Source organism: Hakea prostrata, chromosome 2, assembly GCF_041222555.1.
Source record: "Hakea prostrata isolate BN-2017 chromosome 2, UWA_Hpros_2, whole genome shotgun sequence".
Classification (NCBI taxonomy): domain Eukaryota; kingdom Viridiplantae; phylum Streptophyta; class Magnoliopsida; order Proteales; family Proteaceae; genus Hakea; species Hakea prostrata.
Window position 1 is genome coordinate 75,035,401 of NC_142601.1, and position 144,179 is coordinate 75,179,579.

At 40.1% G+C, this 144,179-nt stretch overlaps 2 protein-coding genes and 1 non-coding gene across 13 annotated transcripts; all 3 read left to right on the forward strand.

The window, feature by feature from the left end:
* Positions 1-80,003: 80,003 nt before the first annotated feature.
* On the forward strand, positions 80,004-119,335 carry LOC149026492 (Putative methyltransferase family protein). 11 transcript variants are annotated; one of them, XM_089146793.1, is made up of 11 exons: positions 80,006-80,128; positions 80,246-80,282; positions 114,062-114,145; positions 114,285-114,413; positions 114,568-114,633; positions 114,726-114,792; positions 114,887-114,987; positions 117,508-117,552; positions 117,673-118,002; positions 118,097-118,199; positions 118,414-119,335. In XM_089146793.1, the coding sequence occupies exons 3-11, from the start codon at positions 114,128-114,130 to the stop codon at positions 118,494-118,496; spliced, it is 942 nt and encodes a 313-aa protein (XP_089002919.1). In that variant the 5' UTR covers positions 80,006-80,128; positions 80,246-80,282; positions 114,062-114,127; the 3' UTR covers positions 118,497-119,335. The 11 variants fall into 11 exon arrangements, with proteins under 11 accessions (XP_089002920.1, XP_089002919.1, XP_089002924.1 ...); XM_089146796.1 differs by lacking the exon at positions 80,246-80,282 and adding an exon at positions 83,423-83,536 and having other exon boundaries at positions 80,017-80,095; XM_089146799.1 differs by having other exon boundaries at positions 80,044-80,095.
* LOC149026493 (small nucleolar RNA R71) lies at positions 99,829-99,935 on the forward strand. Its single transcript, XR_016171913.1, has one exon. It is a non-coding gene; the product is annotated as a small nucleolar RNA R71 (small nucleolar RNA).
* Positions 119,336-142,887: 23,552 nt separating the features above from the next.
* LOC149026494 (uncharacterized) lies at positions 142,888-143,277 on the forward strand. Its single transcript, XM_089143654.1, has one exon. The coding sequence runs from the start codon at positions 142,888-142,890 to the stop codon at positions 143,275-143,277; it is 390 nt and encodes a 129-aa protein (XP_088999780.1).
* Positions 143,278-144,179: the final 902 nt, after the last annotated feature.

Below are 144,179 nucleotides of genomic sequence, written 5' to 3' on the forward strand. Positions count from 1 at the left end.
ATCATGGATTATGTAAAGAAAACACAACGATTGACTACTAATAATGATCAATATAATAGATCTAAGAACATCAGAATTTAAATCAAAGATAAACGAAGACGAGATCATGATTTAGATCATGATTCCTTCAAAAGCTTGCAATGATCATGATTACGGACATTGCTTTAGCCTTTAATCCTTAGGAAGATCATTAGAGATAAGTTCAGAGATGTTTGCAACAGAGAATGCAGCATCTCCTCTATTGTCTCAGCTCAAAAAGGAAAGAGAACAAGGATGAAGAAGAAGAAGAGAGTGTAAACATACCTTTTTGTGTAAGAACACGAGTTTTGACGAAGATCCGTCAAGATAAACACCAAGGACGCAAGGGAGATGACTTGCAGAGGTCTTTGGTTCGTTCCAAAGAGTTTGGAGGCAGAAAATACGAAGTAGACTCGAGATTGGACTTAAATAGAGCAAGCAAGACCTAATTACCAAAGACAGAACCCATTGGTCGATTGGATTGGTCGACTGGTCTAGTCGACCAATGAGTCGACCAATCAGTTCAAGAACTTCAAAAAGGGAATTGAAGGCCCATATCAAATCCAAACCTAAAGGGGTTTTGCACACACACCAAGTGACTTACCTAATAGGTAGAAATGCCTTCAAACCATGATAGAGAGCACTCCAAGTCCATCAACTAATCCGATCTTCATCAAGATTCAGTTTCCATAAATAGAACCTCGTCAGCAACACTCATGGATTTAAAGCCAGACACCAAGCCCTCCATTGGGATGGCCCAAAGCTGACTTCTTGCTTTACTTCGGGTCACTGGACCTACAAATAACAAAGTTTCCGGGTCAAGGTTAGGGCTGGGTTTCACATTCTCCCCCCCCCCTTAAAGAAATTTCGTCCTCGAAATTGAAAGCGTTCCTGTGCTTCCAAAGAGGTGAGGAAACTTCTCCTTCATATCTTCTTCCTTCTCCCAAGAAGCTTCTTCAAGGGTATGGTTCTTCCACCGAATCTTCACCAAAGGGATGGTGCGATTCCGTAGCTGCTTGTCCTTCTTATCCAAGATTTCGGCCGGTTCTTCATCGTAGGTCAAATCAGCACTAAGTCCTTCAGGTGCTTGTTGCAAAATGTGTTCCGGATTCTCTATGTATTTCCGAAGCATCGAAATATGAAACACATTATGAACACCAGCAAGAGGCGGAGGTAATGCTAATCGATACGCAACAGGTCCAACCTTTTCCAAAATCTCGAAAGGTCCAATGAAACGAGAGCTAAGCTTTCCCTTAATATTGAATCTCATCACACCCTTCATTGGTGAAACCTTCAGGAAAACTTTCTCTCCAACTTGAAATTCCAAATCGGTCCTCCTCTTATCAGCATAAGATTTCTGTCTTGACTGGGCAGACTTAATCCTTTCTCTTATCATATCAACCATAGCACTCGTAGCTTCAATCATCTCAGGACCTAAGACTTTTCTTTCACTTGTCTCGATCCAAGTACAAAGGTGTCCTACAAGTACTTCCATACAAAGCCTTGAATGGAGCCATGCCTATTGTTGCTTGATAACCTGTTGTTATAGGCAAACTCAACCAAAGCTAGGTGTTCATCCCAATTACCACCCATATCCACCACACAAGATCCGAGCATGTCTTTCAATGTCCGAATTGTCCGCTCGGATTGTCCATCGATCGTGGATGATGAGCTGTACTCAAGTTCAATTGGGTTCCCAAGGCCTTCGCAAACTATTCCAAAACCTTGAGGTGAACCTAGGATCACGATCGAAACAATACTCATTGGCACACCATGCGGATGAACCACATTATCCACATAAAGCCTTGCTAGCTTATCCAGAGTATGAGTGATCTTCATAGGAATGAAGTGGGATGATTTGGTCAACCTATCAACAATCACCCACACGGTGTCATTGCCTTTACTTGTCCGAGGCAAGCTAGTCACAAAGTCCATAGAGATATCCTCCCACTTCCAACTAAGAATAGGAAGGGGTTGAAGTAATCCAGATGGGGGTTGACGAATGGCTTTCACACGTTGGCAAGTCTCACACTTGGCAACAAAATTATCAACATCAGCCTTCAAACCAATCCACCAAAAATGTTCCTTCAAGTCCTTGTACATCTTGGTGCTTCCCGGGTGTATAGTAAAGACCGATTTGGTGTGCTTCCTTCAATATTTCCTTTTTAATTTCTTCGTTTGCAGGCACGCACAGTCTTCCTCTAAACAATAAAGCACCATCCATGGATATACCAAAGTCGGGGTCCGACTCAGGATTCGAAGAAATCTTCTCAACTTTGATCAAAAGTTCTTGATCGAACTTCTGCAGAGCAACAATCTTATCTCTAAGGCCAGATCTTGCCGTCATGGCAGAAAGAATAAAATCAGAATTCTCAGGGACAATTTCCAAATCAAAGCTCTCAATAGAAGACCACAATGGTAGACTCAAAGCATTCAAATCCAAAGTCTTCTTCTGGTTCTTCCTACTAAGAGCATCAGCAACAACGTTTGCCTTCCCAGGGTGATACTGAATATCACAATCATAATCAGAGACTAGTTCCAACCATCTCCTTTGTCTCATGTTCAACTCCTTTTGGGTAAAGAAGTATTTCAAACTCTTATGATCCGTGAAAATGGCAATCTTCTCACCGTAGAGGTAATGTCTCCAAATCTTCAAAGCAAAAACAACAACGGCAAGTTCTAGATCGTGAGTGGGGTAATTCCGCTCATAATCTTTCAATTGCCGAGAAGCATAGGCTACGACCTTGCCATGTTGCATCAGTACACAACCCAATCCAATCTTTGACGCATCGGTATAAACTGTCATACCACCGGAACTATCAGGTATAGTCAAAATCGGGGCACTTGTCAATCTATCTTTCAACTCTTGGAAATTTTTCTCACAGGCGTCAGACCAAACAAACTTCTCTTCTTTCCTGGTCAACTTAGTCATAGGAGCAGCCAACCGAGAAAAGTTCTCAATAATCCTCCTGTAGTAACCCGCCAATCCAAGAAAACTTCTTATTTCCGTTACCGACTTCGGTCTTTCCCAATCAGCCACAGCTTGGACTTTTTCAGGATCGACACGAATACCTTCAGCTGAAACCACATGGCCAAGGAATACTACTCTCCTAAGCCAGAAACCACACTTGCTAAACTTGGCGTACAACTTCTTTTCTCGCAATCTTTGCAAAGTGAAACTTAGATGGCTCGCATGCTCTTCTTCGCTCTTCGAATAGATCAAGATGTCGTCGATGAAAACAATCACAAACTTATCAAGCACATCGTGAAATACTCGGTTCATGAGGTCCATGAACACCGCAGGAGCATTGGTCAATCCGAAAGGCATGACTCTAAACTCGTAGTGGCCATACCGTGTTCGGAAAGCTGTCTTGAAGATATCACTAGACTTCACTTTCAATTGGTGATATCCGGATCTCAAGTCAATCTTTGAGAACACAACTGCACCTTTCAACCGATCGAAGAGATCATCAATTCCGGGCGGGGGTATCTATTCTTGATAGTCGGCTTATTCAACTCACGGTAGTCGATGCACAGGCGCATACTACCATCTTTCTTCTTGACAAACAAGACCGGAGCTCCCCAAGGTGATACACTAGGTTGTACAAAACCTCTATCAATGAGCTCATTCAACTGGTTTTGCAACTCTTTCAACTCAGTAGGAGCCATCCTATACGGAGCTTTAGATACCGGAGCGGCACCAGGGACGAGATCAATAGAAAACTCGACATCCCCTGTCTGGAGGCACTCCCGATAGATCATCGGGGAAGACATCAACAAAGTCACGGGACAACCCCGACTTCATCGACTCTTTTCTCCACTTTACCCTTGCCTTCGAGATGAAGCATCATCCACTAGGGCATAGACTTGCATCGGTCTGAGACAACACCTTCTTACAAACCCTTCTTTTCTCACCAAGAAATTCAAAGACCGGACTTCCACAAATATGGAACTGAATCTTCTTTGAGGAACAAAGAAACACAGCTTTGTGGGCTGTTAACCAATCAATTCCCAAAATAACATCGAAGTCCTTCATATCAAGAAGTACAAAATTGGCTTCCAAGTTCTTCTCACCAATCAACACAGGACATTTAACTAACCCTTTATCTAGTTTCACAACAGGACCAGTAGGTGTACTAATCAACAAACAACTAGACAACTTCTCAGGGATTAGGTCAGTCTTCTTGATGAATGCAGATGACATGAACGAATGAGATGCACCCGTATCAAATAAGACAAATGCGAGAAATAGAAGCGACTAACAACGTACACTGTAATCACTTCATGGCTTGGATCCTGCTCAGCACTGGAAATACTGAACACTCTACCAGAGGGAGGAGTAGGAGCACTCTTCACCACTCGAGCAGGCTGCTGGACAGGCCGCTTCGGACAGGCACGAGCGAAATGACCAGCTTGCTTGCAGTAAAAGCAAACAGGATTGCTGGGTCCAACTGGGGTAGCTGCAACAGGGGGCTTATGAACAAAAGGCCTAGGATTCGCATTCACAGGCCTAGCACTTGCACTCACTGGTGGCCGGTTCCCGCCATATTGTCTAAATTGGCCGGGCTGCTGAAAACCCGAGTTCTGACCTACACTCCTAGGCTGAAAAGCAGGAGTGGGGTAGGGTGTAGGTCTCACAAAACGCCGATCATTACGATCCACCAACCCAGGGTTCCTTGGCTGCCAGGGCCTTTGCATACGTGCATTCTCCTTCTCTGTTTCTTCCAACTTCTTCGAGTTCTGCACCACTTGAGCATAGCTCACTATAGGCTGGATCGTGAGGTAAGCTTTAATGGCGAGGCGCGATCCTTTGAAGAACTTCTTCGCTTTGGCGAGATCGACCTTCAGAAAATCTGGAGCAAAGAAATGAAGCTCCTCAAATTTCTGTTGGTACTCCAACACAGACAAAGATCCTTGTGTGAGAACCATAAACTCGGCTTCCTTCGCATCTTTCACCGCCTCAGGGAAATAATTCAAGCAAAAAGCTTCTTTGAACAACTCACAAGTTACAACTCCTGCATGCAAACCTTCCAAAACAGGCCGAGTGGAGGTCCACCATGCATCAGCTTCTTGTTGCAACTTCTGTTCAGCAAACAGAATCTTCTGAGCTTCCAAGCATTGCAGATGTCGGAAAGCCTTCTCCAACTCATGAAGCCACTTGTTAGGAAACAAGGGATCCTTGGTAACTCCAGTGAAAGTGGGCACTTGCATCTTCAGAAAACTCTCCATCATGCGAGTATGAGGAGTTCCAGCTAAACCTCCCGCATTCAGGACTGCGGCATGAGGATTCACATTAGCACCAGTTCGAGTCTCATTATGCAGAGTCATGAAACCCGCCAACATCTGGTTGAACTGAGCTGCTTGTTGATGCATCATATTGCCCATAATATTGGCAATATCACAAAAGCTTCCAACATTCGGGGCACCGGGTATCTCATGGGTACCCTGATCATCATTAGGTATCTCACCACCTCCATGAGGTATTTCACTACCTCCATGAGGTATTTCACCATCTCCCTGAGGTATTTCACCATCTCCATGACCACTGGATTCACCACACCCACTTCTCAGAGTAACCATTCTGCAAAAACTGAGAACATCAAAATACCGAATTTCGGAGTTTCAACATAAACCACTAGTCCAAATGATTTGAAAACTTAAATCATGCTTAAATATATCCATATAGTCATCAAACAATAATCCATAAGGCAAAAATCACATTTTCCAAAAATTCAGCAGAAAATGAGGTCTCTGTGTCCATTGGTCGAGTGATTGGTCGACTGACCCAGTCGACCAATGAGTTGACCAATCAAGACAGTATCTGAAAATTCGCATTATAAGCCTCATTTTCACATTCCAACTTCATTTTATCCTCTTTCAAAGGTGAGAGAGCTCTAGGGAAAGTCTCCAAAGGTTCTTCCAAGTGTTCTTGAGGTGTTTTGGTGCTTCAACAACAACACTTCAACACACAACCATCACAAACAAGGTAAATCTTTCATTCTTTCTTCCATTTTCATCTTCTCATGCTTGCATTTCAACAAAACCATGTTTTGCTTGTATCCAATGCTAGAAATCATGCTTAGGAATACTTAGAAACATATTCCCTAGGTTTTAAACACAATGCCATGCATAGACAACAAGTTCTAACATATTGATGCTCATCTCGCAACGTTTTCGTACCGAAATTGTTAACTTTAGAAAATTTTCGTTTTCTCACAAACCGCTTGAAATTTTCGCACGAAATCAAATGCTACATGCTCAAGATGATATTGTAGATAGGTCCATAAAATTTGATTTAACCAATTTCAACTTTTCAAAAATCCAATTTTGACCTAAATTGCAAAATCCCCAAATTTTCCTTCTTGCTGAATTTTTCGCTTTAATTCAAGTTTTCGATCGACTTTCTTCAAACAAACTTCATAGACATGAAATTCCAAGTATTGCGCACATGCTAGTATGTTCAAATCAAATTTTCCTCAAATTTGAAATTTTTTGAAAAATTATGAAAATACCCTTTTTGCTGAAATCATAAAGTAGCACTAACTGGAAATGTCTCTTGTCTCTTTCACAGAGATACACTATGCAGAGGGGAGGGCGAGGACAAGGTAGAGGTCGTGGTCGTATTGTAGGGGCACTCGGGGGCGGAGGTCGGGTTCCTTCGAGCCTAGACGGGAGGTTCGGAGACCGGACATGTTCGACACACCTCGGTTCGAGTTTTTGTATGAGGCCTACTTCGGTTCTTGCAACATCGAGCTGGGACGTCTCGCTTCACCTACGCCAGCTCGTAGTCTTTAGGATTCGGCGAGAGATTCGACACGTTGCGGTGGACACATCTCTTCACCGAGGATCCGCCGGTATATCCGGAGCTAGTGAGGTTGTTCTTCAAAGAACCTTACTTACACCGAGGAGGCTCGAGGTCAAGGACATCCACTTAGACTTGTCCTCAGGAGCAGGGTCTTCCAGACTCAGATTCGCTTTTCCACCTGATCACTGGCTGAGATCTTGGATACCTGCGGGAGCAGATTTGGACAGCTATCCGATGCCGTATGAGCTACGCGAGATATGCTCCACACTATGGGATAGTCGCCGATGCTTCACTCCGTGGACCAGCGGACGGAGATTCTGCACGGATTATTGGTCGCATAGTCGGCCGAAACATTATGCCGAAGGCAGGCCATCACCATCGGGTCACAGTGATGGAGGCCTTAGTCATTTACCGCATCTACATGGGCTTCGAGATCGATCTCTCCTACATCATTCAGCAGGTCATGCTTGGACTTGGTTCTGCGGCCTAGCATGCGGAACCGTTGCTATGGGAGGCTACTGACCTTGATCTTCAGGCATTTCGGGGTGAGTTTCGAGGATACACCAGTGGACACTGGTTCACAGGGATATGTTATCTGGACTAGGACCATTCGTCAGATGAGACTGCAGCAGACTGTGAGATCTCCTAGTCCGGAGGGTGAGGATGATGAGGAGACAGAGGATGAGGATCAGGAGTCAGAGGATGGAGGAGAGGATATCGGTCCTGATAGTTATGATCAGGCCGGAGACGATACAGAGATGCACGAGGCTGGGCCGGTGCATCACGAGTTTCCTTCATCGCACTTCGAGGCGGGTGGCCCCTCTCATGCGGTTCCGGAGACTTCGGATCTTGGGACACGGATGAGATCGATGACTTCCATGCTAGAGAGGATGGAGGTCGGACAGGAGCAGATGTATGAGAGGATGGAGTCACGACAGGATAGGATAGAGCATCGGGTGACTCAGCTAGCGGAGGAGTTCGAGCATACGAGAGATCGGAGGAGATCACCTAGATAGACTGTACCTTAGGGTTTTCATTTATGCATTTCAGATGTAATCGTTGTAAACGCTTTTGAAATTAATGAAGTTCATTTTGTTTCACTTAATTATTGTATATTATGAACCTTTCTTTTATTTGCATTAGTGACATTTGTTTAAGTATAATTATGGTATGTTATTCGGAAATGTTCTGTTATGCTTCATTGGTTAAGTTTCTAATCCAAGTGTTCTATTATTCACTTCTAAGAGTAGAGGAGTCATTTCAGATCTATGACTCAGGAATGTTCCGTTATTGTCTTTTGTGGTTAGGATTTCCTCGAACCTTGGGCTCTGATACCAATCTGTCACATCCTCCCAGCCGGTACCCTAACTGGCATACTCGAGAGTGTGATCCACAGCCTGAAGATCAAGTATCTAGTAATCAACCTCCCACATAAACAATAACATAATCATGAACAATAATAATCGATGTGCGAAAGATAAACCATAGATCCAAATAAGGAAAGAATGAATCATATATAAATCAGAGTACTAAATATAATCAGAGTGTCTAAATCAAATAAGTAAAGTGAGGCGAAATCCCACTCTACAACCAGCGGAAATGTAGTTCTAAAAGAGAAGAAACAGAATGAAATCTAATCCCAATAGCAGGTACAATAGGTAACTGAATTGTTCTCAATCTTATAGACAATATCCCTATAAGTATAAATCTCATAAATGGCACAAGGGCGCTTCCACTCTATGGTCGGACTAAGCATCGTACGGAGCATAACCACTCGCGGAATCTTCAGTGTAATTGTCGTAACTTAAATCACTTTCCTGGAGATATGCCTCTTCTCCTTGCGCTTTTTCATACGAGCAGTCATGATACTCAACCTGTAGAGTAGTCTTACAAACATTGTACAAAAGGAATGAGTTTCAAAGAAACTCGGTAAAAGGCGATTAAATCCATAATAACATAAATGGCGGGATTACAAAACAAACATAAATGCAATATGGTATGAGACAAACAATGAATGTATGAATCTAACTCTATGTATGCTTTGGTCTCTAATGGCGGACATGCTTTAAGTCATAGCACCTGTACTTCTTTAGGAAAGTCTCATTCACTCATCATCAGTTGGTAATGGGTCCTTCATCCGTCAGGATATTCCATGGCTGGGGTATAGGTCACCACTCTCTCACATCACCATTGGTCTAAGTACCGGCGCATGTCGGGGTTAAAGCCTAGCCAAATGCAAGTCTTCTACTCGGCTACATCAAGTCGATCCAGATATCGTCCATTCCTCGCCCACAGCGATCCTTTCCGGTATCCTTCACACTAGAGTCCTCATAGTCCCCGACTACGGACTCATCAACCCTATTGGTTATCTACATATGGTAAACGGGAAGCTCTCACATCCTCTCACGGGTTGGTTACCGGTCTTAAGCGCCCGTGAGCCCAAGTCTAACCATATGCAACCCTACCAATAAATGGTCCCCACAATGTGATTCCTGTCCTCTCACGGGTTGGTTACCGGTCTTGAGCGCCCATGAATCCCCATTGCTACCACGGGTCGTTCGGTCTCAATACCCCTCCGATTAGGGTCCGACATAACGGGACATCCTAGCCAAACACTACTAGACAGTCCTAAATATGTCATCCAACGGTTTAGGAAGGTGTCCAAAGGGCATCTCCGGAAACATCCCATAATATTCCCGTAGCGGTCCTAGGACGAAGTGTCAAAAGGAACACCTCTCCTTCCCAAACCATACTTAAGCATACACAAGCATCAATCCATGACATCACATATATGGTAACTTCATATATGGAAAGAAATCAATAATTACATTCAACTTGTGTATAACTGGTAAGTAAATCACACATGAGTCAATTTAATATAAACAAGTAATGCTACTGATATCAAGACAATTACCACGGTAGTATAACATTATAAGAATCTAATTAAAGAAATAAATTAACAAGATTCAAATATAGAAACTAAGATATGCAATTTATGTTGTTAAGGAAGTAACCATCCTTACCTTTTATAACTTGAAAAGGAATCTTAAGAAATCAAGTAAGATCTTGACAAACTTGAGAAGAAGGTCCTAGACAAGTGTATACAACATATTAGGAAAGATCCCTAAAAGAAAAGATATCAAAACATCCAAAACATACCAAATCTGGAGTTGCTGTACTCATTGGTCGATTGGATTGGTCTAGTGTCCCAGTCGACCAATCAGTCGACCAATGGAGACAGTGGCCTACAAAATCAGAGTTTTAAGACTAAAGAACCGAATTTGGTGGTTCAAAAGGGTACTAAACAAGGGGTAAACTACATTGGTAGTATCCTAACATATAGAGGACCTCAAAACACTAATCGAATCAAGTTTTCAAGTTACAAATTAGGAAACAACAAGTTACCATAATTAGATTAATCATGGTTCTTGAAGAATTCAAGATACAAATCATAGACAAGAACAATAGGAGAATGAATCATTGATTTTGATAAAGATATCATGGAAGGCATACTTAGATCTTCAAGAAAATAGATCTAAGAACATGAATCTAAATAAGGAAACAAAACTTACCATAGATGTATCAGTCATGATTCTTGAAGAAAGCATGGTATGATAGAGGAGAAACAACTAGAGATTGATAGATCATGGATTATGTAAAGAAAACACAGCGATTGACTACTAATAATGATCAATATAATAGATCTAAGAACATCAGAATTTAAATCAAAGATAAACGAAGACGAGATCATGATTTAGATCATGATTCCTTCAAAAGCTTGCAATGATCATGATTACGGACATTGCTTTAGCCTTTAATCCTTAGGAAGATCATTAGAGATAAGTTCAGAGATGTTTGCAACAGAGAATGCAGCATCTCCTCTATTGTCTCAGCTCAAAAAGGAAAGAGAACAAGGATGAAGAAGAAGAAGAGAGTGTAAACATACCTTTTTGTGTAAGAACACGAGTTTTGACGAAGATCCGTCAAGATAAACACCAAGGACGCAAGGGAGATGACTTGCAGAGGTCTTTGGTTCGTTCCAAAGAGTTTGGAGGCAGAAAATACGAAGTAGACTCGAGATTGGACTTAAATAGAGCAAGCAAGACCTAATTACCAAAGACAGAACCCATTGGTCGATTGGATTGGTCGACTGGTCCAGTCGATCAATGAGTCGACTGGTCCAGTCGACCAATGAGTCTACTGGTCCAGTCGACCAATGAGTCGACTGGTCCAGTTGACCAATGAGTCGACCAATCAGTTCAGCGAACTTCAAACAGGGAATTGAAGGCCCATATCAAATCCAAACCTAAAGGGATTTTGCACACACACCAAGTGACTTACCTAATAGGTAGAAATGCCTTCAAACCATGATAGAGAGCACTCCAAGTCCATCAATTAATCCGATCTTCATCAAGATTCAGTTTCCATAAATAGAACCTCGTCAGCAACACTCATGGATTTAAAGCCAGACACCAAGCCCTCCACTGGGATGACCCAAAGCTGACTTCTTGCTTTACTTCGGGTCACTGGACCTACAAATAACAAAGTTTTCGGGTCAAGGTTAGGGCTGGGTTTCACATTATCTATAGATGCAGAGTTCCTAAGTTATTGTGACAGACCACGAAGAGCCATTCGAGAATACTGCCTTCGAAAGATTATGCAAAGATCAGGGCTCCAAGCACCGTCTATCTTCAATGGCCTATCCCCTAACGAAATGGATAGGTTAAAGTCACCAATCGCATCATGCTCAATGGGTTGAAAGAGGCTCGACCATCTAAAAGGGAGATGGGTCAACAATCTTACAAGTGTACTTTGGTCATACCGAACAACTGCAAGGACGACTCCTAGAGCGTATCACTTACACAACCTAGAGACTGGATAAGAGGTTGATCGATCATCAAATTTGAACAATCTTAGAAAATACAATTAGTATGCTTTCGGGAAAGGTACCCAAAATCACTTAAAACCCAAGTACCATGCTCAGGGGAAAAGGCTGAGTTATATGCCTAAAACGAATAGGCCAAACCACTAAGGTACTTCAAATTCTAATATGTTCTTGTTCTTTCCTTAACAATTTTGACTCATTATCTGTAAAGGGCTTAGCCCTAATTTTGCTTTGCCAATTAGCAACACAAACATTAATGCAAATCTTTTGCTTTTGAGCATTGGTCGAACATATGCCTATGCCGAACTAGTAATCATGAAAACTTGGCCTTAAAAATGTAAATATAGAACGAATACTACTTTATGCAAAGATGAAGTGATTGACCATGGATTCTTTGCAAAAAGTGTTCAACCAAGAAAAGTTCTAAGGATTCTGCAATCAAAGCTATGTCTGACCAACAAAAGTAGTGTTACACTCACAAAATCATAGAAAGTCTTGATTGTCATCCTAGCAAATGTATACTTGTTTTTTGAGCACTGTATACTCACTTTTCAAGCACTATATGCTCGCTTTTTAAGCCTTGAAGACTCTTACTTTTTAAGCAATGTGATGAGAAAGGTCCTCATCTAAATGCTTTTTGAGCAATTATCAAAATGTTTTACAAGCAAGGTGATGAGAAAAGTCCTCATCCAAGACAATTTCTTCCAGTCGCCAATCTTGGGGGGACACAGTATATTAAGACTCCCGACCACAAAAAGCATGGTAGCATCTCGACCAACACTAAGCACTAGAATGATTTTGCTCGACCAGAACAGTAATTCATTGTTTAGCATCAATTCAGATTTCGCTTTTTAAGCAAATCTTCAATGCAAATTTTGCTTTTTGAGCAAATTCGCTATTTAGCGTTAGTTTGGTTTTTGAGCAAATCTTTGATTCGTTGTTTTAGCATTGATGCAAATTTCGCTTCTCGAGCAAATTCATTGTTTAGCATCACTTTTCTTTGATGAACAATTCCCAAGTTACTATGCTCGAACATATATCTACATATACCAAACATGTAACCAAACTTGGCAAAGTCATTGATCAAGGAGGAGAACGACCAATAATAGTTCAATAGCTAAAGAGGCGACAAAGATAACCAAAGGATTAACACAATGCTTGATTGAGGACAAGGTCGACCAAACAAACTTGCTATTAAATAACAAAGTTTTACAAAGGCCAACATATGGACAACTAAACTTATGTTAGACCAAGAAACTATATTCTGGACAACCTTGTTTTCCTCACTGGTGGAGCCTTATTCACCAGACTAGTTAGAGCCTCATTCATCAGACTCATCCTATTCGGCATTACTAGTCTCCTTCTCGTCTGTTTGAGAATTGACAACTTGGAATGAAAGCTCAAGAGCTCGACCAGTTCAATGATTATGGTCAACCACGAACAGTTTGACCAGATCAATGGTTTGAGCACTACGAAGATTCAGATGCTTTCGACCACTACACTGGCTTAAACAAAGATGTTGCAAGATTCAAAAGCATTCGACCACTACATTGGCTTAAACAAAGATGTTGCAAAAGACCTTATCCCCATAAATGCACTGCCTATAGCATTGGTGGAGAAAAAGTCAGAGCAAACTCTTCCCAACCAAATCAAAACTTGATTAAGAGGAAGACTAAGTCCCTTGGTCCGAGCATGAAGCCACTGTGACCAAGTGACTTATGGTCAACCTAAAATAGACTGACCAAGGTCGACCATGAATGGACTAAACCAATCATAACTTGGTCGAACACGAGTGAGCTGCATAACATAATGCACACATTAAGCAATGAACACGACTAGAGTTCAACTAACTTTCGAAGACTTCAAAATGGATTTCTAGTCGAACAAGGAGACTAGGAAGGATTCTATCACTCTACAAAACATTCAAATCGAACGATCAACATCAAGAACATGGTGACTTGAAAGATTTTCATTTAACAACTTGAAAGTTCTTGAAGTCTTTAATCAACCATGGAAAAATGCTCGACCAAGAAAATAACAAAAGAGACACACAAGAAGAATATAGCGATTGACCAAATAAAGTGAGCAAAGGCGAGAAGAAATATATTGTTGTTGATTACAAAAAATTCAACCAAGTGTCAAGCAAACTGAGCTGTAACTCAGGCAAGAACAATCAGACCAAATTCCAGCATCCTACCCTACTACAGGTATTACTCTGCGCTACTGTCACATTGATGCGTCCAAAATCTGCTCAGCCCTTAGATCTCCTCGTGATGTCCTGCAAAACGAAAGCGTTAGATGTGGCCCGACTGCGGGGTCTTGGAGTCCACCTCCGAAGGCTAAGTCAGTTGATGAACTTAATCACAAACGACTCTGCTAGAAGCACAGAGCTAAGGAATAAAGAACTGGGAAAGGTGATCTAGATCGTAAGCCGCTGATAGTTTACGTCTATCAGTATGTATCTGAATCTGAGTCTAAGTCTCAGATTGTGTCTTTCACCTCGTATGGCAGTGAGGTTTATATAGAGTGTACCTTCGAATCTCCTTCGTTGGATGCACTTTAGCCTTCTTCGGGTAGTCGTTGGATCTTAACAGTTAGATTCGTTGAGCAATAGACTTCTACTAGTTTGGACTAGTAGAGGACTCCTAAGATAACCTTTCCGTTATGCGGTGATTATCCCTTCGATAATGATTAGCCGCAGCCGTCAATTCGAGTCTGCTATCATTAGGGTAATTAACCTAATTCATAAGTAGGATTAGGGCGTGCTTGTAGCTGAATAAGTTTTCTTCCTCAGCAAGCCATCTTCTGGATCCAGTTCGCTCGGGAGCGAGTCGGTTCCCTCTGTCTCGACCTGTCACGCCCTCCCAGCCGGTACCCTATCTGGCATACCCGAGAGTGTGATCCACAGCCCGAAGATCAGGTATCGAGTGATCAACCTCCCACATAAACAATAACATAATCATGAACAATCATAATAAAAGTGCGGAAGATAAACCATAGATCCAATAAAGAAGATGAATCATAAATGAATCGATAATAGATATATCGTGTCACGTAGTAAGTGAGGCAAATCCACTTTACAACCCGGTAGCTCTAGAATAAACTAGACAAAATCTAATCCCGTGGTCATTGGGTACTATTGTTCTCCACTTTATAGACAACATCCTTATAAGTGTAAATCTCATAAATAGCACAAGGCCTTCCACTCAATGGTCGGACTAAGCATCGTACGGACATAACCACTCGCGGGATCTTGAGTAATTGTGGTAACCGCAATCACCTTCCCGAGATATGCCTCTTCGCCTTGCGCTTCTTCATAGGGCCGTCATAACACTCGGACTGCGGATAGTCTAACAAACATTGTACAATAAAGGATGAGTTTCAAAGAAACTCGGTAGGCGTTAATCCATAATAACATAAATGGCGGATTCCACACTCATAAATGCAATATGATATGAGACAAGCAATGAATGAATGAATGAATCTAACTCTATGTATCTTGGTCTCTATTGCGTACATGCTTTAAGTCATAGCACCGTACTTCTTTAGGAAAGTCCACTCACATCCTCAACCATTTGAGATATCTTGGATTTTCTCACGGATCATTTCACCGGTCTTGGCGCCGATTGGTTGGGTCCTTCATCCCTCAGACAAACCATGGCGGGGGTTAAGTCAACACACTCTCTCACAACCATTTGGTATAAGTCTGGCACATGTCGGGTAAAACCTAGCCAAATGCAAGTCTTCTACTTAGTTACATCAAGTCGATCCGGATACTTCCATTCCTCGTCCCCGACGATCCTTTCCGGTATCCTTCACACTAGAGTCCTCATAGTCCCTGACTACGGACTCATCAACCCTATTGATCATCCACATATGGTAAACGGGAAGCTCTCACGTCCTCTCACGGGTTGGTTACCGGTCTTAAGCGCCCGTGAGCCCAAGTCTAACCATATGCAACCCTACCAATAAATGGCCCCCACAATGTGATTCCCTGTCCTCTCACGGGTTGGTTACCGGTCTTGAGCGCCCATGAATCCCCATTGCTACCACGGGTCGTTCGGTCTCAATACCCCTCCGATTAGGGTCTCACATAACAGACATCCTAGCCAAACACTACTAGACAATCCTAGATATGTCATCCAACAGTTTAGGAAGGTGTCCAGAGGGCATCTCCGGAAACATCCCATAATATTCCCGTAGTAGTCCAAGGACAGAAGTGTCAAAAGGACACCTCTCCTTTCCAAACCATACTTAAGCATACACATGCATCAATTCATATCATCACATATATGGTAACCTCATATATGGAAAGAAATCAATAATTGCAATCACCTTGTATATAATTGGTAAGTAAATCATACATGAGTCAATTCAATATGAATAAGTAATGCTACTGTAATCAAAGTTATGCAACAGTAGTATATCATTGTAAGAATCTAATTTAGGAATCATATCTATGATATTCAAATATAGAAACTAGATTCATGCTATCTATGTAATTAAGGAAATAACCATCCTTACCTTTTATAACTCGCAAAGGAATCCTAAGAAATCAAGTAAGATCTTGGCAAACTTGAGAAGAAGGTCCTAAACAAGTATATACAACATATTAGGAAAGATCCCTAACGGAAAAGATACCAAAACATCCAACACGGACCAATTCTGGAGTTGCTGTACTCATTGGTCGAGTGGATTGGTCGCGGTCCAGTCGACCAATCATCGACCAATGCGACAGATGCCTAAAAAACGAGTTTTAAGATATGAAATCCGAATTTGGTGGTTCAAAGGGTACTAATCAAGGGGTAAACTACATCAGCAGTAATCTAACATATAGGGGACCTCAAAACACCAATCAAATCAAGATATCAAGATCCAAATTAGGAAACAAAAGTTACCATAATTAGATCAACCATGGATCTTGATGAATTCGAAATAGGAATCAAAGACAAGAACAATAGGAGGATGGATCATTGCTTCGTAATGGTATCATGCAAACATACTTAGATCTTCAAGGAACAAGGCTTAGAAGCATAAATCTAAATAAGGAAATAAAACCTACCATATATGTAACTATCATGATTCATGAAGAACACATAGTTGGTAGAAGAGAACAACTAGAGATTGATAGATCATAGATCATGAAAAGAAAACACAGCGTTAACTACTAACTTGATCAATCATAGAAGATCCAAGGAGATCATTCAAATCAGTTTAACAAAGATTAGATCATGGTTTGATCATGATTCCTTCAAAGCTTACAATGATCATGGTTAAGATCATTGTTCTAGCCTCAAATCCTTAGGATGATCATGAGAACATGTTCGGGTGTTTGCACGAGATGCAGCATCTCTTCTACTGTCTCAACTCAAAAAGGAAAGAAAACAAAGATGGAGGAGAAGAAAAGAGAGTAGACATACCTTTTGATGCAAAAGAAGAGTTTCCGAAGATCCGTCAAGAAAACACCAAGGATGCAAGGGAGATGACTGCGGGTCTTTGGTTCGCTCCAGAGTTTGGAGGCAGCAAATACGAGTGGACTCGAGATTGGACTTAAATAGAGCAAGAACAACCTAATTGCCAAAGCAGCACTCATTGGTCGGTGGTTGGTCGTGCCCCGACCAATCTCGCCAATGGGGGCCGATCAAATCCAATCCTAAAGGGGTTTTGCACACAAGTCAGTGACTTACCTAATGGGTAGAAATGCCTTCAAACCAAGATAGAGAGCACTCCAAGTCCATCAACTAATCGATCTTCATCGTTCGTTCCATAAATAGAACTTCATCATCAACTTTCATGGATTCAAAGCCGGCACCGTCCTCTCTGGGATGGCCCAAAGCCGACTTCTTCTTTACTTCGGTCCGGACCTACAAATAACAAGGTTCCCGGGTCAAGGTTAGGGCTGGGTTTTACACGACCGGGGTCGAGGGTCGAACCAGGTATGAACCCGGTCTGATCATAATTTCTCCATATCACGAACCCCCCAGACCAAGCGTTTGGTCGATCCCAAGGGCTTGGTTTTTAACTGGGTTCTTCGTCAGGCGATAGTCTCTACGTGTTCCATTAAATGTCATATCACATTTAATGCGGTGTTCACTTTTCCTCGAGCGTTGTGAGGGTAAGGCCACGTGTCTCCTTGCAGTTGATTTGTCGTGGCTCACGTAATCCAAGCGACGGTTTCCAAACGCCTGTTTTGGGTTCGTGAGTTCAAACTTTCAAAACGTCTTCCAATCTCGATCGTCGATTTTGAATCAATCTCGATCGTTCAAATTCCCTAACACTCGTGCGGGTGTTTTAAAAGCGGTTCGTTGTCTTCGTAGGTTTCATTCTTCCTGTCCGGAATTTGAACCTTTGTTGTCTGCTTCGCGCCTTCTTGCTCTCAAGCTTTTGCCTCATTGAATCAGTAAGTTTATTGGTCTTTTTCTTTTTGTAGTTTATTGAAACAAGTAATGGCGGATAATAGGGCTTCTCTGGTACCCAGTGTTGGTAATAGTAGTGGTAATGAAGCTTTTGCTTTTCCTCCTTCCAAACAGTCGGATAGTGATAACAAAACCCTAACTGTCCTCTGGCGCGAGTTTGCTGAAGTTTCTCAAAAAGGTTTAGAGAGAAAAACCGAAACTCCTTCTGTCCTCCTCGAGTCTAGATCTTCCAAGATTGCTGAGTCTTCTAGGCAGCCTCAAACTTCCAGGTCCGATGGTGGACCTGGCTCTGTTCCCTCCATTTACAAGGAGGAAACCCTTCTTTCAGCCATCCAAGATTTTGATTTTCCTTCCTCTTATCAGGTTAGGGCTCCCCATCCTGATGAGAGGGTTGATTCAACCCTTTCGGGTGAATTTTCTCTGTACATAGATGCACTGGAAAGCGGGGTTCGCTTTCCCTTTTTTAATCCTTTGTTCTCCGCAGTTCTGAATCATTGGGAGATTTGTCCCGGAATGCTCCTTCCCAATAGATGGCGTCTCATCGTCGGCTTCTTGGGTTTGTGTTTTGAACTTAGCATTACGCCATCTCTTTCTCTCTTTGTACATTTTCATGTTCTTTCTATCTCCCATCCTCCCGGATGGGTTTTTTCTGTCCAAACACAATAAGGCTGAACTTGATTGGAGGGGCAGCATCCTTGCCAAAGGAACTTACCCTTCTAACCACAAAAGATGGCGCGAACGATACTTTTTCTGTCGAGCGCCTCCATCGGATCTTAACTTCCCAACCACCTGGAGGCGGTGTACTTCTTCTTCCGAGAATAACCAAGGCCTTCCCTTATCCAAAGAAGACGAGGCGGCCGTCCGGAAGATCAAATCCATTCCATGGTATCAAGAGATACATGGACTTGAGGTGGAGTATAACTCCATTCTTCAATACTAAGGCTTGGCTCATTGTGAGCTTCTAATCATCATCCTTTAATTTTACTGAAGTAATATGTCTTTAATTCTGACTCTTGCTCTTCTTTGAAGTGCCTCCAAGAATGAACCTCGAGAACCTGCGAGTGAAGGCCGCTAGGGCCGTTGAGACAGCCGAGCAACGATCACCCAGAGCCTTGACCGTAGATCAAGAGGCTTCTGTTCCCTCTCCCGACCCCTCTTCTAGGGGTATCAGGAATATCAGGCCCGTGGCTGATGCTTCGGGTAAAGGGAAGAAGCCAATGGTGGAGAGGTCTAATGTCTCCTCCTCCGCCCGAACCAAAAGGAGGCATGATACAATTGATGCTTCCTCCCATAAAAAATCCAAAACTTCAACGGATTGTGAGGAGGTCTTCACCCCCCAGTGGACCTTGAAGTTGACCGACAGGGTGACTCGGGACCCTGAGAAAGATGCAGAGTGGAGCTCCCTCAGTCTTGTTCCTTCTGATCTCCAGGAATTTGAAAACTTGGATGACGTTGCCCTTGTTAGTCAATCCACAAGGTACCGGTCTTCTTGCTTACTTTTTTTTTCATAATTTATTATGACTTCTTCTGATATTTTCCGCCTTCCCAGGAATGCTGTGTTGAACTTCTATCAACACATGGAAGCATTGAGTTGGGTTGGCCACAACAGCTCCTTGCTGCAAATCTGTGAAGAGAATTTGGCCAAGGCCAATTCTGAGATAGACCGGCTGATTGCAGCTACTGAGGAGCTGCAAAGAAAGCATAAGGAAGAAGTGATCTCCCTCAAGGATGCCCTTGTTGCTTCGAAGGCTCGTGCCGCTGCTACCGAGCGCGAGGCCAGGAAGCAAAAAGAAGCTGCCACGTTGTTCGGTGACAGGCTTGAATTTCAATGTAGGGAGAACGAAGAATATTTGAAGTGGGCGGTCCCTAGCAAGCTCGAGCATATCAAGCTAGAGCTTGGGAAGGAGTGTGTTCGGAAATACCTGAACAACGTACCTTTCTCCGAGCTGCTAGGTGCCTACAACATTCAAGCTTATCGCTTGGGGTAGAATGACGTTTGGGAGCGAATTCTCGCATCAATCCCTTCCTTCAATACTGCTCCCTTTTGTGAGGTGTGCCATAAAGAGGTCTTCGGGAAATTAGGCATGGATCTCCTAGACTGGGCTTGGGAAGAAAATGATCCTTTTCCAGCTGACCCTCAATATGAGGCATACCTGGCTGACGAGCCGGCGCTTCCAGAGGAGAAGTCACAAGCCGAGTCTCAAGCTGCTGCTAAAGAGGACTCTGACAATGTCATTCTTGAGGAAGACTCTTCTCAAGATCCTTGAGAAAAGTCCTCCCGACCAGGGTCCTTTGGGCAACAATGAAGAAGAGGCTTAGGGAGTTATCTTTTTTTTTTTTGTAAAGATTGACCTCCTTGCTAATGAATAGACACTTCTTTTTCATGTTGGCCTTTCCAATTCCCTGTCTCCTACTGAACTCTTGTCTTGAATATCAAAGTATAAATGATAAAACTTATCACTTAACTTCACATTCTTCGACGAATAATAATCTTGTAGAGAGATATTGTAAAGATGCGTTTTGGAAAGATGCATTAATCTTCCCCACTACTTCATTTACTACAAAGTCCACACGTTTCCCTTCTCGTATCTGCCAAGTCCAAACGTTTCCTTGCTCTGTTATACCATTCACTGTTTCCAATGAATCGGAAATACATCCATTATTACAATGGCGGTGCGACGATTGGAGGTATCCCTGCATCGGGTGCTCGCCTCCACATGTTTCCATGTGGCGTCCCTCCAACCATTGATCTTGCTTTTTGCGGATTTCGAAGCGTCATTTCGATTTGGGCCATTGGTTGTCCTTAGCTTTCAACCGTCGTCTTAATACCTGAGGCTATTTAAAGCCTTCGTGGGTACTCTCCATCTATCCTGCTATTTGCAAGTTAGATTTGCTAAAGCGACATTCCGTCCTTCTGCTTGCTTCCGTATTCCTCGTACTCCAACAATAGCTCTATCAACTTTTGAACAAGTGAGTTTTTTGATTACTCATTGATAACTCTATGAAATAGAGTTAAGATTGATAACTTTTATACTTGAGATGGCTTGATTTAGGAGTATTTCGTCTTTGTTTTAGTGATAGTATTCATTAGGTGTTGTCTTATTTAGTCTTAACATGTTGCATTTTGTTTAGTTCATTATTGTCACCATTACATGAATTTCCCTTCTTTTTATGGATGAATTTGACTGTTTCTCTTTCTCTTGAAAATGTAGGTGAAGATTCATAATAGAAGAACCTGTCCTCTAACTTTGTTGTAGAGTTGTTGCTGCATTGCTACAACAACGGAGCAAAATATTCTCAGATCCAATTCAAATGGAATTGACTAGAAAGGGCTAACTTAAGTGGACAAAATTCTTGTAAATACATGATGGTTCTCAGCCCTTGATCTCAGGAGGAAAGTTCTAATCTTATGGCCAGAATCTAACCTAATGATTGAAGACATTTATGGAAGAAAGAGAAGAGAGGCAAAAGGAGGAAGGAGACACATTTGGCTAAGGTGGGGAATAGAGACTTGGCTGAGAGGAGGGAAGATAGAACCAATGTTGGAGCTCTTGTGGAAGCAAGGAGCTGCTAGAGTTGCTGATTTGCTGGAGAAGAAAGTTGGAGCTCATGTGGAAGCATTGAAGCCTTAGTTTCTTCTTGTTTTTATAACTCTATCTTCTTACTTTCTAGTCTCATGTCAACTATACTTGGTTTTATGCATTTGAATTCTGTTATGGGCTAAATCTTTGCTGTGTTGGGATGATAGTAGTACCTAAACCTGAATTTTGATATGTAACTAATCATGTGTTCTTTAGTTTTATTGCAATCCACTTTATTGTTAATGAATTCAGCATGTTATATTGATTAATTTCAGTTCTTGAATGATCTTTCTTGAATGAATGTTATGATTTCATTAATTGGAAAATTAATGGAGTCTAGGTGTTTGTTGAATTGTGTGAGTTAGCATAATCTTTAATTAGGTTGTGTTAATTAGTAGTTTGGGTAGGAATACCCAATTACCTCACATTATCATTGATTGGATTGGGTTTAAATTGCATTCTTAATTCAATTCTTCATAGGAATATGCTAGTTTTTTGATTACTCCTCCCTCTTTGCTGTCGTCGTTGGATATCTGTACTGATACGGCTTTTCTGTTTATATAGTGGCTCCCAAGATCAACCCGAACTTTATCAGAGCGAAGTCTAGCAAGAAAATCGTTTCGTCGGCGGTGGTTGGGGCAAATGAGGTGGTTTCAGCTAGTGAATCCTCCAAGCGTAAGGTGACTTCTGTTGGTGAATCTTCAAGTTAGATTTCCATAGTTTCTATTAATGCCGTCCTTGCACCTCTTTTGCCCAAAGTGATTGCTATTCTTTCCCAGGAAGATCTTGATCACTCCGTTGTTGATGGCGCTGCTGACGCCCTTGCTGCAGAGACCGTTGGTGCACCCCCAAAGGAGACTCTTCGGGCATCTGAGGCAACTATGTTGGCATCTGATGAAGGTGTGGTCTCAGCAGGTGCTGCTCCTATTTCCAATTCCAGTGCTTGTTTGGCATCCTCCTCCTCTCCTTTGGAGTTGGAGGATTTTGCCACCAGGAAGCGCCGTCGGGTGACAGGTGATGCAGCTCATCCTTCTCATCCTTTGTCTGAATTAGTGTCAAACGAGTTTGACAGAGCGTTGGAATGGTGCACTGCTGCTCGAATGACTCCTGAGAGCGCAGTGCTTTCCAAACTTCCAGATGAAGTCTTTATGAAGTCACTAGTGATGTAAGTCTTTCTTCATTATCTTTTGATTCTGAAAAATTACTCTTCTGCTCCTTTTTAACTCGGAAGTTGTTTGCAGGAGTCTTACTGGTAACTTCCACAACCAAGTGGAAGCAACCTCTAGGTTCAATAGGTTGAGCAATGAAGTTTCCAGGCTTCGGGAAATCTTTGAAGCTAAAGATGCTGAGATTGCTCGCCTTAGGAAACTAGCTTGGGAGGTTGTAGGAGAAAAGAATTCGATGATCGGTCGTCTTCAGTCGGACTTGGATGATGCCAGGGAGAAGATCCGGCAACTAGAACGAGGAGTTGGAAAGTCAGGAGCCAAAGGATCTGAAACGTTACCCCAAAGGCAAGCTGCCGTTCCTTTGCCCGAATCCCTTCCAACTGATGTTCGTAGAGCCTGCGTCTTCAAGTATTGTTAGAACCAATAGACCGAGGCACGCGACCAATTACAAAATCAAAAAACAATATATAAATATTCTTTTGTGATCCTTCGATGTGGTGGAGAAACTTGTGTTTTTCTTGGTTTTGTTTTGTGGTTTTTGCGTTTCTAGTAAACTCTTGTGGCTGGTCTTTGTCGGTTCCTTCTCTCTGCCTTGGTTTTTGTCCTGCCCGGTCCGTCCCGTCCCTTTTTTTTTCTCCCTGGCTTGTGCTGGTCTCCCTCCCCCGCTTGGTCTCGTTGCTGGGTGTCCCCTGCTCTTCGTCACCCCACTTAGGAGCTATATATGATTATATAATCATATAATCATTAGCTCCATCCGATGTGGGACTAAACGCATATGGTAATCTAAATCACCTAATATACATCCGGAAGAGTCCTATAGAAACAAGAGTCCTAAAACAAAACTAGGGAGATAGAGTTTTAATGATTTTGAAACTTATCTAAATAGTATATTATATTATATTATATATTTTTTAAAACAAAATCCAACAAGTATTTACACAGTAAGCCCTTTGTTGATATGCTGTATGCTTATAACTTGCAGGCATACCGGGATGGTGAGAACGAAGTATGGGAATCAATATTAAGGAAGGATCCTCATTTTGATACGACTCCCTACAATGCTGTTTGCCATCCTGAAGTATTTACCGACCTGGGTATTCCTCCTCCCGACTGGACCAAAGATAAGATTGATCCTCCACCTTCCGATCCAGATATTATGCATTATCTGGAAGATTCTCCTATTTATTCTCCCTTGGAAGGAGTCAATTATGACGAGCTCGTCTTGAATGCAAGTTTGGTCGAGGACTATACTTCTCCAGGACAAGCTGGACAAAGAGTATGAAATTGTGGAGGATCTTATGCATACCGAGATATTTTTTGTAATCCTCATTTCTCCTCTTCTTTTCCTTGAATCCACACCAATGGTTGACTCATATGTTTGTTCTAGCAAAGTTGTGCCGATCTTGTATGACTTCTTAATAATCACCGATGATGACTTTCTTTTTTGACCGAAGATTGTATCCAGCTCTTGTAATCTTATGTTTTGATACTGGCCTCTTTCTATCTTTTGAAGAAATAAGAAATTAACTTCATCTTGAACTTTGCTAGCCACTTGAATCGCTGTTGCATTAGGTCTTAGTTGTTTGAAACAATGCCTTTACTTAAAGATTTCCGGAGAAATACAAAAAGTCTGAGAAGGAACTCACTCGGGTTTTAAACCGATGCCTTTACTTAAGGATTTTCGGAGAAATACAATAAGTCTGAGAAGGAACTCACTCGGGTTTTAAACCGATGCCTTTACTTAAGGATTTCCGGAGAAATACAATAAGTCTGAGAAGGAACTCACTCGGGTTTTAAACCGATGCCTTTACTTAAGGATTTCCGGAGAAATACAATAAGTCTGGGAAGGAACTCACTTGGGTTTTAAACCGATGCCTTTACTTAAGGATTTTCGGAGAAATACAATAAGTCTGAGAAGGAACTCACTCGGGTTTTAAACCGATGCCTTATAGTTGGATCTTGTTCTTGAATGTGGTGTATGATGCCCTCCAATCAAAAAATAATTTGTTGAAAGCCAAAAATGGCATTGATTGAGTTGAAAATGTTTATATCGTGAGCAAAATTGAAATCATCATCAAGGATAAAACTTTTTGAGATGCCTGGCATTCCACGAACGATCCAACTCTTTCTGGGTGTTGATGTTCTTCAGCCTGTAAGCTCCTGAACCAACTGGTTTTACAACCATATAAGGTCCTTCCCAGGAAGGGTCCAATTTTCTTTGGTGACGTGGGTTGGAAGCTAAGGTGTTTCTCAACACCAAATCTCCGGCTAAGTACCGACGATTCTTCACTCGAGTATTATAATGAGACGCTATCCTTCTTTGATAATGTTGAGTTCGTGCTATTGCCTTTGCCCGAACTTCGTCCAACAGATCAAGACTATCAAGCAGTCCTTGCTCATTTGTTTTTTCCTCAAACTCTCGATCCGGTAATGTTCCCGCCATTATCTCCACTGGTGCCAATGCTTCGGATCCATATGCCAACCTGAATGGAGTTTCTCCTGTGGGTGTTCGAACTGTAGTTCTATAGGCCCACAGTACATTATGAAGTTCTTCGACCCAAGAAGCCTTGTCAGCTTCGAGTCTTCTCTTTATTCCTTCCAGTAGCGTTCAGTTAGTAACCTCTACCTGTCCATTGCTCTGGGGGTATGCCACTGAGGACATACGATGCTCGATCATATATGTTCCGCAAAATTGCTCAAATTGCGGATAGTTGAACTGAGTACCATGGTCAGTGACGATAATCTTTGGAATCCCAAAGCGATATATGATTGACTCAAGCACGAATTTCTCCACTTTTTTCTCAGTAATTGCTGCCAGTGCACTGGCTTCAACCCATTTCGTGAAGTAATCAATTGCTACTATCAGATATTCCCGTCCACCTGACGCCTTGGTGAATTTGCCCATGATATCAATTCCCCACATCGCAAAGGGAATGGGATCTAGAATTGAAGTCATGGTTTCAGCGGGGCGCTTCGATCTTGTAGCATGAATTTGACAGTTACCACACCGACGAACATATTCCATAGCAGCCTCTTGGATCTTAGGCCAATATAACCCAAGTCTTAGAATTTTGTGGGCCAGGGCTCGTCCACCCATGTGAGCTCCACAAATTCCTTCATGAACCTCAGCCAAAGCTGATTTTGCTTCTTCGGGGCCTATACATCTCATAAGGGGTCCAGAATAAGATCTTTTGTATGGTCTCCCATTCTGAATGACAAATCTCGCTGATCGTATCTTGATCAACCTTGCCTCTTTCGGATCCTCAGGTAATTTGTCATCTCTCAGATACTCGATTATCGGATCCATCCAGCAATGCTCTGCTTCAATATAAGAAATTTCTTTCTCATGATAACTTGGAAAAGTTATCTCTTCAATATAAACCGAAGGGTCTAGATTCTTTTCTTTGGCATTGGCTAGTCGGGATAGCTCATCTGCCACTGAATTTTCATTCCTCGAAATCTGAGATATCTTCAAATTCCGAAATTGGTTTTGAAATGCCTGCACTATCTCTTGATATTTCTGCAAGCGTGGTTCTTTAATACCATACTCCCCCTGGACTTGGTTGACTATAAGTTGAGAGTCACTATAAATAGTAACGTCTGCAATAGACAATGCTTTTGACAACCGAAGTCCAGCTATCGAGCCCTCATATTCTGCTTCGTTATTACTTGCTTCAAATGCAAATCTTAAAGCATATCGAATAATAAATCCTGCTGGACTTTTTAATAGAATTCCAGCTCCTGCTCCATCTTTATTACTCAAACCATCTACATATACCTCCCAAGTGGTTGGTATAATGGGATCCTCGATGGTGGATTCCACCGGTGCGATAGTTTCTACTACAAAATCGGCTAATGCCTGAGCCTTGATTGCGGTTCTGGGCTTAAAGCTCACTTGGAACTCGCTGAGTTCGACCAACCAGGACACCATCCTTCCAGATAAATCAGGTTTATTTAGAACTTTACTAAGAGGAAAAGTTGTAAATACCTCAATTGGATGAGCCTGAAAGTATGGCCTTAGCTTCCTGGCGGCCATCATGAGAGCCAGAGCCTGCTTCTCAATCTGCGAATATCTTGTCTCCGCATCTAGCAACACGTGGCTTACATAGTAAATCGGCCACTGTTTTTTATCTTTTTCACGAACAAGTACTGCACTGATCGCTAAAAGGGACATCGCTAGATATAGCTGTAATATTTCCCCCTTTTCTGGTCTGGACAAGATCGGTGGTTGTCCGAATGCTTCTTTTAACTCCTCGAAAGCTTTCTAGCACTCTTCGGTCCATTTTGCTTCCTTGCTGCCCATCAAACTTTGAGTGCCTTGAAGAAAGGCAAACATTTTTCTCCAGACTTGGAGATGAATCGATTCAAAGCAGCAACTCTCCCTGTTAAACACTGCACATCACGAATAGTTTTGGGAGCCTCCATATCAACCAGAGCTTGTATTTTGGTAGGATTAGCCTCAATTCCTCTCTGTGACACCATGAAGCCCAAAAATTTTCTTGAAGAAACTCCAAAAGCGCACTTTTCTGGGTTCAGCTTCATTTGATACTTTCGCAGTACTGAGAATACCTCAGTCAAATCTGCAATATGATTTACTTTTGTAAAGCTCTTTACAAGCATGTCGTCAACGTAAGCTTCAACATTCTTCCCTATCAAATCTTTGAAAATCTTGTTGACGGCCCTCTGATATGTGGCTCCTGCATTTTTCAGGCCAAAAGGCATGACCTTATAATAATACCTTTCACGATCAGTCATGAAAGCCGTAAACTTCTCATCCTCCTTATTCATAAGGATCTGATTATACCCTGAGTAGGCATCCATGAAACTTAGAGTTTCATATCCTGCAGTCACATCTATCAAGAGGTCAATCCGAGGCAACGGATAGCAATCTTTAGGGCAAGCCTTGTTAAGATCTGTGTAGTCTGTACACATCCTCCACTTCCCATTCGCCTTTTTTACCATTACCACGTTGGCCAACCAAGTTGGGCATTCAATTGGTTCTATGAAACCAGAATTCTTGAGTTTTTCAACTTCACTACGAACGGCTTCATACTTTTCAATGGAGAAATTTCTCCTTTTCTGTATCACTGGTTTCACCTTAGGATCTATCCAGAGTTTATGCTCTGCGACAGCCCGATCGATTCCTGGCATGTCTTCAGCAGACCATGCAAATACATCTTTATTCTGTTGAAGAAATAACTTCAACTCATCTTTAAATTCCTCCAGCTGTTTAGACCCGATATAAGTAATCTTTTTCTCATCCTCGGTACACAGCTTGATTTGTTCCAGCTTCTCCACTGGTTCGGGTCTTTGCATCTCTACTTCTTCCCGATCGTCCCGAACTTCTATAGGTAGGGCAGTTACCTTCCTCGGGCCCTCCTTGTCTTTTAAATAGGCAACGTAACATTGTCGAGAGATCCTCTGGTCAGAGGAGACTTGACCAATTCCCATATCAGTCGGGAATTTTATCTTCAGGTGTTTTGTCGAAACAATAGCACCTATCTTGGATAAAGATGGTCGCCCGAGGATAACATTGTAAGCTGGCAGTTCCCGAACCACCAAAAAATTGATTCGGACGGTTGTTTCCTTAGGAAAACTTCCAATAGATAAGTCCAACTGGACAGATCCTTTCGCCATAGCAGATGACCCTGCAAAACCATATAGATGTGTGGATGAAGGTTCCATCAAGGCCTGATCCACCTTCAATTTTTGATACACTTCATAAGAAATTAGGTTAGCTGCAGACCCTGTATCAACCAAAACTCTATGCACTTCCCGACGTGCAATCTCTACCTTGATGACTATGGCGTCATCATGAGGTAAACAAACGCCTCTTTCGTCCTCCTAGCCAAAGGTGATAGAATCTTCACCATTCAGCTTTTTTCGCTTCTGATCCTCTCCGGTTCCGACAAATTTGGATTTTGTTTTCAAACTCCGAAGTGATTCGGGCTTTGGTCCCCCGAAGATGGTAAGGATCGGTGACCGAGTAGCTTCAATCACCTCCTTGCCCTTCTTAGACTTCGGAGCCTCCCTTGATCGTTCTGAACTAACCGAACGATCCCTTTTAGGAGCAGCCGCACGTGGCTCACGTGGCTCCTCCCTCCTTCTGCTAACAAAATTGGACAAGTGTCCCTGAGATATTAATCTCTCAATATCTGCTTTCAGATGACGACAGTCATTTGTATAATGCCCATAGTCCTTGTGGAATCGGCAATACTTTTCTCGATCCTGCTGCTCTCCGGGTTTCAAAAGAATTTTAGGCGGCCACTTCAAGATATTTTTTCTTTTGATGATATTTAAAATCTCAGCCCGAGGAACATTCAATGGAGTGTACTCACTTTTACCGGGAGACCTTTGGCGCCAAGCCTGAGATTTTCCAACCCGATCACGGACATTTTTCTTTGGCTTTTGCTTCTGCTCAGGAGCCTTCTGTTCCTTATTGGAGACTTTATTATCTCCTTGGTGCGCATCTAGAATCTCCATGACTTCAGCCTGCTTCTGGCATCTCTGTACCAACTCAGCATAAGTCGTAGGCATATCCTGTAGTAATAACTCCAGGAGTTTCTGATTAGTGAGTCCCGTGAATAGAGCAGTTTTGGCTACTTGCTCATCCAAATTTTCTATCTCCATCGTTACTTTGTTGAATCTTTTCAGAAACTCTCTGATTGATTCGCTTTTTCCTTGTCTGACAGTAAACAAAGTTTCCTCTGTCTTTTTGACCTGTATTCCACTCTGGAATCGCCCTATAAATTTGCGCGCCAATTCATCAAAGTTTACGATCTTCTAGAGGGGAGGTTCGAAAACCACTTTTGTGCTGCTCCAGTTAAAGATGAACCAAAAACCCTGCATAAAATTTCATTAGAATTACCTGAAACTGCCATGGTCTGTTGGTAATAACCAATGTGAGCTGTTGGATCTCCGGAGCCATCGAATGTAAAAAAGGTAGGCAAACAAAAGTTATGGGGAAAATGATATCCCGCAATTGGCTCGGCAAAGGGGGTCTTCCGAATGACTGAGTAAATATCCTCAGTTATCCTTCCCTCAGCCAACTGCCTTAATTTCTCATTAATGTTGGCCAATTCCTGACCAATCTGGGTCGGGTGATCTTCAGCGATATGATCACGACCTCAATTAACACGATCATCCCGTGTTATTCGATCATCACGAACAGCCCGTCCTTCCCGAACATTCCGCTCGTCATTCCGCTCGTCGCGAACTGCTCGATCATCACGAATGGTTTTTCTGACAGTTGGTGAGTGAGTTCTTACCCCTGTATCCAACCTTGTATTTGAATCAGTTGTACTCTCTTGCGGTCTATCGAACCGATCGTCTTGCCTAGGTTGATCGTCAATCCTCCTAGGTCCTCAGTCTCCTTCACAAAAATTCTGACTGATATTCCGGTCTTCAGCCAATCATTGATCACGTGGCAATGCATGTCTCCCTGAATCGCTTTGATCAGGTTCTTGTGGTAAAACCACTCGTCTGATGAGCATGCAGAGTGCTTGGCTCACCTCCAAAAGTTGAATCTTTACCTGATTCAATTGATCTTGGAATGTATCAGGAGGATTACGTCCTCCCTGACCACCATCTACCTCGATAGGATTTTGGCTTCCCTGGGGAATATCTGGATTATTCGCTCTAGGGATTTGAACACCGGAATCGCATTGTGCAGCGGCTGCTGCTGATCTAGTCACCATGGCTTTTCAAGTCGTTTCCCACAGACGGCGCCAAATGATGCGTCCAAAATCTGCTCAGCCCTTAGATCTCCTAGTGATGACCTGCAAAACGAAAGCGTCAGATGTGGCCCGACCGCGGGGGTCGGGAGTCCACCTCCGAAGGCTAAGTCAGTTGATGAACTTAATCACAAACGGCTCTGCTTGAAGCACAGAGCTAAGGAATAAAGAACTGGGAAAGGTGATCTAGATCGTAAGCCGCTGATAGTTTACGTCTATCAGTATGTATCTGAATCTGAGTCTGAGTCTCAGATTGTGTATTTCACCTCGTATGGCAGTGAGGTTTATATAGAGTGTACCTTCGAATCTCCTTCGTTGGATGCACTTGAGCCTTCTTCGGGTAGTCGTTGGATCTTAACAGTTAGATCCGTTGAGCAATAGACTTCTACTAGTTTGGACTAGTAGAGGACTCCTGAGATAACCTTTCGGTTATGCGGTGATTATCCCTTCGATAATGATTAGCCGCAGCCGTCAATTCGAGTCTACTATCATTAGGGTAATTAACCTAATTCATAAGTAGGATTAGGGCGTGCTTGTAGCTGAATAAGTTTTCTTCCCGGCCATCTCGACCGGTCCCGGGGCGGCGGCCCGCTCGACCGGGTCGGGTCGAACGTGCCCGGTTTGATCATAATTTCTCCATATCACACATCAACATCGAATGTGTCGTTTGTGCTGTCTTTAAAATTAACCCAGCACAAGTCAAGTAAAAAATTACCCGACCAAATCGAAGCATGAGTGGGAAAAACTTAGTCCCTTGGCCCATGCACGGAGTTAATGTGATCAAGTGACTGGGGGGCTTATGATGTGACCGAACAATAATAGGCCAACCTAGGTCGACCAAGGATAAAACATGACCAACCAAATCTTGGTCAGACCACGAATAAACATATGTAACGTATGCACTAAGCAACGTGTACAATATGAATCGTAACCAACCTCCTTAAAGATAGGGATAAGGAACATGATCAAGTTGGATAGTTTGAATTGCTATTAAAGTCTAAATTAGACTCCACAACTACAATCCAAGTAATACTCTCTCGGCGAATAAGATTCCTCCTCTCCTCTAGGAGGCTAGCAACAATTATAGAGTTCAAGTTGAACTCCATCATTGCACAACCAAGGTAACCTACTAAGCTATAAATACCCATGCCTTTACCATTATCAGGTACGCCTTCTCAAGTTACTCTTTCTAGCATTTTGAGCTCTGCAACTAGTGTTTTCTTCTTCCAAAACTGTGCGCTTCCACTGACTTAATCTTCGGAGATATTCCTCGACCAACCAGGTTGATCGTGTTTTTACAGGTGTTCACTTGTGCTGCCGAACAGGTTTTTGGAACAACAACTATAATAACTTTGATATTTTGACCTTGATTTGATACTTTATTCTACTTTCTTGTCTCAGATTATGCTATGTCATATTATTGTTTGGGATTGACATTGAACCTAGATCCTATAGTATTATCACCCCCACGAGTATTCAGGTGAGTCCGGATCCGGCTGGGTGGGGTGTGACAAAAGTCGATATCAGAGCTTTAGGTTCACTTTCAATCCTAACATTAATACTATATAGTGGGTGAATCTTGAGTCACCAATCCATAAGTGACTCAACTAGGTTAGAAGTGAATAATAGGTTTCAATCACTAACTTGAAATACACAATGGAGTGTATGAGTCTAATAGAGCTAACTAAAATGATCCACAAGAACAACATCAAACCCAAAGTCACATGGTGAGAATAAATAAGCAAGCATAAGCTACAAATATATGAATAATAAAAGTGCATAAGTCTTTAAATTATTACAAACCCAATATCAAGTGCAAGAGTGTGAACAATCATGCATAAAAAGTACACAATACATGTCCATAACTAACATAAGCTGAGTTGGGTAGCTCGAGAATCAAACAAGCATCAAAAGGCAAACTAAGGTGGTGGAGTCGGAGGTTTGTATTGGCGTAGAAAGTTCTCCTAGTGGATAACACAGTCATGTATGTCGCTAATTTGCCAGAACATATCTTGTTGGAGGGTCTCAATCTCCACCATCTGACACGCCACATGGTGCTGGATGAGCTCGATCCTCCCCACAAAAGCCAAAAGCATCGCCCATTGAGAGGGGTCAACTGTGAGAGAGCCAAGTGCCAGTGGAACCTCCCTAGCACGGGAAGACTCGCTCTACATACAACTCATGAGTGGTGCCTCATCATGTATTTGATCTTCCTCACCATCCACTGATAACATAAAAGAGTTGGGCCCATCCTGAAGACCCATCTGAGAGAGAAGTCTCCCCCCCTATATTCTTGCCCATGTTCTCTCATACTTCCTCAGTATCACTGAAATCCACTGTAAGGTACCTGAGAATGCAGGTCAAGAGATGCCCGAACCTAAGGTTTGCCATCCCATGGTTCTCCACCCGATAGATCATCGTCCTTTAAATAATGTAGGAGAGATCAATGGGGGTACCCCACATATATAGCAAAGGTGATGAAAGCCTACATAAAAGAAATCTCATCCTAGTGCCCACCTTTGGGCACAATATTGCGGCTCACAATTCAAGAGATGAGTATGGGAGAAGCAAGCATACTCCCCTGGCGCACGTGATCACTCTCACGATTGCACAACATGGTAAAGATCAGGAATCGCTTGGTGTAGTGGATGGACTCATCCCCACCCCTAGAAAGAATCCATCTCCACTCACCATGAACATAAGGTACTTCCAAAATGTAAGAAAGAGACTCAGTAGTAAATTAAATGTAAATACCATGCACCCAAGACGTGATGGAAAGCATTGTATCTCCTCCAACAACCTCCAGTTCTATGAAGGTTAGGTTGCTATAGAAATAACGGACCAGCTCAGGATAGGTAGGCTCGTCTAGCTCCAACAAACGACTCTAGCCTAACACCCCAAATCTCTCCTCGATCCTAAATGGAGCTATGGGGAGAGGCTCCACAAACCTACCGTACTCGATGGCTCTATCTTTGAACTAGTGGTTGTATAAGAACTCTGCCTCAGCGGTTCCGAACATATCGGGGCGCTAGATCCCACGTCCACGACCCCGACCCTGACCACCCATGGTGCGTGTCTCCCTCCTCAATGAGCCATCTAGGAGTAAAAGAGAAAATAAAGGAGAAATAAGGAAAAGAGAAGAAAATGCCATGAATAGTGAATTTTTTGAAAAATATTGCACATGGAGCAAAAGACATGCAGATCCAAGCTAAAATGCATGGGAATGTAACAAGGATGCTTAGAAGGTGTGAATCTACTATAACATTCAAATTCTTAGGTGAAAATGCAGAGAGACTTCAAATATAGCATGGATCTGAAGCGAAATTACAAAGAAATGGTATAGGAGAGAAGCTCTATGGTTTCACAAAGAAAATGTCGTTAGATTTGCGCTAGCACATTGCACGGAGCAAGAAATCACCTAGGAAATGCAATAAGATCCCACACCAAAGCAAGAGAGCCAAAGAAATAAGAGAAATTGGCCAAGGGGAGGGGCAATGGTTGGATATAAACAACCTGCTCACCGCCCTCTTGGCCTTTTGAACGGACTAGTCAGTCCGTATCCGACCGACTCCATTTTGGGCGGTCAATGGACTGAGTCAACATTCTGTCCGACTTGGCCGATTTTTGGCCGAGTCCTGACCAGGGGGACTGGGTGGTTGACCGATCACTTCGTTGAGCTTATTTCCCCCTTTATTTCCAAAACAATGGTTGTAAAACGGGTAGTTGACCGAAAATCTACCAGATCATTTTCGGAGACATTTTTGAAGTCCCAATGAAGGGGCAGGCTGTCTACCAAGATTGTCCAACCCTAGTAAAGGTCATTTTTGGGTGTTTTTGATGTTTTAAGTGACTCCTATGCATGTGTATGGATCAATTGGTTATATTTCTTGGATTCAATGCATGAGATTGGATGATTAAGATTATGCTCATGTGATTTGGAAATGATGAAGTTTGGTGATTTTACCAAGATGGTTAACTTGAGAAATCGAATGGTTGGAAATGACAATGCTAGCAACTCAAGCCATGAGGATGGTAGTGGGACTCTTCTACCCCAAATAAAGTACCTCAACCACCCCCTCCTTAATGTGGTGGCCTACCCAATGCTCCACCTATAGTCCCAACTCAAGATGTGTTGAGTGTCATGACTAACATGATGCAGTAGTAGCAAATACAGATCAACCCACTCATACAGGGGTTGCTAGCAATGAACCAAGGGAATCGAAATATGCCTTATGGTAATGAAGCTAGGACCTCCACACAAGGAGGGAATGATGAGAATTATGGTTTGGGTCCCCATACCAAGCTCATAGAGCATTTCCTCAAGCTCCAAGTCCCAGCATTCACCGGAATCACAAAAGATCCCTTACTACCAAGTAAATGGTTAATAGAGATGGAGAAGGCCTTTCGACATTTAAGGTGCATTGAGGACCAAAAGATTTTGTGTGCCGAACAAAAAATTGCAACATGAAGCAGATGGATGATGGAATGCCACACAACCCATTTTAGCGACACAACACCAAGAAGTGACATGGGAGGTGTTCAAAGAAGCCTTTTGTTAGAATAAATTTTCCTGCATCAGTCAAAGATGCAAAGGAGTTTGAGTTTATGGCACTCCAGCAAGGATCACTTTTAGTTTTAGAGTACCAACAGATTTGAAGAGCTCTTTCTTTGCCCCAATCTTCATGAAGGTCGATATTGAGAAGGCTAAGAAAATTTTCAAGGGTTTGAGGCCTACTATCAGGACTTACATGGCCATACAACCCAATAAAAATTATGCTAAAGAAAAGTGAAGAAGGGGAGAGGGAGAGCTATTAGTTACAGAGGAATTTGGCAAATAGAGGAAGCAGTCATTTTGTGAACATAAATCAAGGATTCAACAGACCTACACCCTATCCTACCACAGTTTTAGCCAAGAGGTACAGGGTATAGACAGGGAAGCGATGGTGCTACAATTTGCCCAATTGGTGCCCCCTCAATCTTTGGTACCAGTCTATGCAAATTCACACCTAGTCTCCACTCCTAGGCGAGCAGCACTAGGAAAGAATGAATCATCTATTTTATTTGCCAAAAGCTTGGACACATGTCCCGTGTGTGCCCTTAGAAAAGGAACCAACCTGCAACAGAGGTTAGACTAACTCAGTACCTCAGGTATGGAAGGTATTCAATTTGACTAGGACAGAGACAGACCAAAGTCATGATGTAGCAACAAGTACACTTCTTATATCTTTAATTCATGCATTTGTATTATTTGACACTCTCACACTCTTTCATTGCATCATTATTTGTGAAGCATATCTCCTTGCTACCTAGAAAACTGAGTCATGAGTTCATGGTTAGCACACATACTTGGTCCGTAGTAAAAGTTGATGAAGCGGTCGGACCTTGTCCTATATCTGTGGAAGGAAAAGACCTAGATGCCCATCTTGTAAAGCTAGACATGAAATATTTTGATGCAATTCTAGGCATGGATTGGTTGACAGCTCATAAGGCAATCATCTCATTTTCAGAAAAGAAAGTCCAATTTCATCCCAATGGTGCACTATTTTTGAATTTCAAGGTGATTTAGGAAAGCATAGTGGGAAGACCATAGAAGCAACACTCCAAGTTAGAGAATTAATTGGTGGAGCTAGACTTTATTCTTACAAGAGAAGATAAAAAGAAGAGAAGTCCATTGAAGACCTTGAGGTGGTGAAGAACTTCAAGGATGTCTTTCCCGATGAGCTACCTGGAATGCCCCCTCAAAGGGAATTGGAGTTTGCTATCAAATTGATAACAAGAGCTGCTCTTGTGTCAAAAGCCCCTTACAGGATGGCACCCATGGAATTAAAGGAGTTACAACCTAGTTGAATGAGTTGCTGGAAAAATGTTTCATGCAACCTAGCGTGTCTCCTTGGGGAGCGCCGGTGTTGTTTGTTAAGAAAAAGGATGGGAGCATGAGATTGTGCATGGATTGAACAAGCTCACCATCTAGAACAAGTATCCCTTGCCAAGGATTGATGACTTATTTGACCAACTAAAAGGAGCCTTTGTGTTTTCCAAGATTGATTTGAGGTTGGGATACCACCAGTTAAGAGTGAAAGCAAGCGACACGTGCAAAACAACTTTTAGGACTCGATATGGTCATTACGAATTCAATGTAATGTCGTTCGGTCTTACCAATGCATCCGTTGTTTTCATGGACTTGATGAATCGAATATTTCATGATGTCTTGGATAAATTTGTGATGGTTTTCATTGACAATATCTTGATATATTCTACAGATGAGAAGGAGCATGCCAAACACATAAGGTTTGCTTTGTAGAGGTTGCGAGAGAAGAGGTTATTTGCAAAGTTTTCGAAGTAGGTTATCACAAGTAGTATTTTTGGGCATGTGGTATCTACATAAATAATTAGTGTTGATCCAGATAAAGTCAAGGCAATGGCAGATTGGGACCAACCCAAGTTGGTTACTGAAATCAGAAGTTTCTTGAGACTGGCGGTATTGAAACCTTGTGGATGCAAAAAATCCCCACTAGGAGACTCACCCACCACAGCCAGGTGTGCGACCCGGGTCGAACACCGGATTAGTCAGGGCAAAGCCTTGGAAACCGGGGTTGGCAACCAAAAGAAAAAAAAAAAAAAAAGAAAGAGCACCCGAGAAGTGATCAACCTTAAAGCACTCAATAAGCTTCTGTTTAACTCCATCATGGAGTTAGAGTTAGAAATTATACTGGAAGCACCCGAGAAGTGATCGACCTTAAAGCACTCAGTAAGCCTCTGTTGAACTCCATCATGGAGTTAGAGTTAGAAATTATACCGGAAGATTCCAATGTGATTCTTGCAGCTTTCTCAACAAGGCCAACATTAAGGGACAGAATCATCACTTTGCAGTCTTCGGATCTAGTTTTGAAGGAGAAAATAGAGAAGGTTTCTTCGGATCCACAAGAGGTACTTGATTTCTCCTTGCCTACTGATAATGCTTTGATGTACAAGGGAACATTGTGTGTGCCAACAAATGAAGAACTTAAGAAAGAGATCTTGAGAGAGGCACATCACTCCGTGTTCATTGTACACGCCGATAGCACCAAGATGTACAAAGACTTGAAAGAGCATTAATGGTGGATTGGACTGAAAAATGACGTTGAGGATTTTGTGGCTTAGTAACATGTCAAAGGGTAAAGGTTGTTCGACAACCATCTGCAGGTCTTTTGCAATCATTTTCCGCACCAAGCTAGAAGTGGGAAGATATTACAATAGATTTTGTCACAAGTTTGCCTCAGACCAACAAGGGTAATGACACAATGTGGGTAGTTGTGGATAAATTGACAAAATCGGCACACTTCATCCCAATGAAGATTACCTTCACCATGGATAGGTTGGCAATGTTGTATGTGGAGAATGTAGTGAGACTACATGGTGTGCCAGTAAACATTGTATCGGATCGAGATATGAGATTTACCTCAAAATTTTTGGAGAGTTTGCAGAAATCTTTGGATACCTAGCTAAATTTGAGCACTGCGCATCATCCTCGGACTGATGGACAATCTGAGCGAACAATTCAAATTTTGGAAGATATGCTTCATGCATGTATAGTTGACATGGGCAGAAGTTGGGATGAGAACCTAGCATTGGTAGAGTTTGCCTACAATAATAGTTATCAATCCACTATTAGCATGGCACCGCTAAAGGCTTGTATGGATGGCATGTAGAACTCCTCTCAATTGAGATGAAGTTGAAGAGCGAAGGATTTTTTGGCCCTGAGTTGATAGAAGCCACTGGGGCTATGGTTTATTTGATCGAGAAAGAATTAAGACAACTCAATCCAAGAAGAAAATCATATGCGGGCAAGAGAAGGACGGAACTTGAGTTTTGAGTGGGTGAGTGAGCTTTATTAAAAGTATTGCAGATGAAACGTGTGATGAGGTTCAACATCAAGGGGAAGCTCAATCCAAGGTATATCGGTCCAGTTAAAATTATATAGAAGGTTGCATACCGGTTAGCATTTCCATCATCTTTGTATGTTGTGCATGATGTGTTCCATGCTTCTATGCATTGTCAATGCGTAGAGAACCCAAAACATCTTTTACCACAATAGCCCAAAGGGTTGAGTGCAAACATCTCTTATGAAGAAGAATCTGCTGAAATTTTGGACCGCAAGGACAAGCAACTACGAAATCGAACCATACCATTGGTGCAGATTTGACCGAAGAATCATACATTTGAAGAAGCATCGTGGGAGAAAGAAGAAGAGATGCAAGCAAAGTATCCATCCCTCTTTGGAGCCTCAAGTGTGTCAGTTTCGGGGACAAAATTTCTTTTAAAGGGGAGGGGGGGGGGGAGGATGTGAAATCCCCTAAAATCCTAACCTATTAATCCATCATTTCAGATCTGCGAATCCATAGCTCGAGCAAAAGGCAACTCTGGACCATTCTAGTGGATTACCATGAAGAAGACCCGGCCACTTTAATGGAGTTTAAGAGGGGAGAGAAAGTCAGTTTGAAAGGTATTAAGAAGATTTTGGCATGCCCGAAAATTGATGCTAGAGGACTCAAATGTCAAGGTAAACTATACCAATGATTAGGGCTTGAAATGATCTTTCTACCCTCTGAAGCCCATCAAATCGGCCTTCGCATGAGGGAAATAGAGGGCCGGTCAATTGGGGTTGGCTACATGGCTAGATTGACCGCCCCCTACCCAAATTCGGGGCAGTTTCGGGATTTTTGTCTTAAAATCCTATTTTATGTTTCTCCCACCTCATAAATGCATTATATATGCTCAAGGGAGGCTGAGAGCTTGAGAGTGGTGAAGACCTTGAAGTTTGGTGGGATTCTTGCACGTGGAGAAGTGCCAAAGCATGATTCATTGTGGTAAACGTGTGTAAAGGTAAGACACTCATGAAACCCTCTTTAAGAACAACCTTTGAAGGTATTTATTGGAAATTGAATGCAATCGTTGTGGTGATTGTTAATGTTGGGTAGTACTGAATGCTCAATCTTGTCTCCATTTAGGTCTCCCAACCTTTTTGAATGTTGGTTCATGGAACCCTTCACATTTGAGACCAATTGGACCTCTTTGAGATGCCCGTAGGTGACTCTCTGAGAGCCAAATTAGGACTTTTTGTTTGGGGACTTGTTGGGGTGATTGATAGGTGTTTCTGGGACAATACTAGTGTCCTATTGAAGTCCCAAAATCCCCAACTGAGTTGATTTCGAGAAGGTTTCAAAATTAACCAAACTTGGTTGCAACCATAGGGTGGACGGTTGTGAAATCCACCTGATTTCTACCCCTTTAACCCGTGATTTCAAGACCGCGAAATCAGGGCTTGAGTTGGTGACAACTATGAGCCATCAAAGTCGAGCCTGAAGGTTTGGAAATGGACCCAATGTTTGTGGATGGACCTTGTGATGACTCGACAACTCTCCTAGAGTTTAAGATAAGAGAGAAGATCAATCACGATGGTGTAAAAAGGGTGATTTTGGAACATCCGTTGACTTGTGATGGAGAGTCCGATTAATGAGATTAAGGTATCCAAACGAATATCGTTGAAAGACCTTTCCATCAAGCCAAAAATCACCAGAATCGGAGTTTGTTTTGGGGTCCAACCATGGAACAATTGGTTGGGCCGGTTGGGTGACCCAACCCTCCACCCCTTTTTCAGCTACGTGACAGAATTGGGATTTTGGGTTTTTAAACCCTATTTTAGATTGTAAATCACCCCAAAATGCATATTTTTAAATACTATAAGGAGGCTAAGGGTTTGGGAAGAGGAGAAACCAAGGAGAAGAATAGATCCCATCCAATCAAAGGTGCTCTGCGACTCGGATAATTGCGGGAACGTTAAGAATGGTGAGAATTCTTAAACCCTTCTCTTTAAGCATAGTTTGTGGGGTTTTCTCTTCTCTCTAATTGTGAAATCTTGAAAAAGAAGAGTGCTAGGTATCTTGAATGCTCTTCAATTCTTGTTTTATTATTCCTTTCTAGTATAAGAGATATTGGTGTGAATCCTTGCGAGAGATTTCGCTTTTTGACTCTCCGAGACACCCGCAGGCAATTTAGGAGAGCCAATTTGGGGCTTTTTGATCTAGATTGAGTTGGATCAAATTGAAGGCACCCATAGGCTCCTTTTACTGCCAATTATACTTTCCCAAAGTTTCATTTCTATTCAACTTCAAATCGGTGTGAAATAAAGATCATTCACTAGTAAGGTTGAGAACTCCCCTTTTTAACCTAGTGGTCAGAATTGTGTTTTCATGGGAAGATTTTGAAATATCTTTTGAAACACAAATTCCCTCTAATTTATGATTATTAATCCTCTTGCATGAATAGGTTTATTTATCTTTTAGTCACCAACTTGTGGGAGTGATTTTGGACTGTGGAGAAAGGATCAAAGTAAAAGGTAAGGAATAACTAACCATGTGATAATTAATTGCTATTTTAATTTCTCTTGTTGATATAAATTACTGTAATTTATATTTATATGATATGCTTGTGTGTGATTTTCTGTGAAAGGAAGATGAAACTATTTGTTTTGATATTGCTCTTTACATTTGAATATTATACTATTTTATGAAAGTGGTATGGTAATGTATGAGAAGGAAAAGAAGGAATGTTATTATACACCTTACCTTGTATTTTTCTACTAGGGTTGTGGGTTCGCCCATTACCCTTGTAACCTTATGTGGTGGCATTAAACCTAAATGCATGATTGATAGGTGTTTAGAAGTATTGGGCTAGGAATCCCTTTGAGTGCTACTACCTTTCCAGTAGGGATATTGAAACCGGTTAACTCATGATGTCAGTGGCTGGGTCCTGTGAGCATCAAGCAGGCCCACTACCATCATGAGATGGTAGGGTTGCATTAATAAATAAGGGCTCATGGGAGCTCAAGACCAGTAACCAACCCGTGAGAGGATATGGAGAGCATCATTTCCATTATATATGGATGACCATAGGGTTAAGGGTCAACGTAGTCCGAGTTGGTTGGTGCCATAGGGGAAGTATTCGAACCATATGTAGTACGAGATCGTAGGACCTTGCATTGGGTTTAGAGTAATCCTTGACATGCGCCAGCTCTCATGCCAAATGGTGATGTGAGAGAGTGGTGACTTATACCTCAGCCACGGAATGATGTGACTTGACCCAACAACCATGGAGAACTTAATAGACATCTTGTTGAAGGAGAGTGAAAGAGACCGCTCAGAGGAGACTGGTGCATGACTTAATGCGTGTCTACCATAGAGACTACATGATAGAGTTAAGAACATCATATCATCATCATGCATCTATTTATTTATATTATAAATTACATGGTTATCTTATGAATTATGATGTGGAAATTGGATGAATGTATGACATGAATGTTACTTACCCTCATTGAGTTCTATGAACTCATTCTTTTATTTTGTTTGTTCTTTAGACTTCTCTACAGGTTATGAGGACCCACTTTCGTTGAGGATCCTTTATTGGGTCGTTACTAGGAGGGCATGATCAAAGAGGACGTGCATGCACATGAGGCTTCGTGTTCGCTGTCAGGATTGCTCTTATGGAGTCGCCTTCCCTTAGAGATTCCTTAGACTATTTTCTGCTACAAACTTTAGTCTTTCTTTCTTTCTTAGAACTCTGATGTTTAGCTTTTGACTTGAAGTTTTGGTCAACTATAACTCTTTTATTTCAGATTTGATAATTTATTAAGTTGAACTTGATTTATTTTTGTTCATTTAATTATGCTATATCATGTGTTGTATGGATTTGTCACTGAACCTAGGTCTTGCAGTGTATCACCCCCATGGGTATTCGAGTATGACTAGATCCGGCTAGGTGGGGTGTGACGATCTGCCCTAGGAGGCCTATTCAACAGCCCCTTGGTCTAGGTGTGTGTTTTGGCCCCTACGATACCCGATTGATCCCGGATTAATACCCATTTTGATCTTTATGTTTCTAGGGTAATTCTGGATCATTTGCACTCTTATTTGTGGATTTCTTTGGAAATTGGAAATCAATCTTGTCTTTAATAGGTGAGGAAATACATTACCATATCTTGTATATTTGATTTATTCTAAATTCTCATTTATATTGAAATTTGTATATCTATTATGAAATGCGAGAGACTTTGTACAAACGGAAGGTAATATGATGTTTATGTTTATTTATTATTCAATCTACATGAATGATGATTGTGAACATGATGTATTTGGATTAGATGGTAGGAAATTGTCCATTTATATTTATAACCGACTAGGGTTGTGGGTTTTCCCATTACCCTAGTGACTTCACATTCACTTAGACTTATTTGGTATATGATCGATAAGTGTCTAGATGTGTTCAATAGTGAATCTTTGAGTACTACTGCCTTTTCGGAAGGGTTATTGAAGTCGAGTGACTCGTGGTGGCAATGGCTGGGTCCTGTGTGCATCGAGCAGGCCCACTGTCCTCATGTGATGGTAAAGTTGCATATGTTAGGGTTGGGCTCATAGGGCCTCCAAAAGACGGCTTGAGTCCCGTGAGGAAACATGAAAGGCATTTGCCCCAGCATATGTGGATGACCATAGGGCCTCCAAAAGACGGCTTGAGTCCCGTGATAATCAATCTTCTTCTTCATCTCTAATTTTCCTTTTCTTTGTGTTTGGGATTATGAAGTGGATGCTGCATTCTTGCAACCATCCCTTCTAAAATCTTCTTGTGATCTTTGTTTTATGATTTCATAATGATCTTCGCCATGATCATTGTGGAATCATCATGAAACAATGTCTAATCCTAACCCAATTCCTTGATTTGATCCTTATCATTTTTAGATATGTTTTTATTGGTTGATTAGTGTATGATCTCGGTTTATTCTTTACTAGAATGAATATTCCTTCATCTCTAGTTTTCATTTCATGATCATACTACGATTTCATCGAAAACCCTAATTGTTACTTTTATGGAAGGTTTTGTTTCCAAATTTGTATCTTTGTGTTTTGATCAATATTGGTGTTTAGACTTACTCTTTAATGTTAGGATATTGTCATTTAGGTCTCCTCCAAGTTTGGTGATGTTTCGGATCATGTAAATCAAGTTTCGGATCAGAAACATCACTTCTGTACCTTACTGACTCTGTTGGTCGACTAGTTGGTTGACTGGGTCAGTAGACCAACCAATCAACCAATGAAGACAGAAGCCATGTTCTTGGTCTATTATGATTGGTTTGACATTCTATCTTTTAGATCTCTTTCCTAATATGGTATCTATGATTGTTTAGGATCTTCTTGCTAAGTTTAGAATCATTCTCCTTGATTCTCGGATATTCTCAAAGCTATACAAGGTAAGGACAGTTACTTCTATAATTACATAGATTTCGTGAATCTGGTTTCTATACTTGGATTCTTTTGGATTCATTACCCTAAATGTATTCTTTTGTTGTTATACTACCGATGCGAGTACTTCAAGTACAGTAGCATTACATACATGTATTCTTTTGGTCATGGATATCTTTTATTGTCAGTTGTATATGAGATTGATCATGTCATTATATACTTTCTATATGATGAGTTACTAAAGTGTGTATCATATGACTGATTTGAGAATGTGACTGATTAGGTATGGTTGGGGATTGAGAGGTGTCCTTTTGACACTTTTGTCCTTGGACATCTACAGAAATAGTATGGGATGTTTCCGGGGTTGCCCATTGACACCTTCCTGAACTATCGGTTGTCATACCTAGGGTTGTCTAGCAGTGTTTGGCTAGGATGTCCCCATTATATCAGACTCGAATCGGAAGGGTATTGAGACCGAACGACCCGTGGTAGCAATGGGGATTCATGGGCGCTCAAGACCGGTAACCAACCCGTGAGAGGACAGGAATCACATTGTGGGGGCCATTTATTGGTAGGGTTGCAAATGGCTAGACTTGAGCTCATGGGTGCTCAAGACCGGTAACCAACCCGTGAGAGGACGTGAGAGCTTCCCGTTTACCATTTGTGGATGACCAATAGGGTTGATGAGTCCGTAGTCAGGTACTATGAGGACTCTAGTGCAAAGGATACCGGAAAGGATCGCCAGGGGCGAGGAATGGACATATTTGGAACTGAGTTGATATAACTAAGTAGAAGACTTGCATTTGGCTAGGCTTAACTCGGACATGCGCCAATACTTAGACCAATGGTGATGCGAGAGAGCAGTGACCTAAACCCCAGCCATGGAATGTCCCGAGGGATGCCGGACCCACTACCAAACGGCGTTGAGTGATGAGACATTCCCAAAGAAGTATGGTGCTATGACTTAAAGCATGTCTGCCAATAGAGACCAGCATACATAGAGTTAGATTCATACATACATTGTCTGTTTCATATCATATTGCATCATGTTATTTATGTTATTGTGGATTTAACTTGCCTTACTGAGTTTCTTTGAAACTCACTCCTTTTGTACGATATCTTTTGTTAGACTTCTCTACAGATTCTGAATACTATGACGGCCCCTATGAGGAGGCACAAGGTGAAGAGGTATACTTCACGCAAGGTAATAGCATTTACGACGATTACGGTGAAGATCCCTCGTGTGATCATGCTCCATACTATAATTAGCCCAACCGTGGAGTGGAAGCGTCTGTGCCTGATTTCAAAAGTCTACACTAATAAAGATATTCGTTATAAAGTTGAAAACTCTTTAGTTTTGTTTACTTTCTCTTTTTGGGAATAGTTGTACTTTCTTTTCTTTCTTTTGAGCTACTTTCCGCTGCACTAGTGGAGTGAGATTCCGCCTCACTCTACTTCTTTTGATTAGATACTAATATGTTATCTTTTGCACTCTGATATTATAAAATCTTATTCTTTCCTTATTTAGATCTCTTGATTATTATTATTACACATTGATTTTATTTGTTCATGATTATGTTATTGCTTATGTGGGAGGATGATTTCCTCGGTACTTGATCTTCGGGGCTGTGGATCACACACCCGGGTATGCTAGTTAGAGTACCGACTGGGTGGATGTGACACTCTGCGATCTGCTCTCTCTGTGATCTGCACTCTCTCTCTCGCTCTACGCTCTCTCTCTCTTTCTCTCTGCTCTACTCTCTCTCTCTCTACTGCTCTCTCTCTCTCTCTCTCTCTTTCTCTCTCTCTCTCTCTCTCTCTCTCTGTGCTCTGTGATTTGCTCTCTCTATGATCTGCGCTCTCTCTCTCTCTCTCTCTCTCTCTCTCTCTCTCTCTCTCTCTGTGCTCTCTCTCTCTCTCTCTCTCTCTCTCTACTATGCCTCTGCCTATGCCGCCAGCCACTTCCTCCGTCATCTTCTATCTTCACCGAAGCTCCCGCCAAAGTTGCATATCTCCCGCCAGTCTTCTCAACTCTCCCTCATTTTCCCCTCAAAATCCCATCAAAATCGTGGGGTTTTGAGAGGGCCTGGGGTGGGAAAAATGAGCCTCGACAGGGATTCCATGATGGCCAAAGTTGTTGGCTGAGTTTCCCACCCCAGGCAACCAAATAGGTAAACATTTGGAATTTTGTGGTAATCAAGTACAACTTTCCCACCCATTTTTACCCACCCCACTTTAACCCTGCAAACAAACGTAGTCTGATGGAAATCATCCATCACCGTCCCAATTTTAGAATTTATAGATGGTAAAGGTGTTGCTTGTGTACCAAGATGTTACGCAAGTGCACGTGTCGCAATTAAGTAATAAATGATAAGTAGAGTATCGATCCTACGGAGAATTCTATCCTTAACTTTCAATGTAAAAGTAAAATTGATTTAAACAAGATTAAAAAGATTGATTAGTGATTGACTAACTAAATGACCAAATGATAGGTAATTAAACTAAAGAACTAAAATGGAGATTGAGCAATAGAAGGAACTTAGTGAGTGAAAAGAGTGTTGGGAGTCAAGTTTCCCTTCCCCCTAAATTTTCTAATGCAAACACTAAAGTAATATTACAACCCAAAATATATCAAGAACCTAGAATAAAGTGGCATAATGGTATTTTTCAATACACATATGCTTAGCATCCTAATTCAACATCTGCATATTCCTATGAAGAATTGAAATATGAATGCAATTTAAACCCAATCCCAATCATGGTAATGTGAGGTAATTGGGTATTCCTACCCAACCTACTAATTAACACAAACTAATTAAATATTATGCTAACTCACACAATTCAGCAAACATCTAGACTCCATTAACTTTCTAGTTAACAAAATCATAACAATCATTCATGAAAGATCATTCAAGAACCGAAATTAATCAATATAACATGCTGAATTCATTAACAATAAATTTTATTGCAATAAAACTAAAGAACACATGATAGTTACATCTTAAAATTCAAGTTTAGGTACTACTATCATCCCAACACAACACAAGTTTAGCCCATAACAGAAATCAAATACAAAGAAATAGATATAGTTATCATTAAGCTAGGAGATAAGAAGATAGATTTATAAAATGGAAAAGAAACTAAGAGCTTCAATGCTTCCACAAGAACTCTAGCCTTCTTCTCCAACATATAGTCTTCTCCAGCAGCTCTCCCACAAGTTGCTCTCTCTCCTCTCTTCTCCTATTTTCCTCCTCTTTTCCTCCTCCCATCAGCCTTCTCTCTCTTTCTTCTATTAATGCCTTCAAGCATTAGGGTAGAACCTGGCCGTAGGATTAGAACATTCCTCCTGAGATCCAGGGCTGAGAACAATCATGTATTACAAGAATAATGTCCCCTTTAGTTAGCCCCTTCTGGTCATTTTCACATGAATTAATTCTGTGAATATTCTACTCCGTAACGCTACAGCATCGTTACAACAAAGTTAGAGGACATGTTCTTCTTCTATTATGGATCTTCACCTACATTGCCAAAGAGGGTTAATCAAATTCATCCATTAATCTAAAGAGAAATTCATGCAAGAGTGACAATAATGACCTTTACAAGATGCAACATGTTAAGACTCACTAAAACAACATCTAATGACTACTAACACTAAAACAAAGATAAAAATACTCCTAAATCAAGCCATCTCAAGTATAAAGTTACCAATCTTAACTCTATTTCATAGAGTTATCAAAAGGCTACCCAATTAACAAATTGAATTACCACAAAAAGCCTTCCAAACATTAGAAGCTCCGATTAAAAACCCTAACTCAAATTAGGTTTCTTGAATTCAATCTGTGACTCAATTTTCCCTGGTAAATTAAGGTTTTGAAGTTTGAATTGCTAGGGATGGAAAGTGATGGAGAAGGTGAAGGCAGGAGAGAGAAAGGAAGAAGGAAACCCTATTTTTCCAAGTGCACCCCCACCCTGTACAACCCCCCCCCCTCTTCCAAGTTCAATTAAATGTGGCTTTTGTTCCACCATCTGCAAAGACTTTGATTTCTCTAGATTATATCTTTATCTCTTCGGATTTCATCTTAAATATAAGACAGAAGTCGTTTCTGATGCATTAGAACTCCATCTCCAAGGAGAAAGTTTTGGTCTTCCATCTTCGGAATTCTGTTAGAGATTTGCAGCTTCAATGGAGCTGGATTAAATGCACACCATAGCTGCTTAGCTTAGAAAGATCGACCCTTCCCCAAAAGAAAAACTCAAGATTGGTAGTTTAGATTCTTGAAATCCACAAGGAGTGATTTCAGTCACTACCAGAGGTGAGGAACAAGAGTCAAGAGAAGAGAGAACAAAATGGAACAAAGGACGAGGGCAAAATTGAAATTGTAAAATATACATACTAAAGAAGGATAAAGTTGGCACTACAAACATTTGTGACATCATCATTTAACTTCAAAACTTAATAATACGGATGCATTTGTAATTGAATTTTTTTCAGGGGTAGTAGATATCATCGATTGCAAACCTCGAGTCTATATGCAATTTTTCTTCTCTTAAGTCGCTACATAATTTTTAATTAATATGTTGAATAAAATTAGGTTTTTAATTTAATTTGGTCTAATGAAAGATTTGCTGCAAATCTATTGGATAAAACTGTTATAGAACTTAATGATAACTAGAGGAGATAAACTTAATAATAACTAGAAAAGATACATCAAAGACAAAAAAGAAATTAGGACAAGAAGAATCACTCACTTCATTGAATTGTATGTGTTTCATATTTATAATAGAAATAAAGATATGTCTGATATGGAAGTATCAAAATCTACAAGAAAATATAATATATGATATTCAAATTGATTCTTACACATAGTGGGATGCCTTTTGGATGTGAGGATAGATTTATGCCCCATGATAGGGGGTGCATAGAATGGAAATGTGGATCTCCATGATTGCACACTGAAGTGGTTGAGATCTTTAGTGGGAAGTGTTAGACTTATCATAAGCAACTTGTGGGCTTGGATTAAGGGTAACTTTCATATGGACCCCCTGAGGTTTGAACCAGATCATTTTTACCCAAAAAATATGAAAATTTGCATTTGCCTCCCTATGGTATCCAAAAAGATCAACTTCTTATTTTTTATTTTTTAGGGTTTAGCACCACAAAGCTTTGGCTAGTTGCAAAGTGTAATTGAATAATGATAACGGAGGGAAACGATTCAAATACCTTGGCTTTGTGCGACCCTTTAGTTTATATAGGGTTTACCTCTTATTTTCGACCATTAGATTCATTCATAATTCTCCTTAGTTGCGGTCTGATCGTAGGGTTTTTCCCCTTTCATCTGAGTCAGTTATAGTTTCTATGTAAGCACAATCGCCTATCCGATTTTGATGGGAGCATGTCTGTTTCCATAACTATCGGGTTCCTTAACACTTACGTTGCTCTATTGGTTCAACCTTTGAACCGGCCCCGACTGGGGCCCTAGTCCTGACCACAGTTGGACTTGCTTGATTATTATTTTTCCTTATTAGATAATAAAATGACAATTAAGAGATTGAGGGGAAGGAAAGATTTGTGAATAGAAGTGAGAAAACACAAACAAATTTAGAACTTCGAAGCAAAGTCAAGGTTGTGAGGTAGGATGTAAGTCATAAGACCCTACAAATCCTTAAACAATGTATTGTTGTAGGGCCCAAGCTTGAGCATATAGCACATAATTGAAGTTCCAACCCTTAGGGGTGGAAGAATAGAACACACATGGGACACAAAAGAAAAACCTTATATCAAAGGAATGGGAAGATGGATGATGTCTTCCCAAAGGATGCAGCCCAAAGAAGACCAGGACTAGGTAAGGTTATATAATAAGGTCATTGTAATCGTCCGGTCAATATTCAATACTGTAATAATCATTACATGCCCAAAATGTCATCTTCTTCTTCTTATTATAATCATTCGGTCAATATTCAATGCAACAACAACAACAACAATAAGCCTTGTCCCAACTAAATGGGGTCAGCCACATGGATTCTTGCCCTCCAATCAGTTTTGTCCGAGGCCATGCTAGATACAAGGCCTAAACTATACATATCCTTTCTCACCACTTCTCCTAAGGTTATCTTAGGTCTACCCCTAGCTCTTCTAGTTCCTTCAATGTGGATTATATCACTTCTCCGTACAAGGGCATTTATAGGTCTCCGTTGAACGTGGCCGTGCCACCTCAAACGACTTTCTCGAAGCTTATCACTTATGGGAGCAACTCCCACACCAACTCTAATATGATCATTTCTTATCTTATCCATCCTAGTTTTGCCACTCATCCATCTTAACATCCTCATTTCTGCTACACTGAATTTATCCATATGATTCTTTTTAACAGCCCAACACTTTGCACTGTACAGTTCAATATTCAATACTATAATAATAATTACATGCCCTGAGTCTCTTCTTCTTCTTCAAAAACACTCCATGTTTAACATAAATAAGACCGTCCTATGACTAACCAAAGTGTTTTCCTCCTCTGTGAGTGTTGAAAGGATATGTGAAGCAAACATTTTCATAAACAGAAGCAGCAAATTACATGAGCTAAAGACCACTAACAAGAGAAGAATTAGCATGGAGCTACCTAGAGCCACTAGAGGCAGAGGAAGGGGGTGATCTACGCTGGCAAGACATCAGGAAGAAAGACAGTTTTCCTATACAGAGGTCGTTCTTCCGGATGATGAGGGACTAGAAATAGACGAAGAAAGCGAACACAAAGCAGGGGCGAGCAAAGAAAATACCTTGGTGGGACTGATAATCTCAGGGAAAAATTATCGACGACAAGCTGTGTATGAAGCATTGCCAATGGCATGGAAGACTGTGAAACCAGTCATAATAGTTTAGTTGGACAAAGATCTATATTCCTTCCAATTCAAGCATTATTCAAGACATGGTGAATGTCATCAAAGAGTTGCCATGGTCTATTTTAGGCAACCCTCTCATTCTTGAGCTCTGGAGAAAAGAAGGTCATTCAACTACATCTGTCACACCCCACCCACCGGTCTCGGTTACCCGCCCGACAACCCGTGGGAGTGATCCATCACAGGATCCACAATTTTTGTCCATCAATAATATTAAATGCAAGTAAAGATAATCACGAGCAAGAATAAGTTCAATAATTAAATAAAAGGATTACAGGAGTCCAAATACTTCAATAAAATAATCAAGGAAAGAAATAAATTGATCAAAAGAATATAAGTTCAGCGGAAGCAATAAAAAGAATTAAATGATTTTCTTTCCAATTTCTTTCTCTAAAGCTAGGTAATGTTTCTCATGTATTTCAAGAAAAGGGGTCCTCCAGTTCTTCTCCATAAGATAGGCAAACTGCTTGGCAACCTGTCTCCTCTGCCCATCAATGGGTGCCATAAGCGCATTCCATGCACTCGCAGGAGCTCCCGCACAGGCTATCTCCATTTCCCATTGCCGGTGCCACATCTTCTTAATACAAGAAGGCTCCTTCATGGGAAACCAATCCATCTTCCGGCGTATATCCTGCATCTGTACATACTAATATAACATAGACAAATAAAGGAACGAGTTCTGAAGAACTCAGTAAGAACAACAATAATTCCCATCCATATGTCAAACCATCAGTAATGCATATATGATATGTATGAATGCAAAGTATGAATACCGCTAAGATCTAACTGTGCAAGTCTCTAACAGTTGATATGCTGTAAGTTATACACCAGCCCTCCTCTGGGTAGGTCTAGTCACTCTGATCCGGCAAGGACTGGTTACCTCTGTAGGGATCCTAGGTAAAATGGAAAGTCCACACCTGGCTCTCAAACCATGGTTGGGGTTAAGTCAACACTCTCTCACCACGACCATTGGCATGAGTACTGGCGCATGTCAAGGTTTCTAATCCAATGCAAGTCATAATGGTAACATACTACATGAAGTCCAGATATATCCCCTATGGCACCAACCAATTCGGTTCAGTATCCTTCGCAACCTAGGAATGAGAACCCTCATGGACTGGATACCACTATTGGACTCCATTCCATAACCCTATGGTCACCCACATATTGTTGGGGGCGGAATGCTCTCATGACTCCTCACGACACTCGGTCCGCTCCTTGGACGTCCATGAGCCCAACCCTAACATATGCAACCCTACCATTGTATGACCAACAGTGGACCACTGAGTCTCCGCATGGACTGGTTACCGCTATAGGATGAAACAGAGTCACATCACCGTTGTCACGGGTCATCCAGCTTCAATTCCCCTACCGAAAGGGTAGTAATATGTGGGGTACCTAGCCATGCAACTCTAGACTCTACCTAGGTATGTCATCCAGTAGTTATGACAGTACTAGAAACATCAGCGAGCATGTGTCCCATACCACAACCCTCTAATATCTCAAGCCAAGATATCCCAATGGAATACCCTTTCCATTAGAACCACAATACCTCAATTATCATCATACCACATTCATAATTGATAAAGTATATGCAAAGACAGTACAAACAACAAGCATACACTAAGATCAGCAAGCTATGCATGGTTACAACAATATATAAAATGAAAGAACAGTATTGAAAGACACTGGACTAGCATGTTCAAGTCATTACATAAAGATAATATTGTATGTCCTTACCTATAAATAAGTAGAATTCCTCTGGATTACAAATCAGAAACAATTAAAAGACTTTTATTGGAAACAGAGGACACCTATAAACAGGGTTACATTAATATGTAAGTCAAATGAATCAAATCGGACAAAATCCAAAAGTTACAAGCTCACTGGAAACCAGCCGGTCGCTTAGGCTGAGCGACCGCCACTAGTGACCGCCCCAAAAACAGTGAGTTTCAATCCGAAACTCAGGCTTCTAATCATCCGTTTTCAATCCGATTTTTGAATCATTATAGTCCGAATTTCAAATCTAACACTCCCACAACCAAGGGTGACACGAAACCTAACAATTGACATCAATTTGGTTATCCAGAATCTTCCCCTTGATTAGATCAGTACTTTTCACGAAATCAGGGTTTCGTTTTCTAACATGATCTCATCAAGATCATTAAAAAGGTAAGTACTGTAATAGAAAGATCATGAACAACCAAAGAGGAAAACTAATCTACTTTAATCATAGCTAAAGGTAGAGTATGAGTGAATAGGGAATCACTTACCTCAACCAGATCAGCTATAAAAGACAGTAGAAGCTTCTGGAACACTAACAACACTTCAGATCACCTTCTAGCACGTCTCCACAACCGCTTAACCACCAAAAACAACAATCCTGAATATAATATTCGTAAAATAGACTAGGGTTGTTATTTATAGAAGTCTGGGGGCAAAATAGGGCAAAACCCAGCAACTAGGACTAGGCGGTCGCTTGGGGCGGTTGCTTGGTCCAATCAACCACCACTAGCAACCGCCCCCTAGTATATTGCTATACAAGGGTGCTTTGCTCAAGGGGTTGAAGTCCAAGTACAACCTAACCCTAATGAACACATGGGGGAGGTCCTACCTTCAATCCAAACATCTCCAGACATCACTTGCCTTCCAGAAGTCCAACTACCAAGTAAGGCAGGCTCTTCAACAAGGGAAACCAAATCCATGGGTTCAGGGTATGGATCATGGACTTCTATCCGGACACTCCACAAATTTACCCGGCTAGACCTTCGGGTTCTCAGACCTGCAATATGGATCCCGGGTTAGAAATACAGGGGTTGTTACAACATCGATCTATGGTGCCAATTTAACAATATACCGATGGATGTACTTCATACAGAATTGGGATTTCAATTAGCTAAAATTGTAGGCTCACCTAGGCAAGTTATGCTTATCGATGGCATTCAATTTGGGACAAAGATAAACTACTTCAAATGCCAAATCACCATCGATTGAAGGAAACCGCTGAAATAGGTAATACCTCTTCGAAGACGCTCTGGTACACAAGATGCTGTAACAATAAAGTGGGAGAAATTACCACTCTTTTGCTATCTTTGCGGAGTGCTCGAACATGAAGATAGGCGGTGCCCTACTTTCTTTGGGGAAGGAGGAAGAAACAGATGCAGACAAAGCTATGGACCTTACCTCAAAGGCACTCCACCTGACCAGCGACTCATATAAGGAGCGGATGTAAAACCCAGCCCTAACCTTGACCCGGAAACCTTGTTATTTGTAGGTCCAGTGACCCGAAGTAAAGTAAGAAGTCAGCTTTGGGCAATCCCAGTGGAGGACTTGTTGTCGCTTTGAATCCATGAGGTTGATGATGAGTTCTATTTATGGAATTGAATCTTGATGAGATCGGATTAGTTGATGGATTGGAGTTCTCTCATCATGGTTTGAAGGATTTCTACCTATTAGGTAGTCACTTGATATGTGTGCAACCCTTTGGTTGGTTTGATGGTCTCATTCCTGTTTTGGATTCTTGTTTGGTTTGATTGGTCGGCGACCAATCCACTCGCCTGGGTGTGTCTTTGGCAATTGGTCTTGCTTGCTCTTTTAAGTCCAATCTCGAGTCTACTTGTATTTGCTATCTCCGAACTCTTTGGAATGAACCAAGACCTCTGCAAGTCATCTCCCTTGCATCCTTGGTGATTTTCTTGGGATCTTCGTCAAAACTCTTCCTTTTGCATCAAAGGTATGTCTACACTCTCTTCTTCTTCTCCATCTCTTTTTTCTTTCCTTTTGAGTTGAGACGTGAGGAGATGCTGCATTCTCTGCAAACATCTCTGGACTTGTCTCTCATGATCTTCCTAGGATTAATGGCTAAAACAATGATCTTAACCATGATCATTGCAAGCTTTTGAGGAATCATGATCAAGCCATGATCTAGTCTTTGTTTAACTTCGATTTGGATTCGATCTCCTTGGATCTTCTATATTGATCATGTTAGTAGTCAATTGCTGTGTTTTCTTTTCATGATCCATGATCTATCAATCTCTAGTTGTTTCTCTTCTACCATACCATGTTTTCTTCATGAATCATGATAGTTACATATATGGTAGGTTTTGTTTCCTTATTTAGATTTATGCTCTTAGGTCTATTTTCTTGAAGATCTAGTATGCTTTTCATGATACCTTTACCTGAAGCAATGATCCATTCTCCTATTGTTCTTGTCCTTGATTTCTATCTTGAATTCTTCAAGATCCATGATTGATCTAATTATGGTAACTTTTTGTTTCCTAATTTGGATCTTGATGACTTGATTTGATTAGTGTTTTGAGACCCCTATATGTTAGGATACTACTAATGTAGTTTACCCCTTGATTAGTACCCTTTTGAACCACCAATTCGGATTTTATATCTTAAAACTCTGTTTTTTTAGGCTCTTTTCCATTGGTCGGCTGATTGGTCGACTAGACCGTCGACCAATCCACTCGACCAATGAGTCGCAACTCCTTGGTCCGTGTTGGATGTTTTGGTATCTTTTCTATTAGGGATCTTTCCTAATATGTTGTATACACTTGTTTAGGACCTTCTTCTCAAGTTTGTCAAGATCTTACTTGATTTCTTAGGATTCCTTTGCGAGTTATAAGGTAAGGATGGTTATTTCCTTAATTACATAGATAGCATGAATCTAGTTTCTATATTTGAATATCATTGATTTGTTTCCTTAATTAGATTCTTACAATGATATACTACTGTTGCATAACCTTGATTACGGTAGCATTACTTGTTTATGATTAATTGATTCATGTATGATTTACTTACCAATTATATACAAGTTGATTGTAATTATTGATTTCTTTCCATATATGAAGTTACCATGTATGTGATGATATGAATTGATGCATGTGTATGCTTAAGTATGGTTTGGAGGAGAGGTGTCCTTTTGACACTTCTGTCCTTGGACTACTACGGGATATTATGGGATGTTTCCGGAGATGCCCTCTGGACACCTTCCTAACTGTTGGATGACATATCTAGGACTGTCTAGTAGTGTTGGGCTAGGATGTCCCGTTATGTCGACCTAATCGGAGGGGTATTGAGCCGAACGACCCGTGGTAGCAATGGGGATTCATGGGCGCTCAAGACCGGTAACCAACCCGTGAGAGGACGGGAATCACATTGTGGGGGCCATTTTTGGTAGGGTTGCATATGGATAGACTTGGGCTCACGGGCGCTTAGACCGGTACCAACCCGTGAGAGGACATGAGAGCTTCCCGTTTACCATATGTGGATGACCGGTAGGGTTGATGAGTCCGTAGTCGGGGACTATGAGGACTCTAGTGTGGGATACCGGGGATCGTCGGGGACGAGGATGGACGTATCTGGATCTGACTTGATGTAACTAAGTAGAAGACTTGCATTTGGCTAGGCTTTACCGACTGCGCCGGTACTTAGACCAATGGTGATGTGAGAGAGTGGTGACCTATACCCCGCCATGGAATGTCCCGGGGATGCCGGACCCATTACCAACTGATGATGAGTGATTTGAGACCTTCCTAAAGAAGTACGGTGCTATGACTTAAGCATGTCTGCCAATAGAGACCGCTTGTGAGTTGATTCATTCATTCATTGTTTGTCTCATACCATATTGCATTTATGTTTGTTCAAATCCTGCCATTTTGTTATTATGGATTTCCCTTTTTGGTTTCTTTGAAACTCATTCCTTTATTGTACTGTTTGTTAGACTATTCTATAGGTCAATATTATGCCCCCTTGAGAGCCGGGGGGCATATCTCCGGGAGGTGATTGCGGTTACAACTTACCAGTCCCGCGGTGGTTTGCTCCTCGTGCTTGTCCCCATGGTGGGCGCCCTTGTCTGTTTTGGTTTTACTTTGGGTGTTGTCTTGTTGGACTTTGTTCCCTTGTCCCTCTGGGTTGTTCTTCTTGCTTTTCTCTTTGCTCTTTTCCGCTGGTTGTGAGTGGTTTTCCTCCTTTCTTTCTGTCTTGCCCTTTTTCTGTACTCGTTTTTTGTTCTTCTTCCTTTTTGGTCTTGGTTTTCTTCCCACTTTTATTATTATTGTTCTGATTATGTTTTGTTTTGTGGGAGGTTGTTCCGTCCTCTTGGGCTGGTCCCTCTCGGTTCTGGGTCCGCTGGGGGTGTGCGCGGAGAAAATCCATTACGGTGACTCTAAGCTTTTCCAGAAGAAACACACTGGCAAAGTGAGGAAGCAACGATTAATACCCAACCACCGCAAGGAGGAAACGACAACTTGTCAGTTCCGATCATTAGGGTCTTCCAAAACCTGCAACAGGCAATCAGTTTGGGACCACAAAATCCGATGTCCGAGAGCCTTTTGCAGACGATGATTTCTCTTGTGCAACAGAACACGCCTAACAATCATCCACCTCATATTCTGAACCATGATGTGGTTGAAGCTTCAATGACATCTCTGCACAACCAGTTTTACGCCCTTTTGCAAAACTTACCCTCCATCGCCCCTCTCTCTGACCACCAAGACCCTAACCCAAATCCCATGGAGTTGCAGCAACTTTTTCTCTCTCTCCTTCCCAACCTTGAAGCCATCACATTAAATCAACATAACCCTTTTGAAAGCCAAGCTTTAAACCCAAACCAAAGAAATTCCTCAACCCATATAGAAATTCCTACAACCTCGGCCCATTTAGAAATTCCTACAACCTAGCCCAACATTCATTGTATAAAACCACTATCATTGAATAATCCAACGCCCAACCTATGAAATCCAGCCCAAACCTGACCTGGACACCCTATCTGTTTTGGGTGAAGAAGGGCTTGTTTGAAGTTTGACCTTGAAGTTGGACCTTAAGTACAATGTTGTTACCCTTGGAAGGTCCTAGGAAGTCAAGTCACACCTCTCCCTTAGTGTAGATCCAAAGACCCAAAGTGGAAGAAGAAGCCTTTATGGGCCATCTCAATTGAAGACATGGTGTTTAACCCAAAACCCATGAAATTTGATGATGGTGCTCTATACTTGGAAACCTTGCTTGATTTGGAGTTGAACTGCTCATTGATGAAGGAGAGCCTAGTTGTTGGACCTGAAGCCTAGTTGGGCATGGTTTGAAGGCATTCCTCCACGCTAGGTAAGTTGTTTGAGGAGTTGTGAGAAGCCCATCCAAAGATATTGAAGTTAGGCACATCAAATCCCTGTTTTGGAGTTGCTGACATGGTTGGTCGACGGGCCAGTCAACTAACCAATCGACCAACAGGGTCATTAAGGTCAAAATTGGAAATCCTGGTAATATTTGGATTTTTTATGCTATTTAAAGGGGGGGGGGACTCCGTGTTTTTCACTCACAATCAATTCTAAGCCTCTGGAGAATGTGGGAAGAACCCTAGAACCTCTCCTCCAAACCCAAGGAAGATCCTCAAGCATCCGTTCGAGTTTCTTTATCGGTTCTTTATCTAAAAGGTTAGTAATCGATTCATTTCTTCTTTGATTTATTCTTTCTACTATAATTCTAGTCTTCTGATTATGAGAAGGGTATTACACTACTGTAATGACCTCTTCTTTGATTCTCTTAGCCATAAAGTGAATCCCCCATTCACTCTACATTCTTGAAACCATATGGTGATGTTCTTGTTTCTTGATCTTACCTAAATTTTGATGACTCTTTCCATGATTTTCCTACCTATATTTATGATTGTGGGAAAGGTCTCATACCATTACCATGACCTTCCATTGTGTCCTCGTGATTGAGGGGTTGATCCCTAATTTTCCTTGGACCATTGGAAACCAAAAGTAGGGAGATTTTGGGAGGAAACCCTTGGGTAACCCTCATGAGAGGGTAACCAAATTGGTTAAAACTAATGTTTATGTTAATTGATGTATCCTCCCCAATGCCATTCTTGATTACTCCCTTGTATTGTTTTTCCTACAAAGTTTGTGATTTTGGGAAAGGTCTCACACCTTTTTCCTTGGATCCCCATGATTCGTTGGGTGAATCCCTTGTCTCTCTTTCCATGAGAAACCATAGTAGTTGAATTTGGGAGGGAACCTTTGGTAACCCTCATGAGAGGTAACCAAATTAGGAAACCCTAATTCTTTATTAATTATTGAATCCTCCCTAACACCTTTCTTGATTGTAAATTCTTTGCCCTAAGGATGAATCTTTATTCTCCTTAGCCTTTCCATAAGAGCCATGGACTATATATGATGAGACCCTAAATTGTTATGGCTCAATCAAGATCCTATCTTTTGACCATGATTTGATGCTTTGACCTTCTTAGAAAGTCCTATTATGTTCTAGGAAGCTCCCCTTCGAATTTCGAAACAATCGGACTTCAAACGAAGAAGTTGTGACCAAATTAGGGTTTGCAGCCCTATACTGTTCCATTGGTCGACTGGACCAACCTACCAACCAATCGACCAACCAAGCCAGTAGCCTCAAATCTACTATGTTTGCTTCCGTTTGACTTCTAATCTTCTAGGTCTTGTTCCTAATTATTATTATATGCTTGTTTAGGGTTTAATTGCTAGTCTTGGACCTCTTCCTCATTATTCTACGGAAATCTTTAAAGATTACTTAAGGTAAGGATGGTTGATCCCTAATAACCTAATATGCATGTCTTTAGATTTGATTATATGATCATCACTACTACTATACTTAGTTTCTTATAATTATATACCTGCTATAGTTCTTCAACTACAGTAGTACTTGTTCTTATAATGCAATTGTTATTTCAATTATGAATGATCACTTACTTATGTTTTATATTATCAGTGGTGCTTGTGAATGACTGATTGGGAATGTGATTGCCTAGGTTGTGATTTGAGAATGGGAATGCCCTCTTGGCGTTCCTACCTTTGGACACTAGTGGAGGTGGTATGGGACATTTTCCTATGGTGCCCCTTGGCGCTCTCCCTGATTATTGGGTGACATACCTAGGGCATGTCTAGAAGTGTTTCGCTAGGATATCCCTATTATATCAGACCCGATCGAAAGGGAATTGAGACCGAACGACCTGTGGTAGCAATGGGGATTTGTGGGCCCTCAGGATATCGGTGAGTTACATCCGTGAGAGGACATGAATTACATTGTGGATACTCGTGAGATGCCATTCATTGGTATGGTTGCAGAAGTGGAACAAGGGCCCCTGAAATCAAGACCGGTAACCAACCCGTGAGAGGAAACGGGAACTTCCTATTAACTTGATGTAATTGACCAATAGGGTTGATGAGTCCGTAGTCCGAGTTGGTTGTAGCCATAGGATACACTGACTCTAGGGTGAAGGATACCGGAAAGGATAGCCCGGGCGAGGAATGGAAGTATCTAGAGCTAAGTTGATTTAACTAAGTAGAAGACATGCATTTGGCTAGGCTTAACCCTGGCATGCACCAGTACTTAGACCAAACAAAGGTGTGAGAGAGTGTTGACCTAAACCCCAGCCAAGGTTGTCCGAGAAGGTTTCATTACCCATTGCCAAGTAGAGAACCCAAGATGCCGGGAAGGCTGAGGGAGAGTGATTTGAGACCCTACCCATGGGAGTATGGTACTATGACTTAAAGCATGTCTGCCAATAGAGACCAACATACATAGAGTTAGAAGCATATATGCATTGTCTGTTTCATACCATTTGCATTCTGTATGATTTGCTATTATGTGTTATTATGTTATTATGGATTGAATTGCCTTGCTGAGTTCTTTTGAACTCATTCCTTTTTGCAACATCTTTTGTTAGACTTACCTGCAGGTACTATTGATCATGATGGTTAGTACTATGAAGACCAAGTTGATGATTCTTATGGTACTCAAGATACTAGCTATGGTGACTACGTCGGTGAAGATTATCAGTATGAGACTGATACTTATCAGGAGTAGTTTGACTCTTGCACTTGAGTGCCAGCGATGGATCATCGTCTCATTCTCTTTTTGATCTTTATTAGATTCATTGAGACCTTAGTTGTTTGTTTCCCTTTTATTTTTGGAACCGGTTGTAATCTTTCCTTTACTTTTGATCTACCTTCCGCGTATGTTTGTGGGGTATCTTTCCACTATACTCTACAGTTATCTTTTGATTGGTATCATTTTCCGCACTCTGATGTTCTTTTGTGGTTCTTCTGAGATCCTTTCTTGAATTTTATTATTAAATTACTTGAATACAATGATTTGTTCTTGCTTTTGATTATATTATTGTGCTAAGTGGATATGATCGTTCCTAAACTTGATCTTCAGGGTTGTGGATCACACACTCGGGTATTCTAGATAGGGTACTGGTTGGGTGGATGTGACACAACCCATCGTCAACCCAAACCCCACATGACCCACTACCCTCAACAAATATGGACCTAGTTTCATCAACATACCCATACCTACCCAGCCCACAGCTTTCACCACTCTCTTCTACCTCTCAATCATCCATCTCTTCCTCAACTGGTGAACAGAGCTTAACACTGTGAGAAGCAACTAACTCTTCAAGAAGCTGTGGTGTATAGTGGACACCATCACCACAGTTCTCAATGATTGTTCAAAGCTGGAACTGTAGACGATTGGTGGGTTCCTCTACAGTTCATGTTCTCTCAAAACTCACTAAACAGAGAAGTCCAGATATCCTGTTTTTTATGGAAACAAAAGCTAGAAGTAGGAGAATTGATAAAGTAAGACAAAAATTAGACACGGACTTCTATTTTGCAGTAGATGCGATTGGAAAGGTAGGAGCGCTGGCAATTTTTTGGCATAAAAACATCCATCTAACTATAAAGGAAGCTTCACTGAGAATGATTGATTGATGGGTAACACTACCAAAAGGTAAGAGTTTCTTCCTCACTTGTGTCTATGGAGATCCTTCTAAACAGCTTAGACAAGAGGTCTAGAATTTTCTACTTGAACTAAGTAAAGAGAGATCAGAGAACTAGTTATGCACAGGGGACTTTAATTCTTTTCTAGCATGGCATGAAAAGAGTGGGGGTTCATGTAGAGGGTCCAGAGATGTTTGGCTATTTAGAGATATGGTGGATGGTTGTAATCTGATTGATTTGGGATCCCATGGAGCACACTACACATGGAGTAATAAGAGATTGGGAAAGGATAATATAAGGATCAAGCTAGACAAAGTAATGGCTAACCCAGAATGGCTTCTGAAGTTCCTAGAAGCAACAATGTTTGTGGAAGTAGTTATAGCATCAGATCATGCACCTCTTACTATTGATACAAATGGAAGAATATCAAGAGGCAAGAGACCTTTCAGATTCGAAGCTATATGGCTTCGAAATTCAACTTGTGAAGTAGTTATTCAACAAGCTTGGAACCGAGAAGGAGAAGAAAATGAGCCATCAATCTTATTCAAAAAATTGAGCTAGTGCAAAGAAGATTTACAGAAGTGGGACAAATAATGTTTTGGGCATTTACAAACTCAAATTCAGACTTTTTAAAAACAATTGGCTCAGCTTCAAAATCAAAAGATTAAATATGATACCCAAGCTATAGAGAATAAGCTGTCAAAAGAATTGGAGGAACTTTTGAAATGTGAAGAAATTTTCTGGAAACAAAAATCCAAAATAGATTGGCTAAAGGAAGGAGAATCTAACTCGTCTTTTTTTTCATGCAAAGATAGTGACAAGAAGATCCAACCGGGTACTTAAACTTAAGCAAGGAAATGGTAAGTGGTGTGAAACCCGACCCTAACCTTAACCCGGATACTCTTTTGTCTGTAGGTTCGAAGACCCGAAGTAGAAGTGAAAGTCAACTATGGGCCATATCAGTAGAAGTATAGTGTTCGACTCCGAACCTATGGAGATTGAAGATGATGCCCCATACTTGAAGATAGTGTTGGATATAGAAAAGAGACTACGCCTTGATGATGAGAAGATTGGTTGATGACCTTAGAGCTTGGTGGGCTATGATTTAAAGCCATTTTTCCATGCTAGGTAAGTTATAGTATATGTTTTTAAAGTTTCGTTTGATTTCGAGTAGTGGAAGACCCTCAATTTCCTGATCTTGGCTTTGTTGTCTGCCTGGGTCAACTACTTGGGTTGACTGGGCCAGGCTACCGAGCCAATCGACCCAAAGATGCTGAACTCGAGCAAAATCTTCTGTTTAGGTTATATTGCTATATATCCCATGACTTCGTGCTTTTAGTATCCCTAGCCTCCAAAACACTTAGAGAACGAAGGGAACTCATCTCCAAGCCTCCACAAGTGTAGAAGAAGACCTAATCTTGCAAACTTGCTAGTTCTCTCTCTTGTTCTTCAATCAAAGGTTAGTATTCAATCTTTTGTGTTCTTGATTCATTCTTTCCATGATCACTCTCATCTCTGAATTGAGATTATGATGAAGATGTTGCAACCTTGTAGTCATATCTTTACAATCTCTTTTCATTCTCTTATGCCATGATCATCTTATTCATTCTTAATATGATTTTTATGATTTCTTCTTAAACTATGATCATATTCTTATTTTGATTTATTCTAGCATTGTAGATGCCTCTCCATGATTAATCATACCTCTGATTTACTATGTTCTTGTACTAGAATGAGACCTTATCATCTCTAGTTCATCTCTTTCATTCATAGCATGTTTCCAATGAAAACCATGATTTTTACCAAAATAGAAACTATGATCTCAAATTAGTAAGTAATGGTTTTAATTGTTGTTTGATGTCTAAATTATGCTTTTTAGTCTTAGACTACTGTGTTAGACATTCTCTCCAAGTTTCATAGCATTCCGGATTGTATAGCATAGGTTTTGGATCAAGATTCTATTCTTGAATTCGGATTTGCTCTTGGCAGACTGCCTGGGTCGACTGACTCAGTCAACCCAGCCAATCAACCCGCAATGACAGAATTGGATTTCTTCGTCCGTTTCGATTCGATTGATGCTCATTCTTTTAGGACTACTTCCTAATGACTATATGATGTTATTCTAGGGTTTATTTGCTAACTTTGGATTCATCCTCTTGTCCGTCCGGAATATATTTGAATCTATTTAAGGTAAGGAAAGTTGTTACCATATTAACATAGATTGCATAGATTTAGTTTCTAATTTGGGAACTACTTAGATTTGCTACTGTTATGTTAGTTTCTATTATGATATGAATGCTGTAAGTACAGTAGGATCTTATTTCCTTATTTACTTTATGTACTTGATTATGTATGCATACTTATCCATGTATGTTTCTTATTTATTTCGATATTGTCTTATTATACTCTTTCATATGATGAGATGTCTGTCGTGGATGATATGACTGAATTATGATTGTGATTGTCTAGGTATGATTTGGGATTGGGGAATGTCCTTCCGACATTTCTGTCCTTGGACCTCATTGGGAGTAGTATGAGATATTTCCAATGTTGCCCTTTGAAACTTTCCCGGATTATTGGTTTTCATACCTAGGACTTGTCTAGCAGTGTTTGGCTAGGATATTCCCTATTATATCAGACCAGATTCGGAAGGGTATTGAGACCGAACGACCCGTGGTAGCAATGGGGATTCATGGGTGCTCAAGACCGGTGAGTTATATCCGTGAGGGGACATGAATCACATTGTGGGGGCCATTTATGGTAGAGTTGCATATGGATAGACTTGGGCTCATGGGTGTTCAAGACCGGTAACCAACCCGTGAGAGGACATGAGAGCTTCCCGTTTACTATATGTGGATGACCTATAGGGTTGATGAATCCGTATTTGAGAGAGTCGGATACGCTGACTCTAGTGTGAAGGATACCGGAAAGGATCCCGAGAAGGGAGGAATGGAAATATCTGGATCTGAGTTGATGTAACTAAGCAGATGACTTGCATTTGGCTAGGCTTTACCCTAACATGCGCCAGTACTTAGACCAAACGGTGATGTGAGAGAGAGGTGACTTAACCCCCAGCCATGGATTGTCCGAGAGGGATGAAGGATCCTTTGTCACATCCACCCAACCGGTACCCTATCTGGCATACCCGGGAATGTGATCCACAGTCCAAGGATCAAGAATCGAGGGACCATGTAATAATAATCAAAGTAAAAGCAACTAATACTAAATATCATGAATAAGATAAGATTCAATAAATCAGAGTGCGGAAAACAGATAATGTCAGAGTATAAATGTGATCATAAAGATGAGAGAATATGTGATAATCACTCTCTCAGAGCAGCGAGAAATGAAGTATAATTAAGTTAGTTACAACTCCAAGTATCAAAAGATAAACCAAAGCAAGTTAATTACATGTCCAAATGTTCCATAAATAAACCAGGGAAATGGCATGGGGCACTAGACTAGGGTTTCTTCTATCCTAATGATCGTCTCCTCAATGGTATGGATGAAGAAAGCCCAGCTCTACCGCTCCCGCACTATCGTGGGGCTAACCCTGGTGCGAATAGTAATCCTCTTCGGCACCAACCCTCTGATCTTCACCGAAGATACCACCCGGAGGGTAGTATTCGGGATCAAAGTCGGTCTCGAAGGAGGTGCCATTATAATCTTCGATACCTGAAGGATAATCTAAAAACATTTGTACAAAAGGAATGAGTTCGAAGAACTCAGCAAGGTAGTTATTCCATAATTAAAATCATACATATACAAAACATAACATAATGCAATGTGAGATGAAACATATGATGTAGATATGATTCTAACTCTATGAATGCTAGTCTCTAGGGTAGACATGCTTTAAATCATAGCACTGTACTTCTTTGGGTTGTCAATCACTCTCCCTCAACCTGTTCCGTATCTTGGGAATGCCGTGGCAAATGGGTAAAGTCATCTCAAAACCATGGTAGGGGAAATCGGTCACCGCTCTCTCACATCACCATTTGGTATAAGTACTGGCGCATGTCATAGAAAAACCTAGCCCAATGCAAGTCATCTACTCAGTCTTACCAAGTCAGATCCAAATACGTCCATTCCTCGCCCCTGGCGATCCTTTTCCGATATCCTTCACACTAGAGTCAGCATAATCCCAGATTACGGACTCATCAACCCAATTGGTCATCCACAAATAGTAAACGGGAAGCTCTCATGTCCTCTCACGGGTTGGTTACCGGTCTTGAGCGCCCGTGAGCCCAAGTCTAGCTATTTGCAACCCTACCAATAAATGGCCCCTTTCGGGTATCCGTAGCATGGTTTATGTCCCCTATCGGATTGGTTACCGGCCTAGAGCGCCCATTGAACCATACACTACCACGGGTCGTTCGGTCTCAATGCCCTTCCGATTCGGGTCTGACACGACAAGGACAATCCTAGCCACACAACTAGACAATCCTATGTATGTCATCCAATAACCCGGTAAAGTGTTGATAGGCACCTTCGGAGAACATCCCATACTATTCCCTCCGATGCCCAAGGACAGAAGTGTCAATAGGACACTCCCCAATCCCAAGTTATACGTAGGCAATCACGTATTCAAGGTCATCACTTCTCATGCATCCAATACATCTTCATAATAAAAGTTAAATCATGATATTGAAATGAATCATCATAGACATAAATAATCAAGAATAATAATTTAACATGACAAGAGTATATGAATTGTGATACTATTGTCCTAACACATGTATAACAGTCTTATAATAATTAAAAGCAATCAAGAGATTCTATTCTTTAAGCATGAGCACAATTCATAAGTTGATGGCCTATATGTTTATGGAGATAACCATCCTTACCTTAGATTGAGTTGATGATGAATTGAGAATTACCAAGAAATGGTCCAAAAGAAATGTTAAGACTCTAAACAAACATCAAAAATAAGTTAGAGAAGAAATCGGGAAGATTGGATGCTAAACGGGTCAAAACTTTGGTCGATGGTCTTTGGTCGATGGCATCGACCAAAGAGGATCGACCATAACTTCTTCGGGACTGAATAGTGGATTTTGGGGGTTTTTGATCCGAAATTGGTTTTCCGGGGTTCGGATAGATCCGAAACTTGGAGGAATGCTTAAGAACAGTATGAGGACACTACAAATCAAGAATTTAACATAATCCAATGGTCTAAATAGAAAGCCCCAAATTGAGCTATCAAGTTCAAGAGACAAGCATCATAGCATGAATTGGAATTGATGGCATTGGTATTGAAAAGGCATGCATTAGCTAGGGGAACTTATAGAAATTATATTAGAATCATATGCTAGTGATAAACATGTACATAGCATATCATACAACTCAGTTTTGTACAAAATGTCATGATGTTAAGAGGAAAATCAAAGAATACATATGCTAGGCTTGAGATGGGGCATAGCATCAATAGATGGCTAAGAAAATCATAGGTTAAGCATGAGTGGACACTTGGAGTGATGGTTGCAAGGTTAAAGCACCATCTCCAATGTCTCAACAGCAAGAGAGGAATAGAAAAGAATAGAAAAAGGTAGAATAGAGAGTGGAATGATGAATCATACCTTGTAGTTGTAGATGGAGACAAGAATCAATGATTAACAATGAGTTTTGGTGGAGTATCCTTCACATATGCCTAGGAGTTGCTTTGGGAAGCTCCCCCCCCACGTTCTCAGGAGTGAAAATGATTGCAATAGGGCTCAAAACACGAGGCTAGTATAAATAGATTAGGGAATATTCCATAGAATCATTAACTTGGCTGATTGGGAAACTTTGGTCAATGGTCCTTGGTCGATGGCATCGACCAAAATATTTCTCAGCAGAAAAACAGGTATAGTTCAGCAACTTCAAGTAGGGATTTGAAAGGCTATACAAGGTCAAATTGAGTGAGGTTTTCTTCTACAATTCAATCAAGAAGTCTAGTTTGGGGAATACCTTCGGGTTGTGCACGGGAGGTCATTAGGTACTTCAACTAAATCAATCTTCTCCGATGCGCAGACTTTTATTAAACACCAACAATGTACTCAAGCAAGGGGTATCATTGTCAATGTCCATGGGCTCGGTCTCCGAATCATAATTATCAATCAAAAGGGTCCATAAGTCTCTTCTACCACCGCTTCGGGTCTTCAGGCCTAAATACAACAGTGGATCCGGGTTAGGGTCAGGGTTAGAATAGGGCCGGATATTACACCTTTTGCCAACCGAGGATGTGTGAATTGAGACCTACCCATAGAAAGTACGGTGCTATGACTTAAAGCATGTCTGCCTATAGACACCAACATTGATAGAGTTAGACTCATACATGCATTGTCTGTCTCATATCACATCACATTATGCTTTTTTAATGTTACATGTTATTTATGCTATTATGGAATAACTTGCCTTGCTGAGTTTCTTTTGAAACTCACTCCTTTTGTATGACATCTTTTGTTAGATTATTCTGCAGGCATTGATGACTATGAAGGCCAATATGAAGAAGCGCAAGATGAAGAAGCGTACCATACGCAAGGTGTTGGCAACTATGAAGATTACATTGAGGATTCCTCGAGTGGTCTTACTTGTTACCAAGATTAGCCTTACTGTGGAGTGGGAGCGTCTGAGCGTGAATGATGAAGTCTATGTTTATGAAGACGTTCTTTATAAAGTAAAATAGACTCTAGCTTAATTAGATTATATCTTTCTTTCTTATCTTAGAACCAGTTGTAATTTCCTTTGACTTTCGATCTACATTCCGTTGTACTCGTGGAGTGAGATTCCGCCTCACTCTATATTTGATAATATATATATATATATATATATATATATATATATATATATATATATATATATATATCTATTGGTATCATTTCCACACTCTGATGATTATCTCGTTACTCTACTTTGATTCATTTGAATAATATTGTTAACCTTGATTTAGTCTTGTTCTTGATTATATTATTGTGAATGTGGGAGGTTGATTTACTCGATACTGGATCTTGTGGACTATGGATCACACACTCGGGTATGCCAGATAGGATACCGGCTAGGTGGATGTGACAAGTGGTGCTCTATAGAGGAAGAGGTTTATGAAATGTTTGAAGAGTACTACTCAGAGCTTTTTACATCTATGGAGGTGGAGGATCAACATACTGAAGACGCTCTCAATGGCATCTCAGCAACAGTCACTGAGGAATAGAAGCTTTTGTACAAGGGAGATTGATATCAGATAATATCTACAAAGCTCATGAGGCCGCAAAGGTCGAAAGAAAGGGGGAAAAAATCCTTGTTGGCCTTAAACTTAGACATGAAGAGAGCATATGACAGAGTGGAGTGAAGATTTGTGGATGCTATCCTTACAATGATGAAATTCGGAGTCAAGTTTAGAGACATGGTGCTAAACACATTGTCATCGGTGAAGTATTCATTCTTGGTGAACGGAGGAGAAAGATTTGAAATCATTCCAAAGAGAGGCCTAAGACAAGGTGGTCCATTATCCCCAGCTCTTTTTGTGATATGCTCCCAATGCCTCATGAATCTCATTATGCAGAAGGAGATTACAAAAGAAATCAAAGGGATTAAAATACAAGGAAGAACATCATCTCTCACCAATCTTATGTTTGCGGATGATTGTATCCATTTTTCGGAGGTAAATATGGAGAGTGCTCACACTTTGAAGGAATGTGTGGAGGTGTATTGCAAAGCATCTGGACAAGCCATCAACTTCACAATATCTTCTCTCTACTTCAGCCCCAACACACCATCAAGAATTAAAGATGGTTTTCAAAAATCTTTAAAGTCAAATATGGTGAAGGGCCACAAAAACACCTTGCATTGCCTATGGATTTTAGGGTCTCAAAAGTTGAGTTATTTCATTCCTTGAGTGACAAAATGGAAAGGAAATTTAATGGTTGGGTGAAGAAAATGTTGAACCAACCTAGTTGGGAAATCTTATTCAAAGCCGTGTCACTTCCCTCCACCATCTACGCCACCTCACACTTCAAGATCCCAAAAAGCATCCATGACAAAGTGAAAGCAAAAGCATCAAGAATTTTTTTGGGGAGGTAATGAAGACAAAATCCCATTTTTTGGATGTCTTAGAAGAGGTTGAGTAGGAGAAAGGAGAATGGAGGTATCGGTTTAAGAGACCCCCTTTTACACAATCAAGCTTTACCATGCAAGGTAGCTTGGAGGTTATTCTCACAACCGGAAGCGAAATGGGCCAACTTTCTTAAAGACATCTATTTTCCTCATTGTTCCTTTCTTGAAGCGAACTCAAGAAAGAAACCCTCATGGGCATGGAGAAGTATATTGGAAGGAAGGGAGGTTCTTGAACAAGGACTAATATGGAAGGTTGGCATAGGAATACAAATGAGCATATGGAATGAAAATGAGTACCAAGCTTGGACAATTTTAGAGTTACTTCGTTTAAACCAGAGGAATGTGATATTGATGTGGTAGCGGACATCATTCATCCCCAAAACCGAACAAGGTTAGAAGAGAAGATAAATAGGTATTTCTAACCACATGAGGTTGAAGCAATACTTAGCATACATTAGCTCTTTTCCCTACTCAAGACACTCAAGTGTGGGGCGCTAGCATTGATGGTAGATTCTCTGTCAAATCGGCCTACATGTTACTCTAAAAAAGCCAAGAAAAAGAGGAAAAAAGAAACCCTTCATCTAAAGGGCACAAATTGGATGAGATGAATTCAGCAAACTGGATGGATATATGAAAATGCAAAACTCTTCACAAAGTTAAGAATTTCTTGTGGAGAGCATGTAATAACAGTTTGGCCACTTCAGAGGAGCTAAATAAGAGGGGCATGAAAGTGGATCAGCTTTGTGAGGCTTGTGGAATGGAAGAAGAAACCATTACTCACACTCTTTTTCATTGTGAATTTGCTAAAACAGTGTGGCTTGGGAGCCCATTAACATGGAGAAGCTCTCATAAAGAATTCACTACCATAGCCGATTGGATGAACACTTGGGCAGACATACAGATCCTAGAGAAGAAGGAAGGTGAAAAAGTGAAGAGCATGATATCCTTCATCCTATGATCCTTGTGGAAAGCTTGAAATTCAAGAGTAATTGGTGAAAACTTGAAGTCACCAACTGAAGTAATGCAAATGACAATACAAGCTCACCCTGAATTTTGGTTAACAATAAAAAAGGTGAATCAAAGTGCCAGTAATGAGTTGGAGGAAGGGATGGAATGGAAGAAACCAAATCACCCTTTTGTTAAGGTGAACACAAATGCAACTTGGCAATAGAAAACAAAAAAGGGTGGCATAGGGATCATCATTAGAGATTGGGAAGGAAAGCCATTAGTGGCAACATCCATTCCCAAATCATTTTAATCTGTGATTGAAGGTGAAGCTGAGGCTATGCGAGTAGGGATGTTAGAAGCTATAGCAAATGACTTTGAGTACGTGGAGGTGGAAACTGATTCCCCACTACTGGTGAGTTATTGATCTGAGTCTGCCTTACCCCCCCCCCCCACCTTTATACTACTTGTGATTGAGGATATCAAATTCAGGGCTTTAGGTCCATTTATGTTTCTAGGAAATCCAACTGTGTTGCGGATCATCTAGCACGGAAGGCCTACTCGGTTCAGGGCCTGAGTTATTGGCTATATTCCTCTGATTGGATTATGAGATTATGTTCAATTTCCAATCCTGCCCTTGTCTCTTAATGAAAGTTTGATTACCCAAAAAAAAGTAGTCGTTTGGTCAATAGATTAGGTTAATGTATAATGGACCATAGGGTGGACACCCCATACATCATTAAATCAATAGAACTATGGGTTTCTTGTAATACCATTTGGGATGTGTTAACTTTATTCCCAAGATGACCAAAATACCATCCACACACCACAAAAATTAGAAAAAGGGAACAATTACCAACACAAAGGAGAAGAATTATGGTGGGACTCTTCATTCTTTGAGTTTCAACTTTCAACATCTAGCAAGACTACTATAGTCATAGCCCCAAGTCTAGATCACCTCCTTGTTAGGGGAGAACAATTTACTCCCCTCACAATTTTGAAACACATAGTAAAAATTAAAAGCTCAATTGGTCCCATGTGGGTGGGGCCCACCCCCTATCGTGTGGTTCAATACTGCTAGGGGAGCATATTGTTCTCCTTTGACAGGGAGCTAATCCCGACTCTCACAAACCCTTCCTCTTGTGCTATCATTGGGAACCCTACAAGCTGCTCTCCTTGTTCTAAGATTCCACAACCTCGCGGGCACTACTACAACTAACTCGTCTTCTTCACCTTGCTCAAGAATCACAAGTTCAATCTTATCAATAGCAATATAGAATTCAGACATGAGTTTTTCTGTTATTTTTTGCAATCTCATTGTCTACATCACCCTTAATATCAAACTTCTCTCCATAAGCTCTAATCAGCGGCAAAACCAACTTCTTGAAATTTACAAAGCTGCTAGTAGTTTACGGATGTTTCGTTGTAAATTGGAAAGGGTTTTAGTAGTTGAAAGTTTGCAAATCCTTTGGTTTAGTGTAATCAATTAAAAATCCATAGATTTGAATTCCCGTATAAATTAACCTAGAAGTTTGGCACGATTCTTCAATTCAGTTGAAACCCTATTTGTAAATTGGGCATCATAAACTCTTCTAGAAGTCTTTCTAGGTGGTGGTTGTGGGTGATTTCCAACAAGGTGGTGGTTGTGGGTGATTTTTCGCAAGGTGTCTGAGTGTGTTTTTTTTTTTTTTTTTTTTTTTTGGGGGGGGGCCTGGGTATTTTGCTTATCACAAGAATAAAGTTAACACCTTTCAAATGGTGTTAAAACCTCTGGATCTAGACATAGTTTTTCCCGCAATAGGGACCCAACCCGATTTTAATCTTCACTAAAGGGACCCTAATGTAAAATTTTCAAAACTTAATTGGCTCATCAAGGGTACCCGCTACTAGTTTATCATCAAAATTTTGGAAATTTGAGCAAGAATCTTAGAAGTGATTAGGGTTTGTGGTCCTCAACAGACCATTTGCTTGCAAAAGAAAAAATTGTAGGAAAGATAGAAAGGTGGGAGCCACCAGTAGTAGGGTGTGCGAACAATATAAGAATGTTTGTTTGATGGAATAAAGTGGGTGGGAAAAGTAAGCTTTTCCATTAAATACTAAAACTTGGATTTGTTTGTTTAGATGGGGTAGGATAATGGAGAGATAAGGAATGGATTTATGAATGGGTTCACATAAAATAAAATAATCTCTTTTTATTCCCTTTTCTTTCCTTCAAAGTCCCACAAAGTCTAAAACTTCTACAAGAGATTAGGTAGGAAAAGTTGTATAGAACTCCCTTAAAATCATGAAGGATTATCTCTTCATTATCCTTATTCTGTTAGCAAATTAATGCGTCCAAAAATTGATCAACCCTTGGATTCCTGCAAAACAATGTCAGATGTGGCCAACTCAGCAATCAAGAAGCCACCTCCGAAGGTTAAGTCAATAAGTGAATCACCACCGAGTTTTGGCTAGTTGCAGAACCTAATTGAAAAACGATAATGAAGGGAAACAATTCAGAGACCTCTGCTTTGAGTAATACCTTAGTTTATATAGGATCTACCTCTTATTCTCGATCATTGGATTCATTCATAGCTCTCCTTCGTTGCGTCCGATCGTGGGGTTTTTATCCCTCAATGTGAATTAGTTGTGGTTTCCATATGGAGCACGATTGTCTATCCCAAGTTTAAAGGGATCATGTCTTCTTCTATAACCGTTTGGGTTTCTTCGTGCTTACGATTCCTCTTTGTCACATCCACCTAGCCATTACCCTATCTGGCATACCCGAGTGTGTGATCCACAACCTCGAAGATTAGTATCAAGGAAACCAACCTTCCACATTTACAATAATATAATCACGAACAAGACATAATCAATGTTTTACTACATCAACAAAGAGATCAAAATAAGATTCAAAGAATAACAATATAATTAGAGTGTGAAAAGAATGATAACAATATAATAAATCAAATGTAGAGTGTGGCAAAAAATCACTCCACATAACACAGCGGAATAGTAGATCAAAAGTCAAAAGAAAGATTACAACCGATTCCCAAAAATGAAAGGAATAGAAAAGAAGTAATCAAAACTAAACTAAGGTCTCTTCTAACTTATAAATACAACTTCTAAAAGTAAAAGTCTCAGAATCCAGATAACGCGTCGTAACAAGCACATGAATACGATTAATCCTAACGCGATACGTCTTCACCCATGAATTCTTCACTTTCGTAGTCACCGTAGCCACCACTTTGGGAGTAGTATGTGTCATCTGTTTGTGCTTCATAGTCATCAGTACTTGCAAGATAGTCTAACAAAGATGTTTGCAAAAAGGAGTGAGTTCAAAAGAACTCAGCAAGGCAAGTTATATCCATAGTAACATAGTAAAACATTATTTCAAAACATACATGATGCAAGATGATATGAAACAGACAATGTATGTATGAATCTAACTCTATGTATGTTGGTCTCTAGTGGCAAACATGCTTTAAGTCATAGCACCATATTCCTTTGGGTAGGTCTCAAATCACTCTCCCTCAACCATCTCGGCATCTTGGGTTCTCCGGTGGTAACTAGGTCCGGCATCCCTCTAGGACATTCATTGGCTGAGGTTTAGGTCACCGCTCTCTCACATCACCAATGCAAGTCTTCTACTTAGTTATATCAAGTTAGAGTCAGATACTTCCATTCCTCGCCTCTCGCGATCCTTTTTGGTATCCTTCTCACTAGAGTCAGCATATCTTATGGCTACAACCAACTTGGATTACGGACTTATCAACCCTATTGGCTATCCTCACATAATAAATGAGAAGCTCTCATGTCCACTCATGGGTTGGATACCGGTCTTGAGCGCCCATGAGCCCAAGTCTACTACTTGCGATCCTACCAATGAATGGCCCTTCACAATGTGATCTATGTCCTCTCACAGGTTAGTTACCAGTCTTGAGCTCCCACAACCCACACTACTACCATGGGTTATTCGGTCTCAATACCCTTCCGAATCAGGTTTGATATAACAGGGACATCCTAGCCAAACACTGCTAGACAAGTCCTAGGTATGACAACCAATAATCCGGAAAAGAGTCAAATGGCACCATAGGAAATGTCCCATACCACTTCCACTGATGTCCAAGGATAGAATGTCAAAATGACATTCCCCATTCCCAAATCATACATAAACAATCACATTCCCAATTCAGTCACAACATACACAACTAATATTCCAACATATAGAATGATAACATATAAACATGATCAATTGAATGTGTAAAATACATGAATAAAACCTACTATACTTAAAGTACTTACAACAATAATATCATAATAAGAAAATGGAAGAACAACAGTAAATCCATGAAATTTCCAAATTAGAAACTAAGATTCATGCAAATCTAGGTTAATATGGAAAAAATCATCATTGCCTTAATTAACTTCGATGGATTCCGGAGGAACAAAAGAATATGCCCAAGGTTAGCAAACAAACCCTAAACAAGCATAAATACACCATTAGGCTGCGTTTGTTTGCTGGAATAAAGGTGGGGTGGGAAAATTCTTGAAAAAAGTGTAGATTTCTTACTTTTCCTTTAAATCCCAAAATGGTAGATTGTTTGGTTGCTTGGGGTGGGAAAGTGGGAGACAAGTTCCCTTGAATCAAGGAAACTTGTTTGCTGATGTGGCAGCCCAACTTTCCCACCCCATGCTATTTTAAAACCCCACATATTTGGTGGGACTTTGTGGGAAAGTTGGGAAAAATAAAAGTGAGACCCACCCCTATCACTTTTCCACAAAACCCTTTCCTTTCCTTTCCTTTCCTTCTCCCTCACCCCACTACACATGGGACCCACATGTTTTTTTCCCACCCCTTTTTTTCCACCTCACCTTTGCAAACAAACGCAACCTTAGGAATAAGCCCTAGAAGATTAGAGGTCAAACGGATCAAATCAGACAAAGAAATCCATTACTGTTAGCATTGGTAGCTTGTTCCAATCAACCAATCAATCCACCCAATAAATAGTATGCAACAGAAATTAGAATTTTGATATGAAACTCATCTTCCGGGATTCAAACACTCCGAAAACAAAGGAATATTAGGAACAGTAATCTAAGACTAACTAGCATAGATTTGACACCAACAATGATAAAAAATAATACTTACTAAATTGATAAAAAAAACATGGTTTTAATGAAAACATATAATGGATTCAAAGGAGAAGCTAGAGAGAATAAGGATTCACTCTAGTTGAGTATTAGCAAAAGATTAGGGATAAGAACTAACGTGAGAATCGATGTAACATGCTAGAGAAATCAAAACAATAAGATTAAATCATGCATTCATGAAGATATCAATGATCTCTTCTAAAAATCAAATATGGAGATCATAGCATCATTGGAATGAATGGAGATTCATTCTCAACTGCAGAGATGATAGAAGAGGTGTTTGCAAGGATGCAATATCATCTTCATAATCACAGCCATGAGATTATATAAATATAAGAGTAAATCAATTAGAAGATTAAGAGATTACTAACCTTAATGATAAACAAGAGATGAAGAACTTGAGAATATGCAAGAGTCCTTCAACAATACCAAGGAGAGGCTTCCCAAGTTCTCTAGAGGTTTTAGAAACAAAAGAGGCTAAGAAACACGAAGTCCTACTAAATAGAGCAACAAAACCCTAATTAGAGGATCTTACACAGATCCTATCAGCAGTGGGTCGATTGGCCCAATCGATGTGAAACCCAGCCCTAACCTTGACCCGGAAACTTTGTTATTTGTAGGTCTAGTGACCCGAAGTAAAGTAAGAAGTCAGCTTTGGGCCATCCCAGTGGAGGACTTGGTGTCTGGCTTTGAATCCATGAGAGTTGATGATGAGGTTCTATTTATGGAAACTGAATCTTGATGAAGATAGGATTAGTTGATGGACTTGGAGTGCTCTCTATCATGGTTTGAAGGCATTTCTACCTATTAGGTAAGTCACTTGATATGTGTGCAAAACCCCTTTAGGATTGGATTTGATCCGGGCCTTCAATTCCTCTTGTTTAGGAGTTCTTTGAACTGATTGGTCGACTGATTGGTCGACTGGACTAGTCGACCAATCCACTCGACCAATGGGTTCTGTCTTTGGCAATTAGGTCTTGCTTGCTCTATTTAAGTCCAATCTCGAGTCTACTTCGTATTTTCTGCCTCCAAACTCTTTGGAACGAACCAAAGACCTCTGCAAGTCATCTCCCTTGCATCCTTGGTGTTTATCTTGACGGATCTTCGTCAAAACTCTTCCTCTTGCATCAAAGGTATGTCTACACTCTCTTCTTCTCCTCCATCTCTGTTTTTCTTTCCTTTTTTGAGTTGAGACAGGAGAGGAGATGCTGCATTCTCTGCTTGCAAACATCTCCGGACTTGTCTCTCATGATCTTCCTAAGGATTAATGGCTAATGCAATGATCTTAACCATGATCATTGCAAGCTTTTGAAGGAATCATGATCAAATCATGATCTTGTCTTTGTTCATCTTTTGATTTAAATTCTGATCTTCTTAGATCTACTATATTGATCATGTTAGTAGTCAATTGCTGTGTTTTCTTTCCATGATCCATGATCTATCAATCTCTAGTTGTTTCTCTTCTACCATACCATGCTTTCTTCATGAATCATGATAGTTACATCTATGGTAGGTTTTGTTTCCTTATTTAGATTTATGCTCTTAGGTCTATTTTCTTGAAGATCTAAGTATGCCTTCCATGATATCTTTATCTGAATCAATGATTCATTCTCCTATTGTTCTTGTCTATGACTTCTATCTTGAATTCTCCAAGAACCATGATTGATCTAATTATGGTAACTTTTTGTTTCCTAATTTGTATCTTGAAGACTTGATTCGATTAGTGTTTTGAGGTCCCCTATATGTTAGGATACTACTAATGTAGTTTACCCCTTGTTTAGTACCCTTTTGAACCACCAAATTCGGATCTTATATCTTAAAACTCCGATTTTGTAGGGCACTTTGTCTTCATTGGTCGGATTGATTGGTCGGCCGGGGGTGGAAGACCAATCCAATCGACCAATGAGTAGAGCAACTCCAGATTTGGTCTCTTTTGGATGTTTTGATATCTTTTTCGGTTAGGGATCTTTCCTAATATGTTGTATACACTTGTTTAGGACCTTCTTCTCAAGTTTGTCAAGATCTTACTTGATTTCTTAGGATTCCTTTGCAAGTTATAAAAGGTAAGGATGGTTACTTCTTTAACAACATAAATTGCATATCTTAGTTTCTATATTTGAATCTTGTTAATAAATTATTTTTAATTAGATTCTTATAATGTTATACTACTGTGGTACTGTCTTGATATCAGTAGCATTATTTATTTATATTGAATTGACTCATGTATGATTTACTTACCAGTTATGTACAAGTTGATTGTAATTATTGATTTCTTTCCATATATGAAGTTACCATATATGTGATGTTATGAATTGATGCTTGTGTATGCTTAAGTATGGTTTGGAAAGGAGAGGTGTCCTTTTGACACTTCTGTCCTTGGACTACTACGGGAATATTATGGGATGTTTCCGGAGATGCCCTCTGGACACCTTCCTAAACTGTTGGATGACATATTTAGGACTGTCTAGCAGTGTTGGGCTAGGATGTCCCGTTATGTCAGACTCTAATCGGAGGGGTATTGAGACCGAACGACCCGTGGTAGCAATGGGGATTCATGGGCGCTCAAGACCGGTAACCAACCCATGAGAGGACAGGAATCACATTGTGGGGGCCATTTATTGGTAGGGTTGCATATGGATAGACTTGGGCTCACGGGCGCTCAAGACCGGTAACCAACCCGTGAGGGGACGTGAGAGCTTCCCGTTTACCATATGTGGATAACCAATAGGGTTGATGAGTCCGTAGTCAGGGACTATGAGGACTCTAGTGTGAAGGATACCGGAAAGGATCGTCAGGGACGAGGAATGGACGTATCTCGGATCCGACTTGATGTAACTAAGTAGAAGACTTGCATTTGGCTAGGCTTAACCCGACATGCGCCGCTACTTAGACCAATGGTTATGTGAGAGAGTGGTGACCTATACCCCCACCCATGGAATGTCCCGAGGGATGCCGGACCCATTACCAACCGATGATGAGTGATTACTTAAAGCATGTCCCTAGCCAATAGAGACCAAAGATATATAGAGTTAGATTCATACATTCATTGTTTGTCTCATACCATATTGCATTTATGTTTGTTTTGTAATCCTCCCATTTATGTTATTATGGATTTAATCGCTTCAGAGTTTCTTTGAAACTCATTCCTTTATTGTACAATGTTTGTTAGACTATTCTACGGGTTCGAGCAGTATCATGACTGCTCGTATGAAGAAGCGCAAGGAGAAGAGGCATATCTCCGGAGAAGGTGATTGCGGTTACGACAATTACAACTGAAGATCCAGCAGTGGTTATGCTCCGTACAATGCTTAGTCCGACCATAGAGTGGAAGCGCCCTTGTGCCATTTATGAGATTTATACTTATAGGGATATTGTCTATAAGATTGAGAACAATTTAGTTACCTATTGTACCTGCTATTGGGATTAGATTCTATCCTGTTTCTTCTCTTTTAGAACTACATTTCCGCTGGTTGTAGAGTGGGATTTCGCCTCACTTTACTTATCTGATTTAGGCACTCTGATTATATTTAGTACTCTGATTTATATATGATTCATTCTTTCCTTATTTGGACCTATGGTTTATCTTTCGCACATCGATATTTATTGTTCATGATTATGTTATTGTTTATGTGGGAGGTTGATTACTTGATACCTGATCTTCGGGCTGTGGATCACACTCTCGGGTATGCCAGTTAGGGTACCGGCTGGGAGGATGTGACAATCGACCCATCAGTCGACCAATGTTGTTAGCAAGCCCAAGTTAGGGACTTCAAGGCCCAAACTTCATCAAATTCAAATGGGCTTCTCCCAACTCAACAAATGACTCACCTAGCATAGAATAATGCATTCAAACCATTTCCATCTAGGCTTTAGGTCTATTAACCAAACTTTTCTTCATCAAGGTGTAGTTTTCTCTCCAATTCTGACAAAGTTTCTCAGTATGGAACACTATCATCAATTTCCATAGGTTCTGGGTCAAACACCATGTCTTCCACTAAGATGACCCATAGTTGCCTTCCACTGAGATGACCCATAGTTGCCTTCTTCCTTCACTTCGGGTCTTCGGACCTATAGACAATAGGGTTTTTGGGTTAAGGTTTGGACTGGATTTCATACTCTTAATTCAGCTCTTGAACCAGTCCCAACTGGGATAATTGAACCGACCGTGGTTCGATTTGGTTGATTGTAACATTTTACTTGTCACAACAAATAAACCCAGGTATTTAGACCCCTTTTTGTCATCCTACTTTATTCGGTCAAACGAACGGTCTCTTAAATTTTCGGTAAGTAATTTCTTTTCTTTTTTTCCCTTAAAGTCCTTTGATAATTTGACCTCGCGCATTCGGGGTCGCGTTTGTTTATCTGTTCGTCACCTTGCGTGAGAGGGAGCCGCAGATTGAGTGGCAGTCAGCAGTATTAAGCAATCAATCGAGGTCTTCGTCTAATTACTCTTTTTATTGTTTTCGGATGAATCGTTTAATTACTCTTGTTAGCTCAAATAATCTTAATCTTGCTGACGCCGTTCTTCTTCTCTTCCATCTATCCTTCAGGTAAAGCATTATAGGGTGCCTGAAAATACCACAAAATGTAAACATTATGAGATCGATTCTACTTACATTTCTGTTGAAACCATTGCGATTTTTTCTGCCTGTATTTATGCGTAATACATTCGTAACTTCTTCTGTACTAGAAGGGAAATTTCTCTGTTTTCTAGTTGGTGTATGACCAGTTTTATTTTCAAATAAACTACTGTGTCTCGACTTGCCTGGAAGTTCTTCCACAAGTTGATCTCCCAGTGTCTATGTTATAAGTAACTGATGAACTAGCTGTCTGGCTGTCTTGACCTGCCGAGGGTATCGTAATGGCTGAAAACTCATGATCCTTGGTACTAGAAACATTTTAGTTGTATCTTTGAGATTGACCACGTAACCTAACTACTGAATTCATGTGACTATCAGGCTGACGAGATAGGATGCTTTTTGGTCCCAAGTGTTGATGCATGTATGACAGTAAAATTTTAATTGATATTTTATACAATCAAATGGAATGAAAATATTGGATGTGGCTGACTCCAATAATCAATTGCCGCAATAAGCTAGTTGAAAAATCGACAGTAAAAGAAGTTGATGGTTTGGTAAAAGCTGTGGTTGGGAAAAGAGGATTGCAGTAAACTATTATGTTGGTTCAACCGGTTAAGCTATATTTGGAGGGTGAAACATTTAATTGTTAGGGCATATGTGTTTTGCTGATGAAAAGCCAGTTCCTTTTCTTGGTGGTGTGGTTTCTATAGTTGCAGTGTTACTTTTTTGGATGAATGAAATAATCATTAACCAAAGCCCCACAAGGGGAAAAGAGAATGTACTAGGGGGAGAAGACAAAATAAAAAAAGGGGGCAGGTTATTACAACCTACTATTTGGTAGAAAAGAAGAACCAAGACCCCAAGAGACAACAATAGTCTTGTTCCGTGGGGTAGCCAAAACTGGGTGGTGCAGAACAAGTTGTAGTCTAGTGGAAACATCAAAGCATATGGCTTTTCAAATCAAGTCAAAAGATCTAGAGTTGGAGGTCTATCTTCTTAGATTTAGATGCTACTAGGAGAAGAATGCCTAGTGGGAAAGCAAAGGTTAAGGGCTCTCTAAGAGGAGAAGAGGTGGCAAGAAATGCAACTGCAGCATTGGATTTGTTGCAGTATTTCCATTGTGTAACATGTGAAACTTGATGAGAAGGAGATTCCACAAAGCAATTATTTTGGGTATCTAGGCATCATCATAAATAAAAAGGTGATATAGAGGATGATGTTTCTCAAAGAATTAAAATAGGATAGATGAAGTGGAGAGGTGTGTCTGTGGTCTTGTATGATCGACATATTCCTTTAAAGGTCAAAGGAAAATTTTGTAGGGCATTCGTATGACCAACTATAATGTATGATGCTAAGTGTTGAGTTATTACGAAGAATGTTATAAACAAACCCAATATAGCATAATGAGAATGCTAAGATGGATCAGAGGCAAAACTAGGAAGGATAAGATAAAGAATGATCATATTAGAGTTGGTCTAGGTGTAGCTCTAATCAGTGATAAGCTACAAGAAAGTCGACTGAGGTGGCATGATAGTTCAATGGAGGCCTTTAAATGCCCTTGGGCAGTGAGGTGACTTGATCAAGGTTGGAGGAATTAGAAGAACTTGGGGTAGACCTTTGATAATTTTAAGAGAAGTGGTGAGAAAGGATTTGCATGCTTAGGCCTTGTATCTAGTATGACATCAAATTCAGCATCAAAAGGCAAGATTGCATGTAGTTGACCCCATTTAATTGGGACCAGGCTTGTTATTGTTGTTTGTTGTTATTTACATTATGTAATAGGCGGCTAACAAATCTCTAGAACTAAGAGTAGTGCTGATGATGAAAACCAAGGATGAGGGGGTGTATGAAATCTCAGATCGAGTCTTGGGTGAATTGAGGGTTTTGGTTTTGGGTTGGATGGCTTTGATAGGCCATGGGAATCTCTGCTTGGGTAAATTTTGGTGATCTAAGGTATCCAAGAGGATTAGGGGTCTTCCCAAAACCTTGTGGGTGACAAGAACAGGTCAAATGGGAAATTCTTGGGTGGATCTTTGAGAACCTTTCCAAATCCTCTTCTTTCTTTTTTCCTTCTTTCTGTTTTTTTTCCCTTTTCTGATCTGTCACAAGAAACAGAGAAGCTGAGGGGGTGGGGAAGGGTTATGGGGGTTATTGCAGGGGCTGGGGAGGTTTGGATTAGGTCTAGGAGAGGCGTAGGAGGGTGGGGAAGGGGGTTAGGGGTCTGCCCAGGGTAGGGGAGGGAACCTAGGTGGTTTATGAAGGCAGGGGGTGGGATTCTGTTCTGTGCAGGAGTAGTACAGGGGAAGGGAGGGCTGCAATGGGTTGTAAGGGTACTGGACAGATCTGACTTGAATTTTGCAGATAGAAGACTAAACGTACTTGCTGGATTTGTAGGTTGAATGCTGAAGATGAATGCTAGAATTTGCTGAACTGAATTGAGAAGTCTGAAAATTAGAAACTTAGACAACTGCTGGGCCCTCTCAAAGGAACTGCCAATAACTCCTTGGCTGTAGTATTCTCAGAATTTTTATTCATCAGAACTGATTTCTTCTGTGTTAGGCATGAGAATATATAGCCTCTACAAGACTCCAAAAATAAAATCAGAAGACCCAACTGACTTAGACTTGGTGATGTGAACACAAATAACCCCTGGCTGAAACCCTAAGTGGGGCTCCCTGGTTGACTCTTGGAAGCCACCATAAGCTGGCTGAACCCTAGTAGGAGTAATTAGGGCATTTCCAGCCTTCTTTACTGGCTAAAATTAGTTCCAGCTTCAGTCCTAGAGTCCTATTTGAGTTTATTCCTTCGATGGAAGTTGTGTTTGAGTTTTCTTTTTATTAGAGTTGTTTTGAATCAGTCCTTTTGTTATCTTAAATCCTTGCACATCATGGCCAGTAAAATTTTAATTAAAATAGAATTTATGACATGTGCTTAATAGAGTTTGAGATAACTTAAAGTTTATTTCCAGAATGTGTCTTTACTTGTTTAGATTCCAAATCAAGAGTCCATATTTAGTGGTGGGATCCTTGTCTGTTAAGGAATCCCACTTAGTCCTAGAGTCTTTTCAAGGCTATAAATGGCCTAGTATTCTTCTTTGTAATTCTTCAAGTTTGATTTAATAAAATTAAGTCTCTTTGTGGAAAACAGGGTTGTGGTTCTCTTTGGGAGGGCCATGGTGGATTTTGAAGAGTTATTCAATAACAACCAGCAGCTAATCTCCATTCACAGCAGCCATTAGTCCTCTAGAGAAGCTCCTGACAAGTAAGTGAAGACCCCAGGCATCATTCCCCTCTTCTTCCCTACCCACATAAGCATCCCTACCCTGCCCCTTCATTCCCAGCATCTCCCCTGCCCTTCCCCTGTCTTGTGCACCCTGATAATCCCCTCCCCCTTGCTGCCGCAACACAGCATCAACCTGCAACCTCCCTGCAACACCCCTTAGGCCTTACTCCTTGTCCCTACAACCCTCCCAGCCCATTATCCACCTCCCCTAGCACCTGCAGGTCTCCCCCACCCCTTCTTGTTCCCCACAGCAGCCCTAGAACCCCACCCTCTGCAATTTCCAAATTCCCAGCCCCTAACTTCCTTTTCTTCTCCCTTTAGTATCACACCATCCTCTAGGTGTTAACCCTATTGTTAGTCCCTCAATTAATCTTGTTTCCTTAGGTGTGAAAGTTTTCTTCTCTAAATTTCTGCAACTTATTTTTCAAACTTTTGAAATTTAAAACGATTGCATTTTTGACCCTCCCCTATGTTCCAAAATCATTAAAACAAGGTCTGAACAGTCAAGGCAGCAAGCACCGCCCCTCTTCCACCCTAGCTGAAACCCCCACAAACCCTAGTTCTCAAATTTTGTTAAAAATTCAAATTTGAGTTAAGCATTACAGCAGGTTTTTAAGAGAGTTGTAGAACACCCTATACACTCTAGAATAACCTTTCTCTTTGCTGGAATTCCTGGGCAGCCCTTAGTTTTAGGAAAATTCCACTACCACCCCTAACTTTAAAACTGGGTTCACATCACTTGGACTCGTTACTAGACTAGACATCTTTGACTGAAATAAGAAACTAATTGGGATTCTATAATCAGATTAGAAACCCAACTGAAACTCAACTAGGGAAAAAGACCAACAAGGACAAAAATGCCCCTAGAGGGGTGTGCATCCCCTTTGCAGTGCTAGGCCTACTTGTGGCTTCAGTTGGGCCTCTATTTGCTGTTCACATCAGTTCTCCCTGGCTTGGAAACTTTTCTCTCCAATGAATGGGTGAAGGCCATGTATCTCTCGTATAGATTGGGGTCGATCTTCTTGAAGTCATTTGCATGAATCCGTGTTCTCTCACTAATACACTTGCCCTCACTTAAACTAGGAATGCATTGTATCCAGGCCTTGCGTGTAATCTTGAGCATATCATCTAGTATTTGTTCAATAGATTCTTGGTCCAAAGGGGTAGGTTGGGGCAGTTGCAGGATATGCTTAGTATCTCCATTGTCTGAATGGTGCCCTATGTATAAATATAGGTCTCCACATTGAAGATATTACCGATGCCCATGTTGGGTGGCAAGCTTAGGACATAAGCATTGGACCTTGCATGAGTGAGTACTTTGTAGGGTCCCATCTTCTTTGGATGGAGCTTAGTATTTGCTTATGTTGGATACCTCTTTGGATGGATGCGGACCAATACCATGTCTTCTGGTTTGAATTCCACAGCCCTTCTATGTTGGTCTGCTTGGGTCTTGTATATCTCTGTATTAAGGGCTATTTTTCTCGTGAAGTGTGCATGTACTTCAGTGATGTGCTGTAGGAACTCATCTGTTTCTATACTTATCCTGGTTTCAGCCAGTATGGGTGTTAGATCAATAGGCCTCTTAAGGTTGGATACCTAGTAGGGCTTCAAAAGGTGTCCTTCATGTAGTATGATTGGCGGAATAGTTGTTGATGAATTTTGCAATGTCTAAGACTGTGGGTCACGTCTTCTCACATTCTCTAACAAGACTTCGCAACAGATTCCCAAGAGTTTTGTTACCACTTTCGTCTGACCAATCTGTCTGGGGTTGGAAAGTTGTTGAGACTAATAACTTTGTGCTGATCATCAGCCATATGTTCTTCTAGAGGTGACTCATGAATTTTCCATTCCTATCAAATGTAAGGATATGCATAGCTTAGGCCTCGTATCTAGTATGGCCTCAAACAGAACTAATTGGAGGGCAAGAATCCATGTAGTGGAAAAGGCTTGTTGTTGTTGTTGTTGTTGTATCAGATGTAATAGTATTGGGTAACCCATGGATCTAGACTATCTCCGTAAAGAAAATTTTGGTTATCTGTCTGCATCACAAGTCCGCTAGCACGGGGTGAAGTGGTCCATCTTAGTGCATCGATCTACCACCACAAACATAGAAACGAACTTTCCTTGGGCGATGGGTAACCCTAGGAAAAAGTCCATATTGAGATTTTTTCAGGTTTGATGAGGTATGGGTAAGGGGGAGTAGAGACTTGTATTCTGCAAATTTACCTTGGTGACGTTGCATATTCGACACCTTCTGATGACTATGGCTACATCTCTATGCATATAGGGCCAATAGTACCTATCTATCACTTGGGCAGCAGCCTTTGCAATTACGAAGTTGTCCACCAAGTCCACCCATGATTGGAGATCTCGCGAGATATCTCGCTTTTTCAAAGAAGCGAGGACAAGATGGAGATTGAGAGCAGAGAGTTGGGATATCTTGTTCGAGATCTTGCCATATCTCGCTATACCTCACCTTGGATCTTGCCATATCTCGCCGTAACTTTTAATTTTTGTCAATTTTTTTACGAACTTCGGCTGGATTTTCACTTGCAACTACTCCTAGCACATCTAGAACATCGAAGGAAGATCAATCATTCTCTGCTTGTCTTATGAACTTATGATTTAATGACTTATATAGAATTTTTAATGATTGTTTAATTTTATTATTTTATTCTTGAAAATCGAGATTGTGATACTCATGGATGGAATTTTGATGACATTTAGGTTATTTGATGCATTTAATACACTTTGTTTTCATTTATATGCCTTAAGGTTTCTATATTACACGTATAGCCTTGCATTCCCTAATCCTACAACATTTTGGTTTCACACTATAGGTAAACTTAAAAATCATACTTAAGGTTGTTTTTTGACAAATCCAAGGCCACCAATGTGTTCGAAGGCCTTAAATAGGCTAAATACCAAGTTTCAGCCTAATTGAGACCCTAAAACCTACTGAGATAGGCCACCAACTTAATGCCAAAAAATCGCATATCTTAACCAAGATCTCGCTGAGATGGTCGAGATCTTGGTTTTTCAAGGTGGCGAAATCTCACTTGAGAGCGAGATCTTCTACCATGAGTCCACCTCCATGTAATTCTCTAATAAGATGCCGTCGAAGGGAACTGTTTGGGATGCAGCTTTGGATCCGGTGAAACAGAAAGCCTTCATGTATCGAGTAGTGGGGGTGTTGCCCTCCTCGCGAATCTCTGCATAGATGGTGCCGGAAACTCTCCTGGATATTCTTGTATGATTTGTTTAATTCTAGAGGCTTCAGAACCATCATTTTCATTGTCAATACCTTCCTATTGGGGGCATTTGCAATCTTATTTTCCTTCCTTGCTTTATGTTGTAGGGTAAAGGTGAATCCCTGTAGATAACCTACCCACTTTGCAGGCTTATTGCTGATGGCCTTATGTGTGTGGAGATGCTTGAGGGCTTTATGATCTGAGTAGATCACAAATTTGCTTCCTACTAAATAGTGCTGCCAATGCTTTAGGATTTGTACTACTGCATATAGCTCTACATCATAGGTGGAGTCCCTAGGCTTGTCTTTGTTTAGCTTCTCATTGTGTAAGGTTATAGGGTGACCGTGGTGGACTCCTCCAATTTTGATGTAAAAGGCATTAGTGGCAACTGGCAACTTCAAACACCAGGCTGGAATCTGGTAGCTTCAGAACTGGGGCCCTAGTCATCTTCTTCTTGATGCTGTTGAAGGCTCTAGTGGCTGCTGGAGTCCATTCTAACTTTCCTTGGGAGGTTTTTGTACAATTTGTGAGGGAGTCATAATGGTACTGAAATCTTTGATGAACCTTTGATAGAAAGGTGCAAGGGCATTGACACTTTGAACCTTTGTGATGCTCTTGGGAAGGGACCATTCTTCTATGCATCGAACTTCTCTGGATCTGCTTCAACTCCCTTAGCGGATATTATGAATCCAAGGAAGATTACCTTAGGCACGATAAAAGTATGCTTCTTCAAGTTTAGGTATAGTTGCTCTTTCCTTAGGATCTCTAAGGCTAATCTTAATTGCATTATTGCTCTTTTGGCTCGTAACCATACACCAAAATATCATCAAAATAAACAAAACTTTCCAAGAAAAGGTTTGAGTACGTAGGTCATCACTTGCATGAAGGTACTGGGGCATTGGCGAGCCCAAAAGGCATAATCTTCCATTCAAACATTTCTCCTCTTGTTTTAAAAGCTGTCTTCCACTCATCCCCTATCCTGATCCGAATCTCATGATACCCACTTTTGAGATCTAATTTTGAGAAATGGATGCTCTAGTCAACATATCTAGCATGTCATCCAATTTTGTCATGGGAAATCTGTACTTAATTGTAATCTTGTCAATGCCCTTGCTGTCCACACGCATTCTCTACGAACAATCTTTCTTTGGAGTTAACAATGTTGGTACTGCACAAGGACTCAGGCTCTCTGTGATATTTCTCTTCTTGAGAAACTCTTCTGCTTGTCTCTGTAACTCTGTGTCTTGATGGGCTCAGCCTGTAGTGTTGGGAAGGGAAGCTCTAGGCACCAGATATATGGCATGCTGAATCTCTCTCAATGGGGTAGTCCACTAGGAAGATCTTTTGGCACGATGTTTGAGAATTTAATGAGGAGCTCCTAGATCTGCGGTGGGGGCTCTTCCTTTTGTTGAGGAGTCTTTGATTTGGTAACTAGTGCCAGAATTACACCAGACTCTTCTTGGGGGTCCTCAAACTTCTTGACGAGAATCACTATGGGTTGGGATTGGGAAATCGACTCTTTTGGGACTGGACTCTTCTTTACCCTCTTCCTATCTTCCTCTTGCATGTTCAAGGGGAAGAATACAATGTTTTTTCCTTTGTGTCTAAACTTACAGGTGTTATCCTAGCCCATGGATTGTTACATCAATATTAAATAACCAAGGTCTACCCAGTATTACATCAGTTACACCCATAGGAACTATATCACACCAGACTTAGTCAACATAAGAATGCAAACTAATGGGGAGCAAACACCTAAACCTTGCTTCTACAACTATATGTTGAGGAGCCCAATTGAATATGGGGTTGGATGTCCTTCTACTAGTAGTTTAGTCCTTTGCACAATTGCTTCATAAATAACATTGGTGCTGCAACCATTGTCAATAATGGGTCCCACTATGAAGGTGCGAAAATTCAGGATGTCGGCAAAATTTTGAATGTTGAGTGGGTTTTTGGGGTCATTTTGGCTTGGTTTGGTGTTCAGCCTAATTTAAGGCCAATAAACACAGCGGAAGTGTTATTTTTGCCTAAAACCTAACCCGAAATTTTTGATGGGCACTGTTTGTGAAATTTAAAAGTAACCGCAAGCGCACGGTATCGTGTAGCTAACGGGTCGATCTCAAGGAGATATGCCACTTATAATTCAACTTCTTAATAGTAATGCGAGAGTGGAATGATTCAATTTTTGTTAACTAGTTAACTAAACTAAACGATCCTAATCTATACGTCTAATGCAATCGAATTGAAACGAAAAATAAATTAAACACAATCAATGCATAAATAAAAGACAGGAAAAAAAATGCGAACAATAAAAATAAAAATGAAAAAAAAGTAAAACCAGTTAGTATGTTAAAGCAGTCAGTAAAATTTAGTTCATAGCTAAAATGTAGATGCAACACCACCCGTCACCGAAAGCAGAGGCACGCCTGTAGGCTTGCTCCGGTTATGTGGTCCGAGATGATGAATGAATAGGCGGAAAGTAAATAACGGAAAGTAAATAACAAAGCAATAAACAAAGCAATAAAAGGAAAATGAAGCCTTAACCAAAGAGAGGCACGATCGAGGCATCTTTGATCAAGGATCCAGGGGGGGGACAATAAATAATGCTGAAAGTAAATCCTAAATTAAGAATATGGAGGGGTAGATAGAAGTGGGAATGGAGGGAGGTGAGAAGATTAATAAAGAAGGTTACTTACTTGCGAATTGAACAAATGATTCGAATCTCAACCAACCCTAACAACCAGATCTAGATCTAGAATGATCTAAATCTGCAATTGTTAGACTCAGAGAAAAATAAATCTAAAAACTTGAAACTTGAACTTGAATTGCATTACATAAAAATTAAACCTAAACATTGAATCTAGAAATTTAAATCTCACAAATGCAAGCAAAGAAAACTAGAGAAAGCCTAAATAAACTGAAGAGAGAAGAAAGAATGCTTCTACTAAGCTCTAGAACACGTTCTCCTTTGATGGAGTATGCTCTCCTTTTATAGAGTTTACATGAGATATGAAGGACGACTGAATTTGAATAAAACTTAGGGTTTTTATCTAACTCAGCCAATTAGGGTTTTGACGTACTAATCGTGTCAACTTAGAGAGATCCGATGCATAATTCCACCGTTGGATTTGAGGTTTAAGTAGTCGTGAAGCTCTCCTCCAAAAATCAGCACGATCGGACATCGGATGACCGTTCGATGAAGGGTTTGATCAAAACTGGACAGAGGCGTTCAAAAACGGGATTTTTCCTCTTTTTCTTTCTGAATATAATTCTTTTTCCTCCTTTTCTTTCTTTAATTAAATCCAAGATAGGAAATAAGATATTGAGGTATGCAAGGACTCTTTTCCATTTGGACTCTCTCAATAATATCTCTGTAGATTTGATTTAGAATCTCAGCCGTAGATCAAATTTGCCTTCTTTATCTCTTCAATATTTCGGAGTTGGCCCATAATCACACATCTCTAGCCCATCATGCTCCAGATCAGGCCCATTTTCGCATTTGAGAATTTGAATGGACTTCTTGACGTGTAAAATAGCATGATTCAAGCCCAAAACTCCAAATATTTGCTTAAATCTTGAAAAGCCCTAAAATCTGCAAAAACAACATAAAACCCAAGGTAACTCCACTCTAAGTGTATAAAATGCATGCTTTATGCCCTAAGATTTCACACATAAATGTGCTCATCAGATTCCCCCACACTTAGACTAAGCTTGTCCTCAAGCAAAAATTAAAGAAAAATACAAATGCGGTAAGAGACTAGTGCAACAAAATAAATCCTAACTCACTTTCGTAGGAATCACGGTTACACTTAGCATGTGCAACAAGCCTTTAAACCACTAGGTTACCCCTAGAGGACGAGTTTTGTCTCGTGGATGTTTGCAGTGAATATACATCCAAAATTCCAATTCAGCTCAAAATATAACATTGCAAATTCCAACTCTAACAATTGGTAAGTACTCATACAGGATCAATAGCTATGACAATTTTTCTCACCATTGATTTAAGATCCCCCACACTTGAACTTTATTACCCCATATTGATTCTTGAGACTTAGCATATATCTCAATCAAGGACTCACCTTATATCTTTCAAGTACACCTCTCCTTTAAGCAAAACCACTCATAAAGTAAGGGGACCAAGGACTAAGGTTTTGAAGTATTTTTAACCAAACAATTTTACCAAAGGCATTGATGACACTTGTATTTATTTCTCTTTTTTTTTCTTCTTTTGAGTAGTGAACTCTACATTACTCCACTACGGTTGGCTTGAATGACATGGTGGAGCGGACACCAAAACCCAAGTTACTTTGTAGCTTTGCTTTGCATATGCCCACATGCAAGATGCGAGATTCTTTTCAATAATCTCCTTCCTAAGAGTTTCGATCAAGTCGCCTCGATTCTGAGTCGGAGTGCCCTGTCTAGTTCCAAGGAATTCAACTTTTACTTTTACTCTTTTTTTTTTTTTTTTTTTTTTGTCATGCCATACACAAAATTGATCTCAACTCTAGCCAAAGAAACAAGGACCCACAAAACTCATAGATGGTTCAACGCCTTAAGTTAAGGGCCTTTTATTTTTCTAAGGAAAGTCTCATCTCAACATATATACAAGTTACCTTCCTCTCAACAGGGTTTTTATGTGTTCATGATGGGTACCAAAATCACTCTCATTGCACACATCATAGCAATTGAAAGAATATGTATAATAACCAAAAGTCAAAGTTGAAATCTACAACGCAGCTATACCCCCCCACACTTAAGTAATGCAATGTCCTCAATGCATGTATGCTAAACAAAGAAGACAAATGAGGGGTATACCTTGCAGTCAAGATGTGCTTATCATGGGAAGCTTTAGTCTTATCTTCAATATCAATGTATGATGGGGAAGGCACTCCAAATAAGAAAAACCGTGAATCAAAAAGTCATCTCTAAAGATCTCAAGAAAAACATTCACAATGTTAAAGAAAATTCTCATCATACGTTGAGGTTCTCTAGAAGGTTTTGCATCTTTCATAAGATGAATATGATGTTGTTCAATGGAAGAGCTTAGACCTTTGATATGAGTGACAAACCAACCCAATGCTTCTCTATTATCATTCAACAGTGTGATCAACTCTTTTGCTTTGTCGGAAGTTAAATCAGAGACAACAAGGACAGGAAGAGTATTATCTTGTTCCAATAAAGCATACTTCAAATTAGAAGGCAACTCTTTCAATTCTAGCTTGGGGGGGGGGGTTCAATTATTGAGGGCTTGGGAATGGTGATGGAGATGGATAGAGATTTAATAGGCTCCAAAGGTGTGTGAAAATTTAAGGCTTCAGGAAAGAAAGTTTCACTATCATCATCCAACATATCCATACATTCTTGAAATTCATAATCAAAATCAATCTCAAAGTTGGTAATCACATCATTAGGAAAATCAAAAGATTCCTCAAGCATATTGATCTCTTCTTCTATTTGTGGTTGTTTCCCTATCCTAAATATATTAAACTCCACAGTTCAATTTCCAAAAGACAACCGTAAAAGACCATTTCGACAATTGATTAATGCATTACTAGTAGCCAAAAATGGTCTTCCTAAAATTATTGGGATTTCATCCTTGATTGAAAAAGGTTTAGTATCTAGCACAATGAAATCAACTGGAAAAATAAATTCTCCCACTTTCAATAAAACATCTTCAACCATCCCTTTAGGAATCTTAACTGACCTATCTGCCAACTGAAGAGTAGTTCTAGTTGCTTTCAATTCTCCCAATCCTAGTTGCTTATAAACATGGTAAGGCAGAAGATTCTCACTTGCACCAAGATCAAGTAAAGCATGTTCAATGTGTGTATTGCCTATGACACAAGCTATGGTGGGGCTCCCTGGATCCTTATACTTGGTTGCTACAGGTTGAGTAATTATGAAACTAATGTTACCTGCCAAGAACGCCTTTTTGGGAATGCTAGTGATTCTTTTATGAGTGCATAAATCTTTCAACACTTTTGCATAGGCGGGGAGCTGGGATATGGCATCCAAAAGAGGGATATTCACTTCTATCTTTTTGAGGACATCAAAAATTTTCTCCATAGTTGCAGTCTTCTTCTTATTAACTAGACAACTGGGATAAGGGGCCTTAGGAACATAAGGACTCTCATTTGAAATTTGCTCTTTTCTCATAGTTTCTGATTGTGGTTCACCAAACTTAGTTACTGCTAAAGCAACTGGCTCATCCTCAACTTCTATGGGTTCCTCAGACAAACTTTTATTAGGAGATACTTGAACAGTCTCCTCATCACAGTGGTCACTAATCTCGCTCTTTTCATTGATATGTGACTCACCTGTTAAATTCCCTTTCCCACTTCTCAATGCAGACACAGAATTAATTGAAGCTAAAGAAGAATGGGAGGATTCAACTTGGTTGACTTGATTTGGTGGTCTTTGTTGAATCTGAATCCTAGGATTTAACTCAGGTTGGCTAGGCATTTTTCCTTTTTCTCACTCAGACAAAGCACTTGCAAGAGTGGAAATTTGTTTGTCCATATTATGCATAGAAGTCATGAAGGTGCTGGAAAGTACTTCCATATTCTTCTTTAAGGAAGAGAGACGAGAAAACTCTGGATTATTACCTTTGTTGAAACCGAGTGATGATTGATTTTGTGCAATGTGAGGCATATGAGGCACAATTGGTGGATTGACAGGCCTAGCTAAATTGGCATTCTGGAAATTTGGGGCTTGAGGGAACTGGACATTTGGATTATAAGAAAATTGGGCATTTTGCTTTTGAGGGGCACCAAAGTGATTTTGTGTGGAATAATTGCTTAATCCATTTTGGTTTTGCCCTTGAGACCATGAAAAGTTAGGATGATTCTTCCACCCAGGATTGTACGTGTTACTATATGGGTTTGGAAACATCGCACTGACATTTCTCATGTTGGCCTCCAGAATAGCTAGGACATTCCTCAATTACATGTGTAGGAGATTGACACCATGCACACATAGCAATAGAATTGTCAATAAAATGTGCTTGACTTGGTGATGGTGGTGCAGCCTTAACTACCAAAGTCTCTAACTTTTTTAAAAGATTATCTATTTGTACTTTCTTATGAACTTGGCTATCAACAAAATATCTCCTACTAGTCCTTTCAGACTCTTGGGTTGACTCCCATTCTTTAGTTCTATCTGCTAGATCTAAAAGAAATTCCCAAGCTTCGGAATCATCAGTGAATGATGTAAATCCTGTGGGACACATAGATTCCAAGAGTTGCTTTGTTTGATAATCGATACCCTCATAAATTATTGGACATAAATGCCATAATTCTATACCATGGTGAGGGCATTCTTGGAGAAGGCTTTGGAACCTCTCCATTACCTTAGCAAATGACTCGTTGGGTTTTTGACGAAATTGAAGAATATCATTTCTTATTTTATTCGTTTTAGAGAAAGGAAAGAATTTCTTCAAGAATAGGACAGTGAATTGTTCCCATGTGATAATGCTATCCCTAAGTAAGCTATAAAACCACTTTTTGGCTTGGTCCTTTAATGCAAAGGTAATAAACCGTAGTCTTACGGTATCATCAGTAAGTTGTTGTACTTTCATAAGGACACAAACCTCCTCAAACTCCCTAAGGAACAAATATGCATCTTGATCAGGTAACCCATGAAATTGGGGTAACATAGATAGATAATGGGATTTAAGTTCAAAATTATTACCCCTCACTTCAGGTAAAAGTATACAGGAGGGTTGTGCAGATTGAGTTGGATAAAATCTATCCCTAAGACTCTTAGGCGGAGGTGGTGGAGGTAGACCTTCCATGGTCAAGTTAGACACTCGGACAATTCTATTTGTAGAATCACGAGTCCAGACACACATGCACTAACCACCTAATGCAATTAATGGCTCTTATGAAAGAATGAGATTTTTTAAAATAAAAATAAAATAAATAAAGTAACTAAAGAATAAAAGAAAAGGAAAAAAAAAATGAAGGGAAAGTAGTGAATTTCCCACCACAAAGATTGAAACAATGATTCCAAAGCTGTAAGGTTGCCGTATAGCTGAGCGCTGTATAGGTTTGACAGCAAGGGAATCCGTATAGTCTTCGGAGCCACCTACAATCGAATCTTGGGGATTCTACAGTAGAGTGGGGACTACTATACGTTTTTGTTTCTACTCAAGTTAAGAGTAATATCTTTGAAATTTTGTTTTTTTTTTTTTTGTTTTTTGTTTTGTTTTGTTTTGTTTTGTTTTTTGTTTTTTGTTTTTTTAAATCACTTCGATTTACTTAAGAATGAGAAAAACAAAGTGGACTAATACCTCCCCGGCAACGGCGCCAAAAACTTGTTTGTGAAATTTAAAAGTAACCGCAAGCGCACGGTATTGTGTAGCTAATGGGTCGATCTCAAGGAGATATGCCACTTATAATTCAACTTCTTAATAGTAATGCGAGAGTGGAATGATTCAATTTTTGTTAACTAGTTAACTAAACTAAACGATCCTAATCTATACGTCTAATGCAATCGAATTGAAACGACAAATAAATTAAACACAATCAATGCATAAATAAAAAACAGGAAAAAAAATGTGAACAATAAAAATAAAAAGGAAAAAAAAGTAAAACCAGTTAGTATGTTAAAGCAGTCAGTAAAATTTAGTTCATAGCTAAAATGCGGATGCAACACCACCCGTCACCGAAGCGAAGAGCTACACTCGTAGGCTTGCTCCGGTTATGTGGTCCGAGATGATGAATGAATAGGCAGAAAGTAAATAACAGAAAGTAAATAACAAAGCAATAAACAAAGCAATAAAAGGAAAATGAAGCCTTAACCAAAGAGAGGCACGACTGTAGGCATCTTTGATCAAGGATCCAGGGGAAAGGAGAACAATAAATATTGCTGAAAGTAAATCCTAAATTAAGAATATGGAGGGGTAGATAGAAGCGGGAATGGAGGGAGGAGAGAAGATTAATAAAGAAGGTTACTTACTTGCGAATTGAACAAATGATTCGAATCTCAACCAACCCTAACAACCAGATCTAGATCTAGAATGATCTAAATCTGCAATTGCTAGACCCAGAGAAAAACGAATCTAAAAACTTGAAACTTGAACTTGAATTGCATTACATAAAAATTAAACCTAAACATTGAATCTAGAAATTTAAATCTCACAAATGCAAGCAAAGAAAACTAAAGAAAGCCTAAATAAACTAAAGAGAGAAGAAAGAATGCTTCTACTAAGCTCTAGAACACGTTCTCCTTTGATGGAGTATGCTCTCCTTTTATAGAGTTTACATGAGATATGAAGGACGATTGAATTTGAATAAAACTTAGGGTTTTTATCTAACTCAGCCAATTAGGGTTTTGACGTAGTAATCGCGCCGACATAGAGAGATCAGATGCATAATTCCACCGTTGGATTTGAGGTTTAAGTAGTCGTGAAGCTCTCCTCCAAAAATCAGCACGATCGGACATCGGATGACCGTTCAATGAAGGGTTTGATCGAAACTAGACAGAGGCATTCAAAAACGGGATTTTTCCTCTTTTTCTTTTTGAATATAATTCTTTTTCGTCTTTTTCTTTCTTTAATTAAATCCAAGATAGGAAATAAGATATTGAGGTATGCAAGGACTCTTTTCCATTTGGACTATCAATAATATCTCTGTAGATTTGATTTAAAATCTCAGCCGTAGATCAAATTTGCCTTCTTTATCTTTTCAATATTTCGGAGTTGGCCCATAATCACACATCTCTATCCCATCATGCTCCAGATCATGCCATTTTTGCATTTGAGAATTTGAATGGACTTCTTCACGTGTAAAATAGCATGATTCAATCCCAAAACTCCAAATATTTGCCTAAATCTTGAAAAATCCTAAAATCTGCAAAAACAACATACAACCCAAGGTAACTCCACTCTAAGTGTATAAAATGCATGCTTTACGAAAGTGAGTTAGGATTTATTTTGTTGCACTAGTTTCTTACTTGCATTTTTATTTTTCTTTAATTTTTGCTTGAGGACAAGCTTAGTCTAAGTGTGGGGGAATCTGATGAGCACATTTATGTGTGAAATCTTAGGGCATAAAGCATGCATTTTATACACTTGGAGTGGAGTTACCTTGGGTTTTATGTTGTTTTTGCAGATTTTAGGACTTTTCAAGATTTAGGCAAATATTTGGAGTTTTGGGCTTGAATCATGCTATTTTACACGTCAAGAAGTCCATTAAAATTCTCAAATGCGAAAATGGGCCTGATCTGGAGCATGATGGGCTAGAGATGTGTGATTGTGGGCCAACTCTAAAATATTGAAGAGATAAAGAAGGCAAATTTGATCTACGACTGAGATTTTAAATCAAATCTACAGAGATATTATTGAGAGAGGCCAAATGGAAAAGAGTTCTTGCATACCTCAATATCTTATCTCCTATATTGGATTTAATTAAAGAAAGAAAAAGAGGAAAAATAATTATATTCAGAAGAAAAAGAGGAAAAATCCAGTTTTTGAATGCCTCTGTCCAGTTTCAATCAAACCCTTCATCAAACGGTCATCCGATGTCCAATCGTGCTTATTTTTGGAGGAGAGCTTCACGACTACTTAAACCTCAAATCCAACGGTGGAATTATGCATCTGATCTCTCTAAGTCGGCGCGATTAGTACCTCAAAACCCTAATTGGCTGAGTTAGATAGAAACCCTGAGTTTTATTCAAATTCAGCCGTGCTTCATATCTCATGTAAACTCTATAAAAGGAGAGCATACTCCATCAAAGGAGAAGGTGTTCTAGAGCTTAGTAGAAGCATTCTTTCTTCTCTCTTTAGTTTATTTAGGCTTTCTTTAGTTTTCTTTGCTTGCATTTGTGAGATTTAAATTTCTAGATTTAATGTTTAGGTTTACTTTTTTTTATGTAATGCAATTCAAGTTCAAGTTTCAAGTTTAGTTTTAGATTTGTTTTTCTCTGGGTCTAGCAATTGCAGATTTAGATCATTCTAGATCTAGATCTGGTTGTTAGGGTTGGTTGAGATTCGAATCGGTTGTTCAATTCACAAGTAAGTAAATTTCTTTATTAATCTTCTCTCCTCCCTCCAATCCCGCTTCTATCTACCCCTCCATATTCTTAATTTAAGATTTACTTTCAGCATTATTTATTGTTCTCCCTTCCCCTGGATCCTTGATCAGAGATACCTACAGTCGTGCCTCTCTTTGGTTAAGGCTTCATTTTCCTTTTATTGCTTTGTTATTTACTTTCTGTTATTTACTTTCTGCCTATTCATTCATCATCTTGGACCATATAACCGGAGCAAGCCTACAGGCGTGCCTCTGCTTCGGTGACGGGTGGTGTTGCATCTGCATTTTAGCTATGAACTAAATTTTACTGACTGCTTTAACATACTAACTGATTTTACTTTTTTTTTTCCTTTTTATTTTTATTGTTCACATTTTTTTCCCTATCTTTTATTTATGCATTGATTTTGTTTAATTTATTTTTCGTTTCAATTCGATTGCATTAGACGTATAGATTAGGATCGTTTAGTTTAGTTAATAGTTAACAAAAATTGAATCATTCCACTCTCGTATTACTATTAAGAAATTGAATTCTAAGTGGTACATCTCCTTGAGATCGACCCGTTAGCTACATGATACCGTGCGCTTGCGGTTTTTTTTAAATTTCACAAACAAGTTTTTGGTGCCGTTGCCGGGATCGAACCCGGGTCACCCGCGTGACAGTGGTAATACTTACCACTATACTACAACGACAAAAACTAATGGGTCACTCCACTTAGAATCTTAAAAGGTACCCAAAATCTTAACGGCCCGGGTCACTCCGAAATGGAGATGGAGATGGTTCAATTTCATTTTACCAAGATATTATCTTATTTCCTAGAAGTTGTCAATCTCTGATGGGTAGAAGTTGTCAATCTCATCTAGATGGCTAGAAGTTGTCAATCTCTGATTTTAAAGATATTACTTTTAACTTGAGTAGAAATGGAGATGGAGATGGATCAATCCCATTCTATCTCCACTCCTCATCACAGTGGTTATTAATCTCGCTCTTTTCATTAATATGTGACTCACCTGTTAAATACCCTTTCCCACTTCTCAATGCAGGCATAGAATTAATTGAAGCTAAAGAAGAATGGGAGGATTCAACTTGGTTGACTTGATTTGGTGGTCTTTGTTGAATCTGAATCCTAGGATTTAACTCAGGATGGCTAGGCATTTTTCCTTTTTCTCGCTCAGACAAAGCACTTACAAGAGTGAAAATTTGTTTTTCCATATTATGCATAGAAGTTATGAAGGTGCTGGAAAGTACTTCCATATTCTTCTCTAAGGAAGAGAGACGAGAAAACTCGGATTGTTACCTCTGTTGAAACCAGGTGATGATTGATTTTGTGCAATTTGAGGCATATGAGGCACAATAGGTGGATTGATAGGTCTAGCTAAATTGGCATTCTGGAAATTTGGGCTTGAGGGAACTGAACATTTGGATTATGAAAAAATTGGGCATTTTGCTTTTGAGGGGGCACCAAAGTGATTTTGTGTGGAATAATTGCTTAATCCATTTTGGTTTTGCCCTTGAGACCATGAAAAGTTAGGATGATTCTTCCACCCAGGATTGTACGTGTTACTCTATGGGTTTGGAAACATCGCACTGACATTCTCATGTTGGCCTCCAGAATAGCTAGGACATTCCTCAATTACATGTGTAGGAGACTGACACCATGCACACATAGCAATAGAATTGTCAATAAAATGTGCTTGACTAGGTGGTGGTGGTGCAGCTTTAACTACCAAAGTCTCTAACTTTTTCAAAAGATTATCTATTTGTACTTCCTTATGAACTTGGCTATCAACAAAATATCCCCTACTAGTCCTTTCAAACTCTTTGGTTGATTCCCATTCTCTAGTTCTATCTGCTAGGTCTAAAAGAAATTCCCAAGCTTCGAAATCATCCGTGAATGATGTAAATCCTGTGGGGCACATAGATTCCAATAGTTGCTTTGTTTGATAATCGATACCCTCATAAATTATTTGACATAAATGCCATAATTCTATATCATGGTGAGGGCATTCTTGGAGAAGGCTTTGGAACCTCTCCATTACATTAGCAAATGACTCATTGGGTTTCTGACGAAATTGAAGAATATCATTTCTTATTTTATTCGTCTTAGAGAAAGGAAAGAATTTCTTCAAGAATAGGACAGTGAATTGTTCCCATGTGATAATGCTATCCCTAGGTAAGCTATAAAACCACTTTTTGGCTTGGTCCTTTAATGCAAAGGTAATAAACCGTAGTCTTACGGCATCATTAGTAAGTTGTTGTATTTTCATAAGGACACAAACCTCCTCAAACTCCCTAAGGAACAAATATGCATTTTGATCAGGTAACCCATGAAATTGGGGTAACATAGATAGATAATGAGATTTGAGCTCAAAATTATTACCCCTCACTTCAGGTAAACGTATACAGGAAGGTTGTGCAGATCGGGATGGATAAAATCTATCCCTAAGACTCTTAGGTGGAGGTGGTGGAGGTAGACCTTCCATGGTCAAGTTAAACACTCGGACAATTCTATTTGTAGAATCACGAGTCCAGACACACATGCACTAACCACCTAATGCAATTAATGACTCTTATGAAAGAATTAGATTTTTTTTTAAAAAAAATAAAATAAATAAAGTAACTAAAGAATAAAAGAAAAGAAAATGGGAGAATTGAAAGGAAAGTAGTGAATTTCCCACCACAAAGATTGAAACAATGATTCCAAAGCTGTAAGGTTGCTGTATAGCTGAGCGTTGTATAGGTTTGACAGCAAGGGAATCCGTATAGTCTTCGGAGCCACCTACAATCGAATCCTGGGGATTCTGCAGTAGAGTGGGGACTACTATACGTTTTTGTTTCTACTCAAGTTAATAGTAATATCTTTGAAATCAGAGATTGACAACTTCTAGCCATCTAGATGAGATTGACAACTTCTAGCCATCAGATATTGACAACTTCTAGGAAATAAGATAATATCTTGGTAAGATAACTCGAACCCGGGTCACTCCGAAATTTTTTATGGGCACATGCCCCACTGTGTACGGGCAAAACTAGTAGTCTGGAACATAAATTTTAACTAATGTAAATATGGACATAATGCAAGAGAACACTAAGATTTCCATTAAAATGCAACCAAAATGATAATTAAAATTTAGTATACAAGTAGTCATGGAGAGTAGCTTTGGAATCAAAAGGCTTTAAACTTAGTAGATCGAAGACATAATATTTAGTTTGTAACTTTAGTCATGATCGGGCAGATGATGAGGTGGTGATACTTGATGATAAAGAGATTCCTCAGAGTGATTGTTTTAGGTACCTAGGTTCAATCATAAGTAAAAGAGGTGATTTAGAAGATGAGGTTTCCCAAAGAATTAAAATAGGGTGGATGAAGTGGAGAGGTGCGTCCGGGGTCTTATGTGATCGGCATATTCCATTAAAGCTTAAAGGAAAATTTTATAGGACCGTTGTTCGATCAGCTATGATGTACGGTGCAGAGTGTTGGGCTGTTCAAAAGAATCATATAGATAAACTCAGTGTAGCAGAAATGAGGATGCTAAGATGGATGAGTGGCAAAACTAGGATGGATAAGATAAGAAACGATCATATTAGAGTTGGTCTGGGAGTTGCTCCCATAAGTGATAAGCTTAGAGAAAGTTGTTTGAGGTGGCACGGCCACGTTCAACGGAGACCTATAAATGCTCCTGTACGGAGAAGTGATATAATCCTTATTGAAGGAACTAGAAGAGCTAGAGGGTAAACCTAAAATAACCTTAGGAGAAGTGGTGAGAAATGATATGTATAGCTTAGGCCTTGTATCTAGCATGGCCTCAAACAGAACTGATTGGAGGGCAAGAATCCATGTAGCCGACCCCATTTAGTTGGGACAAGGCTTATTGTTGTTGTTGTTGATACAAGTAGTCAAGTACAAGTGGAGACGTCAATAGCAAGTACTACTATACTAAAATAGTATAAATGTATAACATAACAGTATCTAAATGAATTAAAAATTACAATCAGATTATACCTACGAATAACCTAATAATGATTGCAGTGCCATGGTGGCTCCATCCCTGGACCTTGGGAGCTCTATGAATAGTGGACATACTCAACCCATGTCTAGTATGCTTATAGTGGTCCATGTTGCGCATTGCCCTTCTGTAGGTATTATCATCTGCATGAAAGAGCCAACCCATCTTATAGAAACTGTCGTAAGGGAAATGACTCTTATAGCCAATGCTCGGCATGGGATATCCATAATCTGAATCCCTCTAGTGTGGGGGTATGCAACTGGTACTGATACTAGTACTGGTATTGATACTGGTACAACTGGTGGCCCCATAGATATCCAAAGATGCAGTCCACAAAAGATCCACCTACTCCATCCCAGTTTCTATATGCAGACATATTGCTTGAATCAGCAGATGACCCATCATATACCCAACTATACGCAGTCGAACCAGTAGGTGACTGACCGTATCCTCCACATTGCCTCATCCATATCCTAGATATCCGTATCCGTGTATTTAAGCCCATAAGCCCCATATGGTGCAAACCATATTCTCTTCCTGCCATTTAAGCTCATTGATCCCATCGAGCCTGCCAAACTAGCCATGTTAGAGTCTCTCTAGCTCGGTGGATGGAACTATTTATGAGGCCTTCTTGCATAACCCTTAGATTTGGAGCCCCTGTCCCTATGACGAGGTATGCCAATATGGTCCACATCTTGGGTGGCACAGGTAAAGTGTGACTCCCTGGTAAATCTGACGGGGCTCAATTGTGTCTTCGGTAGTGGAACTGCTATATGCTCTCAAAGTCATCCACCACCACGACCATCATCATCATCATCATTCACTATCATCATCCTTATCGTCATCATCATTGCAGCCCCTTCATCACCACCACTATCATTGTTATCCCTATGTTGAGTTTGACTGGAAGCCAGGGTCTCATCCAGATCCTGCGTGTATGTGGAGGGCACAAAAGCATCATTGTGTGGGCCATCATCCAATCCTCATCCAGAATACCAGTTGCCTCTTCTGCATGTATTCAACCCTCATCAGCCATGAATGCATCGACATCAATCCCTGCATGACAAGTAATCTTTGGGCCAGACCTCCCTCTAGGTTGGTCCAACACCGGTTCACCCTTGTCCTTCATCAAGGAGGGGGTCATTTGAGTCCACTTGGAAGATGTTGAAGATGTTGATGGTCTCCTACTCCCATGACTCACCGCTTAGCTCTTTATATGCTACATCTTCAATCTAAGGTGTAGTGGACGAACACTAGATCATTCAAGCGTTGACTTCCCAATCTGTTTTGCCTCTTGGAATGGATGAAGTTGAATGTGCTCCATTTCCTTTTGCATCCAGAGGCAGAGCAAGTTTGGTAGAGGACCTTGATCCCACTTTCCTGAGGCTTGCAGCACTCGAGCCATAAAGGACCCACCACTCAGTTGGATTATGACAAAAAATTAAGTTGATAGATAATAATAATTTGTAAAATGTAATAATTATATAGGAGTTATACATCTAACCTAGATCAATGTTAGGTTGTCCCTTCACAGCAGCATCTACTCCAAAGGACCTGAATTTGTCCCTAAAAATCTTGATCTACAATCATTTGTAATGATAGCTAAATTCTTTCGAAAATTAAATGTTAGTCCTGATATAAGACATTAATTGTCTGTTAGTATTCTATTTAGGTCTTTTTATATTTTATCTATTTATTAGACTATATAGACATATATAATATAAAAAAGTAGATAGAGAAATATTCTAACAAATAATTTTTTTTTAAACAAATCCTATCCTATTTTGGTCAGATCCCCAAAAAAATGAATTAGAATTAAGAAATAGGATTTTAGAGATAAATAAATAACCATGGAAAAATCCCAACGACTTTTCTTAAACCTAAGTGATCTTTTCATAGGCTTTGCCCCCAATTGTGTTGGGGAATTGAACTGATTATAGTAATATGAGTTTAATTGGTTGATTAGTGAACAAAGAAATTTTTTATCTATTAATCTATTTTGCTTATGCATGAAGATAATCAATTTGATCATTGTGGTTGGACTTTATTATATGATGATTTCTTCACTTTCCATATATATATATAAATGCCAATTCAAATTGAATGAATTCAAAATGTTGTTAATGCATGGATCGGATTATAAAATTTTCCATTTTCATCCATTAAATAGTATTTAAATACTTGGAAAGTATGTTTTAAATTGTCAAATAACAAATATTTATTTATCAAAATCTGATTATGAGTTATTATATAGTAATAACATGAATAATAGTTCACAATTTTAGAGACAATCCCCAAAGGACCCAACAAATTTCTAATTAAAAGTAGGGGATCTCTTTTAATAGATTCTTTTGTCACACTGTGATATTTCAAACCATTAAAGGGACCCATTTGAGAACAATTGGATGATGACAAAATTATCAAAGATTGGCACTCCTTATTTCGATTTCTATGCAAGAATGTACGAATAGTTCCTTGCTGTTGGCGAAGTAATTCTTGAATCCTTACCTTGGAATAAAAAGGATTTATATTGGTGCAATTTGATCCATTATCGGGGATCAATCTTGATCTATAATCATTTGTAATGAGAGCTAAATTCTTTCAAAAATTAAATGGAGGTCCTGTTATAAGACATTAAATGGGTCTTAGACTTGGGGGTTTGTTAGTAGATTTAGGTGTTAGTGGGTATACTTCCCATTTTGTGGGTTTCCTTGAGGGTAGATTTGCTGGGATCTTTTAGGATCTTTTATATTTTCTTGTAAGATTCCCACATTGGGAAGATTTGATCTGTTCTGTATTTGGTAAGTTATTAGTATAAATAAAGCTCTTGTTGTGTCCTTTAAACACAAATGAGGATTCATTCTATTTTTCAGAAAGTCCTTCGTCCTAATTCCCTACTATCTCACCTCATTGTTATAGAAGGATTAGAGCGTCATTTCTGACTCCAACTTCGCAACCACAACCATTGCGGCCTTAAGCAGCTCCGTGATTAACCCCAAACGGTCATTGTATTGATATTTGGGGTTAAGATAGTAGGTTGCATAATTCAAACTCACAATTAGATATATGATTTTCTTTAACATAAGAATGAATGAATTACCAATAACCCAGGTATTTACTTATTAGCCTTATGCAGTAGATACCTAAGATGTGTGGTCTATTGAGCATTGATGATATCTAGAAATGATTTGGATTCTTGCATACTACCTATTTCAAGCATAATAAACACTATAGAACTACTAGTTTACCAAAAAAACCATTGAAAATGTAACATCCAACTTTCCAGGTATATACTACAGATGAGAAGAAATGAGAATGTTACTAATTACAAGTCTACTCTATTCAATGTCTCCCTCTTCCGCCTGCACCCCATACAAATGACAATACAAGTTCCATGATGTTTGCCCCATATAGTTGTCGACGTAGTCAACAACTACAGCTTTGTATGTGGCCTTATCCACATGCCTAAGATTTCCTTACGGTGGGAAGTTGTGAACCTCCGAATAAGGAACTGGCTCAAATTGCATATGGAAAGGTTGGTGGTGGGCCTGGTGGTTGTGGAATAGAGTGGAAGATCTACTCAACAAATGGGAGCACCCTGGCTGTCAGCATAAGGATAAGGTCCATACTGACAATAAGGTTCCAGTGGCTGACTCCGATAGGTGACAGTGGGAGGGAGTCAAGGGACACCATAAGCTCTATAGGCTGCTCCATAACCATAAGGCTCCACTAGTGGTTGACCTTGAATCTGATAGCCAGGAGGGACACCATATGGTCCATAACCATAAGCTCCATAAGTCGATCCAGTAGAACCAATACTCTCCACAGCAGTATCATATGAGGACTCTGCAGGCCTATGCCATCCGGATCCTCTGGAGGTGGAGGAGTCCCTAGAATCATCAATGCTCATCGCTCTCATAGATCCCACCAAGCTCTCGGCATCAGCCGGACGGTAGGACCCATATGATGGCGTGTCCTCAGTGCTATAGCCGTGCTGTCTCCCCTTCCCCTTCCTTGAATATGTAGAGGAAACATTTTGGCCTCGAGATGCAGCTCCAATATGGTCTAAATCCTGTGTCGCGTGGGTGAACTGACCCTCACCTATGAATCTCAGTGGTCATCCTCCCCCTTTGACTCTCATGTATTGTTGGTGGTGGTGGTATGTCCCTAGGATCAGCTGAATCCTGATCACGAGGTCCAACACCCTCCTCATCCCCTCCATCATCATCATCGTCATCGTCATCATCGTCACCATCGTTTTCATTGTCGGAGGCTTGAGTCACATCATCCTCAGTGTCGGACTAGACAATCAAATCTTCACTCTGGGTGGATGCACTAGGGTGTGGCACGAAGGGACGGGCGGGCGCTGCATGTGCACTCCCCTCCTGGGCCATAAAGTCCTCCACATCAGCCCCCATCTCCTCTACAATCTGTTTACTGGGACGACGTCCCTCCTCATCCAACAATGGCTCTCCACTGTCCTTGATCCAGTCAACTACTGGGTTATCATCATCATCCATCTCAAATATGTCGGCCAACTCGATATTGTTACTCTCTTTGTCCATCCCTTGTCTAATATGATCCTCCCTCAGTCTCATATTATAGTGTATGTAGACAAGGTCCTCTAGACGCTTTACACCCAATCGGTTGCTCCTCTTCGAGTGAATAAGGCTAAAGGTGCTCTAGTTTCACTCACAACCAGTGGCAGAACATGTCTGGGAGAGCACTTTGCTTGCAATCACACTCAAGTGGGGTGAGTCACGTCCAAATTGCAACCACCACTCAACTGCAACAAACATAGACTCCGAGTCATTTTAATACTTAAATAACTAAATTAAAGATAGAATATAAAAATTAATTATATAATGAAATAAATGAATGAACTTACCCCCGAGGGGTAGATTCTCGTCTCGATATGGCCACAGAACGACTGAAGCTCCTAGTGGCATCCTTAAATGCCTTTATCTATCTAATATACAAAGGGAAAAAATAATAACTAGTTACTAGGTTAATGACTTAGTATAAAACTATGAATTGTGAATATTAAATGATTCAAATCACTATCTCACCTCCATAAGGATGATTGCTTGTTTAGATGGATTCGGTTTCAACTTCTCCACTACAGTTTGGACAACATCCATCAAATCTTGCCTCATCCCAAGATTGTCTTTGTAATGGTACTTAGGATTTAAATAGTATGCTGTGTAAAAAAAAGTATGTCATAAAAGGGAATCGTTAATGCTTAATAATGTGATAACATAATGAAAATTAAATTGAATACTAGACTTAACAACTCACCAGCCTTATGCAATGGATGCTGCAACATAGAGTGCCATCTAAGTTGGATGATTTCGAGGACTTTCTTGTTGCTGTGTGGGTGGACCTGAGCAACTTGTTGCTTCATCCTCTCTACTGCAACAAATATATATGGTAGAGTAGGTTTTCTCTGTTGATCTACCATCCTCAACACATGCACCACAGGCTCAAGCATCTTCACCACTATCCTCACATTATGCTAGAAAGTCTCATTGAGTACGGTCAACTGTGCTTTCCTTCCTCCCACAGATGAAGAACCTCCCAGCTAAACCATTGCTCTGATGCAAACATGCTCCCAAGGCCAGTCTTCCTACTCTCAAAGCTCTGTAGTGCTATCCAATTAGTAATAAATTTGGTTAAGCCTAGCCTCACTAAGTCACCTTGACACTTATCCCTCATCATTTTTAATGCATATGTGTGGTTATAGATGAAGGTGCTAACTTGTCGGGCTTGCTCCACAGTCTTCTTCACAAGCTTGACCTTTCCAATGTCCTTCAACATTAAGTCAATGTAGTGAGCAGCACATGGAGTCCAAAAGAGCTTATATCTGTCCATCCATTAAGGCATCAATACAATGTCATAAAGTGTACAGGTAATTTAATTATGTAAATATATGTATTTAAAAATGAAAATTAATACTATATGTTTTGACTATTTTGATACATGGAGTTCTCTTGCATCTTCAACCTAGCTTTCTTGTAGTTGAAGCCATTATCAGTTACAATTTATATCAAATTGATGATGGATTGTCTAGAGGGACCAGTCCAACCATCAGCCATCACAATCACTCCATAATGAGCCCACATGGGCTTTAATCCCTTAATATACTCATTTAAGTCCTCTTTATGCTTAGGCAAATAGACATTATATATCTCATATGGGGTGGGTCCTTGTACACCACTCCTAGCCTTGCCTATCTCCTCAATCATATCCCTATAATAGGGCCCTTGGGCTGTATGTGCTGGAATATTATGGTAATAAGTCCATTTGGAGAAAGCCATCCCCACTTTTTCCTTCACACTCCCCCGATAAGTGCTTCAACGGTACAATAAAATTATATAATTAACAATAAAACACCATCACAGCAATAAAATTATTTAAATATATATTAAATACAATAAAATTACACCCCCACTTTTTAATTATTTAAATATACATTAAATACAATAAAATTACATAATTAACAAAAAAAAAAAAAATTTTGATTCAACACCATCACAGAAATATGGTGTCTTAACTCTCACATACATTAATTTGAAGCTCATACATCTACTATACATCTACAATTTTAGCAATATACATAATTTACAAAATAATTTTTAATAACAGAAAAATAAAAAAAAATAGTAGGAAGAATAAAAAATTTAATTTTGACACAACAAATTCATAGATCAACACTCTAAAGTAAACATGCTTAAATTTGGAAGCAATCCAAGATGATTTAAAGCACAAACAAAACAAAAAAAAAAAAAAAAAAAAAAAAAAAAGAGGAAGTTGATTACTCACCTTGCAAGATTTGTGAAAATGCACAAATGGAGGAGCAAATCTAGTGTTTGAATGAAATGGAGTTGTAAAAATTAGGTGAAAAGAGGGATGGAAGCAAAAGAAATAAAAAAAAAAAATCAAATAGGGTCGAAATGTCCTTGGCGATATCACTCGAAATGCCCGAAAATGACGGTAGGTCAAAAATAAGCTTGAAAATGGACACTTTATAGCCTACCAGTGTGTTGTTTTGGCTCAATGCAGTATGAGGCCGATATTTCGTATCCTATTAATACAGGATACTTTTTGTGCCTGTCCATGTATTTCATTTCAATTTGCAAATATACAAGCATTTCGACCGAAATTAAAGAAATTTCGGTCGAATTTTGTTCCATGGTTATAAGTATAACAATAGAATTATTAGTAACAGTTTTGCAAAAAGAATGAAAAAGTGATGACTTGCTAGTCATGTGGGAAGAAGCCTCTGAATGCATGATCCAAGGGGTGGATGTAGAGGTGAGAAGGGTTGTGTTACCTGCATGAGAGAGAGTGGTAGCAAAAGCACCAATGGAAGTAGAAGCGGCTGTGTTAATATTTTGTAGATGGCGAATTTGGCTTTCATCATCTTGAAGAGTCTTAAACAAGTCCCCAGAAGAAAATCTAGAACCGCCATCATTGTTTGCTATTGTATCAGTACCACCATCAGATACGACATGATTGACAAGTTGTTTGGCCCACTTTGGTTTTCCATGTTTGGCCCAACGAACTTCTACCACATGTCCAGTTTTACCACAGTGAGTACAAAGCCTAGATGCTTTATTAGACTACTGAGCACCATCATTTCCATGAGGTCGATTAACTCCCCCTAAACCACGACCACTTCCTCTTCCACGAGACATAGTAAAGGTAGTACTCTCTCCTTTAGAGCTACTTCCAGAAGAACCACCTTTAGGCAAGGCAATTCGTTGAAGTCTAGCATATGCTTTACTAAGATTGGGGACATGTTCTCAAGCAAGAAGATGTCCTTTCATATATTTCAGTTCAGGGCCTTAAGTTTCACTATATCTATGGTGAGAAGTAAAAAAACACTCAATTCTTCCATCATGACTTTAAAAGAGTTGTAATAATCCTGTAGAGACTTGTTAGCTTGCTAAAGTTGAATAACTTTTCATAGATACTATAAATTCAAGTCATATTTTTAGCCTGGGCATAGGTTTCTTGCAAATCATCCCATATTCTCTTGGCAGTCTTGTGAAACATAATATTGGTTGCAATATCAGGTTTCATGTTATTCCACATCCAAATTTTGATGATTGCATCATCTTTAGTCCAACTAGGATAGGATTTGTCAGTCTCAGCCAGAGGTTCAGACTCAATAAATTTAAGTTTAACTTTTGCAAGTATGTGAACACAAATGACTTGTGACCAAAAATAATTAGAACCGCCTTTGAGTTTGATGGAGGTAATCTGAACATTCATTGGATCAACTTGTGATCTTTTGGATTCAACAATACTTGTAGTCAAATCACTAGTAATTAAAGACATTATAACTTGTAGTAGATACACAATTAGTAGAGTAGAGGTTCAAAACAATATCCCAAAACTAGAAGAAGGAAAAAAAAAAAGAAAAAAGCAAAAAATTCTGCAAGCAGCAGCCGAATGGAGAGAGAAACAGCAAAAAACAATTCTGCAAAGTGCAAAATGATGATCTATGTTCTGGGACCTTTAAAAGTAGGATAATAGGTGGAATAGATCAGTTCATATAATTACCTAATCTAATGATACGTTAGGTACAACATTAGGTGGCTGCGCACCAAGGAAAACTGAATACAGATGTGAACTTCAGAAGAAGGAATGGTATTACACTGTTTTGAATAAATAAAACTCTAATGCCATGTTAGAAAATAAACCTTATTGAGCCAAAACAGTGCAGCAACAAGAACTGAGAAGAAGAGAGAAGAACTGAGAGAATCCGCACTAGCCTGTGATTCTAGTAAGAGGCACTAGAATCGCAGGCAGCCTTTATTTATAGCTTTTTTTTTTTTTTTTTGGTACAAAGGGGCTTTATTAAGCCGGGGGATGGGGATATTAATATGCCTCAGTGAGATTTGAACCCACGACCTCTTCACTAAGAGGTGTTGGTTTCAACCACTAGAACATATCTGTGTTGGCCTTTTATAGCTTTAACTATACAACTTGAGAGACAAGTAACTTGTCCTCCAAAAAGGAAATAAAAAATTACAATATGTGGATAGAAAATACTAGCATTCCTAACAACAACAACAACAATAATAAGCCTTGTTCCAGCTAAATGGGGTTGGGTATATGGATTCTTGCCTTCCAATCAGTTTAATTTGAGGCCATGTTAGAAGCAAGTCATAAACTATGCATATCCTTTCTCACCACTTTTCTTATGGTTATCTTAGCTCTTTTAGTTCCTTCAATCTAGATTATATCATTTCCTCCATACAAGGCATTTATAAGTCTCTGTTGAATGTGGCCGTGCTACCTTAAACGAATTTCTCGAAGCTTATCACTTATGGGAGAAACTCCCAAATCAACTCTAATATGATCATTCATTATATTATCCTTCCTAGTTTTGCCACTCATCCATTTTAGCATTCTCATTTCTGCTACACTGAGTTTATCTATATGATTTTATTTAATAGCGCCAACACTATGCCCCATACATCATAGCATTCCTAAGATCTGTCCAAAATAGAAACAACAAAAAAGGAAAGTTCTAGAATTAGTAACTAAAGAAAAATAGAAAGTAGGACTTCCAAAAAACCCAAACCTTTTTCACCAAGACTCCTACACAACAATTAGAAAGTAATGCATATATCTAGAAGAGGAAAGAATCTCTTGCACATCAAGGCATAGGCCTTTCTGCGCATTCTTCAACCGGTTCTATCCAGGGAGGAGGTGAGAAAACCACCGGAATAGATGAAAAAATTTCATTGGCATTACAACCAGAAATCTAAATCTCTGTAGGTTACTTAAGAATTTAACCGACCAGATTTGGGTGTGGGTTGCTGGCCGTGTTCGTGTTGTTGAGGAACGATTGAGAAGAAGCAATTTTACAAAATTCTACGAATTTACAATTTTACCCTCGTAAATCACATAGGTTTTAAACCCTCCATAAAAAGAGTTAAAAACCAAATGTTAAAGCAGCTCTCTATTTATTTGTAGTTTTCTATTCTTTTAGGGCCTTTTTAAACAGGAATAACTCTCATAAACGGTACCAAACACAGCTGAAAACAAATTTTTGGGTAAAAAAAGAAAAGAAAAACTATGCCAAACACAACCTTAGTGAAAAACTTCAACACCATGTGTTCGTAGATCAGCCCATAGATCAACTCACGGTTTTGAACATATTATTTTCATAAACTTTGAACTACTATCGAACATGCATTTGCAAAAAAATATAGTTTAGGCCCTTTAGGGAAGAAACACCCAAATGTTGATGAAATCAAGCTCAATCCACCCCCACACCATGTTTGTCAACAAGATTGAGGTAAAAACTCCTAGTTTTGAGCAAAGAATGTCTAAGAAAGGTGAAGATTCGAAGTACAAATGGGGTTGAAAGTCTCAGCCATGTCAAAATTTCGCAAGAAGCGTGCAAAATTTTGATGAAATGTTGCTTTTTATACCCATAATTTTCAAAGAAGCCCCTTCAACGTGCAATATTTTTGTAATTTGACTGAAGCGTTCGAAATTTCCAGGAAATATTGGCGAATTTTGTCAAAACTTTGCTCAAAATGTTCCACCTTTTTGAATAGTCTCACTAAGGTCAAGACAAATGAAATTTCTCGAGATTTTGTACATTGCTATGGACGCACCTCTCCACTTCATCCACCATATTCTAATTCTTTGGGAAACATTATCCACTATATTTTTTTCTTTATTTGTGATTGAGTCAAGGTGCCTAAAATATTCGTTTCGTGGAATCTCCTTCCAATCAAGTTTCACCCGCTCATCATTCATCCATTCGCGACTAAGGTTGAATGTTGGATATTTCGTCTTCATTCTGCTTAGTTTAAAGTCTTTTGATTCGAAAGTTGCTATCAATGATTCTACCTTGGTAGTAATCGCTATTTTTGTCTCATTTACCAAAAGAATTTCGTAACAAAAAGTATACACCATGGAACCTCATCTTGAATGTCTTTCGTTAAATTATCCATTATAGTGCAAATCAAGAGGGCTAAAAGTTGATCTTTGGTGTAGCCCGACTATAGTTGGGAATTCACCACCTTGTCCCCCCGCCATGGTCACACTTGTTGTTGAGCCATCATACATATCTTTAATTGTGTATGCATATTAACTTGTAACATTTCTTTTCTCTCGTACTTGCCAAATTATCTCTTTAGGATATTTATCATAGGCTTTTTGTAGGTCAACAATGACCGTATGAAGATCTTTCTTACATTCTCTATGCCCGTCCATAAGTCTCGTGGTTAGGTAAATAGCTTCCATTGTTGATCTTCCTGGCATAAAACTGAATTGGTTCTCTGTAATGGTGATAATATAGATTACAACAACAACAACAATAAGCCTTGTCCCAATTAAATGGGGTCGGCAACATGGATTCTTGCCCTCCAATCAGTTTTGTTCGAGGCCATGCTAGATACAAGGCTTAAGCTATACATATCCTTTCTCACCACTTCTCCTAAGGTTATCTTAGGTCTACCCCTAGCTCTTCTAGTTCCTTCAATATGGATTATATCACTTCTCCGAACAGGAGCATTTATAGGTCTCCGTTGAACGTGGCCGTGCCACTTCAAACGACTTTCTCTAAGCTTATCACTTATGGGAGCAACTCCCAGACCAACTCTAATATGATCGTTTCTTATCTTATCCATCCTAGTTTTGCCACTCATCCATCAAGCCCAGGTTAAGGAGGAGGGTTGGTGCGTCAGGTCGGCAGCCGGCACCGGAAAAAAAATCTAGCCAAACCTTTTTTCATGGATTTGACCTTATATTATTTTTCATGGTGATAATATAGATTGTTTTTTAATAAAATAAAAATACCCCTCTTCGAGTGCAGTATCTGTTATACCATTTTCTTTAAGTAATGAATTACTTAAACCAAGAAGAGAATACAAATGTAAATGTAAATAGTATTAACGCTATAATCAAGTAGCATTATGCCAATGATTCCTTGATCAATTTGTCAACAAGTTGATTTTACATTCATTCCGTTGGGTCTTTAAATTAAAGGATATAATTAATAGATACTTCGCATTATTGGAAGGACATTTTTCTTTTTCTGAAAAAATAACTTGTTAGTATGTATCTACATGATATTTTGGGGTTTGTTTTGGGATGGCACTAGTATTAAGGGTTAACTCAAGGGTGGTGGTGATAATTTCCCTTTCTTCTGTACTCGATTGACTCTTCAGCTGTCATGTTAGCAGAGGTCAACTTAACAAAGCATATTACCATCAAAGGGAGCTAAGAAAGCAAAAGCAGATCGAGTGGTAATGGCGGGAAATGCAGCGGTGAGAAATGTTCTTGAACGATAGGCTCTCTTTATAATGGTTCTTGCTTTTTTGGTTTGGTGTTCTATTTTGTGTTGTCAAAATAATCTGGCACAGAAAAAGGTGATGCATTTCTCATGTATTTTGTCAACATCTGTAGAAACCAGAGGAAAACTTCACTTTTTCGTCCATGTGGAGTAGCCAGAATCAGTCAGGAGTAGGGATTTTTGGGTCTTCAGAAAAGCCTCTTCATCCACGCCCTCCTTGTTTTGAAGTTCTTCCTTGTGAGGTAACTCTTTCACTTCATTAAACCCCCAATCCCCCCCCCCTCCTGGAAAAAAAGAATGCAAGTCCTTCTCTTCTCAATCTTCTGTTTTGCTTTAAATTTCTTTACTGGAACACAGGGCTTATGCTTCGATTTTTTTTTTGGAAATGACAAATAGGCGTCTTCAACTGTGGAATATACCACAGAGTCTGTGAATTTTGGTGAAGGTTTTGCTTTACTTAAGGTATTATCAATTCAATTAATTATGTGGATCGATTTTGCGCTTCCCAGTTCCAGACGCATTATTACGTTGAATTGAGAGCCCATTTGTTTCAGGGTAGGGTGAGTACCCGTGACGTTTTTTCATTATCTAATTCAGATTTGGTTCCTGGGAAATATGAAGGTACTGTTATATAACATATTTGAATCCAGTCATCCGTGTTCAATGTGTTGTATTGTACATGAGTGCTCATACCGACATCACTGTTTGCAAATAGGGGGATTGAAGCTATGGGAAGGCGCTCTCGATTTGGTTAGGATTCTCCGTTCAAATATCCTGGATGGACGGCTAACTCTTGCAGGACAACGTGTTTTAGAGGTCGGCTGGTTTGCTTAGGTGCTAAATGTTCTTTCCTTTAATACCAAGTTATTTAGCATTAAAAAATTTCATTGCTTCTATGCTATCAATCTACGATTACCGTGCAGTGCTGAAACTTTCTGATCTCTATTTAAGTTTGCAATTTAATCAGTTTCCAGGACTGGGTCCCTCCCCGCCCCCCCCCCAAAAAAAAAAAAAAAATTTAAATAAAAGAATTTGTATCTAATCCATTTCTTTGGCACCTTGGGATTCAGATGATTGATCTGCTTCAATTTTGTCTTGAGTTTTAGAAATTGTTAAACTGATTTTTGGGTTTCCAGTGCATGTGGACAATTGCAAAACAACTTTTAAAGCAAATAATGTTAGACTAAAGAGTAAAGACTATAGGTCCATCATCTGAGAGAAGGAAAAAATTTTACTCGATGAATTTTATGAGCTTATCCATGTTTACTTCTTAAGGATTTTGATTCTCTGAATCATTGGTAGCCTTTCAGTACATCATGAGTATTGGCTTTCTTTTTACTTCTTCCCTTGCAAGTTGACTGTCCCCATATAATTTCTGTAGGTTTGTTCTTAAATGAATGCTTTAATTATGTCTCTTCATGGGAGTCATTATTATAATGGCTGGAGGTGAGGAATCTTTGATCAAACTTGAGCAATATGTTTGTTACTTGTAAACATAACATTAAATTGGGATAAGTGTTTGTTTTTCCTTGAGGTGGTAATTATCATAGATATGATGAATCCAAGTTGAAGTGGACATAGTGTCCCCTCTAATGGCAGTACAAACACTCATCTGGCTGCTGCTGGTTATGGGGGTTTTTCCTTTGTAGTCTGCTGTTGGAGGAATTGTATTTCATGGAGGATGTGTGGAGGTGGTGGTTAGTGTAAGTGGCTTGATGGATGGTTTTTACATTGTTCCTCCTGTTTTGGGCCTTAATTACCATTCCTACTCTGGGATAATATAGTTTCAGCCCTCAGGGCCTTTTAAAATAGATCCTTATGGTCTAAATGTCTGCGACACCAAGAGCCATCTGAGTGTCATATTTTCAGAACAAGGTGTGGTGGTGACTTGGTTAGGCCAGGGATTACAAGGTTTGCAACCAACTAGATTGCATTACAAAGTTTTGAGACAGGAAGGCTGGCCTTAGGTCTATGTTCGCATTGGAAGAGTGCTTCAACTGGGAGGGTTGTTCAACCCCAGGAAGAAGAGTAACATAATCCATAATATCTAGTGATGGCTTCTGGGATAGAGTGAGGACAGTGGTAGGGTTATCGACCCTATGATGATGATGATGGTGTTAGTGGTGGTTGAGCATCTACTAAGCCTAGATATGGATTGAGTTCTCAATTTAAGGAAGTATCAAATGGCTTGAGGATTTGAGGTACACAAGGAAGTCTCAATTCATGCATGCGACACAGGATAAAGATCATGGTGCACGTACTTACAGCTAGCGCAGACAAAAATGTGGACATAAGGATGACAAATCATATGGGTTGAGAATGACAGATCATATGGAAACCATGATCTTGGATGAGCCTAGAGGTAGAGGATTTAGATACGGTGATCATCATCATTCGTTGATTCCCAGTCCTAGGACAATGGTATGGAGATCATTGGATTTGCACCATAAGGGATTTATGGTTGTATCCTTATGGAGCATATGGTGGAGTTGCAGGATATGGGGGGTCATCTGCTAATTCTATTAGTATGTCTGTGTACGGATAGGGTAATGGATCAGGATTAGGCTCATCATTTGTGGACTCCACATTTGGTTATCCATCACACCAAGATAGGCCAATTCAATCGTCATCCTTTTGCAGTCTATTCTCCGATGCTAAATTCCCTAGGTGGGGTTATCTAGCTTATGTTGACAATGCCACTTAGATTCATGGTGTCAGGCTACCTAAACAAATGTTCCAAGACCATGACATGGGAGTCTTTTCTCTAGTATTCAGAGAAGTGGAGCAGATCTTACCAACCAATACTACGTGCCTCATGTGATGGATCCACTGAGGAACTCAACTTGGATTTGAGTGAAGATGTTAGCAGAAGTTTCTTTCTAGTTATTTACTTTGTGGACATTGTATTTGTGTGAAATACTTAAAGTACTTACGTATTTGTTCAAATTTACATGTCTTTGTAATTGTCAAAACCTCTCAAGTACATTGCCACTTGAATGATAACTACATGCACCATTGTGTTCTTTATTCTTTAAATAGGTCACCGAAATATGGCCAAAACCATATATTGCGTTGTCCTAGAAAAATTCTCTGGTTTCGACCTCATCTCGGTTTCGAGGCTGGTTGAAACTGTCCTTGACATTGCTATTTTGATCCTTGATTTATAGTTAGTCACAAATTTTGTTTTATTGTGCTTGGAGTGTTATACAATTTTTCTCATTTCACCGTAAATTGGTATTTATTTTAAAAATTACTGAATCACTTACATAGATTCTCCACAAAATGGTCTTTTTTAAATTATTTCTATTTATGCTCTCCTTTTGTTTTTTCCGTCAGCTTGGATGTGGTCATGGGCTTCCTGGGATCTTTGCATGCCTTGAGGTGGGATATCCTATCTAAAGATGCATATAACCAATAAATTTGTATGCCATTCTAACTTCCAACAATTTCCAGCTTGAGGGTTTTTCTGACTTTTAAATTGTTGTCTGCTTGTTCCTTCAGGGTGCATCTCTGATTCATTTCCAAGATTTCAATGCTGAGGTCCTCCAATGTCTGACGATACCAAATGTAAGTGCAAATATTGGGAAGGAAACTGTTCGCTCCACAACATGTGGAACAGGAATGAATAATAGTGACGCAGATGTTCGCTTCTTTGCTGGTGACTGGAGTGAGGTACATCAACATCTTCTTCATCTACATAATGCTGAGGATGAAAATTCGTTGGGTGTGAGGTTGGAGCAACATCCTACTACTGGTTATGATGTTATTTTAATGGCAGAGACAGTATACTCGATCTCCTCTCTTCAGAGTCTCTATGCACTCATAAAGAAGGTCTAAACTGTTTGTTTGGTTATCTCTGTTGATTTGTTGTTCATCACACAATGAACTTATGGTTCTTTTAGCTTAACAAAAATTTTACCTGCAGTGCCTGAGCTACCCTCATGGAGTTGTTTACTTGGCGGCAAAGAAGCATTATTTTGGTGTAGGAGGAGGAACCAGACAATTCCTATCTGTTGTAGCAAAAGATGGTGAGTCAGCCGCTACCCCTATATTGCTCAAAGCAATGGATATCAGCATTTCCTTGTTTGGTTAGTCGGTCAATGTTTCAAGTAGTTGGCTATGAATCATTGCATCAAGTTTATTGAATGACCACATGCCTTACATTTTCAGAGTCAAGATGTCGTTTACATTATATCAGCTTAGTATTAGGGATTACTTAGCAGTTGGGACCCTGTCTTGCAGGTATTATGGTATCTGATTTGATTGCAGAAGTTGCTGATGGTTCTTCTAATGTTCGAGAAGTATGGAAGCTTTCATTTAAGTAGACCCATATCACATGGTCTGCATGTAACACGCCTCTCTCAGAGGCTTGTACGGGTGTAGTTAAATGGTAACTGCAGACAATTAAAGTGCTGGTCAAGATCACTTGAGTTTATGTATCACTCAGGTTTTTTGTCTTTTGTTTCTCTCTGGTATCTGTATGGTACAGTGTTCCTCTGATTCTGCTATATGCTTTTAAGGGTAAAGTCACCTACCTACCTCCCCTCCTTTTACTTGACCAAATGACACTTGGACTCCTTAGTTGGATAATGTTATTTTATCTTCCCTTTTACTTGGTAAAGGTGTAAAGGTGTCAAACACCTCCCTCTCTTATCTTAACTTTTTCCATTAGGTTGTATTTGTACTGTTAATTTGTTTTTAGGGGTGAACCCCTAAGTACCTTTAACTAGGAAAATATTTTAATGTGAATTCCAAATTGCTTTCAATGGTCATTATGATATCCTAAATTACCCTTACTTAGTTTTATTTTCGAAACTCCAAAATATCCCTCTATTCATTTATAAATCAAGATATCTTCCTTGCATAAAAAATAATTGAAAAAAGAAAGAAAGGTGACTCTTATTAGGGAAGACGTCACAGTTGGGCGGACCAAAACCGAGTAGTTCATCTAGTGATTATCAGTTCTGTTGAGATGGGGCTTTAATATTATGGAACTAATGAGTTTGAAACGAATGAACGGTGAAGATCTCTTTTTCTTCTCTTTTTTTTTGGTTGAAAAACACTTTACATCTCCGACACAAATAAAGATATACATATTCAGAGAACCAGGTACAATAAGCAAAAGAAATTATTCAGCTAGCGGTGGAAGAAAAAGAAAAGAGTTTTAACTTGGCACTCCATGAGTTTTTTATTAGTGGTAACTACATCTAGCATGAGACAGTCTTAAAGCAAGTAAACCCTATATGTCCATCTGTTAAACTAAGTAAGTCAGTTTTTGGTTGCATCCGTTTTATGTTACTGATGCGTCCAAAATCTGCTCAGCCCTTAGATCTCCACGTGATGTCCTGCAAAACGAAAGCGTCAGATGTGGCCTGACCGCTGGGGTCGGGAGTCCACCTCCGAAGGTTAAGTCGGTTGATGAACTTAATCACAAACGGCTCGCTAGAAGCGCAGAGCTAAGGAATGAAGAACTGGGAAAGGTGATCTAGATAGCAGATCGCTGATAGTTTAGGTCTATCAGTATGTATCTGAACCTGAGTCTCAGATAGTATTCTTTTTTATCCCCTCACCTTGTATGGTAGTGAGGTTTATATAGAGTGTACCTTCGAATCTCCTTCGTTGGATGCACTTGAGCCTTCCTTGGGTAGTCGTTGGATCTTATCAGTTAGATCCGTTGAGCAATAGACTTCTACTAGTTTGGGCTAGTAGAGGACTCCTGAGATAACCTTTAGGTTATGCGATGATTATCCCTTCCATAATGATTATTCGCAGCCGTCAATTCGAGTCTGCCATCATTAGGGTGATTACCTAATCCATAAGTAGGATTAGGGCACGCTTGTAGCCGAATAAGCTTTCTTCTTCGACAAGCCATCTTCCGGATCCGGTTCTCTCGGGAGCGAGTCGGATCTCTCCGTCTCGACCGGGTCGAGGTCGGACCGGTATGAACCCGGTCTGATCATAATCTCTCCATATCACGAGCCCCCGGACCAAGCGTTCGGTCGATCCCAGGGCTTGGTTTTTAACTGGGTTCGTCGTCGGGTGATAATCTCTGCGTGCTTCATTAAATGTCATATCACATTTAATGCAGTGGTCACTTTTCCTCGGCGTTGTGAGTGTAAGGCCACATATCTCCTTGCAGTTGATCTGTCGTGGCTCACGTCATCCAAGCGACGGTTTCCGAACGCCTATTTCGGATTCGTGAGTTCAAACTTTCAAAACGTCTTTCAATCTTGATCGCTGATTTTGAATCAATCTCGATTGTTCGATTCCCGAACACTCGTGCGGGAGTTTTAAAGCGGTTCGTTGTCTTCGTAGGTTTCATTCTTCTTGTCCGGAATTTGAACCTTTGTTGTCCTTCGCGCCTTCCTGCTCTCAAGCTTCCGCCTCACTTGAATCGGTAAGTTTCTTGGTCTTTTTCTTTTTGTAGTTTACTGAAACAAGTAATGGCGGACGATAGGGCTTCTCTAGTACCCAGTGTTGGTAATAGCAGTGATGCTTTTGCTTCTCCTGCTCCCGAACAGTCGGATAGTGACAACAAAACCCTAACTGTCCTCTGGCGCGAGTTCGCTGAGTTTCTCAAAAGGATTTGAAAGAAAAACCGAAACTTCTCCTGTCCTTCTCGAGTCTGGATCTTCCAAGATTGTCAGTCTTCTAGGCAACCTCAAACTTCCGGGTCCAATGGTGGACTCGGCTCTTCCCTCCATCTACGATGAGGAAACCCTTCTTTCAGCTGTCCAAGATTTTGATCTTCCTTTCTCATATCGAGTTAGGGCTCCCCCCCGATGAGAGGGTTGTTCATCCCTTTCGTGAATTTTCTCTGTATATAGATGCCTGAAGCGGGGTTCACTTTCCCTTTTTTAATCCTTTGTTCTCCGCATTCGAATCACTGAACATTTGTCCCGATGCTCCTCCCCATAGCCATCTCATTCTTCTTGGGTTTGTGTTTTGAACTTGGGATTACGCCATCTCTTTCTCTTTTGTACATTTTCATGTTCTTTCTATCTCCCATCCTCGATGGTTTTTCTTCCAAACGCAATAAGGCTAACTTGATTGAGGGGCCATCCTTGTCAAAGGAACTTGCCCTTCTAACCACAAAAGATCCGAACGATACTTTTTCTCCCCTCCATCAATCTTAACTTCCAACCACGGAGGAGGTGTACTTCTTCTTCCGAGAATAACCAGGCCTTCCTTATCCGAGAGAGCCCTCGATCAATCCATTCCGTTTCAGGTACTGGTTTGGTGGAGTATAACTCCATCCTTATCTGCTTGCTCATTGTGGCTTCTAACCACCATCCTTTAATTTGATGGTGATATGTTTTGAATTCACTCTTGTCCTTCTTCTTTCTCCTCCAAGAATGAACCCGCCTCGTGAGCGCCACCGTTTCCCCCTCGCCGTCTTGACCGTAGATCAAAGCTTCTCTTCCTCTGTCGGTTCTCCTACCTCTCTTCCTTCCCTTAATCTTTCCTTTTTCCTCTTTTTCCCTTCCTTTTTTTTCTTTCCTTATCTTCTTCATATTTTGCCTCCATCCTGTTCTTTCCCCTTCCCTTTCTTCTGCCCCTCGCGGTGTCTCCTCCGCTTTTCCCGGCTGCTTTCCCCTTGCCGTGTTTGGTCCCTCCTTTCTCCTCCTTCGTTATGGCCCTCGATCCTCCTTTTTTGGTCTTTCCCCGTTCCTTTCCTCTCCCCTTTCCTCCCCTCCCTCGCCTTCTCTTCTCCCTTTTTCATTTACCCCTATTTAATGAATAGACTTTCTTTCTCATTTCCTTTATTTCTCTTCTTGCTTGCATCAGTATTATGATAAACTCATCACTTAACTTTCATTCCTCATTATCTTTAGATATTGTAGTCTTCGTGCTTGTCTTCCCCTACTCATTTTTCTCCCTCTTGTTCACTTTTCCTTTTATACCATTCCTTTCTGATCGAAATCATCCATTATTTTAATCTCCTTGTTCTCCTCTGCTCCTTCCACTGTTTCCATTGGCCCCTTTCCTTCTTTCTCTTTTCCTCCTTCCCTCTTACCTTTTCTTTACTCTCCATCTATACTTTTCTGCTCCCTTTCCTCTTTTCTCTCTCCCCTCTTCCTCTTTTTTTGTTACTCATCTCTTTCCACTTCCCTCCCTTTTTTTTTTTTACTTTTTTCTTTCTTTGCTTGGCTCGTCACTTCCTTTTTTGCCCTTTCCTTGAATCCTGTCCTTCTCGTCTTTTCTATTATGCCTTTCCTTCAGCTTTCACCTCCTCCTCCTCTCCTCCTTTTACTCTCCTCCTTCTCTCCTCTTTTTCTCCCCTCATCCTTGTCTCCTCACTTTCTCACTCTTTCTTCATTATCCCTTCTCCCTTTTCCTTGTCTCTTTCCCTTGCTCGCCTTCGAATCTAGCTTGGGAGGTGGCGGAGAAAAAATTCATGATTGGTCGTCTTCGGTTAGACTTGGATGATGCCAGGGAGAAGATCCGAACTGGAGCGAATAGTTGGAAAGTCGAGAGCAAAGGATCCGAAACGTTACCTGAAATGCAAGTTGTCGTTCCTTTGCCCAAATCCCTTCCAACCGATGTTCGCGAGCTCGTCTTCAAGTATTTACACGGTAAGCCCTTTGTTGATATGCTGAATGCTTATAACTTGCAGGCGTCGGGATGGTGAGAACGAAGTATGGGAATCAATATTAAGGAAGGATCCTCATTTTGATCGACTCCCTACAGTCTTGTTTGCCATCCTGAAGTATTTACCGACTTGGTATTCCTCCTCCCGATCGGACCAAGGATAAGATTGATCCTCCACCTTCCGATTCAGATATTATGCAATATCCGGAAGATTCTCTGTTTATTCTCCCTGGAAGAAGTCAATTATGCGAGCTTGTCTTGAATCGAGTTTGGTCGAGGACCATACTTCTCTGGACAAGCGGACAAAGAGTATGAAATTGCGGACGATTTTATGCATCTGAAATATTTTTGTAATCCTCATTTCTTCTCTTCTTTTCCTTGTATCCCCACCAATGGTTGACTCATATGTTTGTTCTAGCAAAGTCGCGTTGATCTTGTATAACTTCTCAACAGTCACCTATGATGACTTCCTTTTTTGACCGAAGATTGTATCCAGCTCTTTGTAATTGTTTTGATACTTTGCCTCTTTGGATCTTTTGAAGAAATAAGAAATTAACTTTATTTTGAACTTTGCTAGCCACTTGAATCGCTGTTGCATTAGGTCTTAGTTGTTTGAAACATGCCTTTACTTAAGGATTTCCGGAGAAATACAATAAGTCCGAAAGGACTCACTCGGGTTTTAAACCGTGCCTTTACTTAAGGATTTCCGAGAAATACAATAAGTCCAGAAGGAACTCACTCGGGTTTTAAACCGATCCTTTACTTAAGGATTTCCGAGAAATACAATAAGTCAGAAGGAACTCACTGGTTTTAAACCGATGCCTTTACTTAAGGTTTCCGGAGAAATACAATAAGTCCAGAAGGAACTCACTCGGGTTTTAAACCGTGCCTTTACTTAAGGATAATTCAAAAATTCAATAAGTCTCAAGGAACTCACTCGGTTTCAAACCCCTTCAGGAACTCACTGATTTTCATTCGATGCCTACTTAAGAAAGTTCAAATTTCCATAATTGTTGAAGGACCCACAGAATTTTCATCCGATGCCTTATAGTTGGATCTTGTTCTTGAATGTGGTGTATGATGCCCCCAATAAAAGATAGTTTGTTGAAAGCCAAAAATTGCATTGATTGAGTTGAAAATGATTACATCGCGAACAAAATTGAAATCACCCTCAAGGATAAAACATTTTGAGATGCCTAGCATTCCACGAACGATCCAACTCTTTTCGGGTATTGATGTTCTTCAGCTGTAAGCTCTGAACCACCGGTTTCACAACCATATAAGGTCCTTCCCGGGAAGGGTCCAATTTTCTTTGGTGAGTGGGTCGGAAGCTAAGGTGTTTCTCAACACCAAATCTCCGGCTAAGTACCGCGATTCTTCACTCGAGTATTATAATGAGACGCTATCCTTCTTTGATAATGTTGAGTTCGTGCTATTGCCTTTGCCCGAACTTCGTCCAACAAATCAAGACTATCAAGCAGTCCTTGTTCATTTGCTTTTTCCTCGAACTCACGATCCCGTAATGTCCCGCATTATCTCCACTGGTGCCAATGCTTCGGATCCATATGCCAACTTGAATGGAGTTTCTCCTGTGGGTGTTCAAATCGTAGTTCTATAAGCCACGATACATTATGAAGTTCTTCGACCCAAGAAGCTTTGTACTTCAGTCTTCTCTTTATTCCTTCCAGTGCGTTCGGTTAGTAACCTCTACCTGCCCATTGCTTTGGGGGTATGCCACCGAGGACATACGATGCTCGATCATATATGTTCCACGATTGCTCAAATTGTGGACGATCGAACCGAGTACCATGGTCGGTGACAATAATCTTTGGAATCCCAAAGCGATATATGATTGATTCAAGCACAAATTTCTCCACTTTTTCTCAGTAATTGCCGCCGTGCACTGCTTCTACCCATTTTGTGAAGTAATCAATTGCTACTATCGATATTCCCGTCCGCTGATGCCTTGGTAAATTTGCCCATGATATCAATTCCCCACATTGCAAAGGGAATGGGATTTAGAATTGAAGTCATAGTTTCCGCCGCGCTTCGATCTTGTAGCATGAATTTGACTTACCCATCGACGAACGTACTCCATAGCAGCCTCTTGGACCTTAGGCCAATATAACCCAAGTCTCGAATTTTGTGAGCCGGGGCTCGGCCACCCATGTGAGCTCCACAAATTCCTTCATGAACCTCAGCCAAAGCTGATTTTGCTCCTTCGGGGCCTATACATCTCATAAGGGGTCCAGCATAAGATCTTTTGTATAGTCTCCCATTCCGAATGACAAATCTAGCTGATCGAATCTTGATCAACCTTGCCTCTCTTGGATCCTCGGGTAATTTGTCATCCCTTAGATACTCGATTATTGGATCCATCCGACAACGTTACGCTTCAATATAAAAATTTCTTTCTCATGATAACTTGGAAAAGTTATCTCTTCAATGTAGACCGAAGGGTCTAGATTCTTTTCCTTGGCATTGGCTAGTCGGGATAGCTCATCTCGCCACTGAATTTTCATTCCTCGAAATCGAGATATCTTCAAATTCAATTGGTTTTGAAATGCCCACAATCTCTTGATATTTCTCAAGCGTGGTTCTTTAATACCATACTCCCCCTGGACTTGGTTGACTATAAGTTGAGAGTCACTATAAATAGTAACATCTGCAATAGATAATGCTTTTGACAACCGAAGTCCTGCTATCGAGCCTCATATTCCCTTCGTTATTACTTGCGTCAAATGCGAATCTCAAAGCATATCGAATAATAAATCCTCTGGACTTTTTAATAGAATTCCAGCTCCTGCTCCATCTTTATTACTCAAACCATCCACATATACCTCCCAAGTGGTTGGTATAATGGGATCTTCAATGGTGGGTTCCACTGTGCGGTAGTTTCTACTACAAAGTCGGCTAATGCCGAGCCTTGATTGCGGTTCTGGCTTAAAGCTCACTTGGAACTCACTGAGTTCAACCGACCGGGACACCATCCTTCCGGACAAATCAGGTTTGTTAAGAACTTTACTAAGAGGAAAAGTTGTAAATACCTCAATTGGATGAGCACGAAAATATGGCCTTAGCTTCTGGCGGCCATCATGAGAGCCGGCCTCTTCTCAATCTGTGAATATCTTGTCTCCCATCTAGCAACACGTGGCTTACATAGTAAATCGCCACTGTTTTTTATCTTTTCCCGAACAAGTAATGCACGACCGCCAAAGGGACGTCGCTAGATATAGCTGTAATATTTCCCCTTCTTTGGTCCGGACAGATCGGTGGTTGTCCAAGTGCTTCTTTTAATTCCTCAAAGCTTTCGGCACTCTTCATCCACTTTGCTTCCTTACTGCCCTTCGGTCTTTGCATCTCTGTCTCTTCCCGATCATCTCGAACTTCTATAGGCGGGCTTTACCTTCCTCCCCTCTTGTCTTTTAAATAGGCAACATAACACTGCAGAGATCTTCCGGTCGAGGAGACTTGACCAATTCCCATATCAGTCGGGAATTTTATCTTCGGTGCTTTGTCGAAACAATAGCACCTATCTTGGATAAAGATGGTCGCCGAGGATTATATTATAAGGCTGGCCTCCCGAACCACCAAAAAATTGATTCGACATTGTTTCCTTAGGAAAACTTCCAATGGATAAATCCAATTGGACCGATCCTTCCGCCACTGCGTGACCACTGCAAAACCATATGATGTGTGGATGAAGGTTACATCAAGTCTCGATCCACCTTCAATTTTGATACACTTGTGGATTGGTCGTCACCCTATATCAATCAAAACTCTATGCACTTCCGCCTGCAATCTCTACCTTGATGACTATAGCATCATCATGGGTAAACAAACATCTCTTTCGTCTTCTCTGGTAATAGAATCTTCACCATTAGCTTCTTTCGCTCCTCTCTCCGGTTCAACAAATTTGGATTTTGTTTTCGACTCCGGTGATTCCTCTGTCCCCGATTGGTGGTGGTGACCGTAGCTTCAATCACCTCCTTCCTTTCTTAGATTCCTCCTTGATGTTCGAACTAACCACGATCCCTTTTGACCCTGCTCCGTGGCTCCTCCTTCTTCTCGTGTCCCGAGATATCAATCTCTCAATATCTCCCGATGCGCTCATTAGTTATGACTATAGTCCTTGTGATCCATACTTTTCATCCTCTTTTAGAATTTTAGGCGGCCACTTTAAAATATTTTTTCTTTTGAGGATATTCAAAATATCAGCCCGAGGAGCATTCAATGGAGTGTACTCACTTTTACCGGGGGACCTTTGGCGCCAAGGCTGAGATTTTCCAACCCGATCACGAACATTTTCTTCGGCTTCTTCGCTCAGAGCCTTCTATTCCTTATTTGAGACTTTATTATCCCCTTGGCGCGCATCTAGAATCTCCATGACTTCAGCCTGCTTCTAGCATCTCTGTACCAACTCAGCATAAGTCGCAGGCATATCTTGTAGTAATAACTCTAGGAGTTTCCGATTAGTGAGTCCCATGAATAGAGCAGTTCTGGCTACTTGTTCATCCAAATTTTCTATCTCCATCGTCACTTTGTTGAATCTTTTCAGAAACTCTCTGATTGATTCGCTCTTTCCTTGTTTGACAGTAAACAAGGTTTCTTCCGTTTTCTTGACCTGTATTCCACTCTGGAATCGCCCTATGAATTGGCGCCCAATTCGTCAAAGTTTACAATCCTTCCGGAGGGAGGTTCGAAAACCACTTTTGTGCCGCTCCGGTTAGAGATGAACCAAAAACCCGCATAAAATTTCATCGAATTACCGAAACGCCATGGTGCTTTGGTAATAGCCGATGTGAGCTGTTGGATCTCCGGAGCCATCGAATGTTGAGAAGGTAGGCAAACGGAAGTTATGGGGAAACCGATATCCCGCAATTGGCTCGCAAAGGAGTCTTCCGAATGATTGAGTAAATATCCTCGGTTATTCTTCCCTTAGCCAGCGCCCTAATTTCTCATTGATGTTGGCCAATTCCCGACCAATCCGGGTCGGGTGATCTTCACAATATGATCATGACCTCGATTAACACGATCATCCCGTGCTACTCGATCATCACGAACAGCCGTCCTTCCCGAGCATTCCTCTCGTCGCGACCGCTCGATCATCACGACGGTTCTTCGACTGTGGTGAGTTCTTACCCTGTATCCAACCTTGTGTTTGAATCGGTTGTACTCTCTTGTGGTCTGTCGAACCGTTCGTCTTGCCTTGGTTGATCATCGATCCTCCTAAGTCCTCGGTCTCCTTCACGAAATTCGATCGTATTCCGGTCTTCACCGTCTCGTCACGTGCTGCCGTCTCCCCGAATCGCGCCGATCGGGCTCTTGTGGTAAAACCACTCGTCCGTGGCTCGGGTGCTTGGCTCACCTCCAAGGTTGAATCTTTACTTGATCCAATTGATCTTGGATTGTATCGGGAGGAGGATTACGTCCTCCCGGCCACCATCTACCTCGATGGATTTTGCTTCTGGGAATATCTGGATTATTCACTCCGGGGATCTGAACACCGGAATTGCGTTGTGCGCGGCTCGATCTAGTCACCATGGCTTTTCAGTTGTTTCCCACAAACGGCACCAATTGATGCGTCCAAAATCTGCTCAGCCCTTAGATCTCCATGTGATGTCCTGCCACGAGCGTCGGATGTGGCCCGACCACCGGGGTCGGAGTCCACCTCCGAAGGCTAAGTCGGTTGATGAACTTAATCACACGGCTCGCTAGAAGCGCGAGCTAAGGAATGAAGACGGAAAGGTGATCTAGATAGCAGATCGCCGTAGTTTGGTCTATCAGTATGTATCTGAACCTAAGCCTCAGATAGTATTCTTTTTGATCCCCTCACCTTGTATGGTAGTGAGGTTTATATAGAGTGTACCTTCAAATATCCTTCGTTGGATGCACTTGAGCCTTCCCCGGGTAGTCGTTGGATCTTATCAGTTAGATCCGTTGAGCAATAGACTTCCACTAGTTTGGGCTAGTAGAGGACTCCTGAGATAACCTTTAGATTATGCGATGATTATCCCTTCCATAATGATTATCCGTAGCCGTCAATTCGAGTCTGCCATCATTAGGGTGATTACCCTAATCCATGAGTAGGATTAGGGCACGCTTGTAGTCGAATAAGCTTTCTTCTTCAGCAAAGCCATCTTCCGGATCCGGTTCGCTCGGGAGCGAGTCGGATCTCTCCGTCTCGATCGGGGTCGAGGGTCGGACCAGGTATTAACCCGGTCTGATCATAATCTCTCCATATCAGTTACAAACTTCTAATTAAGATGTTAGCATCATTGCCAAAATAGGGGAAAAGGGTGGGAGATAAGTGGTTTGCCTCTTTGCCTATGGTAAGATATTTTTCTACTGTGTGATCACACCAAATGTACTGTAGTTGTACATTTTTTTGTTGGGCTCTTTGTATCACTATCCAAGTGGTTTCTAGTAATTGCTTCAAAAGTTGTCTTATTGGGGCCCATCCTTTTTGTAATTCCTTGAGATTCCATTCCAAATCAATCTTACGCTTCATTTGTCTCTATTTAGTTCATCAGATACACTTACACACATGAGTATTGGTAAGTTTCCAAAGTCGCTAGCTGAATGGAGACGTTTGAAGCAAGTAGGTTGTGATGTTATTCCTGCATTGGTTAATTCAAGGTTAGTTTTGGTGAAAATTTTCAAGTCCCTAATCCATCTATTACATTATTGAGTATTTGTAATGGATTGGGATCTTTGTTATTATATGTTTTTTCATTCCTTTCTAGTCAAATAAAATAACATGTAATTATAAAATTAGAGAAGAACTAGACTTTAGTATTTTTATCAAGATGATGTTCATTTAGAAAGGAATTGCATAAATTAATAAGAGAGCTGCGGCTAATCAATTCTAATCTAAGCCCCAATGATGCCGCTACCCAAATTCTCTTTGTCCAGTCACATGAGATGAAAATGTGCCAAGTTTATTCTTCCTTATTGTTGCATAATTCACAGGCTGGAGTCGTTCCTGCCCATTTGGATAGAATCATCTTGGTTGGTAATCCTACATTTAAGAGACGTCAGAAAAATATTTTAAAATTTGGATGTATTGGTAACTTCCAAAGGAACTTCCACCATTGGGAAAATGTCCCCAGTGAATCATGCCTATTCATTTTTTGACAATGCAATTCCTACCAATTTTGCAAAAAATTCACTTGTTGTCAATAATAGAGATAACCATGAGTCTTGTGTTGGGGATGGGTTAATTGAAAGAATTAACTGCGATAGAGAAGAAGGTATTGAGTTGGTATTGGTATGATTGTTAACTCCTTGTTTCTTTGCTGGTAGGTTTGGTAGACTTCTCATACTGTAGCTTGCCTTTGCCACAAGAAGAAGTTATGTTCACCTACCATATGATCTGTTATTGTATGTATCCAATGGACAAACCAGAAATACATGTCCTTCCCATTGCCAATTTCCTTTGTACCATTGTTTGGAGTATGGTAGAATGTTAGTAATACTTTTTCATATCCATGGTCCCTTTTTGTTTTTTTACCTTTGGATCAAAGAGAGATGAGTTGGAGAAGTATCTTGCTTTGAGAATCTCTCCCCATATAGAATTTGGGTTATTGAGAAGTCTCCATCATTGTTTGAGTAACAAGGCACAATTAATCTGTTCCATTCTTTTAAAACCTAGTCTTCATTGTTGTTTAGGTTTACATCATCGTTCCCAAGAGATGAGTGTCAATTGCTTAATTTTGTTTGGTTTTCCTAACCAAAATCGTTGACATACTGCATCTAGTGTCCTACATACAGTTTTGCGAAAGTGAAACACTGTATTAGACAAAGAGATTGGGATTGGAGTACAAGTTTCATAAGTACTTCCCTTCCTGCATAGGATAAAGACGAGGCTTTCCAAGTGGCCATTTTGTTTCCCATTCTTGCAAGGAGATATTCAAAGTTTTTTTTTTTTTTAGCTCTTCCACAGAACAATTGAGTTCCTAGATAGGTTGCATTCTTTTCATTTCCTTAATTCCTAAGCATAGACAAGATTGCTCCTTTGTTGGCCTGGTCCACATTTCTAGAGAAAAAAGCACCACTTTTTTCAAAGTTGATTTGTTGTGCTGTAATATCAAAGAAAATATTAATGGTAACTTGTATGACTAATACATCTTCCTTTGTCGCTCTGCAGAAGAGCAAGTGTCATCTGCAAATAAAAGATGTGAGACTTCTGGAGCATTTCTGGCAATTTTGATGCCTTTGAAGAGGTTGAGATCCATGTATTCAGTAACATTTCTTGAGAGGACTTCCATGATGATAAGGAAAATATATGAGCTTAGGAGGCATCCCTGCCTTAGTCCTCTAGATCTAGTGAACCAAAGGTAAGGGCATCCATTAAGTTTCATTGAGTGGGAGGTTGATGATATTAAGGTTTTGACAAGATCACACCAGTGGTTATCAAAACCCCACATTCAGAACAATTTAGTTGTAATTCCCATTCAACCCTTATCATAGGCCTTGGACATATCTAGTTTTAGAGCCACATCTCTAGTCTTTGCTCTAGTTGTGCTCATAAAATGGAATATCTCATCCATAATCATTATATTGTTTGAAATTTGTCTATCAGGGACAAAAGCACCTTGAAACGGTGAGATGAGGTTTTGCAAGCAGGGTTTCAGCCTTCTAGCAAGGATTTTTGCTAGGAGCTTATAATTAACATTGTAGAGGCTAATTGGTCTGAAATCCGACACTATTTTTGGAGTTTCAATTTTTGGATAAAACAAAGCAGGGTATGATTTGTTCCAAAGGGTAGATCTAGGTTGAGAAAGAAGTTATTAACAAAGGTACATAATTCATTGTTAATAAGGTCTCAATTCTTTTGGTAAAAGAAAGCATTAAACCCATCCATCCCAGGTGCTTTGTGTGGCCCATTGAGAAAAGGGTATCTTTAATTTCCTCAATTGAGGGTGGAAGAGAGATAGCTTGTGGAATAAAATTTTGGTCCAAAGGAGGAAAGAGTGCTTCAACAAAGTCAGGATCCAGAGGGTTTGATGAGGTGAGGTCATGATGTTTGCAGATGTTGTTGCAATTTCCACATTACCTTTAAGGATTTGATCTGTAGCAAGGTTTCAATTCTTTTTTTGTGACAATGTATTTTTGAAGCTAGATGGTAGAATTTGGTGTTTCTATCTCCATCAGAAATGTATTTCTCTCTTGATTTTTGGAACCATAATTGTTCTTTTGCCTATAGGGCCCATTGGATGGTGTGGATTTTCTGAACGATTAATTATGAGTTTGGACTATTAGTAGCCTATAGAGCATCAATTTCAAAAGAAGTTAGATGAAATAGATTGTCAATATTTGAAACTAACCTATTCCAAAGTTGAAGAAATATGGATAGATTTTCCAGCTTGATATGTAACCCCTGGTCATTGTCAGTAGCCCAGGCCTTCTTGATAGCATCTAGAAAGTCAGGGTGTTGATACCTAGCATTTTGAAAATGGATTAATTTCCTCCTTGAGGGGATAGGTGGTTCAAAGTAAAGAGGGAGAGGGCTATCAATTATGGGTAGGATGTTTGAGGGATGCATTGGGATAAAGGGATATCCAAGTAGGGCAAGCAAGTGCATGGTCTAGTTTTTCTTTTACCTATTTTGGTGGTTGTTGCATATTTGACCAAGTGAAGGAGTTCTTTGATCTTGGGAGCTGGTTGAGGAAAAAATATGAAAGGATTTGGGAGAAGAGATGTAGAGATGGTGAAGCTTTATATAGTCCTCTCATCTTATCCTCAGGTTTCAAGACTTCATTGAAGTCCCCTATAACAAGGAATGGGTGAGATAGGGTCTCAATTAAACAATGAGGATGTTCCTAGAACACTTTTCTTTTTGAGTAATTTGGAGGGGCATAGATGGAGATGATTATCCAGTTGATATTATTGTAGGAGCACAGGACAACAATGAAAGATTTGTGAGTGTGAATGGTAGAGGTTTCCAAGTTTGGGTTTTTGAGAATGCACAGTCCTCCTTTTAATCCTCTTTTCCCATAGCTATTGGAAAAGCTATAGGTTCTAGATTTTTAAAGTACTTTTTCTTTTGGACAAAGAGTTTTTTTCATGGTTTTGACATTTTGTTTCACATAAAAAGACTAGATCCACATTCTATTTCTTAATGATCTTGGACAAACATTGAGAAATGAAAGCTCCATTTATACCTCTAACATTCCATGAAAGAATTTGCATTTGAATCAAATAATGCAATATGGCCCAAAGGTACCTCAAATGTAATAGAAGGAATATTTGCTTCACCCAAGAAACACACATACAATGTATCAGTTCAATGAGGGAAAAAAAAAGGGGAACTAAATAAGAGGACAACAAGTTGCATATTGGATAAGAGCTAATGCAAGACCTATCTCATGAACGAAGGAGAAACAGTGTTTCACAAACAACAACCTAGGCATGATACCTGTTCCACTGAATAAATTGAATATTGTTAAACTAGCAAAACAAAACAAAATACTTAAAACACAAATAAAGTGGACAATACAACTGTCAAAAAATTCACTGTGGAGATGATAGGGAAAGACCTGGGGGGGGGGGCATCAGTTTCCTAGTCCTGGCTTTCATTCTGAGTCTGTGGAATTGGAATTGGTTGATTGGTGTTCATCATTGACTGCATCAAGTTGTTCTACAAGATGAAATTGTTGAACCAAGCCTCTATTCCCATCCTATAGCATTGGAATGTTTCCCAAGATTGAGGGCAAGATACTAACACAGAGTCTAGGTTGGTGTTGAGGGTGTCAATAGGGTCTGGTATAGGTAAAGTTTCAATTACTCTTCTCCTCTTCCTGGTTCGAGTGTTACTTCGACTTGAGTTAGGTAGAAGATTTTCCCCTTTCTGAGTTGAAGGCAGTTGTTGATGTGCTCTAGAAGTTATGGGTTCCACACATGAACAATAGAAGTTAATATTTTGTGTAGTGATGGAGTTTCTGAAGATTCCCCCATTCCTTTCAAACTTTTTCAAGAATTTCTTGAGATGTGCCTCCTTTACTTGTGCCTCCTGATTGGTCATATCTGTTTCCTATGTCTGCTTTTGTTGTTGTGATTTAGCTCCCCTTCCCTTTTGTTTTCCACTTTGTCTTTCTTTTTCTTTCCCTCTTGTAAGTTCTCTTGCAATTTCTTGTGGTGTCTTTTTCACTTGATCTTTATGTTTCCTCTTCTTTTTCTTTCTCGCAACTTCTTCTTCTTTTCCTTTTCCTTTTCCTTCACATTGCTGAACTTTGGTTGCTACTGTTGTTGCTTCTTCTTCTTCTTCTTCCTCTTCCTCTTCTTCTGCTTGTTCTTCTTCTACTACTTTTTCTGCTGTATTGAGTGCATTAAGAGCATCAACTTTTCCAGCTATTCCAATTGCTTTTTCTTCTTCATCTTCTTCAACTTCTTTTGTCACACCCCACTCAGCTGGATCCAATCATATATGATTACCCGTGGGGGTGATACACCGCAAGACCTAGGTTCAGTGACAATTCCATACAACACATAATATAACATAATTAAAAGGACAAGAATAATCAAGTTCAAGTATTAAAATCCAAACTCCAGAATATCGATTACAATCATCCACGTTTCAAATCCAAAATACATAAATAGCAGAGTTAATAGAAAAGAGAATAGTTTGTTTGCAGCGGAAAGTCTCTAAGAAGATTGTCACACCCCACCACAGCCGGTCTCGGTTATACCCGACAACCCATGAGTGCGATCCATCACAAGATCCACGGTCTTACCCATCAATAATAATAAATGCAAGAAATAAATAATCAAGAGCAAGAGCAACTTCACATAATTAATCAAAGGGATTACAGGAGTCCAAATACTCCAATAAAGAATCAAATGAAAGTAATCAAGTTTAAAAGAATATTGAGTTCAGCGGAAGCAAACAAATAAACTAAATTATTTTCTTTCCAGTTTTCTTTTCTAAAACTAGAGTCTACCTTTCTAAATTAGCAAGAAAGGGGGTTCTCCAAGGTGAAACACTAGGTTGAATAAACCCGTTGTCTAACAAATCAGTCAATTGGGTTTGAAGTTCTTTCAACTCAGTTGGAGCCATTCGATACGGAGCTTTTGAAATAGGGGCTACTCCTGGAATTAGATCAATAGAAAACTCTAATTCCCTCTATAGAGGCAAACCAGACAAATCATTAGGGAAAACATCGAGGAAATCCCTGACTACTCCAATATCAGACAATTGCTTCGCACCTTCTGAAACATCTACAAAAGAGAAGAGTAGTCCAACATCTTTGGTCCATTCTCTGACTTTCACAGCCGCAGCCATGATCTTCTTACTCAACTTCCCTTGATTGCCTTGATACTCGAACGGACAAGCATCTTTAGGATGAAACAGTACTTTCCTTTCAGAACGAAGGATGACTACTCCATACTTGATCAACCAATCCATTCCGAGTATCACATCAAAGTCTTTCATATCCAGCTTCACTAGCCAAGCTTCCAAAATTATACCAGCTATAACTACTAGACAAGACTCAACCACTTCATCTAATCTTACAACAAATCGGTTAGGAGTACTAATAACTCGTCCTCTTTCCAACTTTGCAAGTTTAACAGGAATACGACCCACAAATGAAGATGCAATGAATGAAAGAGATGCACCAGTATCAAATAATACAAAAGCAGAGGTAGATGATATTGGGATAAAACCTGTCTCTACATCATGATCTATCTCGATTTCGGAACTAGTAACTGAAAACTTTCCCAGACGGAGCATTCTAAGCAGGCTTAAACATAGCTTACATCTGAGGATTAGGCTTCTAAGTACAATTACAGGAGTAATGACCTATTTTTCCACAGTTAAAGCAAGTCACATCCCTAATGCCAATAGGAGCTTCCGAGGTTGGAACTGCAGGTCTCTAATTACTCATCACCGGACGAGATTAACATACACAAGTCCAGTATCTTGACTTCCCACCGCAGAACGTACCGGTCTATTGCTAGATCCATAGCTCGAGCCAGAGCTAAAACTAGAACTAGCACCTCTAGGCTTAAAAGTAGATGCACGATATGGAGTAGGCCTAGAGAATCTTCGGTTATCGTCCACCAGATTGTTCCGGATAACTACAAATCTCTGGAGCTGATAATGTTCTCTCTCATTATCCTCCACTTTCTTAGTATTCTAAACCATCTGAGCATATCCCTCAACCGGCTGAATAGCAAGATAAGTCTTCAGCGACAGTCATAAACCTTTGAAGAATTTCTTCGCCTTCTCATGATCACTTCTTGATGCTTCCAGGGCAAAGAAGAACAACTCTTCAAATTTTTGCTGATACTCAAGGATTGCACTAGATCCCTGAACGAGAGCCATGAATTTGACTCTTTTGCATCTCTCACAGACTCTAGAAAATAGTTCTTGCAGAAGGCTTCTTTGAAGATATCTCAGGTAAGATTTGGGGGCAAAGCTTCCAAAATCGGTCGGGTAGCATTCCACCAAGCATCAGCCTCATGCTATAGCCTCTGCTCAGCACACAAGATCTTCTGAGCCTCACTACAATGAAGGTTGCGAAAAGCTTTCTCCATCTCTCTAATCCACTTGTTCGGAAACAAGACATCCTTAGTTAGGGGTGTCAATTTTCAACCCGAATTGTTAAAACCTGGACCGAACCAGCTGTTATAGCCCAAACCAGCCCGAACCGATCCTTAATGGGCCCTAATTGGGCTTAGGGTCCTCAGCCCGAACGGTTTCGGGCTGGGCTAACGGGCTGACCGCCCAGCCAACCCGTGGGCGGTCAGCCCGTTAGCCTTTTACATAAATAAAATTAAAATATTAAATGTAATTAATGACCCATTGAATTTCAGTCGGTGTTTGAGACTTTGAGACTTGAGTTTGAGTAGTTGAGTGTTTAACTTTAACACGTTTAGTTTTAAGTTTTAACTTTTAACTTTTTCAATTTTCAAATTTCATTTAGTTTTATTATTTTAAAATTGAAATTCTTAACTGATAACTCTTAAGTCTTAATTGTTGACGCTGTTTCAATTTCAGTCTTTCACATTTTTACATTTTCACTTTTGTGTGTGAGAAACTAGGATTTGGAGTTGAGGAAAAATAAAAATAAATTTCAATATTGATTTTTAATTTAGTCCAAACCGTTAGCAAACCGAATCCAAACCATTAGGCCAAACCGTTAGTCAACCCGAACCCAAACCGCACCGAAACCGTTATCTTTTAAATGGGCTGGTTTGGATTGGGGGTTTTTCAGCCCGAAACCGCTCCAAACCGCACCGTTGACACCCCTATCCTTAGTAATTCCGATGAAAGTAGGTGATAAGCATGCATTTATCATTATTTATTTTTTTTAATTTCCCATACTTAATTAATTAAAAGAGAGCTAATTGATTATTTTTGTGTATTTTTCAGGAATAAGGTGATTTTGGTTATTACAGATAATGTGGAGTAAAGTTGGCAAATATATTAGAGGATTTTAATTAAAATAAAATCACTGGATTCAATCTTGTTACCCAAGAAATCATGAATGTTGAGATCTAACTTAACTAATGCAAGTAGAGCACTAATCTGAGCCAAATTGGAAATAGGTGGAGGTCAAAGGAACAAAATTGGTAATAAGATCTGAAAATTGGGTAAACAAACCCACCTTGAGTATTTTGGGCATATCTCTCTTGTATGAACTCAGATTGTGGTGATTCAAGATACTATGGAAAGATAACGAAAATATCTACAACTTTTTAGTTTTGAGTTATCTCAGAATTTGAACGAATAAAGGTCAAATGGATGAGAAAAGATGACAAATCATTGTGTGTAGGAGACATAAAAGAGAAGCCAGCCACAAAGAAAAGGAGAAGACGGCGAACACGGATCTTGGCTCTCATCTCTTTCATTGCTCAAGAAGAAGACCACATCTCTCTCTCTCTTTCTAAATTTCATCTTGTTTTATGAAATTTGTTATAATGAGTAGTTAGTTCCTTTTCTTTGGGATGTAGATGAACCATGTTATTTCATTAATTTGATTGTTCTATATCTTCTACTTGATTGTGTTTAAGTCTGGCCAAAGATGTTCTATAGCTCAGCAAACTAAGCATGCCAAGCTTCGGTGAAGGAAGATAATCTTGGGAAGATAGGCATACCTAGGAAGACCATCCTTAATTTGTTTTGAAGTGAAGAGTTATATCGATTAGTTAAAAGCATTGGGGATTCGAAATCCCAAAGATCTGCACGTATTCATAGTTAAAGTTTTTGCATTAATTAATAGATTTAATTTAAATTTAATTTTGTTGAATTCAATCTTAGTAACTTAGCCTTTAGTTCCCCATAGTTCGACTCCGTGCTTTCTGCTAGCTAGATTAGTATAGGAATTTGCTTTTGGTTGGTTAGCAAAACGATCAGTAGGGATTTGAAGCTTCATGAAATGCTCCATCAGCTTCGAATGAGGTCCTGGGGCAAAACCATTAATATTGGCACTAGCCACAGTAGTACCAGCTCCAAGAGAATTACGAGCTGCTTGTGCATTCTGTTGAGTAGTTGCGAAACCTTGCATCATAGTATTAAACTGGTTCTGCTATTGATGCATCATATTTCTCAAAATGTTCATCACATCCTGAATGGAGACTACAACAAGCGGGTTTCGAGGAATAAGGTTTCCACCAGCATGGACAATTATCTTCAGAAACCTTCCAAGACAAGGACTACCGAACCACACTTTTTTTGCAAATGGACAATGAAGCAATACATGGGTGGTTGTTTCCTCTTACTATCTGCATTCCCCACATGTGGGTACCTTTTTTTTTTGAGTACAAACTGACTTTTTGAAATAAAATTCAGAGTTTTCATGCCTCTAATTTTGTACCATTTTTTCTTTTGGATCCTTAAATCTAAGATAAATAAAAAAAATATATATTTGTTCATTTGTGCATGATGTATTATGTTTCTTTTTCTACTCTCAAACAAATTCAATATCATTTTGCACCTTAATGGGTCCTTGTTGTAATGTTCTATGATAATGTTCCTTGCCCTTTGCATATCCTCATATAAAATTAGACTTGTTGCTCCATTACCATCAACCAAGCGAAGGACTATGATTAAAGGTTCTAAAATTGAGTGTACATCCCTTCTATTTGCCCTAAACCATGAATTTTGTATTATTTTAGTGACCATTGCACCCAATTGAGACTTGCAATACTTGTTGGCCCTTCCTTTTGATGATGCTATCATTACTCTTATACCATCCTCAACATTACGAATGGATTTAAAGCATAATAATGTGTGAAACAAATCTTGTTTTGCATATCTTTTTCAACTCCTAGTTGTTTTCAACTAGGATTTCTCATGAAAAAGGAATTAACTTACATATGGATTGAATCATCCAACAAAGGTGATGGTTGATGATGAGCATGTTGCGTCTGTGACTTGTGAATGACTTGTGAATGATGAAGAAACATGAAGAGAAAAGGGAAAACAATATGAATGAGTGTTTTGTTAATTCATATTTTGGCTTTTTATATTTTAAGTAAAGCACAAACCAATTGATATGCCAATTAAAATGGCAATTGATAAGCAAATCGATACAGGTTGGTTTCAAAGTCGGGTACAGCAACAAGTGTATGTTTAATATACAAGAAAAGTTTATTTTTTTTTCAATTATACGTTCGAATACGCATATTAATACAACGATTAAAACACATATTTACTATAGTGAGAGAAATTTCTCCTATACATATAGAAACACAAAAACCCATACATACAATTCAAAACACCAACACGTACCCATTACGTCTTCTTGTTGCTACTGGAGTCAATCCTCCAAGAACCAATGTAGGGTCAGTCACAGATGCCCAACTAGGTTGGTTAGGTTGAGGACCATGGAGACATAAAACAACACTCCCCCCCCCCCCCCCTGCAAAAAAAAAAAAAAAAAAAAATCAAACTCCCATCTTGTGGTGCCCTAAGATGAATACTTAGTTGTGCTAGCGAGTGATAAAATTTGATGTATTAGTGATTCATGTTGGGGATGCACCTTAGTAAAGACAACCTATTACACAAGCTCTAGAGCAGATAACATGTGCAAATAATGTAGAGAAAAACCAAGAAAGAGATTAGTTGTCCAAGTTAAACCAAATGCCTAGAGATACAAAACAAAAGTGGGAGGAAATAGAGGACCCCATAAGAAGTCCCAAGGGACCATTAAGCCATACGTGCCCAGTCCAAGGACACTCAAAGGAGAGGTGCAAACACAATTCCTCTTGTTGCTAATAGAAACTATAGACACTATCATAGTCACACCAATGCTTCAAGACCGTTTTAACATATAGACCTTGATGTAATAATCTCACCTCAGAAGATTTTAAATCTGGGAAGGCATTTAAAATTCTAGAACCACTTCAACCACTGCTGCATAGGGGAAGGACATCCAACCTTAGGTAGGAAAGATTGAACAATATGTTTTTGGGATAGCCTTGTCTCTGTTTCCTTGGACTTACAAGATTGTGTGTCTACTCTTGCTGCTTTAACACTTTGGCATGAAAAATGTTTAGGTATTCGAGTCATACTCAAATATGGTTTAGGTATTTGAGTTATACCCAACATATGTTCTAATATAGACCATTAGATTAGTTACAATCCAACAATGTACTGGGCCTTTGTGGGAGAGTCCAATTACCATAGAACCTAGTGTTCTATAAATACTAGCTAAAGCAATAGTCTGGGTATTCCAAACTAGATTCTCAAGGTGTAATGCTTTAAGAAACCTTATGCTTAAACCTTAGACCCGTACAATCTTAAAGCATTACGTTTCTTTGATAATTTCATTCGGTGGAATTTTAAAAGGGGATCGAATCTTGCCTGAAGTCATACAATTCATTTCCTGAATAATAATTTTTTTATTATAATGGATGCAGTTCCAAGTGATATGGTCAAACTGCAAACTTTTAGTAGGTCTGAGTTTAATGCCTAGAAAAGAAAGACACAATTTGGATTGAAGTTTCAAATGTGTTTTATACGCTACAAACCTCCTTTGAAGATATTGTTGAAATACAATGGACAAGAGATGAGGATTTCTGTAGGGATTATTTGTTGAATGTCTTGTCAGATAGACGTGCATAAACCTATAGCAATTTTAAAAGTGTTAAGAAAATATGATACAACCTAGAGCTCAATATAGGAAGGAGGAAGAAATGTCCAAAACTCATCTAATGGACAAATTCATGAACTTCAAATTTGTTGAAGATAAAGAAATACTCCATCAAGTTACAAATTTAGAAAATCATAGATCCACGCTAGTTACAAAAAAAAAAAAAAAAAAAAAAAAAAATACAAGTTTGTGATCATTTTCTTGTTGGGAGCAATTATTTGTAAGTTACCATCGACCTGGCACTCATTTAAGACTAAGATATATAGGAAAAAGGTACAGGTGGGCCTGAATGATCTCAAACGATTCATATTAATTGAAAATGAGAATAGACTTAGAAACAACTTAGAGATGGTGAATGGACAAAAATCTACTGCAAATATCGTCACTCATCCCAAGTATAGTTCTAAGAAAACCAAGCCATACAAAAGTGAACCCACTAAGTTGGAGGCCAGAAAGACTATCTTAAAGAAAAAGAAAGGCAAGTGCGACAACTGTGAAAAATGGGGACACTTTGTGGTTGATTGTTGACTACCAAGGAAGAGTGATGGACACAATAAAAAGGAAGAAGTTAATATGATGATTGATAACATTGAGCCTAGACACTTTGTGGCAATGGTGGGTGATACAGAAGTTTTATACCTAATCAGGATTTGACCCGAACGGGTCCCCACATCCGGTTGGCATTTGTCTCATCAATCATCGGGTTATACCCGGATAAGGCTTTGCATGTTATCGGGATGTAGCCGACTGAGTTGACCATGGTACAATGAATACCCAACTAATATGGCAACCTTTCTCTCTTAAGAAAGTCAACTCCCATCGACGATTGCATGGGGCTAATGGCAGGAAGACGTGATCTCAAGAGATTTGACGACCCCTGTCGGATAGACTTACCATACACATATAAGGTAAGTTGATCAATATAAGATAAGAGACACACCTCTCTGGTAAGCATCCAATACACTCTGAGTATAATCTTGTGTAGCTTTTGCACGAGACCTCACTCTGTTCATTATCTAACTTTGCCATTGGAGGCGGTTGCTCGGCACACAAGCCGGCCCGCATCTAACCTTTCTTGCAGGACTCATCGTCCCGGATACGAGAGGAGGCTTAGTCAGATCCAGAAGTATAATTGATCCACATCAATTTGGCGCCGTCTGTGGGAACGACAAAGTTCTGAAGTCATGGTAAGATGAGTTAATGGACGTTCCCGACAGGAGAACACCGGGGATGATCGAAATCCTCGAGGAGGGGGTTGACCCTTCAACCTGAGTGGAGCAAGAGCCACTCCAGGACAACCTGGTTCTGGAGGACCCGGACGGCGAAGGAACATCCAAGGCTCCTCAAGGTCACGCTACTATGGCAAATGTGGATGAAATAAGAAAAGGCATGCTCGAGATGCAAGGAGTGTTTCGTAACTTGGTACACCAAATCGGAGTTGAGCAAGGGCCAAGACGTAATACTCAGGCGGGAAGGTTGTTGAAAGCCTTCCAGACGGTACGAGGCTCCCGACAAGCAAGGCTTATCCCGAGAATAAGGCAGACCCAGGAAACAAGAGAAGCCCGACAAGATCGAGACGAACGCCAAATGACTCCCAACGGGACCAGAATCAGTGCCTTGGATCGTATTTTGGTACCATCTAAGACAGGATCCCTGCCCCAAAGGAGTCGTCGGGAAGAGATTGAAGACCAGGGAGAAAGCCAACCTCAGCCTTCACGTTCGAGAGTATTTGCGTCCTGGGCACATTCTCGAAGAGAGGAGGCGGCCACCCATCATCGGAGGGAGGAGCCTGTTGAATTTTATGAAGATGTAGCTAGGCAAAATCGGCTACGAAGGCGAGTAGCGGAGTCGAGCGAAAATTGGAGGATCGAGACCATGATGAGGATCTGGACGTGGTTGACCGAGAACCTTTCTCGGATGAGATTATGAACATGCCTCTTCCTAGAAATTTCATCATGCCTACATTCACCCCATTCGAGGGAAAACGAATCCAAAGGAGCATATAAGTTACTTCAAGTCAGTAATGACTGTGCTTGGTCGGGAGGACGAATTGCCCTGCAAAACGTTCCCGGCTTCACTCAAAGGACCTGCCATTAAGTGGTTCAGCAGCCTGCAACCAGGGTCCATTAACAACTTTCGGGAGCTTGCTCGGAAGTTCATCACCCGATTCCGAAGCGCAATCGGGAGTAAGAAGACGTCCGACAGCCTTTTTGCCATACGGCAAGGAAGAAGCGAGTCCATTTGGGATTACCTGAAACGATTCGACGAAGTTGCCATTGAGATCGAAGATCTTGATGATCAAGTGGCATATAGTGCACTTTGGAGCGGCATCACTCATCAAAGACTTTTGGAAGTCTTGCTAACAGATAAACCCAAAACGAACGGGACACTGTTACGTAAATGCCAGAAGTAAGCCAGCATTTATGAAGTTATAAACGCTTGGGTAAAGGCCGATCGGGACAGAAGATCTGATCGGGATGCAGATAAGAGTTCCCCGGATGATAGAAATCAGGGATCGAAAAGCAAGTGGAAACGTGATCAAGGGCGAGTGAATTATACTCCTCTTAATGCAAAACCATCTGAGATCCTGATGAATATTCGGGACAAGAAGGCTTTGAGGTGGCCTGGTAAGTTGTGTTCTCTACCCGAGGATCGAGACATGACAAAATACTTTCGTTTCCACAAAGACTACGACCACCACACGGATAGCTGCCGAATTCTGAAATCAGAAACGAGAAACTAATCCAGCAGGGTAAACTTGGTCAGTATGTAAGGGAATCGAGAAAGTCCCGTACAAGTTCGCCAGAATCAAAAAAGAGAGCCCGATCACCTAGCCTAAGAGAAGCCGTTAAAAAGGCAGACAAGGGAAAGGAGAAAGTAGATCGGGAAGAAACACCAGTCTACGTGATCATGGGAGGCCTGACTATAGAATCAATCCGCAAGGCGAAGCTAAAAGCCCAGTTCGTGGGAGCTGTCAACTTACCCAAAAAAAGAGCAAATCCGGCATGCCCGGAACCAATAACCATTATAGATGAGGATTTGAACGGGATTGTAGCGCCGCATGATGATGCGATAATCATCAAGGTCAAAATAGCTAATCGGGAGGTTCACCGAGTTCTGGTTGACACAGGGTCATCCGTTGACCTAATCTCATACGAGGCCTTCAAAAGGCTCAAATTGGCTGATGATTTACTAACCCCTTCATCAACTCCATTATATGGTTTTGCAGGATCTTCAGCAGTGGCAGAAGGAACGATCCATTTGGATCTCAAGATCGGGAAGTCACCCCGAGACACACTAGTTCGAGTTAACTTC

Bases quoted from the DNA above. Each gene is read 5' to 3' on its own strand.
- LOC149026494 (XM_089143654.1), top strand. From the start codon at position 142,888: ATGACTGTGCTTGGTCGGGAGGACGAATTGCCCTGCAAAACGTTCCCG.
- LOC149026492 (XM_089146794.1), top strand. The intron at 114,988-117,507 runs GTCGGCTGGTTT...TTTTTCCGTCAG, and splicing joins CAGGACAACGTGTTTTAGAG to CTTGGATGTGGTCATGGGCT. The intron at 118,003-118,096 runs GTCTAAACTGTT...TTTTACCTGCAG, and splicing joins TCTATGCACTCATAAAGAAG to TGCCTGAGCTACCCTCATGG.